The 144179-nt window shown below is 38.6% G+C and overlaps 1 protein-coding gene across 1 annotated transcript; it reads left to right on the top strand.

Annotated features, from left to right (window-relative positions):
• Positions 1-41135: 41135 nt before the first annotated feature.
• Positions 41136-109408, top strand: LOC128666899 (cytochrome P450 2G1-like). The gene is made up of 9 exons (XM_053721710.1): positions 41136-41322; positions 76210-76372; positions 78657-78806; positions 78905-79065; positions 79214-79390; positions 94344-94485; positions 99660-99847; positions 100607-100748; positions 109157-109408. Exons 1-9 carry the CDS (start codon positions 41140-41142, stop codon positions 109336-109338), a joined length of 1488 nt encoding a protein of 495 aa, XP_053577685.1. The 5' UTR covers positions 41136-41139; the 3' UTR covers positions 109339-109408.
• Positions 109409-144179: the final 34771 nt, after the last annotated feature.

Below are 144179 nucleotides of genomic sequence, written 5' to 3' on the forward strand. Positions count from 1 at the left end.
ACATGAGTAAATTTAATAAGTTTAATTAGCCACAAACCATCCACAGAAACCACATTATGATATCATCTGTTCTGGTCTTTAATATGCTTTTTTATAAAAAGTGACAGAACTGCACCTTCCCAGCAACATATACAGACCAAATTCACCAGCCACACATAACTAGATGTGATAAGTGTAATCAACCACAAACCATCCACAGAAACCACGTTCCAATACCCGTTCCGGCCTATAACACACTTTTTCATGAAAAGTGATGGAACGGTACCTTCCCAGCAACATATACAGACCAAATTTGGTCTGTATATGTTGTTGATAAGGTGCTGTTCCATCACTTTTCATGAAAAAGCATATTACCGGCCAGAATAGATATTGGAATGTGGTTTCTGTGAATGGTTTGTGGTTGATTACACTTATCACATCTAGTTATGTGTGGCTGGTGAATTTGGTCTGTATATGTTGCTGGGAAGGTGCTGTTCCATCAATTTTCATGAAAAGCATATTACAGGCTGGAACAGATATCATAATGTGGTTTCTGTGGATGGTTTGTGGCTCATTACACTTTATACATTTAGTCATGTGTGACTGGTAAATGTGATGTATCTGGTTTGCTGATAAGGTGCCGTTCCGTCAATTTTCATGAAAAAGCATTTTACAGGTCAGAACGGGTATTGGAACGTGGTTTCTGTGGATCATTTGTGGTTGATCACACTTATCACATCTAGTTATGTGTGGCTGGTGAATTTGGTTTGTAAATGTTGCTGGGAAGGTCCTGTTCCATCAATTTTCATGAAAAGCGTATTACAGGCTGGAACATATATCATAATGTGGTTTCTGTGGATGGTTTGTGGCTCATTACACTTTATACATTTAGTCATGTGTGACTGGTGAATGTGATGTATCTGGTTTGCTGATAAGGTGCCGTTCCGTCAATTTTCATGAAAAAGCATTTTACAGGTCGGAACGGGTATTGGAACGTAGTTTCTGTGGATGGTTTGTGGTTGATTACACTTATTTCATCTAGTCAATGTGTGACTGGTGAATGTGATGTATCTGTTGCTGGGAAGGTGCCGTTCCGTCACTTCTCATGAAAAAGCGTATTACAGGCCGGAACAAGTATTGAAACATGGTTTCTGTGGATGGTTTGTGGTTGATTACACTTATCATATCTAGTTTTATGTGGCTGGTGAATTTGGTCTGTATATGTTGTTGATAAGGTGCCGTTCCGTCAATTTTCATGAAAAATCGTATTACCGGCCAGAACAGGTATTGGAATGTGGTTTCTGTGGATGGTGTGTGGTTGATTACACTTATCACATCTAGTTATGTTTTGTTGTTGAATTTAGTCTTTACATGTTGCTGGGAAGGTTCCGTTCCATCACTTTTCATGAAAAAGTGTGTTACAGGCCGTAACGAGTTTTGGAACATGATTTCTGTGGATGGTTTGTGGTTGATTAATCTTATCACATCTAGTAAAGTGGGGCTGGTAATTTTGGTCTATATATGTTGCTGGGAAGGTGCCGTTCCATCGCTTTTCATGAAATAGTGTGTTACAGGCCGTAACGGGTTTTGGAACGTGGTTTCTTTGGATGGTTTGTGGTTGATTACACTTATCACATATAGTTATGTGTGACTGGTGAATTTGGTGTATCTGGTTTGCTGGGAATGTGCCGTTCCGTCACTTTTCATGAAAAAGCATTTTACAGGCCGGGACGGGTATTGCAACGTGGTTTCTGTGGATGGTTTGTGGTTGATTACACTTATCACATCTAGTTATGTGTGGCTGGTGAATTTGGTCTGTATATTTTGCTGGAAAGGTGCCGTTCCGTCACTTTTTATAAAAAAAGTGTATTAAAGGCCGGAACAGATATCATAATGTGGTTTCTGTGGATGGTTTGTGGCTGATTACACTTATAACATTTAGTTATGTGTAACTGGTGAATTTGGTGTATCTGGTTTGCTGGTAAGGTGCCGTTCCGTCACTTTTCATGAAAAAGCGTTTTACAAGCCGGAACGGGTATTGGAACGTGGTTTCTGTGGATGGTTTGTGGTTGATTACACTTACCACATCTAGTTATGTGTGGCTGGTGAATTTGGTCTGTATATTTTGCTGGGTAGGTGCCGTTCCGTCACTTTTCATGAAAAAGCGTTTTACGGGTATTGGAACATGGTTTCTGTGGATGGTTTGTGGTTGATTACACTTAGCACATCTAGTTATGTGTGGCTGGTGAATTTGGTCTGTATATTTTGCTGGGTAGGTGCCGTTCCGTCACTTTTTATAATAAAGTGTATTAAAGGCCGGAACAGATATCATAATGTGGTTTCTGTGGATGGTTTGTGGCTGATTACACTTATAACATTTAGTCATGTGTGACTGGTGAATTTGGTGTATCTGGTTTGCTGGTAAGGTGCTGTTCCGTCACTTTTAATGAAAAAGCGTTTTACAGGCCGGAACGGGTATTGGAACGTAGTTTCTGTGGATTGTTTGTGGCTGATTACACTTATAACATTTACTCATGTGTGACTGGTGAATTTGGTGTATCTGGTTTGCTGGTAAGGTGCTGTTCCGTCACTTTTAATGAAAAAGCGTTTTACAGGCCGGAACGGGTATTGGAACGTGGTTTCTGTGGATGGTTTGTGGTTGATTACACTTATCACATCTAGTTATGTGTGGCTGGGGAATTTGGTCTGTATATTTTGCTGGGAAGGTGCCGTTCTGTCGCTTTTTATAAAAAAGTTTATTAAAGGCTGGAACAGATATCATAATGTGGTTTCTGTGGGTGGTTTGTGGCTGATTACACTTATAACATTTAGTTATGTGTAACTGGTGAATGTGGTGTATCTGGTTTGCTGGTAAGGTGCCGTTCCGTCACTTTTCACGAAAAAGCGTTTTACAGGCCGGAACGGGTATTGGAACGTGGTTTCTGTGGATGGTTTGTGGTTGATTACACTTACCACATCTAGTTATGTGTGGCTGGGGAATTTGGTCTGTATATTTTGCTGGGTAGGTGCCGTTCCGTCACTTTTTATAAAAACAAAATTTATGCTTACCTGATAAATTCATTTCTCCTGTAGTGTGGTCAGTCCACGGGTCATCATTACTTCTGGGATATTATCTCCTCCCCTACAGGAAGTGCAAGAGGATTCACCCAGCAGAGCTGCTATATAGCTCCTCCCCTCTACGTCACCTCCAGTCATTCGACCAAAGGACCAACGAGAAAGGAGAAGCCCAAGGGTGTAGTGGTGACTGGAGTATAATCCAAAAAATTTTTAAGCCTGCCATAAAAAACAGGGCGGGCCGTGGACTGACCACACTACAGGAGAAATGAATTTATCAGGTAAGCATAAATTTTGTTTTCTCCTGTTAAGTGTGGTCAGTCCACGGGTCATCATTACTTCTGGGATACCAATACCAAAGCAAAAGTACACGGATGACGGGAGGGACAGGCAGGCTCTTTATACGGAGGGAACCACTGCCTGAAGAACCTTTCTCCCAAAAACAGCCTCCGAAGAAGCAAAAGTGTCAAATTTGTAAAATTTGGAAAAAGTATAAAGAGAAGACCAAGTTGCAGCCTTGCAAATCTGTTCAACAGAAGCCTCATTCTTAAAGGCCCAAGTGGAAGCCACAGCTCTAGTAGAATGAGCTGTAATTCTTTCAGGAGGCTGCTGTCCAGCAGTCTCATAGGCTAATCGTATTATGCTACGAAGCCAAAAAGAGAGAGAGGTAGCCGAAGCTTTTTGACCTCTCCTCTGACCAGAATAAACGACAAACAGGGAAGACGTTTGACGAAAATCCTTAGTTGCCTGTAGATAAAATTTCAGGGCACGGACTACATCTAGATTGTGTAGCAGACGTTCCTTCTTCGAGGAAGGATTAGGACACAAGGATGGAACAACAATCTCTTGATTGATATTCCTGTTAGTGACCACCTTAGGTAGGAACCCAGGTTTAGTACGCAGAACTACCTTGTCTGAATAAAAAATCAGATAAGGAGAATCACAATGTAAGGCAGATAACTCAGAAACTCTTCGAGCCGAGGAAATAGCCATTAAAAACAGAACTTTCCAAGATAACAACTTGATATCAATGGAATGAAGGGGTTCAAACGGAACACCCTGTAAAACATTAAGAACTAAGTTCAAACTCCATGGCGGAGCAACAGTTTTAAACACAGGCTTGATCCTAGCTAAAGCCTGACAAAAAGCTTGAACGTCCGGAACTTCTGACAGACGTTTGTGTAAAAGAATGGACAGAGCTGAAATCTGTCCCTTTAAAGAACTAGCGGATAACCCCTTTTCTAAACCTTCTTGTAGAAAAGACAATATCCTTGGAATCCTAACCTTACTCCATGAGTAACTCTTGGATTCGCACCAATATAAGTATTTACGCCATATTTTATGGTAAATCCTTCTGGTAACAGGCTTCCTAGCCTGTATTAAGGTATCAATAACTGGCTCAGAAAAACCACGTTTTGATAAAATCAAGCGTTCAATTTCCAAGCAGTCAGCTTCAGAGAAGTTAGATTTTGATGTTTGAATGGACCCTGGATCAGAAGGTCCTGTTTCAGAGGTAGAGACCAAGGCGGACAGGATGACATGTCCACTAGATCTGCATACCAAGTCCTGCGTGGCCATGCAGGTGCTATTAGAATCACTGATGCTCTCTCCTGTTTGATTCTGGCAATCAATCGAGGAAGCATCGGGAAGGGTGGAAACACATAAGCCATCCCGAAGGTCCAAGGTGCTGTCAAAGCATCTATCAGAACCGCTCCCGGATCCCTGGATCTGGACCCGTAGCGAGGAAGCTTGGCGTTCTGACGAGATGCCATGAGATCTATCTCTGGTTTGCCCCAACGTCGAAGTATCTGGGCAAAGACCTCCGGATGAAGTTCCCACTCCCCCGGATGAAAAGTCTGACGACTTAAGAAATCCGCCTCCCAGTTCTCCACTCCCGGGATGTGGATTGCAGACAGGTGGCAAGAGTGAGACTCTGCCCAGCGAATTATCTTTGATACTTCCATCATTGCTAGGGAGCTTCTTGTCCCTCCCTGATGGTTGATGTAAGCTACAGTCGTGATGTTGTCCGACTGAAACCTGATGAACCCCCGAGTTGTTAACTGGGGCCAAGCCAGAAGGGCATTGAGAACTGCTCTCAATTCCAGAATGTTTATTGGAAGGAGACTCTCCTCCTGATTCCATAGTCCCTGAGCCTTCAGAGAATTCCAGACAGCGCCCCAACCTAGTAGGCTGGCGTCTGTTGTTACAATTGTCCAGTTTGGCCTGCTGAATGGCATCCCCTTGGACAGGTGTGGCCGATAAAGCCACCATAGAAGAGAATTTCTGGTCTCTTGATTCAGATTCAGAGTGAGGGACAAATCTGAGTAATCCCCATTCCACTGACTTAGCATGCACAATTGCAGCGGTCTGAGATGTAGGCGTGCAAAAGGTACTATGTCCATTGCCGCTACCATTAAGCCGATCACCTCCATGCATTGAGCTACTGACGGGTGTTGAATGGAATGAAGGACACGGCATGCATTTTGAAGCTTTGTTAACCTGTCTTCTGTCAGGTAAATCTTCATTTCTACAGAATCTATCAGAGTCCCTAAGAAGGGAACTCTTGTGAGTGGAAGGAGAGAACTCTTCTTTTCGTTCACCTTCCATCCATGCGACCTTAGAAATGCCAGTACTAACTCTGTATGAGACTTGGCAGTTTGAAAGCTTGAAGCTTGTATCAGAATGTCGTCTAGGTACGGAGCTACCGAAATTCCTTGCGGTCTTAGTACCGCCAGAAGAGTACCCAGAACCTTTGTGAAGATTCTTGGAGCCGTAGCCAATCCGAATGGAAGAGCTACAAACTGGTAATGCCTGTCTAGAAAGGCAAACCTTAGATACCGGTAATGACTTCTGTGAATCGGTATGTGAAGGTAAGCATCCTTTAAATCCACTGTGGTCATGTACTGACCCTCTTGGATCATGGGCAAAATTGTTTGAATAGTTTCCATCTTGAACGATGGAACTCTTAGGAATTTGTTTAGGATCTTTAAATCCAAGATTGGCCTGAAAGTTCCCTCTTTTTTGGGAACTACAAACAGATTTGAGTAAAACCCTTGTCCTTGTTCCGACCGCGGAACTGGATGGATCACTCCCATTAATAAAAGATCTTGTACGCAGCATAGGAACGCTTCTTTCTTTATTTGGTTTGTTGACAACCTTGACAGATGAAATCTCCCTCTTGGGGGAGAGGATTTGAAGTCCAGAAGGTATCCCTGAGATATGATCTCTAACGCCCAGGGATCCTGAACATCTCTTGCCCAAGCCTGGGCGAAGAGAGAAAGTCTGCCCCCTACTAGATCCGGTCCCGGATCGGGGGCCCTCGATTCATGCTGTCTTAGGGGCAGCAGCAGGTTTCCTGACCTGCTTGCCCTTGTTCCAGGACTGGTTAGGTTTCCAGCCTTGTCTGTAGCGAGCAACAGCTCCTTCCTGTTTTGGTGCAGAGGAAGTTGATGCTGTTCCTGCTTTGAAATTACGAAAGGAACGAAAATTAGACTGTCTAGCCCTAGGTTTGGCTTTGTCCTGAGGCAGGGCATGGCCTTTACCTCCTGTAATGTCAGCGATAATCTCTTTCAACCCGGGCCCGAATAAGGTCTGCCCTTTGAAAGGTATATTAAGCAATTTAGATTTAGAAGTAACATCAGCTGACCAGGATTTTAGCCACAGTGCTCTGCGTGCCTGAATGGCAAATCCGGAATTCTTAGCCGTAAGTTTAGTTAAATGTACTACGGCATCTGAAATAAATGAGTTAGCTAACTTAAGGGCTTTAAGTTTGTGTGTAATCTCATCTAGTGTAGATGATTGAAGTGTCTCTTCCAGAGACTCAAACCAAAATGCTGCTGCAGCCGTGACAGGCGCAATACATGCAAGAGGTTGCAATATAAAACCTTGTTGAACAAACATTTTCTTAAGGTAACCCTCTAATTTCTTATCCATTGGATCTGAAAAAGCACAGCTATCCTCCACCGGGATAGTGGTACGCTTAGCTAAAGTAGAAACTGCTCCCTCCACCTTAGGGACCGTTTGCCATAAGTCCCGTGTGGTGGCGTCTATTGGAAACATTTTTCTAAATATCGGAGGAGGTGAGAACGGCACACCGGGCCTATCCCACTCCTTAGTAACAATTTCAGTAAGTCTCTTAGGTATAGGAAAAACCTCAGTACTCGCCGGTACCGCAAAATATTTATCCAACCTACACATTTTCTCTGGTATTGCAACTGTGTTACAATCATTCAGAGCCGCTAACACCTCCCCTAGTAATACACGGAGGTTTTCCAGCTTAAATTTAAAATTTGAAATATCTGAATCCAGTCTGTTTGGATCAGAACCGTCACCCACAGAATGAAGCTCTCCGTCCTCATGTTCTGCCACCTGTGACGCAGTGTCTGACATGGCCCTAATATTATCAGCGCACTCTGTTCTCACCCCAGAGTGATCACGCTTGCCTCTAAGTTCTGGTAATTTAGCCAAAACTTCAGTCATAACAGTAGCCATATCCTGTAATGTGATTTGAAATGGCCGCCCAGATGTACTCGGCGCTACAATATCACGCACCTCCCGAGCGGGAGATGCAGGTACTGACACGTGAGGCGAGTTAGTCGGCATAACTCTCCCCTCGTTGTTAGGTGAAATATGTTCAGTTTGTACAGATTGACTTTTATTTAAAGTAACATCAATACAATTAGTACATAAATTTCTATTGGGCTCCACTTTGGCATTAGCACATATAGCACATGTATCTTCCTCTGAATCAGACATGTTTAACACACTAGCAATAAACTAGCAACTTGGAAATGCTTATCAAGTAATTTACAATAATATGAAAACGAACTGTGCCTATAAGAAGCACAGAAAAAATTATGACAGTTGAAAATAAATAAGTTATAGCATCAAATCTTTGTAAGAAATATACAATTTTAGCAAAGGATTGTTCCCATTAGCAAAGGATAACTAACCCTGACAGCAGAAAAAAATACACAAATAAACGTTTTTTATCACAGTCAACTACAACCTTCACAGCTCTGCTGTGAATGATTACCTCCCTCAAAACAAGCTTTGGAGATCCCTGAGTTCTGTAGAGATGAACCGGATCATGCAGGAAGAAAATGAACTTCTGACTGAGTTTTTTGATGCGTAGTAAAAGCGCCAAAAATGGCCCCTCCCCCTCACACATAACAGTGAGAGAGATCAGTAAACTGCTTTAATTTAAACAAAACTATTGCCAAGTGGAAAAAATAGTGCCCAAAACATTTTTTCACCCAGTACCTCAGAGAAATAAACGATTTTACATGCCAGCAAAAAAACGTTTAACCTCAATAAATTAATTGTTATTTAAAACCTATTGCAAGTCCCTGCAAAATAGGTTAAGTCTATGCATACAGTATAAATCCAGTGAAGTACCATTCCCCAGAATACTGAAGTGTAAAATATACATACATGACAGCCTGATACCAGCTACATCTACTGCATTTAAGGCTGAGTTTACATTATAACGGTATGGCAGGATTTTCTCATCAATTCCATGTCAGAAAATAATAAACTGCTACATACCTCTTTGCAGATTAATCTGCCCGCTGTCCCCTGATCTGAAGTTTACCTCTCCTCAGATGGCCGAGAAACAGCAATATGATCTTAACTACTCCGGCTAAAATCATAGAAAAAACTCAGGTAGATTCTTCTTCAAATTCTACCAGAGAATGAATAACACACTCCGGTGCTATTATAAAATAACAAACTTTTGATTGAAGGTAATAAACTAATTAAAATCACCACAGTCCTCTCACACATCCTATCTATTCGTTGGGTGCAAGAGAATGACTGGAGGTGACGTAGAGGGGAGGAGCTATATAGCAGCTCTGCTGGGTGAATCCTCTTGCACTTCCTGTAGGGGAGGAGATAATATCCCAGAAGTAATGATGACCCGTGGACTGACCACACTTAACAGGAGAAAAAGCGTTTTACAGGCCGGAACGGGTATTGGAACGTGGTTTCTGTGGATGGTTTGTGGCTGATTACACTTATTACATTTAGTCACATGTGACTTGTGAATTTGGTGTATCTGGTTTTCTGGGAAGGTGCTGTTCCGGGCTGTTATGTTTGGTTCCGGACACTATTTTGGTAGTTAAAGGGTTAAATAATTATTATATCACAAATATTCTTGTTCCTAAAATTGTTCTCAAGAGTCTCTAACACATCCCATTATATTTTAAATCAATTTCCTTTATAAAAGGCCTGTTCCGGCCTGTTCCGTTCCGTTCCGGCTTTTACACCGTTCCTAACATCAGCGCCTAAAAAGACTCTGGGAAATTGTCTATTGTGTCTTATCGCAAAGACTGATTGATGAACTCAATTTTATACTGAATATCCCGTTTACTACACTGATTCTGTGTAGAGTGTCTAATATAGACCACCTTATGTTCTACAGTCTAATGTGTCAATCTACTATTAGGCTTATTCTATATGTATATGTTTTATGAAGCATCAAACTGTTTTTAATTGTCTTATAAATTGTTTTGTATAACTGATTGTGCACCACGATTGCAACAATAGATTATATGAATTAATGTAATTAGTATTGTGACCTATTGACTGTACAAATTGACTTTTTTCATGCGACTTCTGACTGTATAAATTGATATTTTTAAAGGGTTAATATTTGTTCATTTTGCTTATTAAATGCTATATCTTTTTATGAACTGACATTATTTGTAGAGTTTAGATATAATTTATTCTTAGTGAACCCCTGCTTTTTAAGACAATCTGTCTGTATACCAATAGTATATAATTTATTCAGCTATATTATCTATTTATACATATCATTTACATGGCCATATAGTCTATAGTTTAGCTGTTTAAAGCACCACGGATGTTAGTTTGATCTAATAGCCTTTGTGGTACTGATCAATCAACATTAAACTCTATATGTTACTTTAGGGTGTCTTGGAGAAAATCACCTGTATCTGTTGGCTTTATTACTATAACTTTGCAAGCGCGGATCTTACTATTGTATAGTCTACTACACTGTATAATTTCTACACTTTGGGATTTGGAAAAATAATGTTCTACAGTTTATTACAAATTAATTTAGAAATATGTTTCTAAATTGAATCAATCTGCTTGTCATGTGACAATACCATTTTTTTCACAGTAACATAATCATTCTAAACCACATGCTGTCATTTTCCATGGAAAGTAAAATATATGCTACCTTGGTCGGTGTAGTTACTGATTTTTCTAATATAATCTAGTAAAAGTCTCTTGATTGTTATGTTTAAACAGTCATATTGTATGAATCCTGAATGTGTCTTGCAAAACCCTATTTTCTGCATACAAAATGTAAGATGATCTCTGAATAATAACTACCTATGCATTTGCAAATACAGGTATCCACATTCAACAACAGTTTATTAACATAGCATTTTTTTATGACAACCTAGACACTTATTCCAATCCAGACACTTACTTTTATACTTAAAATTTCCTATATCCAAAAACATCTTAAGTGCAATACCACCATCTAGTGGACAACATTTGTAGTGTACAACTAATTTCTCAATATAGTACTGTATTAAAAATATATGCCTCTATATCAACCCTAGTTAGAAATCTATTCAATTTATATTCAAAATAAAATACATCAATCTTATCACAAGATTAAAATCAAATAAAACAAATGGTTGGTTACAAATGAATATATAGGTATTTTAAAATTTGGCAGCTGGAGGATTGATATCATTTGGTTCTGCGCATTTGGGCTTGATCACCCTCCTAGTACTTAAATTCTACAGTACTGTTTCCAAATTGGCTGTTTTTGTATGGTGTGATTATTGGAGGACTGGCCCTGTAGCCATGGTTAAAAGATTTACCTGGAGTGAAAAAGGGACCTAACATGTTACGTTACACGGAGGAAGAAACACAAAAAAACAACTCATGTGTTTCAGATGCAAGAGATATATAAACTTTAAGGAATTGTCAAGTAAGTGGTCTTAGGAAGATAGTATGAAACATGATCCTAGAATTGCATGCTGTCACATTGTCAAATATTAAAGTACAATGTAGTCCACGCGGGCTCAGAATTTTCACACGTCCAACTGTATTTGTTGACAGAGAAGATTATTTTGAGAAATTTGAAAGTATATTGAACAAATGTTGATTTGATATAGTTACATGGACTGTAGAATACTTGAAATGTATCAAACAATAATTAGCAAGTAAAGAGAAGAATTAGAGAAAAACATGCCTCTGGAAGAATACAATTCCTTGATAGAGCAAGTGAAAATATTTGTGGCTGATCACAGAAAGGAACATGAACAAAGGAAACGTTCTAAGTGCTATCATGATGAACTATATTACTCAAATGGCAATGTGTATCGTTGGATACAGAAATCGAAAGAGGGTGGGGCTCCACAAGTAGCGACAACAATGGCGTGGTAAACGCTAAACTCCGCATGAGATACAGAATTCTCTGCCTGTTTTTTGACAGAAGATTCAGACATAGGGCTCCATTTATTAAGCAGTGGATGCCTGAAACGGAAGTTAAGAAACAGCAGTCATAAGACCGCTGCTTCTTAACCTGTTCACCACCTTTTAGGTGGCGGATTGAAATCATCCCAATCCGATCGGGATGATTGACAGCCCCTGCTAGCGGCCGGTATGTACCCCATAGACAGCACAGGGGCAGTAGGAAACACCAATGGAAGTCCACCAGTAACTGGGAACAAGAAGTCACAACACATAGTGAAATACAACACATACAGAGTCACTACTATAGAAAGACAAGTGTCTATTAGTGACTTTCCCAACCCTCCCACCGAGACTGACTTCATATATGATCAGGCAACACATAAGGTCCATCAACCTGTTTTGGACAAACGATACACTTGCTATTTTGATTGTGGTATGCATATGGTGCCACCTGGTGGGGATTTATCCATGATATATTTGGCAAACGGTATGGCCACATTGAATCTCTGGAGATGTTTATAGCAGATTTAAATATGTCTGTAAATAGAATTAATTAAAGATGAGTTATCCAGATTTAAAAACAGAGTTGCAGACAGTTTGTAAACCTAATATAAGTTCTGCCACACATAATGCTAAAGACAATATATTGGTGTTTGCGTCTTAAAAATAATGAATTATAATAGTATAATATAATACGAGAAGTTAAACGGACATTAAACACATCAAGATATTAATATAAACTGTTTAATTACATGTAGAGAAAAGAGGATGATAAGACAAACTCTGGAGGTGCGCTAGGCGCCAAGCAGATGAAGAACAAAAGATGGGCGAAGATCGAAGGCTGCTCTCTCAGATATAACGACAACGACCAAAACCAATCCTGAATGGAATGAAAAGAGGCACCAATAGGGTGATAATGTATAAACAAAAGTCAATTGCAGCAAGCGACGATGATTATACTCACAGACGAAGCGGCACTGATTTGTGCCAGAAACAGCAGACCGGGACCTGTCCGTCGCCCGGCAGACCAACACTCGATAGGAAACTCCAGGCGGTCACGTGGGACCCTTCAGCCAATCAGGTACGGGAACACATCCACACCTTACTCCAAGCGGCCGCTCCACCAATCCACAGACGACCTGGATACACACCTTCCTCCCCTGAGATCACAGCAGAATACCCGTATTCGGTGAATACTTTGTGGGATACACAGGGCGGGTGGTGCTGGCGTCGGATATCCACCAGACCCAGGAACTTAGAAACGGAATCACAAGAAAGGACTCCAAAGGGGTATAATTAAAATGATTTAATAAAAATTGTTAAAAAGAAACCAGCAACGCGTTTCTCGGCTGCACAGAATACAGCCTGATGAAACGGCTCTGTGCAGCCAAGAAACACGTTGCTGGTTGCAAGCTAGGATACACATGAATCCATGTAGAAGGGTCGCAATAGATCTACCAACATTGATAGAGATGGGAACTTAAATAAGGTAAGTTTTAGACCTTAGTGTATATGGGTAGTATGAATATGAATTTTATTTGATAGGAGGAGACATGTAAAATTTACCAGAAGGCCACCAGAAACCTTTATGTGATTGTGAAACTAAGTCTGAGGGAGGAAAAACCCTCCTAAGTATGGCTTGTATCTTAATATATTGGAGAGCAGATAGATACATTGCCGAATGAGGTTCTAATTTAATATATAGTGGGAAATGATGCATAGAGCAATCATATGTTTTGCCAACTTAGAATTTATGTGTATAGTTCTAAACTGGATATAAGTTGGCCAAGCTTACCCGAGCTCTTGTTGGTGGATGTAAGTAATGAACCTATAGGATCTGGGAATAGATCCCATTATGCAAGCAATTCAAATGCGACCACCGCACCAGCCCAAATGTGGAGGCATAGCCAGTGTTACTAAAATTAATAGATATGTAAATATTTGCCTGTACAGTGTTCTAGGTCTCACAATCCAGAGATCCAATATCAGATAAAGAAAGGTTTAGTACTCACACACAGCAACCACATATAGGATTATATATGGATACTGCTGCTAAAATACGGCTAGATTATGAGTTTTTATCGGTAAGGCTTGCGGTGCTAACGCTCCTTTTTTTCTCACCGCTCACTTAAAACTGGTATTACAGGTTTTTTTCAACCCGGCGTTAGCCTCTAAAAAGTGAGCGGAGCGCAAAATCTATCTTCACATTTCATTGTAATACCAGCGCTGCTTACGGTAGCGGTGAGCTGGCTAAACGTGCTCGTGCATGATTTCCCCATAGGAATCAATGGGGCTGAGCTGGCTGAAAAAAAAAATAACACCTGCAAAAAAGCAGCGTTCAGCTCCTAACGCAGCCCCATTGTTTCCTATGGGTAAAGAACATTTATGTCTACACCTAACACCCTAACATGAACCCCGAGTCTAAACACCCCTAATATTACACTTATTAACCCCTAATCTGCCACCCCCGACATCGCCAACACCTACATTTTATTATTAACCCCTAATCTGCCGCTCCGGACACCGCCGCCACCTACATTATCCCTATGAACCACTAATCTGCTGCCCCCAACATCGCCGACACCTACTTTTTATTTATTAACCCCTAATCTCCCACCCCAATGTCGCCTCAACCTACCTACAATTATTAACCCCTAATCTGCCGCCCCCATCGTCGCCGCTACTATATTAAATTTATTAACCCCTAAACCTAAGTCTAACACCCCCCTAAATTAAATATAATTTAAATAAAACAAAATAAAATTACTACAATTAAATAAATTAATCCTATTTAAAACTAAATACTTACCTGTAAAATAAACCCTAAGATAGCTACAATATAACAAATAGTTACATTTGTGTCTATTTTAGAGTTTATTTTTATTTTACAGGCAACTTTGTATTTATTTTAACTAGCTACAATAGTTATTAAATAGTTATTAACTATTTAATAGCTACCTAGTTAAAATAATAATAAAAGAAAAATTTACCTGTAAAATAAATCCTAACCTAAGTTACAATTACATCTAACACTACACTATCATTAAATTAATTACCTAAACTAACTACAATTAAATTAAACAAAAGTACAAAAAAAACCAAAACACTAAATTACAGAAAATAAAAAAATAATTACAAGAATTTTAAACTTATTACACCTAATCTAATCCCCCTAATAAAATAAAAAAGCCCCCCAAAATAATAAAAATCCCTACCCTATACTAAATTACAAATAGCCCTTAAAAGGGCCTTTTGCAGGGCATTGCCCCAAAGTAATCAGGTCTTTTACCTGTAAAAAAAAAATACAATACCCCCCCAACATTAAAACACACCACCCACACACCCAACCCTACTCTAAAACCCACCCAATCCCCCTTAATAAAACCTAACACTAACCCCTTGAAGATCACCCTACCTTGAGCCGTCTTCACCCAGCCGGGCACAAGTGGTCCTCCAGATGGTCCGAAGTCTTCATCAGATCCGGCCAGAAGAGGACCTCCAGAGGGGCAGAAGTCTTCACCCAGACGGCATCTTCTATCTTCATCCATCCGGAGCGGAGCGGGTCCATCTTGAAGCCAGCTGACACGGAGCATCCTCTTCTTCCGACGACTCCCGACGAATGAAGGTTCCTTTAAATGACGTCATCCAAGATGGTGTCCCTTGAATTTCAATTGGCTGATAGGATTCTATCAGCCAATCGGAATTAAGGTAGGAAAAATCATATTGGCTGATTCCAATCAGCCAATAGGATTGAGCTTGCATTCTATTGGCTGATTGGAACAGCCAATAGAATGCAAGCTCGATCCTATTGGCTGATTGGATCAGCCAATAGGATTAAACTTCAATCCTATTGGCTGATTGCATCCGCCAATAGGATTTTTCCTACCTTAATTCCGATTGGCTGATAGAATCCTATCAGCCAATCGGAATTCAAGGGACACCATCTTGAATGATGTCATTTAAAGGAACCTTCATTCATTGGGAGTCGTCGGAAGAAGAGGATGCTCCGCGTCGGCTGGCTTCAAGATGGACCCGCTCTGGATGGATGAAGACAGAAGATGCTGCCTGGATCAAGACTTCTGCCCCTCTGGAGGTCCTCTTCTGGCCGAATCGAATGAAGACTTCAGACCGTCTGGAGGACCACTTGTGCCCGGCTGGGTGAAGATGGCTCAAGGTAGGGTGATCATCAAGGGGTTAGTGTTAGGTTTTATTAAGGGGGAATTTTGTGGGTTTTAGAGAAGGGTTGGGTGTGTGGGTGGTAGGTTTTAATGTTGGGGGGGTATTGTATTTTTTTTTTTACAGGTAAAAGAGCTGATTACTTTGGGGCAATGCCTCGCAAAAAGTCCTTTTAAGGGCTATTTGTAATTTAGTATAGGGTAGGAATTTTTATTATTTTTGGGGATTAGATTAGGTGTAATTAGTTTAAAATTCTTGTAATTATTTTTTTATTTTCTGTAATTTAGTGGGGGGGGGGTTGTACTTTCGTTTATTTAATTTAATTGTATTTAATTGTAGTTAGTTTAGGTAATTAATGTAATGATAGTGTAGTGTTAGATGTAATTGTATCTTAGGTTAGGATTTATTTTACAGGTATATTTGTATTTATTTTAACTAGGTAGTTATTATATAGTTAATAACTATTTAATAACTATTGTACCTAGTTAAAATAAATACAAAGTTGCCTGTAAAATAAATATAAACCCTAAAATAGATACAAATGTAACTATTAGTTATATTGTAGCTATCTTAGGGTTTATTTTACAGGTAAGTATTTAGTTTTAAATAGGATTCATTTATTTAATGATAGTAATTTTATTTTGTCTTATTTAAACTATATTTAAGTTAGGGGGGTGTTAAACTTAGGTTTAGACTTGGGTTTAGGGGTTAATAAATTTAATATAGTAGCAGCGACATTGGGGTCGGCAGATTAGGGGTTAATAAATGTAGGTAGGTGTCGGCAATGTTAGGGATGGCAGATTAGGGGTTAATAAAAATGTAACTAATGTTTGCGAGGCGGGAGTGTGGCGGTTTAGGGGTTAATATATTTATTAAAGTGGCGGAGATGTCCGGTCGGCAGATTAGGGGTTAAAAAATTTAATTAAGTGTTTGCGATGTGGGGGGGGCCTCGGTTTAGGGGTTAATAGGTAGTTTATGGGTGTTAGTTAACTTTTTAGCACTTTAGTTAAGAGTTTTATGTTACGGTGTTAGCCCATAAAACTCTTAACTACTGACTTTTAAATGAGTCTTGATAGGAGAGGGTCTACCGCTCACTTCTTCCAAGACTCGTAATACCGGCGTTAGGCAAATCCCATTAAAAAGATAGGATACGCAAATGACGTAAAGGGATTTGCGGTAAGCTCGAGTCGCGGAAGAAAAGTGAACGGTAGACCTGTACCTGCCAGACTCGTAATACCAGCTGGCGTTAAAAAGTGTTGGGACCCCTCAACGCTGCTTTTTAAGGCTAACGCAAGACTCGTAATCTAGGTGATAGTATGTAATCTTTACTTTAAGGTTGGTTCAAAAAGGTTGTATATAACTATGAAAACTAGAAAACAGGCCCAACTATCATTAAAGAAAAAGAATAGTTACTGGAACTACATAGAAAAGGTAGGAAAAAATTCCACTAATGCGAAAAGTAGGTATTGGTGCTGTCCCTTTAAGCATACATAAGAAATTGTATAGAGAAAAAAGAGAAAATAAGGGGCTTACATAGCACTCATTCCTGTCCTTATATTATAACACTTAAAAGTAAATTTTAATAGTATAATTTTAAAATAACAGATAACCTCTGTATTCCACTATGAAATAAACACCCTTTTCCTAAAATAGCACTAAAATAGCATGTATCACTTCCCTGTTTCCTGGCCGATAGCAGGAAACGTCGGCTTCACGCATATTACTAAAGTAAATAAGCTTCGAGATATACTATTTAAAACAAACGCGTTTCAGACGATATAACGTCCTTTCTAAATGTTGAACTTAGTGAAAATGATCAAGCCGATGCCTTTCCTGTTGCGATCTAATATTTGTCTAGTCAGTTCTGGCCATCCAATCCTGTACTGTTTTTTTTACACACCTTCTCACGTATTAGGTACTGGTCAGGCTCTGATAGGTTTGGCTCAATGACGTATTACATTAGTTCAATGACCAATCATATTTTTTCATTTTAACACGCCTCCACCGATCTAGCGCTAGTGATGTTCTGTAATATGCGAGAGGCTAATATGCACGAGGGCCATAAACGATTTACTAGATATTCAGCATTACATGGAAACAGTCTCATTGCTTATAAAAAAACAGACATTGGGCAAGAGATTAGTGAGAGATATTATTGAGATTACGATTTTATCCTAAGGATTTGATTGGGATGTAACGTTAAACTTAATTAATTTCATTCCACTATATTTTATTGCTCCCCATTCTACATTATCCATTCTAGTGAAGTGATGAACCTATATTAGTAAAAGCTGTTCATTAAGGAAGGATAGAGTTAGAACTAAGTATGGCAGTATTATCTATGTTTAACATTTTAACCCCTTAATGACCACAGCACTTTTCCATTTTCTGTCCGTTTGGGACCAAGGCTATTTTTACATTTCTGCGGTGTTTGTGTTTAGCTGTAATTTTCCCCTTACTCATTTAATGTACCCACACATATTATATACCGTTTTTCTCGCCATTAAATGGACTTTCAAAATATACCATTATTTTCATCATATCTTATAATTTACTATAAAAATTTTTATAAAATATGAGGAAAAAATGGAAAAAAACACACTTTTTTTAACTTTGACCCCCAAAATCTGTTATACATCTACAACCACCAAACAAAAACCATGCTAAATAGTTTCTAAATTTTGTCCTGAGTTTAGAAATACCCAATGTTTACATGTTCTTTGCTTTTTTTGCAAGTTATAGGGCCATAAATACAAGTAGCACTTTGCTATTTCCAAACCACTTTTTTTCAAAATTAGCGCTAGTTACGTTGGGACACTGATATCTTTCAGGAATCCCTGAATATCCATTGACATGTATATATTTTTTTTTAGAAGACATCCCAAAGTATTGATCTAGGCCCATTTTGGTATATTTCATGCCACCATTTCACCGCCAAATGCGATCAAATAAAAAAAAATGTTCACTTTTTCACAATTTTTTTTCACAAACTTTAGGTTTCTCACTGAAATTATTTACAAAAAACTTATGCAATTATAGCATACATGGTTGTAAATGCTTCTCTGGGATCCCCTTTGTTCATAAATAGCAGACATATATGGCTTTGGTTTTGCTTTTTACTAATTAGAAGGCTGCTAAATGAGACTGCGCACCACACGTGTATTATGCCCAGCAGTGAAGGGGTTAATTAGGGAGCACGTAGGGAGCTTCTAGGGTTAATTTTAGCTTCAGTGTAGTGTAGTAGACAACCCCAAGTATTGATCTAGGCCCATTTTGGTATATTTCATGCCACCATTTCACCGCCAAATGCAATCAAATTAAAAAAAACGCTAAATTTTTCACAATTTTAGGTTTCTCACTGAAATTATTTACAAACAGCATGTGCAATTATGGCACAAATAGTTGTAAATGCTTCTCTAGGATCCCCTTTGTTCAGAAATAGCAGACATATATGACTTTGGCGTTGCTTTTTGGTAATTAGAAGGCCGCTAAGTGCTGCTGCGCATCACACATGTATTATGGCTAGCAGTCAAGGGGTTAATTAGGTAGTTTGTAGGGAGCTTGCGGGGTTAATTTTAGCTTTAGTGTAGAGATCAGCCTCCCACCTGACACATCAGACCCCCTGATATCTCCCAAACAGCTCCCTTCCCTCCCCCACCCCACAATTGTCCCCGCCATCTTAAGTACTGGCAGAAAGTCTGCCAGTACTAAAATAAAAGTTTAAAAAAAAAAAAAAAAAAAAAAACCATCTTTAGCATATTTACATATGCTACTTTGTAGGATCCCCCTTAGCCCCCAACCTCCCTGATCCCCCCCCCCCCCAAAACAGCTCTCTAACCCCCCCCCTGCCTTATTGGGGGCCATCTTGGGTACTGGCAGCTGTCTGCCAGTACCCAGTTAACAATATTTTTTTCTCTTTTTTTTTTTTTTTTTTACATTTTTCTGTAGTGTAGCTTCCCCACGACCAACCCCTACCCCCACCCCCTCCCAGATCCCTTAGATTACTTTTTGGGGGCATTTATTCCCCCTCTTCCTCCCACTTATTACATGATTATTTCTGTAGTGTAAGCGGTTCCCACCTGCTCCCTCCCGTGCACGCGCCCGCCCGCCGATCCCCCGTGCATGCGCGCGTGTCTGTGCGCGCCCCTGACTATCCCGCCCCCCTCTGTGACTCTGAATCCATCGATGGCCGCCCACCCGCCTCCCACTGCAGCTCCCACCCACCAACGATTGCGGCCATCGATGTCCGGTGTAGAGAGGGCCACAGAGTGGCTCTCTCTGCACCGGAGGGGTACAGATTGTTATTGCAGGATGCCTCGATATTGAGGCATCCTGCAATAACCGGAAAGCAGCTGGAAGCGATGAGGATCGCTTCCAGCTGCTTTCCAAACCGAGGACGTACGCCATACGTCCTCAGGCGTTAACTGCCTTTTTTCTGAGGACGTATGGCGTACGTCCTCGGTCATTAAGGGGTTAAATAGTATATCTAGAAGCTTATATATTTTAGTAATATGCGTGATATTATTTCTGTCACCTGAAGCCGACGTTTCCTGCTATCGGCCAGGAAACAGGGAAGTGATACATGCTATTTTAGGAAAAGGGTGTTTATTTCATAGTGGAATACAGAGGTTATCTGTTATTTTAAAATTATACTATTAAAGTTTACTTTTAAGTGTTATAATATAAGGACAGGAATGAGTGCTATGTAAGCCCCTTATTTTCTCTTTTTTCTCTATACAATTTTCAACTATCATTAAACCATCATTAATAACGTGAACAGTAAATTAGGTCCTACCATCCTGTACCCAGATAATACCAATATAAATATTCAACTAATTACTAATCAAGCTGATCCATAGATATTTGCACTTATGTAACGTATGAACTAATCAGAACATAGGGTTAAAATTCACCAACATGCGTTATATCAAGTCTGGGTGTATCTAGAGAAAGATCTCTCTTGTTTATGATAGTGTTTTTTTAGTTCAACCCACTCCAGATCGATATCTATATAGCAAGTCATGATATATGATCGGTTGTTTGTAGGGGGCAGAAGTAGATCTCCCAGGCTAGTGGAGTAATTAAGCGTCTCAATTTACAGCATAGCGAAATCCTCCCTGTCCAGGGCGTGTCCCCTCATAAGTGATATGTCCCTGATGAAGGCGAGATAGCTCTGGATCTCGTCTAAGGAAGCTGGCCGGATCTCCCAGGTCAGAGAACGGAGGTAAGTAGTCAAACTTTGATTCTTCAACAGAACATAGGGTGTATAGAGCTAAAGATTGGGTACTTCGCCAGCGTGCGTTCAACAGGGACTTCTTATTACTTTTTGGAGCATTGATCGTACGTGCATGCTGCCGTGGAACTTCAATAGAGGAGGGGGAGATGTTGGTAGTAAATTGAATAGGTCCATCTGCATCACTATATCTAATGGCTTTGCCTAGGCCCCAGCTAGACCTCACCTTCCGGAATGATAAGTTCTGCTGAGCGGTGGATATTTCCTCTGTCGACTCAGTGATTTCAAGTCTGTTACTTGTTAGTTGTTTGCGCCATCATGCAAATGCGTGTCTCTAGCAGCTGTGATTAGGTCGTTTAACCTCCCATCTACCTTGTTTTCAAGATCCTTTAGTAAGGCAAAGATGTCTGTGCTAGATAACTCCATCTTAGGTTGGCAGTGAGGTGGTCTCGCTTAACCCGGATTACCCGGTGGGGGGGGGGGGGGGCGTTCATTGGGTTGGTAATAGCAGGCTGGCACCTTTCTTTGCAACAGTCCGAGCTAGCACTCCAGGCAGTGCCGGAACGTAGTGATACGTTTATGCTTCTGAACAGCTAGGATTTATAGAGACAATATATCTTCCAAAGATGATGAATTCAGTAGGATTCAGAAGATATTTAGAGAAAAGCTTGTGGTGGTTCCAGAGCTGCTAGTAAGTGTGACTTATCATGGCCGCCGGCTAGACACGCCCCCTAACTAATTTAATTTTTAAAAATACATGTACAAATTATTCTCAGGCTAATCTTTGTTCTAGATACATCATTCTAAAAATGATTTAGTGTCCCTTTAACAAGTGAATAAAATCTTGGGAAAACGTTGGCATATATTTACTTATTTTCAAGCATACAGAAGATGTCCAAATATTAAAGATCAGATAGTGAGGACTGATACTGGTAGCTCTAAGAACTGTAGACAAAGTCAAGTTGGCAAGACCAGGACTGTTTTTTCCCCTGTCTTGGGTGTGCCAACTGTAACTCTATGACTAAAGGATGCATTCCAGAGTACCCCGGGGACTTCCGGTGGGAGAAGTGTGAAGGAAGAGCATGCACCCTAAGCTCTGTCGTTGAAGAGCTGTGTACCATCTAACCCCTGCTTTAGACTCCTATTGCCGGGTAAAGAGAACACTGCTTGGGGAGAAATTTGCTGTTAGAAGCTGGGCAGAAGTCCCTGAAGCTCGCATAGACTGGACAGCCCTGCCCACAAACACAAGCATAAGACAGAACTATTGGAGGGTAAAGGTGGTCATGCAACTATAGTACTGCGGTTTGTGTTTTACCAATACTCACTCCCGAGGGCATAACAACAGAAGAATCTGTTAAAGATTGACTCAAGCTGTGGCCGTAGAAAGATCTTTCACTCCATGCATGGGGCCCTGAATCGGGTGAGAGTTGTCCCGCTCAGAGCAGAAATGCATTGGTAAAGTGGCCTGGAGACACATAATGTGCTGTTGTTGATGCTGGAAACCTGGGAAACCGCAAGTATCTAATCTGACGTACCTAGAAAACCCTACTTTATACCCGCTGCATGTGTCTGTTTGGGAAGCCTTTAAACCCCTCTTGGATTTGGAGCTATATCACAACAAGATAATCAAAGATTAAAAATATACTCATATTCAGTAAGAATCATAATTGCAGATATATGTACACTTATAAGGAGGTCCTTTTTACGTTTTTTTCATGGAGTAAGAGCACCAGAGAGATAATTCTGACTAGTGCGGAAGAGTCAGAGAGCACAAGAGACACGGAAAGTGTAGGACCTACCTAGGGACGGAACAAGTTAAGGGGGAATTTATTCGGAAGGAAAGAGAGGAAAGGGTTAAAGAAGGAGGGTAGTATGCTGGACAGATAGAGAGCAGGGGGTGGAGATTCAGAAGTGATAAAAGGAATGTTAAAACAGAAAGTAAATCACTAACCTGTTTCTTGTCTTGCAGGTGACATCATGGAGAGATCCAAATGTTCTACTAAGGCTCCAAGGAGGTTTGCTGAAGAGGAAGAGTTACCTGAAAGAAGGAAGAGGACAGCAGTTACATCAGCTGGTGACACAGTGTTTGTCTGTGACCGCTCTATTTGTTCTACAGTGGCTTCTCTATCTGTCCCTATCCCTTCCCCTGCAGTATCATCAGCTACTGGGGCCCTTCCTATAACTGCTTCTTTTCTGCCTATTTACTCTATCCCTGTTACTAGTTCTTCTCCTGGACCTATTTTCTCTGATCCAGTCTCCCTACCTAGCTTGGTTACGTCCTCTGCTGTTTCTTTCCCTATTCATTCTTTATCTTTGGGGTCTCTTGGTCTTCCCACCCGTTTTTCTGTCCCTACAGTGGCTGGTCTGTCCCTCTCTGCACCTATTCTGCCTCCTCCCCGGTCACTCGTGGCCTCATTTGCCTCTGATCTACAGAGGCGTGCTGCAGAGGATCAGTTGCTGCTGTCACCAGAGCTCCGTTTTTCACAACGGAGCCCTGGGAGATCCCCTTCGCCCACGTTTGTTTCAGGGCAACAGGGGATGGAGGCTGGGCAGGCCTTGTGCTCCGTTTTTGGAACAGCATGGCCTCCGGTGTCTTCCTTCCTTTGTGGCTTGTCCCTCACGCGCGCCAGGCTTAGCTCCGCCCACCTCTGTTCCGGCCGCCATCTTGGTCTCGGTTTCTGTTAATGTGCGTCATGAGGAGGCTGTGGCTGAGTCGGATGTTCTTGCGGCTCTGGTCACTGAGGAAGTTGCGAACGTTCAGGTAAGGGGAGCGCCACAGGGGGGCAGGGGGTCCCGCGGGTCTATTACCCGCAAAGAGGTGGGGAGAGGTCTGGGTAATAGAAGGGGGGGAGAGCTGTGAGGGGTGTCGCAGGTCGAAGTAATGCTTTACCAGGCGTAGATAAGCCTTTTTCCCAGTAGGAACATTTATAACGCCTAATAGAGGATTGGCAAAAGTTAGGCTAGGACACATGGATTTAATGTCTAGCCTTAAGAGGAGGCTATTAGCCAGGAATATTGTTGGGGATCAAAATGTTGGGGCTAGGTTTACTGAGGCTGCGGCTGGGGGGTCCGCTGGGCCGTCTGTTTCTGCCTGTGGTGCTCCCACTGTTTTTTCTGTCACACAGGTGGAAAATAGGAACACAGCAATGGCAGAGTTGAATCTTGGCGGTCAGGAGATGCCTGTGTCTGCAGCCAGGATGGTAGCTACCGGAGGAGAGGCTGCAGTGGAAACAGCAGGAGCAGTATCCTCAACAGCTGCGTCTGGAAGTGGTAAGTTAATGATTGCACCACACCTTAGGGAGGATGATTTCTCTACGTCAGGGGATTCAGATAGTTCCACGGGCCTTAAGGATGAGAGACATCAGAAGTTATTTAGATTAGTAGGTAAGACGCCTAAGGCAGTAGGGGTTAACAAGGGGCTGTTAGGGAGCGAGGTAGCAGGACCTACAGGGTTGGTAGCAGGGCAGGATTCTATTAAGGGAAATAAATCCGGGGTGGCAGGGACAGCGGACACCTATCCCTGCATAATCAATTCATTGCACTCGTATTTGAAACCTAGGAGAGCTAGAAAAATTAGAGAAGGGCGCTACGTGAAGATTTTCGAATTATCAAGGGGGGAGATGGCAGAGGATGGTACGGGGACAGGTAAGTGAAGAGGCCTGAAACTTATCAGGAATGGATGAGGTGCTTTAGGGTGCTCACTTCTTGTTATATAGAAGCAAATCCAAGCCAGGCAGTTAACATACTGAAATATATGGAAGTTATTGACGACATCCATAAGCGTGGTAAGGGTACAGCTTGGCGTCAATATGACACTCAGTTTTGGAGGATGTTAGAGGCGAACCCAGTCCTTACTTTTGGGATGAAAGAAATGGACCTTTGGTCCAATCTGGATCTCATGGAGGGGACAGCGGCGGTTGCAGCAAAATCATTTAGTACTGGGCAGCAGATTCGTCCCTTTCGTAAGAAAGGGGGTAGAGAATGCTGGCGGTTTCAAGAAAAGTTGTGTGATAGGGGAGCGCAGTGTCTTTTTCGGCACGTGTGTATATATTGTGGGGGAGCACACTCAGGGAGCGAATATAGTCGGAAAAGGGACAGTTTCGGCGGCGAGCAGCGATTCAGGCAGAGTACCACGGGCAAGGGTGCATTCGCCAGTGAACCCTGCAACAATAATTAGGGTGCTTCGGACGTATCGGTTGGGCAGGCATCCTTAAGATGGGTCTGTTATAAGATTTCAGAATTTTCAGAATACCCCCCCTTCCAGGAGTTCAGGTTTTGTAGTTGGTTAGGGCTTAGTTACTTGCAAATTTTTTTGTTAGCGGTGGAACCCCTGGGGTTTTTTCATAGCGCCAGGGGCTAATTTTGGGGGAGTTTACACCGGGAGTGGCGGCGAGGGTAACACTTGTCCAACATATTTCTGGCAGGTGGTGAGTTCTGGGGAGCGGCATTAAGACTGTTAAAGGGTTCGCTGGCACCTAGGACTTGGCAGGCTTACAGTGTTGCTTGGAGTGAGTGTGGTAAATTTCTGCATGTTTCCAACACCACATGGAATAATCCTTCGGTTACATTATTTATTAGTTGGTTGGGTTCACTGGAGCTAGTGGGGGTCTCTCCTGGGGCTATAGGTGGGAAGGTGGCAGCAGTCGCTTTCTTCTCAAAATTGTACGGGGTAGAGGATGTGACCAGGAGCTTTCTAGCTAGGGCAGCATTGCGGGGGGTGCATAGATTAGGGGACAGGCAAAAAGATGTGAGGGAACAAATTACCAGGGCCAGGCTAGCGCAGCTTATAGAGCAGCTAGACGGGGTTTGTAATTCTGAGTTTGAGGTGTTGTTGTTTTCGGTGGCATTCTCTTTAGCATACTTTGCGGCCCTTAGGATAAGTGAGAAGACAAATATCCAAAAGCACCAACAAAAAAGACTCAAATAGACCCACTATTTAAAAATACAGGGTTAAAAATAAACACTTTAAATTCACAGGGTCTAATATTTAATCATAAATCATGCACATATACATTTAGACTTAATCCTGAAAAGAAAAAGAATATACTCTTACCAAATGTATGTTCAACAAAGGCAGATAAAAAAGTGATTATTTTGTAATGATAGTTCAGAAAAAAGTTCACAATTTTCCTCCACACTGTCCTGCTGCTCCTTAAATTCCACTGGTGTAGAATCCGTGGTAGTAAAACTGAAAAGAATCCCTGTCAAAAGACACAAGAAGACAGGAGCGCAACTCCGTGCACCAAACAGTACATGGATGATCTAAGTGTAGATTTAAAACAATTTTAATGGTAGTAATACATATAAAAACATCCAAACAAATGATTGCAAACTCACATAGTAGCCCTCAAACATATGAGGTATGTCAGCACATCATAAAATAAGAGGAGTGTATGTCCCACTGCTGGTCTTTTCCTCTCTCTCTCCCAAGTTATTCGATAGCCAGCGGGTAGATCCTCTCATGAAGAACGGACCCTCTCTGCTCTCAATGCGATAGACGCTGTGCTGCAAATAGCCGGCTCCAGTCACAGGTACTAACACAAACGTCAGAGTTATTGTCTATCGAAAAACTTGGGAGAGAGAGAGGAAAAGACCAGCAGTGGGACATACACTCCTCTTATTTTATGATGTGCTGACATACCTCATATGTTTGAGGGCTACTATGTGAGTTTGCAATCATTTGTTTGGATGTTTTTATATGTATTACTACCATTAAAATTGTTTTAAATCTACACTTAGATCATCCGTGTACTGTTTGGTGCACGGAGTTGCGCTCCTGTCTTCTTGTGTCTTTTGACAGGGATTCTTATCAGTTTTACTACTTAGGATAAGTGAGTTAGTGTCTAGATCCAGGAGCTTGCAGGGTACAGGACTATTGAGGGAACATGTGAGGTTAGTAGATCAGGTAGTGTTGGTTTTGGTGGCTAGATCTAAGACGGATCAGGCAGGGAAGGGTAGATGGCTCAATTTTCTTTCACAGGCGGAGCCATCTATTTGTCCAGTATATCTTTGCAACAGATTTGTTGCAATTAGGCCGGATGTGGGTGGTCCTTTTCTAATGCACAAAGATGGTTCTTATTTATCCAAATTTCAGTTTAGGTCAGTTTTAAGAAGGGTTGTGAGCAGGCTGGGATGGGACCTGGCGGTCGTGGCCCCACATTCGTTTTGAATTGGTTTGGCCACAGACGCTGCTATGTCAGGGCATTCAGAGGTACAGATCAAGGCATTGGAGAGATGGTCGTCAGGGAAATATAAGAAATATATCAGACCCCTGGATCAGTACTAAGTGGAGCGTTGTTGGTAGTTACTTGGTTTTAGTTAGTTGTGGTTATGGGGTTGGGTGTTTGGGGAAGCCAGGACCTTATGGTTTGTTGATGTTCCTTTCAGTTCAGGTTGCAGTTTGCAAGCGGATTTGGATTGTCGGCCACTCCTATATACATTGGGCGGCTATTCGGGCTGCGGCACAGCCAGGAGGACAGCAGCTGGGACTGCCGTCTGAAAAGATGTCTATTAGGTGGCTAGGCAGGAGGGGTATGATGTGGAGGCATTTACCGGAGCAAGTGGCAGAGGCCAGGAGGAGATGGGGCAAGCCTCACATCATTCTCCTTCATTTGGGAGGAAATGACGTGGGGACAATGCCAATGGGAAACCTATCGGACATAATGGTGTCAGACAATAAGTGGTTGAAAACTCAGTTTCAAGGTGTGACCATTATTTGGTCAAATATTATTTCAAGGAATGTTTGGAGGCACATGGCTACCAGGAGGGCGATTTTCCGAGTGAAATGGAAACTCTACAGGGATGTGAGTAGGGTAGTGTTGGAGACTGGTGGTAAGGTGGTCTCGCATGATAACATCAGGATTGATTATGCGGGTTTGTTTAGGAAGGATCAGGTAAACCTGCCAGAGAGGGGTACAGAGTTGTTTTTGGGTAATATCAGGCAGGTCCTGGCTTCTTGTTTTTGTTAGTGGGGCAAGAGCACCTTGTCCTCTTTTGGGTGGCGGAAAGGGGTGTGGCAACAAAGTTAATTCATAGCAAACTATTATAAATAGGGAGAAAAATAAGGAGAAGTAGTCCTTATAAAAAGATAGGGAATTCAGAACTCTCATATACACATTTAAAGAAACAGAGATCTAAATATGACAATGTATCAACCTAAGTATTTCGATAAATAGAGCTTAAGTGTGGTGCCAGGTGAAAACCCAGAATAAAGACTTGACAACTAGCATGCTTGCAGGGCACTCATAATTTTATTATTTACATTATTACATTATTATATGAAAGTTCTGAATTCCCTATCTTTTTATAAGGACTACTTCTCCTTATTTTTCTCCCTATTTATAATAGTTTGCAATAGTTTAATAGGGTCTGCACCTCTAGTTTAATATTATTACACAGATTTAAAATATTGTTAAATGACTCCCTTATTTCCATTTTTAAAAGTTAATTCATAGGACAAGGATAGAAGGAAGGGACAGTGAACGTTGAGGACCCTAGTTGCCGAGGGGCTAGGGATCTTCCTTGAGCCGACAGGTAGGGGGAATGAGGGCGTCCTCATTCCCAGGGCGGCCACACCCCTTAGTGGGTTGATAGGACAGGTTTATCTTGCCAGCTAGTAGCAGTCTGTTATTTAAATTATTTAAGTATGTTTTAATAAAACAACCCCTCCCCCCGTTGGAGGAGGTTGGTTTTCTCCCAACCCTGAGTGTTGTGTCTTTTATTGAATGTATGGGTTATTAAGTTGGAGGGTTGGTATCAGCTTGACTGGATTCAGGTAAGAAATGTAACCCCTTAGGAAAGTGTAGGACCTACCTAGGGATGGAACAAGTTAAGGGGGAATTTATTCGGAAGGAAGGAAAGAGAGGAAAGGGTTAAAGAAGGAGGGTAGTATGATGGACAGATAGAGAGCAGGGGGTGGAGATTCAGAAGTGATAAAAGGAATGTTAAAACAGAAAGTAAATCACTAACCTGTTTCTTGTCTTCCCTCCCAGCCCTCCCTGTTGGTTTATGTTATTACTTTACAGGTGGTGATGCAGATGGACGAATGGTTCGTGATTTCAGCTGGCTTAGACTTCCCTTGGCAGTGGGCTACATAGTCATGTGGACCTTTGTAAGCCCAAGGGAGTTAATGAGTAGTATGGGGTCTCCCATCGGGACTAACAGTCTTTTGGCTAAGGGACCGATGTCTATCCAGTTTGGAGACCTCTCAACCCGTTAGGTAGTTTGGAGTTTGCATGGCGTCATGCTTTCTCAGGGCGGCGGAAAGGGGTGTGGCAACAAAGTTAATTCATAGGACAAGGATAGAAGGAAGGGACAGTGAGCGTTGAGGACCCTAGTCGCCGAGGGGCTAGGAATTGGTCGGCTCGCTGGGTGATCTTCCTTGAGCGGACAGGTAGGCTGAATGAGGGCGTCCTCATTCCCAGGGCGGCCACACCCCTTAGTGGGTTGATAGGACAGGTTTATCTTGCCAGCTAGTAGCAGTCTGTTATTTAAATTATTTAAGTATGTTTTAATAAAACAACCCCTCCCCCCATTGGGGGAGGTTGGTTTTCTCCCAACCCTGAGTGTTGTGTCTTTTATTGAATATATGGGTTATTAAGTTGGATGGTTGGTAATAGCTTGACTGGATTCAGGTAAGAAATTTAACCCCTTAGCGAATAGGAACTATATTGAAACGTGTTTACCCCATGATAATATTTGATTCCCTACACAAAGTTTGGTGAAAAGCTTGGTTATTGCCCCTTACGAAAAGCTGGCTGTGTAATAAGGAGGAATCATTTAGAACAATATAATTCCTGCTAGCAGCTGCAATCTAAAATCTACCATGGCAAGAAATTATAAGACTTGCATTGAAATTTGTCTCTGAATCTCAATAAGTAACGGTTGTGATATTGCTGGGGAAAACCTTTATGACTGATTAATATAAAGAACTATAGCAAAAGAACTATCGGTTTGGAAAAGTGATAGCCTTTTGGTGGGACAGTATGAATAGACTTTTTAGCTGAAGAACAAGCTGGTCACCAGTTGTTCAATACCAACAATTGTGGTCACTGAATGTCTTGTTAATAGTAATGTATGATTTAAAATAATAATATAATATGCAGTCAGATGTTGACGATTGGGAATCACTTGTTGTCAGCAAGTGAGAAATACTGTGAGATCAAGGTGGTTTTAATGAGAAAAATATATACAATCTAAAATCCTCAGCAAGTTAAAGGAACCCAGATAAGGGTGATGGAGCTAGAGAAAATATCCAGCATTTTTACTAAGGTTCTGAGGCTTCTTTGAATTCTCTGTAGTTTGTTTTTGCTATTTGCCTCATTATAACTGTGCCTTAAAGCAGATTTTCATGTGTAATATAGACACACATTTTTTTATTTTTTATTTTCTTTGGTCTGAACACTTACACTACACACATTGCACATTATTGAGTTCACTTTATTTATTGATATATTTAATTTTTCCATTTTTTTTTCTTGTTTCTTATTCTTTGTTTTTTTCTCTTTTTTTGTTGTTCTCCACCCTTAGCTATTGATGTTTTCAGTCAGGATTCATATCCAATAGCCCTATATACAGACACTTTACTGTCAGTCACGTTAATTAGGACTTTTATATAACTTATTGAAAATATACAGTATAACGAGCACAAAAACAAGATCTCCTGCCATGTTACTGAAAAAAAGACAACAAAACAAAAATGGTGCATGATATAGGCCCAGAAGGACTCCTAGAAGGACAAACGCTTATGACAAATAGCCTAGAAAAACAACTGACACCCAATCAAATAGCTGAATTATTATTACCCTAATTCAATTCAATTAAAAAAGAGATAGCCGGACTCTCGTTTGAGATTAAAAAAAATTCTAAAAGGATAATAGAGGTAGAGCTAAGGGTCTCTGATTTAGAGGATATATATAATGTACAAGAAGAAAATACCATAAAATATGACGACAAAATAAAAATATTACAAGCTAAAATCGACGATCTTGAAGATAGATCTCGTCGTAATAATATCAGGATTGTGGGATAACCTGAGAGTCAGGAATTTGAGGATTTATTAAGCTTTGGGGCAAGTACAAATTACAGGTAGAAAGAGCAAATGGAACAGGGAACAGTAAGAAATATTCTGATGGTGATATAAGACCCCGGATGGTCATGATAAAATACTTAAAGGGACACTGAACCCAATTTTTTTATTTCGTGATTCAGATAGAGCATGCAATTTTAAGCAACTTTCTAATTTACTCCTATTATCAATTTTTCTTCGTTCTCTTGCTGCCTTTATTTGAAAAAGAAGGCATCTAAGCTAAGGAGCCAGCCAATTTTTGGTTCAGGACCATGGACAGCACTTGTTTATTGGTGGGTGAATTTATCCACCAATCAGCAAGAACAACCCAGGTTGTTCACCAAAAATGGGCCGACATCTAACCTTACATTCTTGCTTTTCAAATAAAGATACCAAGAGAATGAAGAACATTTCATAATAGGAGTAAATTAGAAAGTTGCTTAAAATTGGGTTAAGTGTACATTTAAACTTCCAGGACAAAATCAATATAATAAGACAGTACAGGAAGAACCAATCAGTAATGAAAGGCAAAAAACAGATTTATATTTCTTTCATGTAATTGGCAAGAGTCCATAAGCTAGTGACGTATGGGATATACATTCCTACCAGGAGGGGCAAAGTTTCCCAAACTTCAAAATGCCTATAAATACACCCCTCACCACACCTACAATTCAGTTTTACAAACTTTGCCTCCTATGGAGGTGGTGAAGTAAGTTTGTGCTTGATTTTCTTTGTTGATTTGAGCTTCTCAGCATTTTGAAGCCCGATTCCTCTCAGAGTACAGTGTTTGTCAGAGGGAGGTGAAGGGAGTATCAGCTATTGAATTCTATGGTTTTCCCTGCAGGAAATCTTTTTCATAGGTTCTCTGTTATCGGTCGTAGAGATTCATCTCCTACCTCCCTTTTCAGATTGACGATATACTCTCATATTCCATTACCTCTACTGATAACTGTTTCAGTACTGGTTTGGCTATCTGCTATATGTGGATGTGTGTCTTTAACTAAGAAGTGCCTATAAAAAAGGAAGATACTAAATTATAGCAGTTCATTTTGAGCACCAGGGGATGGAAGTGACCCCAATCTAAGATATGCCAAGCAGATGATATGTAAGAGGTAACTTAGGTTATCTTCATTTTTTTGCACATTATTATGAAGAAAGTCGTAGGTACTAATTACTTGCAGTTCACAAAAAGCCAAGACCATTTTTGTAATTTGGCAGTGAGACAGTAATGACCTCTAAATCTTAGATAATATAAGTCATGTCATATTAATCAAGAAATCATCAGAGTCTAGTAATCTTTATATTAAAAAATATATAAAAAAGGACAATGGAAGAGTCCTTAAATACCTAATACTTTTAGGAACCATCAAATTAAGGCAGCAATTTCCCTAACTGGCTGGGTTCACCACAGGAATAAACGGCGCTTAATGGTGTGGTAAGCAACCAAACACAGTTACACAATAGGTATCTTCAAACTTAACACTCATAAACAGGACTGCTGTGCAAGGTTCCCAGCTAGGGAACTTGTCTACCAAAGTTCTTGGCAAGCGGATGCTGTTTGTCTGGTGCTTACATTTATTATTGCACAAGCAATTGCTTGTGCAGGGTCACCACTTGACCATACACTACATGTCAATAACTCCGAACAAACAATTTTGGTTGATATATGACCATTGCCTCTTAACTTGCATTAAACTCAATCTAGCTCGCTCCCGCTACCAGATGAGAGCGGGAGCGAGCTAGATTGAGTTTAATGGTGTGGTCGGGCCGGCTGTGAATAGATGCGCTTCTAAAATAAATTATATACCATTATTTGGTACGTTTACTGGCCCTTTAAGCAGGCTCACTCATGCTCCAAATCAACAGCAGCTACTTGATGGAGCCCTAAATGTGTAGTAATATAGTGTAACGTCTTTATTTGTGACTCTCATATCTTCCCTGAGGACAGTATTACTTTCTTTACCAATGTTATACTTTTCAAAATCTTATTCTCCGCTACCTAAACACGGCTGATCGTATCAGTTATCTGTAACAAATGAGCCTGCATTATCTTTCCTATCAAACATATTTTTTTTTCTTTTATTTGTTTTCTTGAATGTTATTGAGAAGTGCTGACATCACAGTTGTCCATCCAACTGTAAGATATTACTCTTAAATAACCAAAGGATCTTATGTTAAAAACCATTCACGTCTAAAAATTAATATATAAATATATTAATAATCGGCCCTGTACAAACGAATTTCATATACCGTACTGTATATCTATTAAACCCTCCAGAAACAGACAACCATACTACCTTCAACTATTTAAACCAGCACACATTTATTAAAGAACAGATAAATAACAAGATTACATGTTATTGTTTACAAGGTTAAACACATAAAAACAATTTAACAGAGAAATAATACATAAATGAATATTACCCCGTTTGTTTCCTGTGGGAGTCCTGGCTACAGCTGTTGATGTTTTCCTTTCAAAGATGAACTCTGTCTATTCTCCTTTCTCCTAACCTTTATACCCTTTAAGAATGCTGACCATATACTTTTGGCTCTATTCCAAATAAGGTGCTCTACCCTATTGTAAGCTTTTGCTACCTACAGCAAACTTCTCTACCCATATATGATCTTAACTCTTGGTATACGTAAACTGGCTACCTCAGCATTGCTCCATGCCTGATGTTTTAAAATAGTAAACAGAACATATTAACCTCTTTATAACTGTAATAATGCCATCTTTCTATAACTACAGCAATACTACATTTATACACATTAAAATCTTACATTCCACCCCTTTGCTAGGCCTTATAGTGTAACGGTAAGGTTTAGCACATTACTCTATAAACTATTCTCTTTATACAAAATTAACATAAACAAAATAATTATACATTTAACAACAATTAACATTTTTAAAATAAAATCGTACAATCGGATGTTGTAACGTTCTTTTGTTCCCAAAATAATGTCATTGTCCTTGACTTTTATATTTTGCAAAAAACAAACTTAAAAATAGATGTTTCTTTGCCACATTTAACCCATTCTGTATAACTTTGTAACATTAGACTGGATCCTTTGCCCAATGCTATGTTAATACATTCAGGATCATAATGTTTATTTTGCTGTTGTTGATCATCTTCCAAAACTAGTTCAGTTACATTGACTTTGATATCACAATCACGATTTCCATCTTTGTTGTCTGAGTCAAATCCAAAATACCCATGTAGTCCTCTGAAAATGCAAAAGAATTTCGTCCCGCAAAACCCTCCATAATCAGTCATAACAACATTAGGACATGGATTTTCCCAACTTGAAGATAGGTTGTCATCTTTTTGGTATTTCTTCAGATTCTTTCTAAGAAAAATCAAATGCAGTATCTGTTAATTCATATATTTTTAAAATTGTTTAATATAATATCATTTAAAAAAGTTTTTTGTTTTCTTATTCATTATTTCAAAGAAATAAAACAATAAGTTTATCTTTATCCAAAATACAAAAAGAACATTTTAGGAACAAATGAGTGACTGACATAAAATCTCATTATCATTACTAAAACTATTACATTAAAAAGATCTAACATTTTGTTAAAATATGTTTTTATTTGAGCTTTTACTCCTTACAATATTTTGAGCTACCAACATATTTACCTTGTCAATATGCTGTGATACTCATTTTCTTCATACATATAAAGAAAATTATCAGGTAAGCATAATTTATGTTTTTATCCAAATTTTTATTATTGCCCCTTGTACATTTGATGTAGCAATTGAAAGTAAAATCCTTCCAAGTGTGTTATTCAATCTACAAGTTATTACTTGATATGGCCTGACACCTGTAGTAGAATGTAGGATATCTCTTATGGTCATTGAACATAAAGGTAACATTTTTTTCCATGTTGAAAGTTTAATACTACAAATTTTAGTTTATAATTGTTTATAGTATTTATTACCCCTTTCTACTGCTCCTGATGATTGCAGTCTATAAGCAATATATAATTTATGCTTAATTCCCAATGATTAATTAATTTCCTTGAAATATTTTCCCACTAAATGCAGGCTCATTATTACTTTCTACTACAACTGGCATTCCCATCTAGAGAAAAGCTCAAATAAATAACCTATGCAACTATAAAAACTACTTGATTTGTTTTTGGAAAAAAAAAACCTCAATCCATTTTGTGAATACATCTATTATCAACAAAATAATATCTATTTATATTTGTAACCAAGGTTTGTCATGGGGAAAGGTAAAAACCTTAATAATTATTGATTCATATTGGCTGAAGAATTAAACTGCAGACAAGGCAAATTTCTAGAACATATTGGGAAAAAAACAAAAAATATTATCTTTCATTGGTGGCCACCATTACAAATTTTTCTGTATTTTTGTCACATGTTCTATCTGCAGAATAATGTCTGCCCATAGGAAGCAAATTATATTTTTGAAAATTAATCTACACATTCTTAAAGGGAAAATAAACTTTCATGTTTAAAATAGGGCATGTAATTTTAAACAACTTTCCAATTCACTTGTATTACCAATTTTGCTTTGTTCTCTTGGTATTCTTAGTTGAAAGCTAAAGCTAGGAGGTTTATATGTACATTTCTTAGACTTTGAAGACCACTTGTAATCTAAAAACTATGTTGGTTATGCAAAACTGGGGAATTGGTACTTAAGAGATTATCTATCTTTTAAAACAACAAAATTCTGGTGTTTACTGTCTCTTTAAGGAATACAACAGCTGGAAATACAAACAACATATTTTACTTATTTAATCACATTAAAGTTCCATTTTCTACATATTTTATAAATTTGTCATTTGCCCATGATACATAGAAACATAGAAACATAGAAACATAGATATTGACGGCAGATAAGAGCCATAGGCCCAGCAAGTCTGCCCCACCTTACCTAACAGTATAAACTTATCTAGTTAGGTAAGGTGGGGCAGACTTGCTGGGCCTATGGCTCTTATCTGCCGTCAATATCTATGTTTCTATGTTTCTATGTTTCTATGTATCATGGGCAAATGACAAATTTATAAAATATGTAGAAAATGGAACTTTAATGTGATTAAATAAGTAAAATATGTTGTTTGTATTTCCAGCTGTTGTATTCCTTAAAGAGACAGTATGTACCAATGGTCTTTCATCATATGACTTAAAACCATTATATACATACAAAGGAAGCACTGTATATGATACTGGCAGTGATAAAGGTTTCCCTGCTAAATGCCTTTATTTTAACATTACATAAGAAATATAAGAATTTTGCAATGACACCAAATGTGCTTTATTTTAATTTTATCTTTTTAATTTTATTTTTCTAATGTAATTGCAGAAATCTCAGGTTCCTCATTGAACTCCCATAATTTTACTTGTTTTGCAGCCTTTTTAGCACAAGCATCAGCTAAGTTATTTTGTTCATTATGTTCATCACTTTTAGTCCAGCATTTTACTTTAATTACTGTATATGGCAATTTACATTTATTTAGCAACTATGAAATATACTTCAACAGATTTGTATGTACCAATGGTCTTTCATCATATGACTTAAAACCATTATATACATACAAAGGAAGCATTGTCAGTGTATTAACTACATATGCACTATTATTATAAATGTCAATAGCCATATCTGCTTAGTGTTCCAATGTACAACAAACATTAGCCAATTTAGCATATTGAGAATAATGTATCTCACATAAATGCATATCTATTTTATCAGGTAAAATTATTGAAAAACCTGTATATACTTTACCATCCTTATTATAAAAAGAACCATCACAGTAAATATCTAGACTTTGCACCAAAATATTTAAACTTGGATTGAGAGGAAAAAAGAGAACACAAAAAAGTGACTATTTAAATGTAGTTCACCTTCATATAGCAAACATGCTGGCAACAAAAGTTGTTTCCTTTATTTTAATGTCTATTTTTCTTTTCATTAGCATCAGCACCACCTTTAAAATCTTGCAGATGAAATTATACTGTTTCTTAGTTTCACCAGTAAGTTCAAAGGAAAATGTGAACTTTGCAATAACACTTTTTGAAATCATGTTATTTAAAATGTTCTTATGTCCAGAATACTGACAACAACTGTTCCTCACACAGGAATACTTTTCTTCAGTTATTTTCAAAAGGTCGTGCTGCATAGGTCACTGGTTTCAGTTTTCCAACCTTCTCTTTACATAGCACTGCAGATAAAGTCTTTTTTTTTTTTTTTTTTTAAGTAGTTACTTCCAATTGAAACACTTTTCTGGGGTCTGTGCAAGCAACACCATCGTATTGATCCTTTTTTAGATTCTCAAATGTTTTCTTTCTTTAGCAAGTCATACAAGGGCCCAGCCAAAACTTTAAACTTTGGAATAAAGTCTCTTTGGTATTGGAACAATCCCAAAATGATCTTAAAACAGTCTTTGACACAGGTATGTTTAATCTTTTTATGACATCCACTTTTGTTGATCTAGAGTCTTTCTTTTAGATGAAATTGTCACTCCTGTAAAGTTCACTGTTGTCTGTAAAAATTGGCACTTCTGTATATTCACTTTTAGTCCAGCATTTGCCAATAATTTCAACAATTCTGTAAACAATTTAAAATGTTCTGTTTCAGTAGTACATACCAAATCATCAACATATTGCATAATTGCTAATAGTCTTGACAATCTTGATAGAATAGTAGCCATCTTTTTATGGAAAATTGTTGCTGAATTGTTCAGGATCTTCTTTCCATTTGAAGACAAACTTGTATTGTGACTTTGGGTGCAGAGATACAAACCAATAACTGTTTGCTATATCAAGGCTTAAATAAAACTTTGTATTTGGAGGGATAAAGGAAAAAGTAGGAACCTCTCTGATATTTTGATGCCTAGGCAGATGTCACTGGATGTAATTTACTTTAATCAATTGTTAAATGCCCATTTCCATCAGGTTTCTGTACAAACTAAATAGTAAAATTAGTAACAGATTTACATTATCTCAATACACCTTATTCAAGTAAATAATATATAATTTGCTGTACATATGGCTCACTTTCCTTAATAATATAATAATAATAATATGGATATTGCTTTTATAGCTAAATGTACATTTCCTGTGATAAACTCTTCCTCTTGCAATTTCCCAAATCATATTTATGTTCAGCAAATGCATGTGCAAACTGCTGCAAAATATTTGTAACCTTAGCATTTGTATGTACAATTAAACTTAACTTGTCAGATTTCTTTAGACTATAAACATCATGTGAAACAGAAATAACATAATGTTTATCATCTGTATTAAACTATATTTTACCATTAGCATAATAAAGTAAAACATTATATTTTGTGAGAAATTTATAACCCAAAATTGACATTTCATCAGACAAATTCACTAAATAATCTTCTAATTCAAAATACCATTATCAATTAAATTCATATCATTTTTAGCTTTATAACATCTTTATATGAACCTTGAAAAACTTGCAACACAATTTGTTTTTCCCCCTACAAACAATGGATTAGATTGAGGTTTTGTGAGGTATAAATAATGAATATAGGTACACCAGTATTTATTAAAAATACATTCCATCATGAGCCCCCATTCATGACTCCTTTAAAAACTGGGCAACTATATACATTACGTCTGAACCTCACTCCAGACATGATTTGGAGGCAATTATCCCTTTTTACCCATTTTCAGAACTGGTAATTTTATTTGTAATTTGAATCAATTTAACTCTTTCCAGTTCCTTTTTTAGATTTTCCAATTTGTAACTAGTTTCAAATTGTTCAGCAGATGTTGCTACAACAGTATTATGTCTTTGTACAAATTTGGCATTAATATGTCTCCATTTTTTACAAAGATAATACTTCAATTTTATCAATATTTTCTTGTTAGAAATGATTTTAGTACATTCTCTGTTATCTGGGAATTGCTTTCCAACTGCAGACATTCTCTGTTTTATTCCCTTGTTAGTTTCATTACACAACTCTGCTCTTTTTAGACATTCAATTATTTTGTTAAAAGTGTTACTTGAAAACACAGTCAAATCAAACAATTTTATAATTTCTGGATTACTGCAGTTTATCTCATGCTTATATATTTTATTGTTATGATCTACTTCAGTATTTTCAGGCAAAGTTAGTTTATAAATTTCAAACAGTCTATCAGCAAATCCTTGCACTGATTCATTCTTTCTCTGCTTGCAATTTCCATAAGATGAATGAGCATCCATTTTATCAATTCCTAATGTTTTTAGTAACTCATGCACTAACTGTTGTTTAACTCTTGGTCTAAGAAAAACCTCTGAAGGCATGCTTGCTTTTAATAGATCATCCATACTTGTTACAATTATATCAAATATGTCATTTGTTTGCAATTCTTTGTGTATTTTTTTCAAATTGTGATAACCTAATCATAACATCTAAGGGATCATCGCTTAATTTAAACTGTCCTAGTTCTTTATTTAATGTAGCAATTTCTGTGCTAGACAAAGACTGGTTAATTTTAGTACATGAAATGATCTTTCTCTCTTCATCCAACTGTTCCTTACCTAGAATTGGTGTCATCTTTACATTCTCCACATTCTTTTTGTCACACACAACTTCATCAACACACTTTGACTCTGCAAAATTAACTGGTATTTTGCATGCAACGATTAATGCATTTCTTTGACCCAGTTTTATTTGTAAATCATTAATAATTTCATGACATTTAGAATGATCCTCAGGTACACACACTTGCCCTGAATGTTTTAAACCTTGTATTGCTCCATAAGCATCAAGTAACATTTGTTGTAAAGACCCAATCTCTGCACTCAATTCTCTATTTGTCAACAAAGCTTCGCTAGTTTCCTGACTAAAAGAAACAGCTGAAGTATTTTTTAAAGATTCATTCCGACACTTCACCTCAGTTAACTGTCTTTGTAAATCCTGCAATTCTCCAGTTACTTTAGAATAATTTCCTGCTATTTTGTATGCACTAAACATTAATGCTTTCTTTCCCTCAGACTTGGAAAATATCTTATTGTCAATAGATTTATTAACATACTCTTGCACATTAGACCATGGATTAAAAACTCCTTCACTATAGTTTAAAATTTCATTCTGTTTTTTAACTGAAGCGATTTTTCCCAAATACAGCTCAATAACCTTTTAACCTTGTGAATGTTATAAACAATTACTCATCTAAAGAATGCTAGCTAATTCTTCAGCACAAGTAATCTATCTCTCTTTAACAAAACCTAAAAATAAAGCTATCTGTTGTGAACACGAATCTTAACAAATCTCCTACCTGCTGCCGCCAAAATGTAAGATATTACTCTTAAATAACCAAAGGATCTTATGTTAAAAACCATTCACGTCTAAAAATTAATATATAAATATATTAATAATCGGCCCTGTACAAACGAATTTCATATACCGTACTGTATATCTATTAAACCCTCCAGAAACAGACAACCATACTACCTTCAACTATTTAAACCAGCACACATTTATTAAAGAACAGATAAATAACAAGATTACATGTTATTGTTTACAAGGTTAAACACATAAAAACAATTTAACAGAGAAATAATACATAAATGAATATTACCCCGTTTGTTTCCTGTGGGAGTCCTGGCTACAGCTGTTGATGTTTTCCTTTCAAAGATGAACTCTGTCTATTCTCCTTTCTCCTAACCTTTATACCCTTTAAGAATGCTGACCATATACTTTTGGCTCTATTCCAAATAAGGTGCTCTACCCTATTGTAAGCTTTTGCTACCTACAGCAAACTTCTCTACCCATATATGATCTTAACTCTTGGTATACGTAAACTGGCTACCTCAGCATTGCTCCATGCCTGATGTTTTAAAATAGTAAACAGAACATATTAACCTCTTTATAACTGTAATAATGCCATCTTTCTATAACTACAGCAATACTACATTTATACACATTAAAATCTTACACAACGTGTATTATTGCCAAGGAAAACCACAGGTGAGATAATATACTGCCAACATGTACTCTTAACAAGGATACGGTAAAGGTTCAGGCAAGTTCATTTCTTTGTGACACTCACTGGACTGTTGTACACATAAAGGCAGGACGCCAAGTACATTACTGATTAAGGAGTTGCTGTATAAAAAGGCTCATACACAAGGGTTGTAGACGCATTGAGAGCTGATCAGTATGGAGGTTCTTGGGGTATCAGCAGTATTGCTCATAGCATGTGTGGTTTTCTTTCTGCTAAACATACTACAGACTAGCAGGCTACAAGGCAAAGGGAAATTGCCCCCTGGACCCACACCATTGCCTATTTTAGGTAACATCCTGCAGATATGTGGCAAAGACACCTTCAAATCTTTCTTTAAGGTGAGTTTTTAGCCTGGTACATAATTCAAGAAAAGGTGAAAGTGTCTGAAGTTGTAAGAACTATTATTTATAATGTATAGAATGTTAGATAGATGCTACAAACATTGGTTTATACTTTTTTTATATCTAATGCGATTATGACATTTTATATTGTGTATGAGGAAAGAAACATTTTGATGAAAGAGGGAAGAGGAACGATGTAGGAATAGCGCAACTTAAAAGAAAACAAAATATGTAAAGAGACATTAAATTTATAGTATGTCAGAAATTAAAGGGTCATGAAATTCATATTTTTTTCTTTCAGGATTCAGATAGTGCATGGATTTGTAAGTAACGTTACAGTTTATTTTTATTATCTAATTTGTTTAGCTCTTTTTTATCCTTTGTTGAAAAGTATACCTAGGTAGACTCAGCAGCTGCTGATTGGTGGCTGCACACACATTTCTTGTTATTGGATGTCCCTTAGCACCCAGTAGTGCATTACTGCTCCTTTAACAAAGGATACTAAGTGAATGAATCAAATTAGATAATAAAACTAAATTAGAACGTTGTTTAAAATAGTATGATTTATCTAAATCATGTAACAAGAATGTTATGTCCCATAAAGTGTTGCATTCTAAAAGAAATGTTAGAAAAACATATGAGTAATTTTTCAAGAAAAATTTGGCAAATCAAGAGATGTCTAGGTACATACCTTTTGAAAATACTGATCTCCATTTCTCTGAAAAGATGTAAATGTGCTCTGATCTAAACCATAATTGTGCAGAATCATGCAAGCTTAACCAGGGCCGGCTCAACCATAGGACCAAGTGGGTCAGATGGACCCAGGCAGCACTTCACAATGGTCAGTCACTGTCAGGCCCAGACCAGTCCAGTCCTGTGTCTAAGTGGGTAAAGTCACAGGCTCCTAGCAGCATAACCTCATCATTCACAAAGACACAGAATCGGTCAGGGGTGAGAATGAAGCTAGGACAAGTACATCTCTCCCCTAAGTTCCTTCAAACTTATTGCACAACTGTGCATAAGCATTGGTTGCATTCAGGTAGGCAGGCTTAGTAAGGTCAGCAGCCAGGCTAGTAGGTTGATATAGTAATCAGTAATGCTACTACTGTGGGGGCGTCATCTCATTCTAGGACCCAGGAAGCACAATATCTTGAGCCAGTCGTGAGTTTAAGTACAATTTGCCATACTTCATAAAGGGACATAATACCCATATGCTAAATCACTTGAAAGTGATGCAGCATAGCTGTAAAAAGCTGACAAGAAAATATCACCTGAACATCTCTATGTGAAAAAGGAAGATATTTTACCTCAAAACTTCTTTAGCTTCCCAGAGTAAGTGCTGTGTAAACAGTTATACTTCAGCTACTGTCAAGCTGCAAGTTGAAGAAAAAAAAAACAATAGCAGCCAGTCATCAGTGCTGAGGTCATGCTTTGCCTTTGCTGCAATCTCATGAGATTTCATAGAATTTACTTAAACTGAATAGGAAAGTAACATGACTGTGCCTGCACATGGCAGATGCACACTCACTTTCAAGTCTTGGGACAACCATCCTGACTGGCTGCTTAAAGTCTCTTTACAGAGAAGTTTGACTACTTTAAACAATTGAGGTAAAATATATTTCTTTTTTACATAGAGATGCTCAGGTGATATTTTCTAGTCAGCTTTTTACAGCTATGCTGCATTACTTTCATGTGCTTTAACAGTTGGGTATCATGTCCCTTTAAATGTTGTTTATTTTACTTCTTTTACGGTAGCCAATTAGGCACTGATATAAATAAGCTCCTGCACATATCAGCCAATCACTGTGCAGCACAGAATACACTCTAGCCTCGTCGTAGGGAATAGAAACATGGAAACACTAAATTACAGTGTTAAATTAGAAGGAAAGCAAACTAACGGCTAGATTACGAGTCTTGCGTTATGAGTAAAAAAGCAGCGTTAAGGCTCATGACGCTGCTTTTTTACTACCGCTGGTATTACGAGTCTTGCAGATTTAGGGGCACCGCACACTTTTTTGGCCTTACCGCAAATCAACTTACGCAATTTGCGTATAGTCTATTTTCAATAGGACTTCCATTGTGCCGGTATTACAAGCTTTTTTTTTTAGGCCAAAAAGTGAGCTGTACACCCTATCCGCAAGCTTCGTAACGTATTCTAAAGTCAGTAGTTATGAGTTTTACACTACAACGCTGTAGCATAAAACTCATAACTAAAGTGCTAAAAAGTACACTAACACCCATAAACTACCTATTAACCCCTAAACTGAGGCCCTCCCGCATCGCGAACACTAAAATAAAATTATTAACCCTTAATCTGCCGCTCCAGACATCGCCGCCACTATAATAAACATATTAACTCCTAAACCGCAGTACTCCCGCCTCGCAAACACTGGTTAAATATTATTAACCCCTAATCTGCCGCCCCAACGTCGCCGCCACTATATTATATTTATTAACCCCTAAACCTAAGTCTAACCCTAACACCCCCTAACTTAAAAATATAATTAAAATAAATATAAATAAAACCTACAATTATTACCTAAATTATTCCTATTTAAAACTAAATGCTTACCTGTAAAATAAAACCTAAGCTAGCTACAATATACCTAATAGTTACATTGTAGCTAGCTTAGGGTTTATTTTTATTTTACAGGCAACTTTGTATTTATTTTAACTAGGTAGAATAGTTACTAAATAGTTATTAACTATTAATTAACTACCTAGCTAAAATAAATACAAATTTACCTGTAAAATAAAACCTAACCTAAGTTACACTAATACCTAACACTACACTACAATTAAATAAATTACCTAAATTAAATACAATTAACTAAATTAAATGCAATTAGCTAAATTGCAGAAAACAAACAAACACTAAATTACAGAAAATAAAAAACAAATTACAAGATCTTTAAACTAATTACACCTAATCTAATAGCCCTATCAAAATAAAAAAAGCCCCTAAAATAAAAAAAACCTAGCCTAAACTAAACTACCAATAGCCCTTAAAAGGGCCTTTTGCGGGGCATTGCCCCAAAGAAATCAGCTCTTTTACCTGAAAAAAAAACTACAAACAACCCCCCCAACAGTAAAACCCACCACCCACACAACCAACCCCCCAAATAAAACCCTAACTAAAAAAACCTAAGCTCCCCATTGCCCTGAAAAGGGCATTTGGATGGGCATTGCCCTTAAAAGGGCAATTAGCTCTTTTGCAGGCCCAAAGCCCTAATTTAAAAATAAAACCCACCCAATACACCGTTAAAAAAACAGAATTTATATTTACCTGATAAATTCCTTTCTCCTACGGTGTGTCCGGTCCACGGCTTCATCCTTACTTGTGGGATATTCTCTTCCCCTACAGGAAGTGGCAAAGAGAACACACAGCAGAGCTGTCCATATAGCTCCCCTTAGGCTCCGCCCCCCAGTCATTCGACCGACGGTTAGGAGAAAAAGGAGAACCATAGGGTGCAGTGGTGACTGTAGTTTGGAAAAATAAATTTAAACCTGACTAAATGCCAGGGTGGGCCGTGGACCGGACACACCGTAGGAGAAAGGAATTTATCAGGTAAATATAAATTCTGTTTTCTCCTACATTGGTGTGTCCGGTCCACGGCTTCATCCTTACTTGTGGGAACCAATACCAAAGCTTTAGGACACGGATGAAGGGAGGGAACAAGTCAGGTAACCTAAATGGAAAGCACCACTGCTTGTAAAACCTTTCTCCCAAAAATAGCCTCCGAAGAAGCAAAAGTATTGAATTTGTAAAATTTAATGAATGTATGCAGTGAAGACCAAGTCGCTGCCTTACAAATCTGTTCAACAGAAGCCTCATTCTTGAAAGCCCATGTGGAAGCCACAGCCCTGGTGGAATGAGCTGTACTTCGTTCAGGAGGCTGCTGTCCAGCAGTCTCATAAGCCAATCTGATGATGCTCTTTAGCCAGAAGGAAAGCGAGGTAGCAGTCGCTTTTTGACCTCTCCTCTTACCAGAATAGACAACAAACAAGGATGATGTTTGTCTGAAATCTTTAGTTGCTTGTAAATAGAACTTTAAAGCACGAACCACATCAAGATTGTGTAACAGTCGTTCCTTCTTAGAAGCTGGATTAGGACACAGAAAAGGAACAATAATTTCCTGGTTAATATTCTTATTAGAAACAACTTTTGGAAGAAAACCAGGTTTGGTACGCAAAACAACCTTATCTGCATGGAACACCAGATAAGGTGAATTACACTGCAAAGCAGACAATTCAGACACTCTTCTAGCAGAAGAAATAGCAACCAAGAACAAAACTTTCCAAGATAGTAACTTAATATCTATGGAATGTAGAGGTTCAAACGGAACCCCCTGAAGAACTGAAAGAACTAAATTTAGACTCCATGGAGGAGCCACTGGTCTGTAAACAGGTTTGATCCTAACTAAGGCCTGTACAAACGCCTGCACATCTGGCACAGCTGCCAGACGCTTATGTAAGAGAATAGACAGAGCAGATATCTGTCCTTTTAAATAACTAGCTGATAGACCTTTCTCCAATCCTTCTTGGAGAAAGGATAGTATCCTTGGAATGTTAATCTTACTCCATGAGTAATCCTTGGACTCACACCAGCAAAGATATTTCCGCCATATCTTATGGTAAATCTTCCTGGTGACAGGCTTTCTAGCCTGGATCAGAGTATCTATGACTGATTCCGAAAAGCCACGCTTCGCTAGAATCAAGCGTTCAATCTCCAAGCAGTCAGTTGCAGAGAAACTAGGTTTGGATGCTCGAATGGACCTTGAGTTAGAAGGTCCTGCCTCAAAGGTAGCTTCCATGGTGGAACCGATGACATATTCACCAGGTCTGCATACCAAGTCCTGTGTGGCCACGCAGGAGCTATCAGAATTACCGAAGCCTTCTCCTGTTTGATCCTGGCTACTAGCTGGGGGAGAAGAGGAAACGGTGGAAAGACATAAGCTAGATTGAACGACCAAGGCGCCACTAAGGCATCTACTAATGTCACTTTGGGATCCCTGGACCTTGACCCGTAACGTGGAACTTTGAAGTTCTGACGTGACGCCATCAGATCCAGATCTGGAATGCCCCATCGTTGAGTTAACTGGGCAAAAACCTCCGGGTGAAGTTCCCACTCCCCCGGATGGAAAGTCTGATGACTCAGATAATCCGCTTCCCAGTTGTCCATACCTGGGATGTGAATTGCTGATAGATGGCAGGAGTGATCCTCCGCCCATTTTATGATCTTGGATACCTCCCTCATCGCCAGGGAACTCCTTGTTCCCCCCTGATGATTGATGTACGCTACAGTCGTCATGTTGTCCGACTGAAATCTGATTAATTTGGCCTCCGCTAGTTGAGGCCATGCCTGGAGCGCATTGAATATCGCTCTCAATTCCAAAATGTTTATCGGAAGAAGAGATTCTTCCCGAGACCATAGACCCTGAGCTTTCAGGGACTCCCAGACCGCACCCCAGCCCAAGAGGCTGGCGTCGGTCGTGACAATGATTCACTTCGGTCTGCGGAAACTCGTTCCCTGAGACAGGTGATCCTGAGCCAACCACCAGAGGAGTGAGTCTCTGGTTATCTGGTCCATTTGTATTTGGGGAGACAAATCTGCATAATCCCCATTCCATTGTTTGAGCATGCACAGTTGCAATGGTCTTAAATGAATTCGAGCAAAAGGAACCACATCCATTGCCGCAACCATTAGTCCTATTACCTCCATGCACTGAGCTATGGAGGGTTCTGGAATGGAGTGAAGAACTCGGCAGGTGTTCAAAAGTTTTAACTTCCTGACCTCCGTCAGAAAAATTTTCATTTCTACCGAGTCTATTATTGTACCCAGAAAGGGAACCCTTGTGAACGGGGACAGAGAACTCTTTTCTATGTTCACCTTCCACCCGTGAGACCTTAGAAAGGCTAGAAAAATGTCCGTATGAGCCTTTGCCTTGTGAAAGGACGACCCTAGAATTAAAATGTCGTCTAGATAAGGTGCTACTGCAATGCCCCTTGGTCTTAGTACCGCTAGAAGGGACCCTAGCACCTTTGTGAAAATTCTGGGAGCAGTGGCCAATCCAAAGGGAAGAGCCACAAACTGGTAATGCTTGTCCAGAAAGGCGAACCTTAGAAACTGATGGTGATCTTTGTGGATAGGAATATGCAGGTACGCATCCTTTAAGTCCACGGTAGTCATATATTGATGCTCCTGGATCATTGGTAGAATTGTCCGAATGGTTTCTATTTTGAATGATGGAACTCTGAGGAACTTGTTTAGTATTTTTAAATCCAGAATTGGCCTGAAAGTTCCTTCCTTTTTGGGAACTACAAACAGGTTTGAGTAAAAACCCCTCCCTTGTTCTAGCATCAGAACTGGGTGTATCACTCCCATCTTTAAAAGGTCTTCTACGCATTGTAAGAATGCCTGTCTCTTTATCTGGTCTAAAGATAAGCGAGACATGTGGAACCTTCCCTTTGGGGGAGAGTCTTTGAATTCTAGAAGGTACCCCTGAGAGACAATTTCTAGTGCCCAGGGGTCCGGAACATCTCTTACCCAAGCCTGAGCAAAGAGAGAAAGTCTGCCCCCTACTAAATCCGGTCCCGGATCGGGGGCTAATCTTTCATGCTGTCTTGGTAGCAGCAGCAGGCTTCTTGGCCTGTTTACCTTTGTTCCAGCCTTGCAATGGTTTCCATGCTGGTTTGGGCTGGGATGCGTTACCCTCCGGCTTAGTGGCTGAAGAGGTAGCAGCTGGTCCGTTCCTGAAATTGCGAAAGGAACGAAAATTAGACTTTTTTTTAGTCTTGAAAGGCCTATCTTGTGGGAGGGCATGGCCCTTTCCCCCAGTGATATCCGAAATAATTTCTTTCAACTCTGGCCCGAATAGGGTCTTACCCTTGAAAGAAATGTTAAGCAATTTTGCTTTGGACGACACATCCGCCGACCAAGATTTTAGCCAAAGCGCTCTGCACGCCATGATTGCAAAAGTTGAATTTTTCGCCGCCAATTTAGCTAACTGAAAAGCGGCATCTGTAATGAAGGCATTAGCCAACTTCAGAGCGTGAATTCTGTCCATGACTTCATCATAAGAAGTCTCCTTCTGGAGCGAGTTTTCTAATTCCTCAAACCAAAGAGACGCTGCCGTGGTTACAGGAATAATGCAAGAAATTGGTTGAAGAAGAAAACCTTGTTGAACAAAAATTTTCTTAAGCAAACCTTCTAATTTTTTATCCATAGGATCTTTGAAAGCGCAACTATCTTCTATTAGTATAGTCGTGCGTTTAGCTAGTGTTGAAACTGCTCCCTCTACCTTAGGGACCGTCTGCCACGCGTCCTTTCTGGGGTCAACAATGGGGAACATTTTCTTAAATATAGGGGGGGGAACAAAAGGTACACCTGGTCTCTCCCATTCCCTAGTCACTATATCCGCCACCCTCTTGGGTATCGGAAACGCATCAGTGTGTACTGGGACCTCTAAGAATTTGTCCATTTTACACAATTTTTCTGGAACCACCAAAGGTTCACAATCATCAAGTGTAGCTAGGACCTCCTTAAGTGGGCGCGGAGGTGTTCTAGCTTAAATTTAAATGCTATGGTATCAAGCTCTGCCTGCTGAGAAACTTTCCCTGTATCAGAAATTTCTCCCTCAGACAGGCCCTCCCTCACCGCCAAATCAGATTGATGCGAGGGCACTACAGATAAATTATCCTCTGCGTCTGCTTGCTCATTCTCTGTATTTAAAACTGAGCAATCACGCTTCCTAGTAAAGGCTGGCAGTTTAGATAAAAATGCTGAAAGAGAGTTATCCATTACTGTCGCTAACTGTTGCATGGTAATCATCATTGGTGCGCTAGATGTACTGGGCAACGCTGGCGCGGGCATAGCTGGTATTGACACAGAAGGAGAGGATAGCGAGCTATCTCCACTACCTTCAGCTAAAGAATCATCTTGGGCTATATCTTTAAGTGGGAATGAATGGTCCTTAAGCTGCTTGGACGCTATGGCACACTTCACACATAAATTTAATGGGGGAACCACCTTGGACTTTGAACATACAGAACATAGGATATCTGAAGGATCAGACATGTTTGACAAACTTTAACAGAACTTCAATGCAATAAAAATTATTTTTTACAAAAACGTTACTGTCTCTTTAAATAATAAAAATGCACACTTTATTATTGAAACATCAAAAAACCATTAAATACACATCTGATTTTAATGAAATTTTCACCACAGTGTCTTAATGCTTTGAAAAGATTGCACACAAATTTTCAGACCAATTAACCCCTCAGTGCCCAAAACGGAGCTAATAACAGTTATTAACAGGTTAACACAGTACAGTCCCCTGCTACAGCTTCCACTGTAACCTTTACTTCCTAAGGGATAAATTTGGTAGCAAATAAACCTGTCTGGAGTCCTTTTCTGAGCCTCTGGACTCCCCACATGAAACTGCATGAACTGCCTAGTCAAAAAAAGCTGCACAATTGAGGCTTGAAAATGAGGCTTCCTTCCTCTTCATTTCAGAGTGGAGGGGCCTTTCTGACTAGAATAGGAGTCTAACCAAGTGCCAGGCGCAAATTAAACCCCAAAAGTGTTTTAAGTTTGAAAAAAACACCTTATTTATTGCCAAAAATATGCTTAAAAGCAATCGATTAAGCCCACAATTAGTGTCAACCAGCATAGAGCCCTTAATATAAGCCATCTATTTATACTGTAAGGAAAATGGCTTACCTATCCCAGAGGGATTTTCTGACAGTCTTCTAGCATTACATGGTCTTGTTAGAAAAATGACTGATCATACCTGAAGCAGATGAGCCTGCAAACTGTTCCCCCCAACTGATGTTCTCTGGTTTCAACAGTCCTGCGTGGGAACAGCAATGGATTTTAGTTACTGGTGCTAAAATCATATTCCTCTTAGCAGAAATCTTCATCACTTTCTGCTGCAGAGTAAATAGTACAAGCCAGCACTATTTTAAAATAACAAACTCTTGATAGAAGAAATAAAAACTACAACTAAACACCACATACTCTTCACCACCTCCGTGGAGGTGCTACTAGTTAGAGCGGCAAAGAGAATGACTGGGGGGGCGGAGCCTAAGGGGAGCTATATGGACAGCTCTGCTGTGTGTTCTCTTTGCCACTTCCTGTAGGGGAAGAGAATATCCCACAAGTAAGGATGAAGCCGTGGACCGGACACACCAATGTAGGAGAAAACCTAACACTAACCCCTGAAGATCCACTTACAGTTTTGAAGATCCGACATCCATCCTCAACGAAGCCGGGAGAAGTTCTCATCGAAGCGGCAAGAAGTCCTCAACAAAGCCGGGAGAAATCTTCATCCAAGACGGGAGAAGTGGTCCTCCAGATGGGCAGAAGTCTTCATCCAGACGGCATCTTCTATCTTCATCCATCCGGCGCAGAGTGGGTCCATCTTCAAGACATCCGACGCGGAGCATCCTCTTCCAATGACGACTACACGAAGAATGAAGGTACCTTTAAGTGATGTCATCCAAGATGGCATCCCTTAGATTCCGATTGGCTAATAGAATTCTATCAGCCAATCGGAATAAAGGTTGAAAAAATCCTATTGGCTGATTGGATCAGCCAATAGGATTGAACTTCAATCCTATTGGCTGATCCAATCAGCCAATAGGATTGAGCTCACATTCTATTGGCTGTTCCAATCAGCCAATAGAATGTGAGCTCAATCCTATTGGCTGATTGGATCAGCCAATAGGATTGAAGTTCAATCCTATTGGCTGATTGCATCAGCCAATAGAATTTTTTCAACCTTAATTCCTATTGGCTGATAAAATTCTATCAGCCAATGGGAATCTAAGGGACGCCATCTTGGATGACATCACTTAAAGGTACCTTCATCGTCGAGTAGTCGTCGTTGGAAGAGGATGTTACACACCGGATGTCTTGAAGATGGACCCGCTCTGCGCCGGATGGATGAAGATAGAAGATGCCATCTGGATGAAGACTTCTGCCCGTCTGGAGGACCACTTCTCCCGGCTTGGATGAAGACTTCTCCCAGCTTCGTTGAGGAGGGATGTCGGATCTTCAAAACTGTAAGTGGATCTTCAGGTGGTCAGTGTTAGGTTTTTTTAAGGGTGTATTGGTGGGTTTTATTTTTTAGGTTAGGGCTTTGGGCCGCAATAGAGTTAAATGCCCTTTTAAGGGCGATGCCCATCCAAATGCCCTTTTCAGGGCAATGGGGAGCTTAGGTTTTTTTAGTTAGGATTTTATTTGGGGGGGTTGGTTGTGTGGGTGGTGGGTTTTACTGTTGGGGGGGTTGTTTGTATTTTTTTCAGGTAAAAGAGCTCATTTCTTTGGGGCAATGCCCCGCAAAAGGCCCTTTTAAGGGCTATTGGTACTTTAGTTTAGGCTAGGGATTTTTTTTATTTTGGGGGGGGCTTTTTTATTTTGATAGGGCTATTAGATTAGGTGTAATTAGTTTAAAGATCTTGTAATTTGTCTTTTATTTTCTGTAATTTAGTGTTTGTTTTTGTAATTTAGCTAATTGTATTTAATTTATTTAATTGTATTTAATTTAGGTAATTTATTTAATTGTAGTGTAAGGTTAGGTGGTAGTGTAACTTAGGTTAGGTTTTATTTTACAGGTAAATTTGTATTTATTTTAGCTAAGTAGTTAGTAAATAGTTAATAACTATTTAGTAACTATTCTACCTAGTTAAAATACAAACTTGCCTGTAAAATAAAAATAAACCCTAAGCTATCTACAATGTAACTATTAGTTATATTGTAGCTAGCTTAGGGTTTATTTTATAGGTAAGTATTTTGTTTTAAATAGGATTAATTTAGGTAATGATATTAGGTTTTATTTATATTTATTTTAATTATATTTAAGTTAGGAGGTGTTAGGGTTAGACTTAGGTTTAGGGATTAATAAATTTAGTATAGTGGCGGCGATGTTAGGGGCGGCAGATTAGGGGTTAATAATATTTAACTAGTGTTTGTGATGCGGGAGTACGGCGGTTTAGGGGTTAATATGTTTATTATAGTGGCGGCGAAGTTGGGGGCGGCAGATTAGGGGTTAATAACATTATGTAGGTGTTGGCGATGTTGTGAGCAGCAGATTAGGTTTTAATAAATATAATGTAGGTGTTGGCGATGTTGGGGGCAGCAGATTAGGGGTTCATAAGTATAATGTAGGTGGTGGCGATGTCCGCAGCGGCAGATTAGGGGTTAATAAGTATAATGTAGGTGTCGGCGATGTCGGGGGCGGCAGATTAGGGGTGTTTAGACTCAGGGTTTATGTTAGAGTGTTAGGTGAAAAAATAAAATGTGTTTCCCCATAGCAATCAATGGGGCTGCATTACTGTGCTTTACGCTGCTTTATTGCAGGTGTTAAACTTTTCTTCAGCCGGCTCTCCCCATTGATGTCTATTGGGAAATCGTGCACGAACACGTACAACCAGCTCACCGCTGACTTAAGCAGCGCTGGTATTGGACTGCGGTATGGAGCTCAATTTTGCTCTACGCTCACTTCTTGCCTTTTAACGCCAGGTTTATAAAAACCGGTAATACCAGTGTTGTAGGAAAGTGAGCGGTGACAATAACGTGCAAGTTAGTACTGCACCCCTCATAACGCAAAACTCGTAATCTGACCGTAAATAAATAATGAAGCTGCACTGTGACATTTTTAAAAAAAATATGTATAAAATTTTTTTTATGAAGTATTAGATTTTGAGTTTAATGCCCCTTTAATGTCATTTAAGGAAATCACAAAAGCAAATTGAACATGACATGGCAACTGGGTTAAACTATGAGTCCCATTAAGGGGTGTTCCAGACGATGGAATATAGAGATTCTAACTAAAATTGCAAAGGAGGAAGTTAGTACTTGTCTGGGTATAATTCTCTGCAATATATGTCAATATATACATATATGCATTTGTGATTGGCTGATGGCTGTCACATGATACAGGAGGAAGGAAAATAGACATAACGTATGGAGCTTGTGGGCCCGTGTTTCTGGCGAGTCTTCAGACAGCCGCTGCTCCATAATGCTGTCCATCTGCTCTGAGCAGGGGGACAGAAATCACCAGAATTCAACCCGATCGTACTGACACCCCCTTGCTAGCGGCCAATTGGCCGCAAGATTGCAGGGGGAGGCGTTGCACCAGCAAGTCTTGTGAGCTGCTGGTGCAATGCTGAATACAGAGAGCGTATTGCTTGCCGCATTCAACGAGGTCTGGCGGACCTGATCCGCACTGTCGGATCAGGTCTGCCAGACCTTTGTTAAATATCCCCCTAAGGGGCCGAAATATCAAGCTCCGAATGGAGCTTAATGCCACTTGTTTCCGGCGAGTCTGAAGGGCTCTGAAACAGAAGTTAGGCAGCAGCGGTCTAAAGAATACAATCGGGTTGATTGACATCCCCTGGTAGCGGCTGAATGGCCGTGAATCTGCAGGGGGCGGTATTGCACAAGCAGTTCTGGTGAATGATAAATGCTGACAGAGTATTTATCGATGTGCAGCGGACATGATATGCTACATCGTATCATGTACGCTCGCACTTTGATAAATATGCCCCTAAGGGGTAGATTTATCATGTGTCGAGCGGACATAATTCGCTATAGCAAATCATGTCCGCTGAACATCGCTAATTGCCAACAACATACCCTGTTAGCATTTAACATTGCACAAGCATTTCTTGTGAAATGCTTGTGCAATGCCACCCTCCACATTCATGACCAATCGTGGCCGCTAGCATGGGGTGTCAATCATCCAAATCGGATCTTACGATCGCTGCTTCATAACTTATGTTTCCAGCAGACCTGAAACATCTGCTGCTTAATTAATCTACCCCTAAGTGTTTTGCATTGTCTATTTATCATGCATTTGCTTATTGTCCATATCTATTGTATTTACTGCTCCTTTAACACTTTCTACATGGACTTTTCCAAAAAGTAGGAATGTAAAAAAAATGGCCGCCTTACAAGTGTTTGGCTTTTGATATTTTTGAGAATAACATAAATTATGCTTACCTGATCATTTCTTTTTCTTCCGTTGGAAAGAGTCCACAGCTGCATTAATTACTTTTGGGAAATAAGAACCTGGCCACCAGGTGGAGTCAAAGACACCCCAGCCAAAGGCTTAAATACCTCCCCCACTTCCTTCATCGCCCAGTCATTCTGCCGAGGAACAGGGAACAGTAGAAGAAATAGCAGGGTGAAAGGTGCCAGAAGAATAAAACTAAGACGCCCCACATTACAAAACGGGCAGGGAGCTGTGGACTCCTGCCAACGGAAGAAAAGGAAATGATCAGTTAAGCATAATTTATGTTTCTCTTCCTAATTGGAAAGAGTTCACAGCTGCATTCACTACTTTTGGGAAAACAATATCAAAAGCTAAAGAGGACACTGTATGCCAAAATGGGAGGGTACAATAGGCGGCCCATTCTGAGGGCACCAGGCCTGAACCACTACTCAACTAAAAAAATTGCTTCGTCCGAAGCTGAGAAAACAGGAAGGGAAAAGTCCCCTAGGACACTGACCAGCAGACAGCCCGGAAGACAGGCTAGAAATTGCAAACAGACTCAACTGAGCAAACAGTCCTCCAAGAGACACCATCGCCCTACAGTCAGTCCCCAACCATACACCCCTTACCAACAAAGGGAACCCTGTTTGACCACTCCCAGGAGGGAGAAAGCAAGGAGAGCAGAAGAGAAACGGGAAGTTTACCCCTGAATCCGAAAAGAAACCCAAACAAGCACAGCTCGCAAGGCTCAACAAGACCTGACAAGAAGGGGGAGGCAATATCCGAACTAAAGAACTCCAAGGTTACACTGAAGTTTAGCAGTGTGAGTTGCACTTCTGCTTAAAAAAAACCAAGAGGAGGGAGGAGGAGCTGGCAGCAGCAAGTATGGCGGTGTGAGCCCTGAGCTCCTAAGACCTGACCTATGTAAGACCTATGCAAGAAAAATTTATAGAGAGACTCACTTAAAGTCTCACCTAAAGACACACATAAAGAATCTTAAAGGACAATGGTAAAGCAATGGTAAAGCAAGCAAGCAAGCAAATAATCCAAATAATAAGTGGATAATGGTAATGGAGTGAATAAATAACATGCTAAAGCTATAGTTATAGCTATATGTGAGCTGCATCCTTCCTTCCGTTGGTTAACCGGCTAATACTGAAATCTCTCAGCAAGTTAAAAAAAAAAAAATGTATCTTTAAACAACACCAGACAACATTAAAGCAACTGATGTTACTATTATTGTACTACCATAATGCAGCTATTCGGCTGAATGGCAACTAAGTACAACAGGAAAACGGTAACTTAAACAGCTACAAAAGTAACAAACCTCTGAAGTGCCCGATGGTATGATATGCCTCTACACACCCTGCTTCTCAGGAGACACGGAAGAAAGATTAGAGGCGTACACCCATACGGGAGCAAGCGGGAAGGAACCCGCTGATCGTTGTCTGATCACTGTTCACTGATTGCTGATCCCTGTCTGGCCGATCGATAGAGGGGTATGTTGTCAGGCCCAGCAGACATAGTGACGGCTGGAAAACGCTCATCACAAAAGGCAGGGAAGCTGACACTGACGGCCTCTGTATCCTCTGTGACTGGGGAGGCGGGAGAGGTGGAGAAGCGGAGAAGTGAGAGTCTCAGACTCAGAGTGAGCTACACAAGGAAAAATTGGGGTTTCCAGGGCCTCTGAAGCTCAAATGCCTTAGTGCTGATAACAGGTACAACAGTGCCGAAAACGGGAAGCAATGGGTGTGTAGGAGGCTCCTAGACGTAATCAAAGAGCCGAAAGCCTAAGAGACTTAGGAGACTTCTCTTTCTTTTTAAGACTGGTGTATGGAACATAAAGTATATGCAAAGTATATGCAGAGTATATAAAATACAGCATAATACAAAACATATAAGGCATTTAAGGCATATAAGACAGGTGGCATAAATAAAACATATAAAGCATATAAAATATATGAAAAATATGTGAGAACTCTGGTATAAATCAAACACTAGATTAAACACTAGATTGTATATGCCTGACTGTGTATGCCTGTAGTAGGCTGAAGAGAATACACTTTGAATACACTTTAAATTGGTAAATAAATAAATAAAAAAATAAAATTGTTTGTATCACCTTTAAACTGCTGAACCATGCTGAATTTCTACTAAACTTGTCCAAGGATGGCTATATGATAGCTCTATGAGTATGCTAAAAGTGCTCTAAGAATATAAATACTGGTTTAATATTCTACTGTATCTCTTTGGGAAAAGGTGTCTAGGAAAAATAACTTTACAAAAAATAAATAAATATATATATATATATATATATATATATATATCTACAGCCCTACAGAGGGGGGGGGGGAATGGCGTCAAAGAAGAGTGTTAAGTCTGCAAAACAGACAAAAACTACCAGCAATAGAGAACAGACAGTAAGCACATTTTTTACACCAGCAGAAAACTGTCAACAAAAAGTAAATAATAAAGAAACACCAGAATCAAGTGTGAACTTCCCTACTACAAGTATCACCTCCTTAACTCCACCGGTGGACACTACCCAAATAACTGAAAATACTCTTCCCTCTATGGCTTCCACTAAAGATCTCACAGATATACTTAGATCCTGCATCAGAGAAGAATTATCAGACCTTCGTCAGGATTTCCACACTTTGGGTTTCAGAATAGAAGCCTTGGAAGATAATGAATCAACTATAAAAGAAGAATTAACTAACATCCAAACAACTACGGAACAACAAGCGGATCTAATTGCTATGTTAGAGGACAAAATGGAAGACCTAGAGAATAGGAGTAGGAGTGAAAATATAAGGATTAGAGGGGTCCCTGAGTCGGCCCTTTTTGCTTTTATGCGGACAGATCCCCCCTTAACAAATATTAAATGGGAGAGAGCACATGGTGCTCTGAGGCCAAGACCACCAGATACTGCACCACCAAGAGATATAATTTTAAAATTCAAAAGTTTCTCGAAGATAAAGGAAATAATGACAGTGTCAAGGTTGAAACAACCAATTAAATTCAGAGGTTTAACATTACAATTTTATGCGGACCTATCACCAAGAACACTTCAGAGAAGAAAAGAATATGCTCCTCTTACTACTCTATTAAGATCAAAAAGGATAAATTACTGATGGGGCTTTCCGTTTCATCTTTCAGTAATATATGAAGATAAAAGAATCACCTGTTCCAAATTAATAGAGATACTGGACTTTTGCAAAGCTTTAGGAATAGAGCAACCAGATCTATCACTAAGCTCACAGGTAAAGGGCACAACTGACATTGAAAATACTAAGGGGGGACTGCAAGAAAAATGGAAAATGATTCCTGTGAAGAAAAAGGGGACTATTGCTAACTCAGATATAGGGATGGAAAGCCCAAATTCTAGAGATACAGGAGCTCCACTAAATATGGATAGAGAAGATTCTTTAAGAGACAAATAATTTTATCTCTAATTTCTAATATGGAGAGGTACAGTTCTTGATCTACTTTGTAATGTTTTGATCGTTAAAAATTAGACACAATTAACTTGAACTTTACTAGATATATATTAAGTAAATATGCATATTAGATATTTGTAAACTATATGTGAACTATTAGAGCTCTTATAGAGCTACCATAGGTTCTTGCTTTGTAAAGAGCTAATTCATATAATCAACAAAAAAAAATGGTCTCCAAGGTCCTTCCTTAAACTTCACTCTCAAAGAGAGATGCAGTTTTGGCTTCATTTTGAAGTCATTTATGGTGTTTTTTTATATTTTACTTTAGGGTATGTTATATTACCAATTAACTACCAGGATTGTTAGAAATATGTTGAACTGTATGACTTATGTCTATGACAGATATTCAGCGATATTAGTTATGTATCAATTTTTTAACAAAACGTTTAAGCATCTTCAGCAATATATAATCCATAAATCCAATTCATATTTAGAATATGGCACATACTAATAAACAACAATTAATTTTAATTACACAGAATGTAAAAGGTTTTAATATACCCCAAAAAAGGAAACAGGCATTTCTAGACTTTAAGCTTAGAGGGGCGGATATCTTGATGCTTCAAGAGACACATTTCAGACCAAATAGAGAGCCAAAATAATTTGAATCTAACTTTGATTGCCATTACCATAGCTCGTTCAATTCTAGGCAGAGAGGAATTAGTATTATACTTAGGAAAGGGATACCATTTTTACTACATAAAGTAGATAAAGATAAAGAGGGTAGATATTTGGCAATAAAGGGAATACTATACGGGAGCCAAGTGACAATTATAAATATATATGCACCTAATAAAACTAATATTGATTTTTTTCAAAAATATTATATTTAATAGAATACTAGACTTTGCTCAAGCAATGTTAATTCTAGGAGGAGACTTAAATTTCCCTTTTGATCCAAAGTTAGACTCTTCTACGTCGAAATCCACAGTCTCTCAGAAAACACTCAAAACTATCTGGTCTATTTTTGCTAACAAACATGTACATGACTCATGGAGATATCTTAACCCCAATAAAAGAGACTACTCCATTTTCTCATATTCAAGTAAAACATATTCCCGTCTTGATTATATTTTTCTTGATCAGAAGAGTTTACAGTTTATTAATAGAGCCTATATCAGTCATACCTCATGGTCAGACCGCTCAGCAATGATAATCTCTTTAGACTGGCCTACTAAACCAAACACCCCCTTCCTGTGGAGATTAGACAACTTCCTGTTGTCTGACCCAGTTATTATACAGAAGCTCTCTATGTCACTCCAAGAATTTTTTAGTATAAACAAATCACCGGATGTGACTCTATCAATATTATGGGAAACACATTAGTGTTACGTTAGGGGGGATCCTTTAAAATTCAATGCATACTTAAAAAAAAAGGGAAAAATATAATTCCTTAACTTCGGATCTATCGAGATTAGATCATTTACATAAACTTCATCCTAAAGATGACAAAATATTAAAACAACTGACAGATACTAGGCAGCTATTACAAAACCAATTAAACCAACAAGCTTGTCAATCAGCTTTCTATTTAAAAAGGAAATTTTTTAATGAAGGTAATAAATCTGGGAAACTATTAGCAAGGACACTTAAAAAGAAGAGTCTTAAATCTTATGTACATGAATTAAAAACTAAAGAAGGGAAAAACGTTAAGACTATAAAGGAATAGGACACATTTTTAGTAATTATTATTCAGAATTGTATAATTTACAAGACAAATCCTCTTCGGAAGATTTTGTCAAAGAATGTAAGGAATATATTCAAGGTACAGGTCTACCATCTCTCTCTATAAATATGAAAAATATGTTGGCTCAACCAATAACAATTAAAGAATTAACAGATACTATCAAAAATTTAAAAATGGGAAAAAGCCCTCGTCCAGACGGTTTAATGGCAAAATACTACAAAACCTTTCAGAAAATACTTATTCCCCATTTACTAACTGTTTTTCAACAAATAGATATAGGTAACCCCTTTCCATTGAGTATGTTAGAAGCTAGAATAGCTGTTATTCCAAAACCGGGGAAATCAATGGATTCTCCAAGTGACTACAGACCTATTTCCCTACTAAATTTAGATATAAAAATATACGGGAAAATCTTAGTCACTAGAATAAATCATTTCTTGCCCCATCTTATCCATCTTAATCAAGTGGGTTTTATTCCAGGGAGAGAAGCAAGGGATAACACTAATAAAGTCATACAGATTTTAGAATTTGTGAAGAAAGAAGGTATCCTAACTGTTATCTTAGCGATGGATGCTGAAAAAGCTTTTAATCAGCTTAACTGGCAATTGCTACGTTTTACCTTATATCAATTTGGTTTTAGTAAATTATTCGTAGAAGAAATTTTTTCCTTATATAAAGCCCCCTATGCAACTGTTAAATTTAACAACTCTCTATCAGTACCGTTTAATATAAGTAATGGCACACGGCAAGGGTGTCCATTATCACCCATATTATTTGCATTAGCAATTGAAGTGATGGCATCTAAAATTAGGCAAAACGATAAAATACACGGCATTAATATAGGTGCTATTAACTTTAAAATTTCACTATATGCAGATGATGTTCACACTATCGAACCCAGTTAAATCTATCCCTGCAGTTTTAACCACACTTAAAGCTTATGGTAAATATTAAAACTTTTCTATAAATCATTCAAAATCAGAACTTTTGAGTTGTGGAATAGACAAAGTTAATCTTCAATTAATTACCCAAAATACTAATTTAAAAATAACCTCAAATATTATAAAATATTTGGGAATTACCATAGCAAACAACCAAAAAGATCTAGTTAAACTAAATTATGACAGACTGTTTCAAGAAACCCAGATAAAAATAAACAGATGGAAAAATAGACCTCTCTCCTGGTTTGGGAGAATCCAAGCTGTAAAAATGACTATCCTCCCGAGACTACTATACTTATTTCAGACACTGCCAATCCCTCTACCTACCTCTTATATTACTAAGTTTCAATCTCTATTAAATAAATATATATGGCATGGAACTGCCCCAAGAGTATCTAAAATAACCCTTTACCATCCAAAGGATAAAGGGGGGCTGGGGGTACCCTGTTTATTGAAATATAGGAGGACAACAATACTACAAAGAATAGTCGATTGGAGTAAGAATTCAAAACAGAAAGAGTGGGTACAATTAGAGCATCATTTAATACAAGTAAGACAGTTAGGAGGCAATTGCTGGTTACCAATAAAAAATGGCCTAAAATAATGCAAGAATACCCTATTTTAAAAGAACTGTTACGAACATGGAAAATCATTCTAAAATTAAAAAATCCAATTTCAACAATACCATCCCCACTTACACCTATTATATTAGATGAATCCTTATCATTTAATGATTATATAGGAGAAATCTATATACGAACATTGGAGGACTCATTACCATTCTATATTTTTATGAATGGAAACACTCTAAAGTCAAAATTAGAATTAACTAATATTGGGGTGAAGATATTTAACCCTTGGTTTAGGTATTTTCAGCTTAAATCCTTTTTAATTACACATTCAAAGAAACAGTATTTAACTAGACAAAGGCTCCCTTTTGAAGTACCCTGCTCAGGAAAATCACCTACAAAAGGCATACTAAATATATTAAAATAATAATGACAGCTACAACTTCTGAGTTACCATCAGCATGGTTGTGAGAACTTATAATCCCCCCTACAAGGAAAGAATGGAATATAATTTTTCAACGTCATGCCAAAGCTTCAATTTCAGCTAGTATACAAGAAACAAATGATAAATTATTGATGAGGTGGTATTTAACTCCTAACAGGGTTAAAGCAATATTCCCTAACTCCTCAGAACAATTATGGAGAGAATGTGAAGAGATAGGTACATTGTTACATATATGGTGGTTATGCCCAATAATATTTAAAGGGACAGTCAACACTTCATTTAACATGATTGTATATTGAAAATCAAAAACCGAAGATGCGCCTGCACTATACCCCTCCCACCTTGCCGCCTTGCTTCTTTCCTAATCAGCGTCGCTAACCTCTCTAATAACCGGTAAATATGGCAGCTGAACTCCCCCCACCGTTACGTAGCTGCCTTCTTCTTCAACTGATAAGCAAATCAGAATCCAGTCCTCGGAACGAAATTGCAAGTGCGTGCAAGTGGCTAGCCAGTATGCCACATGCTCAAACAGCTGCAGCAGGCTGAAAGGAAGAACCTCACTTGCCCAGCAGCAAGCCAACTATCGAACCAGCTGAAAAGGGAGACAAAGTCATCCAAACTCAGCCCACTGAAGATTCAGGAAACTTCTTCCGCAACAGACCCAGATGAGTAAACACCTGAGTCCAGAACACGCAGCCATCCAAGATGGCAAAGAAAAGGACATGCTAGAGCCAAAAACGGCCAATAGACCTAAGTTGTGAAACCCCCACAAGGGTACACTCTGAGGCAAAAAGCCGCCACATCCCCACAGAGGTCTCAGAGAGAACCTCAACGAGGAACCACATACAACTCTTAGGATGCTACAAAGCTCAGCCCCAGAGCCGAACAGCGGAACCAGAAACCCGACAAGGCCCGCCACACTAGGTACAAGCAACAGTGCACCAACTTAGACAGACCAGCCCAGCATAGGCAGGTCTGAAACCGGGGAATAGAAGAGCCCCTATCCCGCTCAACAAAAGGAGCAGAGAAAAATGGCACAGCCACTATGAAAGTGCCCGGAACCTGAAACACCACATAGACAATCAGTCAATAGACCGTAGACCCGTTGATCTGGCTAAAGCTACACACAGATACCGTGTGGAAAAGAGCAGCACAGAGAGACGTTATCTCAAAACAAGGCTACCCCACTGTCCCAACCTCCTGAAGACAGGAGAACTAAAACCGAGATCACACTCCCGCAAGGGGAGACAAGCCTCCCTTATAAAGAAGGGGACTGAAAGGAGAAAGTACCTGCCCACAGGATACAAGGCCACAAGGGGACCGAGATGCAAATTTCCAAGGCAAAGGTTGAAATCCCTCAACAATAGCTTGCTAGCTCCAAACAGGTGCCCTCGCAGCAGCATCTCCTCAAAGAGAGCATAAAAGCCAAAAGGCTAAGACAGCAAGCCAAGGGAAACCTAACCATAAGCATAAGGAACATCGGAGAGAGCGTGGGCACTCAGAAAATCTGCGCACCAGATAGTTCATGGTGATATGAAGGGATGAGGCAGCCCTGCCGGGAATCGAACCTGTGATCCTGGATCGTTTAACAGGCTTGAATGTAATCAGGGCCATACCAACTGAGCTACCCCCGGCTAACAAGGGAACCCCGGGCCCACCCCAGATCCCAACTGACCACAACAGGATCTGAAAGGGAATACGCTGAGGAGAACAACCTCAGCTACTGGAATACCCAGAGCGAGGAAGACCCGAGCCCCAAAACGACTAGAAACTCTGGACTGACATCCCCCATCTGATATAAAACCAGATCTCTAGGAGAGACAACACATGAGACAGAGGATTTGGACAGCGAGAAACTCGCGAGTCCCATCCCAAAGGCGAGACTACCCTTTGACAGGGCCCTATGCTCCAAGGAGCTAAGGAATAGGCCCCAGCGAGGACACAAAAACCCCTAGGCCATTAAAAACAAAGGGATCCCTCGAGAACAAAACACTTGAGCAAGGCTATTCTCCACCTCGCCTCTCGACCCGGAGGGACAGCATAAAAGGACGTGGAAAATCTTCCAGCACCAGGAAGAACCCCTAGGCGGAGCCCAAGGAGACCACAATGTCTAAAGTCCCTGCAGGGAGCAACCCAACTGAAACCAAGTTCCCTAAAGAACCGGAGGGGTGAACACTCCCAAGGAGTCACAAGAAAATACCTCAGGGACCAGACCTTGGATACCCTAGAAGGTCAAAACCACCCAAACGGAAGTAAGAGGCGCTAAGCCCCTAAACCTCACCCAGAGGAGAGAAACTCTAGCCCCAAGAATCGGAAAAAAGAGAGAGACGCCGTGGAACTCCCCCGACTCGGTCACCAGGCTGCAGGTTGAAAAGGACTAACACAATCCTTCCTGTCATCTGGACCCCAAAGGACCTTGTTATTAGACATGTGCGGTTCGTTTCGGATTAATTCGGAAATTCGGTAAATTCGGTAAATTCGGAGATTCGGATCGATTCGGATTTCCGAATTAAAATACTTCCGAATCTACCGAATGAATCCGAAATAGCTGCCGTATCTCCGAATAAATCCGTATTAGCTTGTTAAGATTCGGCATTTCCCCATAGGAAACAATGGGAGTTTCGGCTGAAAAAAAACTAACACCGCAGCCCCATTGTTTCCTATGGGGAAACACTAAGTCTGCACCTAACACCCTAACATGTACCCCGAGTCTCTAAACACCCCTAATCTAACACTTATTAACCCCTAATCTGCTGCCTCCGCTATCGCTGACACCTGCATTATTTTATTAACCCCTAATCTGCCGACCGAATATCGCCGCCACCTACATTATAGCTATTAACCCCTAATCTGCTGTCCCTAACACCGCCGACCCCTACATTATAGTTATTAACCCCTAATCTGCCTCCCCCCAACGTCGCCGCAATCTAACTACAAGTATTAACCCCTAATCTGCCGACCCGATATCGCCGCCGCCTACATTATAGCTATTAACCCCTAATCTGCTGTCCCTAACACCGCCGACCCCTACATTATAGTTATTAACCCCTAATCTGCCTCCCCCAACGTCGCCGCAATCTAACTACAAGTATTAACCCCTAATCTGCCGACCCGATATCGCCGCCGCCTACATTATAACTATTAACCCCTAATCTGCTGTCCCTAACATCGCCGACCCCTACATTATAGTTATTAACCCCTAATCTGCCTCCCCCAACGTCGCCGCAATCTAACTATAAGTATTAACCCCTAATCTGCCGACCCGATATCGCCGCCGCCTACATTATAGCTATTAACCCCTAATCTGCTGTCCCTAACACCGCCGACCCCTACATTATAGTTATTAACCCCTAATCTGCCCCCCCCAACGTCGCCACAATCTAACTACAAGTATTAACCCCTAATCTGCCGACCGCAAATCGCCGCCACTATAATAAATGTATTAACCCCTAAACCGCCGCACTCCCGCCTCGCAAACACTATAATACATTTTATTAACCCCTAATCTGCCCTCCCTAACATCGCCGCCACCTACCTACAATTATTAACCCCTAATCTCCCGCCCGCAACGTCGCCGCTACTATAATAAGGTTATTAACCCCTAAACCTAAATCTAACCCTAACCCTAACACCCCCTAACAAATATAATTTAAATAAAACGAAATAAATTTACTATAGTTAAATAAATGAATCCTATTTAAAACTAAAGACTTACCTGTAAAATAAACCCTAAGATAGCTGCAATATAACTAATAGTTACTTTGTAGCTATTTTAGGATTTATATTTATTTTACAGGCAACTTTGTATTTATTTTAACTAGGTACAATAGTTATTAAATAGTTAATAACTATTTAATAACTACCTAGCTAAAATAAATACAAATTTACCTGTAAAATAAATCCTAACCTAAGTTACACTAACACCTAACACTACACTGTCATTAAATTAACTAAATAAATGAATCCTATATAAAACTAAATACTTACCTGTAAAATAAACCCTAATATAGCTGCAATATAACTAATAGTTACATTGTAGCTATTTTAGCATTTATATTTATTTTACAGACAACTTTGTATTTATTTTAACTAGGTACAAAAGCTATTAAATAGTTATTGACTAATTAATAGCTACCTAGTTAAAATAATTACAAAATTACCTGTAAAATAAATCCTAAACTAAGTTACAATTAAACCTAACACTACACTGTCATTAAATAAATTAACTACAAGTACCTACAATTATCTACAATTAAATAAACTAAAGTACAAAACCCCCCCACTAAATTACAAAAAAAAACAAACACTAAATTACAAAAAATAAAAAAATATTACAAGAATTTTAAACTAATTACACCTAATCTAAGCCCCCTAATAAAATAACAAAGCCCCCCAAAATAAAAAAAAATGCCCTACCCTATACTAAATTACAAAAGTTAACAGCTCTATTACCTTACCAGCCCTGAACAGGGCCCTTTGCGGGGCATGCCCCAAAGAAAACAGCTCTTTTGCCTGTAAAAAAAAAACACAATCCCCCCCCCCACATTACAACCCACCACCCACATACCCCTACTCTAACCCAAACCCCCCTTAAATAAACCTAACACTACCCCCCTGAAGATCTCCCTACCTTGAGTCGTGTTCACCCAGCCGGGCCGAAGTCTTCATCCGATGGGGCAGAAGAGGACATCCAGACCGGCAGAAGTCTTCATCCAAGCGGGGCAAGAAGAGGTCTTCCATCCATCATACAAGTACCAAAATACAAACAAACACTAAATTACCAAAAATAATAAAATATTACAATAATTTTAAACTAATTACACCTAATCTAAGCCCCCTACTAGCTATTAATATAGCTTCAATATAACTAATAGTTACATTGTAGCTATTTTAGGATTTATATGTATTTTACAGGCAACTTTGTATTTATTTTAACTAGGTACAATAGTTATTAAATAGTTAATAACTATTTAATAACTACCTAGATAAAATAAATACAAATTTACCTGTAAAATAAATCATAACCTAAGTTACAATTACACCTAACACTACACTATCATTAAATTAACTAAATAAATGAATCCTATATAAAACTAAAGACTTACCTGTAAAATAAACCCTAATATAGCTGCAATATAACTAATAGTTACATTGTAGCTATTTTAGCATTTATATTTATTGTACAGGCAACTTTGTATTCATTTTAACTAGGTTCAATAGCTATTAAATAGATATTGACTATTTAATAGTTACCTAGTTAAAATAATTACAAAATTACCTGTAAAATAAATCCTAACCTAAGTTACAATTAAACCTAACACTACACTATCATTAAATAAATTAACTACAAGTACCTACAATTAAATGCAATTAAAAAAACTAAACTAAAGTACAAACCCCCCCCCCACTAAATTACAAAAAATAAAAAAATATTACAAGAATTTTAAACTAATTACACCTAATCTAAGCCCCCTAATAAAATAACAAAGCCCCCCAAAATAAAAAAAATGCCCTAACCTATACTAAATTACAAAAGTTAACAGCTCTATTACCTTACCAGCCCTGAACAGGGCCCTTTGCGGGGCATGCCCCAAAGAAAACAGCTCTTTTGCCTGTAAAAAAAAACCACAATCCCTCCCCCCACATTACAACCCACCACCCACATACCCCTACTCTAACCCAAACCCCCCTTAAATAAACCTAGCACTACCCCCTGAAGATCTCCCTACCTTGAGTCGTGTTCACCCAGCCGGGCCGAAGTCTTCATCCGATGGGGCAGAAGAGGACATCCAGACCGGCAGAAGTCTTCATCCAAGCGGGGCAAGAAGAGGTCTTCCATCCATCAGAAAAGTACAAAAAAACAAACAAACACTAAATTAGCAAAAATAATAAAATATTACAATAATTTTAAACTAATTACACCTAATCTAAGCCCCCTACTAGCTATTAATATAGCTACAATATAACTAATAGTTACATTGTAGCTATTTTAGGATTTATATTTATTTTACAGGCAACTTTGTATTTATTTTAACTAGGTACAATAGCTATTAAATAGTTAATAACTACCTAGCTAAAATAAATACAAATTTACCTGTAAAATAAACCCTAAACTAAGTTACAATTACACCTAACACTACACTGTCATTAAATTAACTAAATAAATTAATCCTATATAAAACTAAATACTTACCTGTAAAATAAACCCTAATATAGCTACAATATAACTAATAGTTACATTGTAGCTATTTTAGCATTTATATTTATTTTACAGGCAACTTTGTATTTATTTTAACTAGGTACAATAGCTATTAAATAGTTATTTACTATTTAATAGCTACCTAGTTAAAATAATTACAAAATTACCTGTAAAATAAATCCTAACCTAAGTTACTATTAAACCTAACACTACACTATCATTAAATAAATTAACTACAAGTACCTACAATTAAATACAATGAAATAAACTAAACTAAAGTACAAAAAAAACAAACACTAAATTACAAAAAATAAAAAAAAATTACAAGAATTTTAAACTAATTACACCTAATCTAAGCCCCCTAATAAAATAACAAAGCCCCCCAAAATAAAAAAATGCCCTACCCTATACTAAATTACAAAAGTAATCAGCTCTATTACCTTACCAGCCCTTAAAAGGGCCTTTTGCGGGGCATGCCCCAAAGAAAACAGCTCTTTTGCCTGTAAAAAAAAACACAATACCCCCCCCCCCACATTACAACCCACCACCCACATACCCCTACTCTAACCCAAACCCCCCTTAAATAAACCTAACACTACCCCCCTGAAGATCTCTCTACCGTATCTTCACCCAGCGGGCCGAAGTCTTCATCCGATCGGGCAGAAGAGGACATCCAGACCGGCAGAAGTCTTCATCCAAGCGGGGCAAGAAGAGGTCTTCCATCCATCAGAAGTCTTGATCCAGGCGGCATCTTCTCTGTTCATCCATCCGGAGCGGAGCGGCAGCATCCTGAAGACATCCCACGCAGAGCATCCTCTTCTTTCTTGATCCGACGACTAAGTGACTGTACCTTTAAGTGACGTCATCCAAGATGGCGTCCCTTGAATTCCGATTGGCTGATAGGATTCTATCAGCCAATCGGAATTAAGGTAGGAAAAATCTGATTGGCTGATTCAATCAGCCAATCAGATTCAAGTTCAATCCGATTGGCTGATGGAATCAGCCAATCAGATTGACCTCGCATTCTATTGGCTGTTCCGATCAGCCAATAGAATGCGAGGTCAATCTGATTGGCTGATTCCATCAGCCAATCGGATTGAACTTGAATCTGATTGGCTGATTGAATCAGCCAATCAGATTTTTCCTACCTTAATTCCGATTGGCTGATAGAATCCTATCAGCCAATCGGAATTCAAGGGACGCCATCTTGGATGACGTCACTTAAAGGTACAGTCACTTAGTCGTCGGATCAAGAAAGAAGAGGATGCTCTGCGTGGGATGTCTTCAGGATGCTGCCGCTCCGCTCCGGATGGATGAACAGAGAAGATGCCGCCTGGATCAAGACTTCTGATGGATGGAAGACCTCTTCTTGCCCCGCTTGGATGAAGACTTCTGCCGGTCTGGATGTCCTCTTCTGCCCGATCGGATGAAGACTTCGGCCCGCTGGGTGAAGATACGGTAGAGAGATCTTCAGGGGGGTAGTGTTAGGTTTATTTAAGGGGGGTTTGGGTTAGAGTAGGGGTATGTGGGTGGTGGGTTGTAATGTGGGGGGGGATTGTGTTTTTTTTACAGGCAAAAGAGCTGTTTTCTTTGGGGCATGCCCCCGCAAAAGGCCCTTTTAAGGGCTGGTAAGGTAATAGAGCTGATTACTTTTGTAATTTAGTATAGGGTAGGGCATTTTTTTATTTTGGGGGGCTTTGTTATTTTATTAGGGGGCTTAGATTAGGTGTAATTAGTTTAAAATTCTTGTAATTTTTTTTATTTTTTGTAATTTAGTGTTTGTTTTTTTTGTACTTTAGTTTAGTTTATTTCATTGTATTTAATTGTAGGTACTTGTAGTTCATTTATTTAATGATAGTGTAGTGTTAGGTTTAATAGTAACTTAGGTTAGGATTTATTTTACAGGTAATTTTGTAATTATTTTAACTAGGTAGCTATTAAATAGTAAATAACTATTTAATAGCTATTGTACCTAGTTAAAATAAATACAAAGTTGCCTGTAAAATAAATATAAATGCTAAAATAGCTACAATGTAACTATTAGTTATATTGTAGCTATATTAGGGTTTATTTTACAGGTAAGTATTTAGTTTTATATAGGATTAATTTATTTAGTTAATTTAATGACAGTGTAGTGTTAGGTGTAATTGTAACTTAGGTTAGGGTTTATTTTACAGGTAAATTTGTATTTATTTTAGCTAGGTAGTTATTAACTATTTAATAGCTATTGTACCTAGTTAAAATAAATACAAAGTTGCCTGTAAAATAAATATAAATCCTAAAATAGCTACAATGTAACTATTAGTTATATTGTAGCTATATTAATAGCTAGTAGGGGGCTTAGATTAGGTGTAATTAGTTTAAAATTATTGCAATATTTTATTATTTTTGCTAATTTAGTGTTTGTTTGTTTTTTTGTACTTTTCTGATGGATGGAAGACCTCTTCTTGCCCCGCTTGGATGAAGACTTCTGCCAGTCTGGATGTCCTCTTCTGCCCCATCGGATGAAGACTTCGGCCCGGCTGGGTGAACACGACTCAAGGTAGGGAGATCTTCAGGGGGGTAGTGTTAGGTTTATTTAAGGGGGGTTTGGGTTAGAGTAGGGGTATGTGGGTGGTGGGTTGTAATGTGGGGGGGGGGGTTGTGTTTTTTTTTACAGGCAAAAGAGCTGTTTTCTTTGGGGCATGCCCCGCAAAAGGCCCTGTTCAGGGCTGGTAAGGTAATAGAGCTGTTAACTTTTGTAATTTAGTATAGGGTAGGGCATTTTTTTTATTGTGGGGGGCTTTGTTATTTTATTAGGGGGCTTAGATTAGGTGTAATTAGTTTAAAATTCTTGTAATATTTTTTTATTTTTTGTAATTTAGTGGGGGGGGGGTTGTACTTTAGTTTAGTTTTTTAATTGTATTTAATTGTAGGTACTTGTAGTTAATTTATTTAATGATAGTGTAGTGTTAGGTTTAATTGTAACTTAGGTTAGGATTTATTTTACAGGTAATTTTGTAATTATTTTAACTAGGTAGCTATTAAATAGTCAATATCTATTTAATAGCTATTGTACCTAGTTAAAATAAATACAAAGTTGCCTGTACAATAAATATAAATGCTAAAATAGCTACAATGTAACTATTAGTTATATTGCAGCTATATTAGGGTTTATTTTACAGGTAAGTCTTTAGTTTTATATAGGATTCATTTATTTAGTTAATTTAATGATAGTGTAGTGTTAGGTGTAATTGTAACTTAGGTTATGATTTATTTTACAGGTAAATTTGTATTTATTTTAGCTAGGTAGTTATTAAATAGTTATTAACTATTTAATAGCTATTGTACCTAGTTAAAATAAATACAAAGTTGCCTGTAAAATAAATATAAATCCTAAAATAGCTACAATGTAACTATTAGTTATATTGTAGCTATATTAATAGCTAGTAGGGGGCTTAGATTAGGTGTAATTAGTTTAAAATTATTGTAATATTTTATTATTTTTTGTAATTTAGTGTTTGTTTGTATTTTGGTACTTGTATGATGGATGGAAGACCTCTTCTTGCCCCGCTTGGATGAAGACTTCTGCCGGTCTGGATGTCCTCTTCTGCCCCATCGGATGAAGACTTCGGCCCGGCTGGGTGAACACGACTCAAGGTAGGGAGATCTTCAGGGGGGTAGTGTTAGGTTTATTTAAGGGGGGTTTGGGTTAGAGTAGGGGTATGTGGGTGGTGGGTTGTAATGTGGAGGGGGGGATTGTGTTTTTTTTTTTACAGGCAAAAGAGCTGTTTTCTTTGGGGCATGCCCCGCAAAGGGCCCTGTTCAGGGCTGGTAAGGTAATAGAGCTGTTAACTTTTGTAATTTAGTATAGGGTAGGGCATTTTTTTTATTTTGGGGGGCTTTGTTATTTTATTAGGGGGCTTAGATTAGGTGTAATTAGTTTAAAATTCTTGTAATATTTTTTTATTTTTTGTAATTTAGTGTTTGTTTTTTTTTGTAATTTAGTGGGGGGGGTTTGTACTTTAGTTTATTTAATTGTAGATAATTGTAGGTACTTGTAGTTAATTTATTTAATGATAGTGTAGTGTTAGGTTTAATAGTAACTTAGGTTAGGATTTATTTTACAGGTAATTTTGTAATTATTTTAACTAGGTAGCTATTAATTAGTCAATAAATATTTAATAGCTTTTGTACCTAGTTAAAATAAATACAAAGTTGCCTGTAAAATAAATATAAATGCTAAAATAGCTACAATGTAACTATTAGTTATATTGCAGCTATATTAGAGTTTATTTTACAGGTAAGTATTTTGTTTTAAATATGATTCATTTATTTAGTTAATTTAATGACAGTGTAGTGTTAGGTGTTAGTGTAACTTAGGTTAGGATTTATTTTACAGGTAAATTTGTATTTATTTTAGCTAGGTAGTTATTAAATAGTTATTAACTATTTAATAACTATTGTACCTAGTTAAAATAAATACAAAGTTGCCTGTAAAATAAATATAAATCCTAAAATAGCTACAAAGTAACTATTAGTTATATTGCAGCTATCTTAGGGTTTATTTTACAGGTAAGTCTTTAGTTTTAAATAGGATTCATTTATTTAACTATAGTAAACTTATTTCGTTTTATTTAAATTATATTTAAGTTAGGGGGTGTTAGGGTTAGGGTTAGATTTAGGTTTAGGGGTTAATAACCTTATTATAGTAGCGGCGACGATGGGGGCGGGAGATTAGGGGTTAATAATTGTAGGTAGGTGGCGGCGATGTTAGGGAGGGCAGATTAGGGGTTAATAAAATGTATTATAGTGTTTGCGAGGCGGGAGTGCGGCGGTTTAGGGGTTAATACATTTATTATAGTGGCGGCGATTTGCGGTCGGCAGATTAGGGGTTAATACTTGTAGTTAGATTGCGGCGACGTTGGGGGGAGGCAGATTAGGGGTTAATAACTATAATGTAGGGGTCGGCGGTGTTAGGGACAGCAGATTAGGGGTTAATAGCTATAATGTAGGCGGCGGCGATATCGGGTCGGCAGATTAGGGGTTAATACTTGTAGTTAGATTGCGGCGACGTTGGGGGAGGCAGATTAGGGGTTAATAACTATAATGTAGGGGTCGGCGGTGTTAGGGACAGCAGATTAGGGGTTAATAGCTATAATGTAGGCGGCGGCGATATCGGGTCGGCAGATTAGGGGTTAATACTTGTAGTTAGATTGCGGCGAAGTTGGGGGAGGCAGATTAGGGGTTAATAACTATAATGTAGGGGTCGGCGGTGTTAGGGACAGCAGATTAGGGGTTAATAGCTATAATGTAGGCGGCGGCGATATCGGGTCGGCAGATTAGGGGTTAATACTTGTAGTTAGATTGCGGCGACGTTGGGGGAGGCAGATTAGGGGTTAATAACTATAATGTAGGGGTCGGCGGTGTTAGGGACAGCAGATTAGGGGTTAATAGCTATAATGTAGGCGGCGGCGATATCCGATCGGCAGATTAGGGGTTAAATAATGTTATTATAGGGTTTGCGATGTGGGGGGGCCTCGGTTTAGTGGTTCATAGGTAGTTTATGGGTGTTAGTGACTTAGTGTACTAAATGGGTGTTAGTGTAGTAAAAACATACCGAATTTCGGAACGGAATAGAACCGAATTCAGCCAAATTCGAATAAATCCGAAACGAATTTATTCGGATCCGAATAAATCCGAAACGAATTTATTCAAATTTTGCCGAATCAGATTCGATCCGAAACGAAATTCTAAAAGTCCGAATCGTTCCGAACCGAAAACGAACCAAATTTTTTAGCGGTGCACATGTCTACTTGTTATAGAATGCTTAGCTGAGTTTGTGAAAACAAAAAAAAAAAAAAATAATAATAATTGAACGCTCAGCGTCCCGCCGGACCAGCCAGGCAAAACAGGCGCCACATGACATAAGCCTTGAGACAGAAGATCTGAATCCCAGCAGGGCCAACCGCAGTCGGGGTCATAACTGTCAAGCTGCCCAAAACCTCCATCTGAGGCGAGGACATAACAGACAAACCTAGGACAAACGAGTCCTTTAACAACTTCCATAGAAGTAACCAGATATAATCAATCCCAGAAGTTCCCAAAGGAAAACATATAATCAAAAATAAAAGATATCCTAACTGGATGAAAAGAAAATATAAGGCAACCCGTAGGTTAATGCCCAGGAAGAACCAGACACTCGCAAGACCAGCCAAACGAAATCCTGATCTTCCAACAAAATCTGGGAAAGATCTCAGTAATTAAACAATCAGGAGATTATGTCATCCCCTCATGTCTAGTGAGGTGAACCATTCGAAGTAGAAGACTGCGGATTCCCATATCCATTAAGGATAGGATCCTCCAATAACTGGAAAACATTTCTAAGTAAATCATGTAGGCGTGCTATTCTATAGCGAAAAGCACAACACTCAGGGACAGCCACAACCGCAGGGAACTGTACAGGCCCTCCCAAGAGCGGGAGACCTGGGACAATATGGGCACGAGCAAAATCGCAAATAAACATATGGACTTTGCAGAAATGTGAAAGTGAAAATGTGCTGCAACCTCCGGGGGGAACAAACCACCCTGCACAGAGGGATAAACATTATCTGGGTTACCCGCATGTGTAATAGTAGGATGCGGCACGGAACTCGCTTCTCGAGGGACAGGACCCCTAGAGGCGGATGGCTCAGCAGACCCTTGGTTCCCCGAGCCCGAGGAACCAGGCGCTCTAATATGGCATAACGGACATAACTGATTGACCTGTGTCAACGGAACCAAAACGCATTCTTCACAGGATGAAGAATCCGAATCTGAATTTCGAACAGTCTCAGCATCATAATCCTCCATAGCTGGATAGATATATCCAAAAAAGACTATATAAAAAAAACTAAAGGAACCTGACATCCACAATGGCTGGGGCACTCACCACCTCCTATGACCAGATACCAGCGGAACCAAATTTCTTTGTCGCCACACGGTCAGGAATGTGGAAATGGAAAACCGAACGTAAGCACACACGGTCACAAGGTGAACCGTATAGTCCAAAAAAAGCGCGCCCAACCATAAAATTGCATCACTTTCAAGGCCCCTATGTTCCAGCCATAAGCCTATAACACTACACATCAGCAGGTTGAATCACATAAGAAACATGATTAAAAAAAAACCCGTTCACTAACCCCCCTAAGGAGGTATTAACCCTTGATTTCAAGGTCCTAAAAAGGTGCCTCATTGAGACCCTTGACTTCTTACATTTAAATCCCACCAGAGATTGCACAGGAAACACAATGATCACAGTACATTAGTAGCAGTAAAATGAATCCACGCCATGGAACAGGAACACAGCCCTTCAAGTGTGACGGATAGTAGCATCGCCTCCGACATGGACTTGAGAGAAGAAAGCAGGCTACGACGCGAAGTTCGTCAATGCCGATTGCTGGTGGAGCTGTTAAAATGAGTCGGGATGGTTTTGCAGAAAGACTCTCCCTGCATCTCCGGACTCTAACTTTCATCCAGGCTCTCACTGAAAGGCTGACAGGACTACTTAAAATTCCTGTCCCATTCCGAAGAGTACTACTCTCCATAAGAGACAAACTAAAAACTTCAGACACTTCTCTGCCAACCTCCTGGGATGAAATGCAAAGAATGACTGGGGGATGAGGGAAGTGGGAAGAGTATTTAAGTCTTTGGCTGTGGTGCCGTTGCCTCCTCCTGGTGGCCAGGTTCATATTTCCCAAAAGTAATGAATGCAGCTGTGGACTCTTTCCTATTAGGAAGAAAAGGGATATTACAGTAATAATTTTAGTTGCTTTGCAATCCTATAGCACCATCCTCTCCAGCTTCAACAGTTGCTAATCAATTCTTATATGAAGCTTATTTACTAAAAATGGAGAGATATTAATGAGTTTTAGTGAATCAGCTGTTTACGATATAAAAGAACCTGACATAGAAACATAGAGAAAAGAGTCTCAGAGGGACAAAAAAGGAAATAGAGTGAGGAATGAGAGGTAAACTAAATTTAGATAGATAGACTGAGATAGATCGACTGAAATAGATAGATCAACTGAGATAGATGATTGACAGATAGATAGACTGAGATAGATAGATAGATAGATAGATAGATAGACAGATTAGATAGATGATAGATAGATAGATAGATAGATAGATAGATAGATAGATAGATTAGATAGATGATAGATAGATAGATGATAGATAGATAGATAGATAGAAAGAGATAAATGATTGGTAGATAGCTAGATAGATTGACTGAGATAGATGATAGATATAGATAGATAGATAGATAGATAGATAGATAGATAGATAGATAGATAGATAGATAGATAGATAGATAGATAGATAGATAGATAGATAGATAGATAGACTGAGATCGATGATTGATAGACAGACAGACAGACAGACAGACTGAGATAGATAGATAAATGATAGATACATAATAGATAGATAGATAGATGCCATATCAATAATTTCAATTAGGTTAATAAAAATGTAATAAAGAATATATAAAAATGGATATGTAGAATAATTTCTCTCATACCTACAGCTCGGTGAGAAGTATGGTCCAATATACACCATTTACATGGGCCAGAAACCGATAGTGATACTTTCTAGCTGTGATGCAGTAAAGGAAGCTCTCATTGATAATGAAGAAAAGTTTAGTGGACGTGGGTACATGCCTTCGATGGAGAGGTTAACCTCAGGACATGGTGAGTAGACATGAGGAACCTTTTAATACAATTTGACTGCTGAAATGTGTGTTGGATGTACAAGGTCTAAAAATGTTAAACTTACCAGGAAAAGTTCCATGACCTAAATAGGTATAGCTTAGAGGACATAAGAGAAAGTGGTGATATGATAGTAAATTTCAAGTATATTAAGGGACTTACCACCTAATACTCCTATATGGTTAATACATAAAGAGACAGAAAACGGTTGCATAATGAATAAATATATATATATATATATATATATATATATATATATATATATATATATAAACTTGGAAAGAGGTAATGTTGAATGTTAGATCAACTATGGAGGATGCAATTATTGTATCTATACAACAATCATGCCTAGGATAGCATAATGAAAATATGTTCCTTAGTAAATCAAATATATATATATATATATACATACATATATATTAGCAAAGGAGAGTGTTCTCACGTAGTCAAACAGCTGCCAGGGTGCTAGTGTGGTGTAAGTACAGCAAAACAAGAAACTTACACACTCTGGTCTTTTTTGAAACAATCTTTAACTGTGAAAAGTGACTTTTCGGGAACAAAGTATCCCCTTACTCCGACGGTCTGAGATAAATTTGTTATCCCCTCAAAATAACTCAACACACAGCCATTAATGTCTAAACCTTTGGCAACAAAATTGAGTACACCCCTAAGTGGAAATGTCTAAATTGGCCCAAAGTTTCAATATTTTGTGTAGCCACCATTTTTTTCCAGTACTGCCTTAATCCTCTTGGGCATGGAGTTCACCAGAGCTTTACAGGTTGACACTGGAGTCCTCTTCCGTTCCTCTATGATGACATCACGGAGCTGGTGGATGTTAGAGACCTTGTGCTCCCCCACCTTCTGTTTGAGGATGCCCCACAGATGCTCAAAAGGGTTTAGGTCTAGAGACATGCTTGGCCAGTCCATCACCTTTATCCTCAGTGTCTTTAACAAGGTAGTGGTCATCTTGGAGGTGTGTTTGGGGTCGTTATCATGTTGGAATACTGCCCTGCGGCCAAGTTTCTGCTTCAGTATGTCACAGTACATGTTGGCATTCATGGTTCCCTAAATGAACTGTAGCTCCCCAGTGCTGGCAGCACTCATGCAGGCCCAGACCATGACACTCCTACCACCATGCTTAACTGTAGGTAAGACACACTTGTCTTTGTACTCCTCACCTGGTTGCCGCTACACACGCTTGACACCATCTGTACCAAATAAGTTTATCTTGGTCTCATTGGACCACAGGGCAAGGTTCCAGTAAGCAATGTCCTTAGTCTGCTTGTCTTTAGCAAACTGTTTGCAGGCTTCTTGGGCATCATCTTTAGAAGAGGCTTCCTTCTGGGAAGACAGGTATGCAGACCAATATGATGCAGTATGGGGCATATGGTCTGAGCACTGACAGGCTGACCCCCCACCCCTTCAACCTCTGCAGCAATGCTGGCAGCACTCATACATCTATTTCCCAAAGACAACCTCTGGATGTGACGCTGAGCACGTGCACTCAACTTCTTTGGTCAACCATGGTGAGGCCTGTTCTGAGTGGAACCTGTCCTGTGAAACCACTGTATGGTCTTGCCAACCATGCTGCAGCTCAGTTTCAGGTTCTTAGAAATCTTCTTATAGCCTATGCCATATTTATGTAGAGCAACAATTCTTTTTTTTCAGAACCTCAGAGAGTTCTTTGCCATGAGGTGCCATGTTGATCTTCCAGTGACCAGCATGAGAGAGTATGAGAGTGATACCACCAAATTTAATACACCTGCTCCCCATTCACACCTGAGACCTTGTAACACTAATGAGTCACATGACACCGGGGAGGGAAAATGGCTAATTGGGCTCAATTTGGACATTTCCACTTAGGGGTGTACTCACTTTGTTGCCAACGGTTTGACATTAATGGCTGTGTTTTGAGTTATTTTGAGGGACAGCAAATTTACACTGTTATACAGGCTGTACACTCACTACTTTACATTGCAGCAAAGTGTCATTTCTTCAGTGCTGCCACATGAAGAGATATAATAAAATATTTGCAAAAATGTGAGGGGTGCACTCACTTTTGTGAGATACTGTATATATATATATATATATATATATATATATATATATATATATATATATATATATATGTATATATATATATATATATATACTGTATATAAAACAAGATGAAATAATATGAAAAAAATATATATGTATGACCTATATTCCTCTGTAAGTCTTGTAATGTCATATCACTTTGATACATTTCTCTTTTTTATATCAGGGGTTATTTACAGTAATGGGGAACGATGGAAACAGTTACGTCGTTTTTCATTGATGAATATGAGGAATTTTGGAATGGGAAAGAGAAGCATAGAAGAGAGAATTCAGGAGGAGGCTCAGTTTCTTTTGGAAGAGTTTCGGAAGACAAAAAGTCAACACACTTTAATGTTTGCAAAATCAATATAGATTGGTGTATAAACAAATGAGTAGATACATCCAGGTTCTCACATTTATTCTTTGTTTCCTCAGGTCATCCAGTAGACCCCACATTATATTTCAGCAAGGCTGTCTCAAATGTTATTGCTTCTGTAGTTTTTGGAGAACGGTTTGAATATGAGGACAAACAATATCTTTACCTCCTTGATGCATTTAACAAGATATTCAGTGGATTTAGTTCAGTCTCAGTACAGGTAATCACTTTTACCTATCAAGAAGGTTGCGATCATTATAAAACTGCAAAATTTTCTCATTAAACCTCTCACTGTCATTATGAAAAAGGGGATATTGTGCAATGAGAGTTTCAAACAAAAAAATTAACAGCAACATGATCTTTTATAGATGTACAATGTTTATCCGAACATCATGAAGAACTTACCTGGACTACACAACCAACTGTTTAAGGGTTTCGAAGAAATTAAGACATTTGTTGCCCAAAGAGTCAAAACCCATCAAGAAACACTGGACCCCAATTCTCCTAGAGATTTTATTGATTGCTTCCTTATAAAGATGGAACAGGTAAGTGAAAAGTACGATTTATCATGAGTATTAAAGAAAGAAGACAGACAACATTATAGAAAAACAAGTAGAGGATGAAACCATTGGAAGTCCATCCAAAGTTATGATAGAATGCCAACAATTCTATATAAAATGGTTTAACAATTTTCTAAGTACCATGAAGAAGGAAAATAGAATATATGGATATTAGCGAAATGATACAGATATTGCAATATACAACCTAGAGCACTGGTTTTCAAACCTGTACTCAGGCCTCCCTAACATGCTACGTTCTGAGGATATCTGTACTGGAGCACAGGTGAAATAATCAGCGGATTAGTCAACATGGTTATTTTACCTGCTCTCATTCAAGGTAATCCTGAAAACCTGTCCTGTTGGGGAGGCTTGAAAACCAGTGACCTAGAATAATAAATTACATTGTGTATGGTAATGTACATTTAAAAGGGACACATTTTGAAACCTTGACTTCATTTCATACTGTTTAATTTAACACATGAAAATCTTTGAATGGCTTTTGGTCAGATTTTGAAATTCAAAGCCATTCTGACCGATGCCTGTATAAGAGGCTGCAGCTGAGCAAGATAGAGATATGGATCGTCTTCCCTTATGAAAGGGATATGTGCATGGTGGTGGGAGAAACCTAGATGAATTTTGGAAGGAAGATCCATCTTGGAGTAAAGCCAGAAAAGAATGATGGTAGCCATATTAGGAATATAAGGCAATGAAGGCCTTGAATACGGTGCTTACGCTCTTAACATGGACACATTTCTGCATTTTCTAATTGTAAGCAACAAATGCTGAAACATTAATAGGACATCAAACCCAAAATGTTAAATTCATAATTCAGATACAGCACACAGTTTTAAAAAAATCCAATTCACTTCTATTTTCAAATTTACCTTGTTCTCTTGGTATCCTTGTTGAAAAGCAGGTAATACTTTTCACGGTGTTATACATTTTCAAGAGTAATTAACAAAAGAAAAGACTCCTGATTTAAAAGTCATTTCATTTATTCAGGTAACTTGAAGAGCTAAAAAAGCATTACGCGTTTCGCCCATGGCCGTAATCATAGATCTATGAGCACTAGATTGCAATTGTGTTTGGTAACATGTACCGCACCAGGCATGTGCACACTTTCTACCAAGGTTTGCTCTTCAACAAGGAGTAACATGAGACCAAAACAAACTTGATAATAGCAGTCAATTTAAGACTTTTTACCATTGTATGCTCTCTCTAACTAATGAAAGAAAATTGGGGGGGGGGTTAAAACTCATTTGTTGGGTAGTCAAAGCAATTGGATTATTTTATTTTTCTGTAATTTTGTATCGTATTTAAAAATGCTAAAATCAATTTTTTAAACAAAAACATTACATTTTTTACAGTCAACGACTTTTTTTTTTTTATAAAAAATTAACATTTTCATCCATGGTTTTTGGCAACGAAATGGGCAATGAGAATGAGAGAAGTGCACCTGTTTTTACCCAGGGATTGTTAAATATACTCCTCTTCCATTCATATGTTGATCTGAATTAAAAAGATATAATACTTGTATGTTAAATCAGTTGAAAATGATGCAGCATAACGGTAAAAAGTTGACAATATCATATGAACATCCCTATGTAACAAAATTTGACCTCAAAATGTTATCAGCTTACATTAGTAAGAGGTCTGTGCAGTTATCCTTCAGATACTGTCTAGCTACAAGTTAAAAAAACAAAACAAAAAAACAATAGCCAATCAGCATAAATATGTCAGGGTACCAGGAACCAGACAGAGACATGAAATGCTTTTTTTTCTTTATCTCGTTGTTTTGTTGATTTACGTTTAATGGTTTATGTTTGTAGTATATTTCCTATTATGCATTACCCAACTAGCCCCGACTTGGATATTTTTGGTTATTATGACTCACTACTAATAAGCTATGTTGGTAACCTATTATCCTTAATTCATGAAAGAGTCATTATTTGATTACTTGGGATATGTTAGTTTTAATTTTGTTATATGTCCTCATTTCTGGAAAAAAAGGTCTAAGTATCAGCAAGGCAGATTATAATATTTTCTACGGCAGTCCTCTTTGTATCCTTTCTCCTTTTTTTCCTATCCAGTAACTCAGGGCATGCTGTATGTAATTAATGTAGCTGTGATACCTGTCTGTATAATAACCTGCCTGAACTGTCAGATATTATTTTGTCCTGCGAGGCACACAAATATCCTTGAATTGTGTTTGTTAATTTATACTATGCCCCGATAAGGAAAGGTATGACTATGACTTCCATTAGGGGTGGAGCCTTCGATACAGCATGCTCCCGGCCGGCGTGGTAACCAATAGTGATGTCGCGAACAGTTCGCCGGAGAACAGTTCCCGGCGATCTTAGCTTGTTCGCGTTCGCCGTGGCGGGTGAACATATGCAATGTTCGATCCGCCCCCTATTCGTCATCATTGAGTAAACTTTGACCCTGTATCTCACAGTCTGCAGACACATTTCAGCCAATCAGCAGCAGACACTCCCTCCCAGACCCTCCCAGATCCTGGGCAGCAGCCATTTTAGATTCATTATGATCCTGCATTCTTAGTGAGAGGAGTGATAGTGCTGCTGCTGGTGATTTTATAGGGAAATTGATAGCTAGGCTAGTGTATTCAGTGTCCACTACAGTCCTGAAGGACTCATCTGATCTCTGCCGTAAGGACAGCACCCCAAAAAGCCCTTTTTAGGGCTAGAACTTCAGCCCAAAAAGCCCTTTTAATTGCATTTGCCTGCCTGTCAACCTGTGTGTGAGGCTCACAGCATATACTGTACCTACTTGCTCACTGCCACCACTCATATCTGGTGTAACATTAGTGTAAATTTAAAAAAAAAAACTTTTACATCAGTTTGCTAGTGTAATCTAATTTCATTTTCCATCAGGCCTGTGTGTCAGGCCCACAGCATATACTGTGATTAATTGCTCTGTGCCACCCATTATATCTGGTGTAACATTAGTGTAAATTTAAAAAAAAAAAACTTTTACATCAGTTTGCTAGTGTAATCTAATTTCATTTTCCATCAGGCCTGTGTGTCAGGCCCACAGCATATACTGTGATTAATTGCTCTGTGCCACCACTCATATCTGGTGTAACATTAGTGTAAATTTAAAAAAAAACATTTACATCAGTTTGCTAGTGTAATCTAATTTCATTTTCCATCAGGCCTGTGTGTCAGTCCCACAGCATATACTGTGATTAATTGCTCTGTGCCACCACTCATATCTGGTGTAACATTAGTGTAAATTTAAAAAAAAAAAACCTTTTACATCAGACTGCTAGTGTAATCTAATTTCATTTTCCATCAGGCCTGTGTGTCAGGCCCACAGCATATACTGTGCCTAATTGCTCTGTTTTCCACCACTCATATCTGGTGTAACATTAGTGTAAATTTAAAAAAAAAAAAACTTTTACATCAGTCTGCTAGTGTAATTTAATTTCAGTTGCCAGGCCAGCCTGCCACTGCCAGCCTCAGTGCCACCACTCATATCTGGTGTAACATTAGTGTAAATCTTTTAAAAAAAAAACTTTTACATCAGTCTGCTAGTGTTATTTAATTTTAGTTGCCAGGCCAGCCTGCCACTAGTGCCATCCTGTGTGTCAGGCTCCCAGCATATACTGTGCCTACTTCCATCCTCAGTGCCACCACTCATATCTGTTTTAACATTAGTGTAACTTTTTTTTAAAAAAAAACTTTTACATCAATCTGCTAGTGTTTAGTTGCCAGGCCAGCCTGCCACTAGTGCCAGCCTGTGTGTCAGGCTCCCAGCATATACTGTGCCTACTTCCATCCTCAGTGCCACCACTCCTATCTGTTGTAACATTAGTGTAATTTTTTTTAAAAAGAACGTTTACATCAGTCTGCTAGTGTTATTTAATTTTAGTTGCCAGGCCAGCCTGCCACTAGTGCCAGCCTGTGTGTCAGGCTCCCAGCATATACTGTGCCTACTTCCATCCTCAGTGCCACCACTCATATCTGGTGTAACATTAGTGTAAATTTAAAAAAAAAAAAAAACTTTTATATCAGTCTGCTAGTGTTATTTAATTTTAGTTGCCAAGCCAGCTTGCCACTAGTGCCAGCCTGTGTGTCAGGCTCCCAGCATATACTGTGCCTACTTCCATCCTCAGTGCCACCACTCCTATCTGTTGTAACATTAGTGTAATTTAAAAAAAAACAAAAAAACTTTTACATCAGTCTGCTAGTGTTATTTAATTGCAGTTGCCTGCCTGCCAGCGTGTGTGCCAGGCCCACTTTCCAACTAGTGCCACCAATCATATTTGTTATAACAGTAGTGTAAATATTTAAATGAAAAACTTTTTTGACTGTGAAACATCAGTCTGTTAGTGTAATCTAATTGAAGTTGCCTGCCTGCCTGCCAGCGTGTGTGCCAGGCCCACTTGCCAAGTTAGTGGCACCACTCATATTTGTTGTAACAGTAGTGTAAATATTTAAAAAAAAAAACTTTTTTGACTGTGAAACATCAGTCTGCTAGTGCAATCGAATTGCAGTTGCCTGCCTGCCAGCGTGTGTGCCAGGGCCACTTGCCAACTAGTGCCACCAATCATATTTGTTATAACAGTATTGTAAATTTTTTTTTTTTTAAATTTGACTGTGAAACATCGATGCAATACCTGTACTCGATTGTGCAAAAGGATGGCATATGTGGTCTTTCATGCTGTTGTGCCTGTTGAGGGTCGGGGACCCTCGTATAAAAAGGCTGAAGGAGAACGACCTGTACTGGGTGTCCAAGCATCTTTTTCCATCTCCCGGTTCCTAAAAATAATCTCCGGGTTCCTAAAATCGATGCCATACCTGTACTCGATTGTGCAAAAGGATGGCATATGTGGTGTTTCATGCTGTTGTGCCTGTTGAGGGTCGGGGACCCTCGTATAAAAAGGCTGAAGGAGAACGACCTGTACTGGGTGTCCAAGCATCTTTTTCCATCTCCCGGTTCCTAAAAATTATCTCCGGGTTCCTAAAATCGATGCCATACCTGTACTCGATTGTGCAAAAGGAAGTCATGACTCATGGCATATGTGGTCTTTCATGCTGTCGTGCCTGTTGAGGGTCGGGGACCCTCGTCTAAAAAGGCTGAAGGAGAACGACCTGTACTGGGTGTCCAAACATCTTTTTCCATCTCCCGGTTCCGAATATCCATGCCATATACACGTCCCCTGATACGGGACACCGCAGTGGAAGGTACACGGACACAATTTCTTTGCACAAAAGGCAATCCCCGACCCCAACCTGTACTCGATTGTGCAAAAGCAAGTAACCTTACCATGGGTCCCAGACCGCACGTCTTGTAATTCTCTGTCTGTGAAATTATATATCTATCAAATCAATCTATTTATCTATCAAATCTATCTAACTATCAATCATATCTATCAAATGTATATTGCATCTATTGATCTATGTAATTCGTATCTATCCAATATATATTGCATCTATTGATCTATGTAATCTATGTATCTATCAAATCTATCTATCTCGTGGCCGGACTGTTTTGTGACACTGACAGCCACTTGTGTTTTGGCCAAATTTGAAGTAGGAGGACCGACCAAGCATCTTTTTCCATCTCCCGCTTCCTAAAATCCATGCCATATACACCTCTCCTGGCGCCACAACTGCCTCTGGGAACCTTACCATGGGTCCCAGACCGCACGTCTTGTAATTCTCTGTCTGTGAAATGATATATCTATCAAATCTATCTATTTATCTATCAAATCTATCTAACTATCATTCGTATCTATCAAATATATATTGCATCTATTGATCTATGTAATTCGTATCTATCAAATGTATATTGCATCTATTGATCTATGTAATTCGTATCTATCAAATGTATATTGCATCTATTGATCTATGTAATTCGTATCTATCAAATGTATATTGCATCGATTGATCTATGTAATTTGTATCCATCATATGTATATTGCGTCTATTGATCTATGTATCTATCTATCAAATCTATCTATCTGGTGGTTGTGCAAATGGACTGTTTGCGGTTGTTTGCGGTGCGTTATACGGGGAGTTTGGTCTGTCACTGTGAAGCGGGCGTAACCCTTACACTACCTGATCGATACAACATCATACCTGATGTTTTAAAGCACGTTATTCCAAACAATTTAGGAATGTTAGGTGATTTATGCCCTTTATGGTTTAAAACCAGATTCTGCATCAACTATGTAATTTTCCGTGGGAGTTTTGCCATGGATCCCCCTCCGGCATGCCACAGTCCAGGTGTTAGTCCCCTTGAAACAACTTTTCCATCACTATTGTGTCCAGAAAAAGTCCCTGTTGGTTTTAAAGTTCGCCTGCCTATTGAAGTCTATGGCGGTTCGCCCGGTTCGCTGGTTCACGAACAGTTGCGGAAGTTCGAGTCCGCCGTTCGCAAACCGAAATTTTTAGGTTCGCAACATCACTAGTAACCAAACGCTGGTGAATTTCCTACCCCAGCTTCTCACCACTTACCCCCGTGTCTACTAAGGGTTGTGCAGTGTTGTGGTGCACAAAGCAGCAAGTGCTTGCTGACAGCTGGAAGTCTACATCGTCTGACGACAGGATATACTGCCTGTTTGTGGTCCAGACATAGAGGCATAATACTAGAGATACATGATGTTTTGAATAAATGCTATCTGCCGCTTTAAATTCTGCTACTGGGTGAACTTTTTAATGACTCTTGCCTCTTCAGGGAGCCAAGCCAGCAATTATATATGTAGATATTTGTTCTGGATTTGCATTCTTCAGCAAAAGGTGTTGGCTGTAAAATCTTTGTTTATCCGCTTGCTTAATGTCCTGGCTATTGACGCTTTAAGTCCCAAAAGAAATATCAAATATTGGGAATATTGAACGCTGTCACAAGTGGGTTCTGGTTTAATCTAAATAGAAGAATACTGAGAACTGGCCCCCTAAAAGATTTGGCAATACCTTTTTTGGATAGCCCAAATACTTTATTTATCTGGATAGTAATAATTTATGTTAATTTGAGGCTGCTCTACTACAAAATTGTTATAAATTAAGCTTTTGCTGCTAATATTATTCCTGCTTGAGCTATTGACATATTAATAAGTGTGACATATGTATCGTATTAGTCCTACATGTTGATTTTTCTCTTTTATACACTCATTTTTATGTGGCTGTTTGTGTGGATACTATTGTAGAGAGTGGGTTGATTGGGTTTTGTTGTGAGAGTCCAGTATGGGATTCTTTTGAGATCTGGTTCTGAAGTTCTCAGTTTAGAACATTTAAATAGTTAAACATTTTGCTAAGAGGAGGGGTTGGAGAGGAAAAGAAATTGTATAAACAGGCCTATTTTACTTTGTATTTTCACTATTATCCCTTGAATAAGGGAGATATTCACGTTTTGAGGGGAAGAAAAAGGGAAGGGAAAAGAAAAAAAGAAAAAAAAAGAAAAAGGGAGAGAGAAAAAAAAAAGGGATAAAAGGGTCTTTTTTGACCCCTGCTAGTCTGATTTTCTTCACATGTACTTACACTTCATTTAGGAGATATTCTAACTGTATGGATTACAGCTTTCACTATTTACACTATTTGTTGAATTGTTGAGTTATATGCACTTATTTAATGGAAAAATGTGTCACTCAGGTGAAGAGGAATTCACCCATAATGCCTGTTAAAGCTAAAGATAAGAAGACTAAGACAATTGATATTAGCCTTGATACTACCACGAGTGATATACCCCCCTCTCCAATTGACACACAAATGTTGATAGCACAATTACTGCAGTTTTTACACCTCAATTTGAGATGATTAAGAAAGAAATAACTGGTATGGCCACTGAATTAGTGGTTCTTTCTACAGAGGTTAGGCAATTTTCCGCTAGAATCGGTGAAGCGGAAAACAGGATTTCGGATTTGCAAGATCTTGTGAATACACAATCCGAAAACAAGATTCTACAATTCAAAATATGCAATTGCGCCTGGAGGACTTAGAAGATCGCTCCAGGCACAATAACATTAGGATAGTAGGTCTCCCGGAGACTTTAGAATTTGAAGATTTAATGAGGTTCACCTCTACAGTTTTACCGCAAGCGTTAGGAATATCGGCATCACATATACCCTTAACAATAGAGAGAGCACATAGAATTGGGCCAAGGAAAATGTATACTGATAATCCAGTTAGGAGCAGAATGTGTATATTTAAAGTACTAAAATTTCAAGATAAAATAGAACTGTTGAAACTATTTAAAAAAAATGGCCCCATTATGTTTGGAAATAATAAGGTTTTGCTGTTTCAAGACTTCTCCTATGAGACGTCTTCAAAGAAAAAAACTTATGGCTCCGTTCTGCACCTAGTTGATAAATAAAGGGTTTAAGGCTCGTATGATCTACCCGGCTAAGGTTATAGTAGAGGACGAGGGATCTAAATTTGTGTTTAATGATGTCTCTGAAATTAAAAATGTTATTGACTCTAAATAACAGTTTAATGTAGTTAAACGCTTTATGACAATGTGATAAGATAGGGTCCAATGTTTTTTATTATCCTGTATAGACACAGATTATATTTTATTTCACGTTATATCGATGGAAAGCATAAAGAGTAATTTTAATGTGTTTGGTGTATTCTGCGTTTTTTTTTTTTTCTCCCTTGGAAGAAAGAGAAAAAAGGGAAGCAAAAGAGGAAGAAGGCGAAGAGAAGGGGAAAGAGAAGAAAAGGTAGGGAAAAGAGAAGAGAGGGGGGTGAGAAAGAGAGAGGAAAGGAAGAAAAAAGAGAAAGGAAAAGGAGAAGATGAAGAAAAAAAAAGGAGGGAAAGAGGTAGAGGGTTTCATTAAATCAAAGATGTTTTGAATGGTTTTGCTAAACCAAAGTCTTAATATATTATCATGGAATGTGGGGGGAATAGCTTCTCCCATGAAACGAAAACTTATAATTAAAACTCTCGCAAAAGATAGACCTGATATTGTTTTTATTCAGGAGATGCATCTTAATGATATAGAAGTTGCAAAATTAAAATGGGTGGGAGAGGTTATAGCTACGCCAAGTGTAAATAGGAAATGTGGAGTTGCGTTTCTTTTAAATAAGGAATTAGACTATAAAGTTATACATATAGATAAGGATCCAGAGGCTAGATATATTATACTTCAAATCCAAATTAAGCAGGCTAAATTTATACTTTGTAATGTATATGGTCCAAACAAAAATAATAGAGATTTCTGGGAGAGGATAAAATTAAAGGTTTTCCCCTTTATAGGGGAGAATCTTATTATGGCTGGGGATTTTAATACGACCTTAGCACCCGAGTTAGATAGATTCTTTAACAAAAAATGTAAAGAATATAAAAAATCTGCTAAATATTTTAATAAGTTCTGTTCTAAACTTAAATTATTAGATATATGGAGGATTAAAAATCCTGACTCTTTAGTATATACATGTGAATCCAGAGCTCATAGAACCTTTTCTAGAATTTACCTCTTTTTAGTTTCCCGAATTCCTCTCTATCTTACAGATGGAGGCAGGAATTAACGATATTTTGGTGTCTGACCATGCAATAATATCTCTTGCTTTTCCCTCCTTAATTAGCCCTATAGAAAAAACGCAATCCTTATTTTTCCCGCGTTATCTTTTGAATAAGCCTAGTTTTTCCTGCTGGCTCAAGCAGAAATGGAAGGATTATTGTACTTATAATATTGCGCATTTTAATAAAATAGAAGTTTTTTGGGAGGCTGCAAAGGCAGTCTTAAGAGGAGAAATTAAGGCTTACTTGATAAGTAGGAAAAAGAAGAGTAGGATTCAGGAAATTCAGATGTCCAACCAAGTTAGAAACTCTTATAGAAGATTCTGTGAGGATCGGTTATCAGTGAACTGGAATAAATATGTGGATTCTAGAAGAGAGATAGACCTATTCCTAGAGCAGAGATCTCAAGGAGAAGAAGCTAAATTAAACTTACGTTTTAGAGGTTTTCATGGTTGCTCAGCTAAATATTTAGCCAAGTTAGTGAACAACAGAAAAAAGAAGAATTATATCCCTGTCATTAAGGAAAATTATATTCGATATACTGATACTAAAGATATTAATAAGGTATTCTTTTCATATTATCAAAAGCTATATACTGGTCTGGATATAAATATGTATAATCAAGATAGATTTTGGTCCAAAATAAAGCTCCCTCAAATTCAAGAAGAAGAGGTAACATTATTTAATGCACTGATATCGGCCGAGGAAATCGGTAAAATGATAGATAAGATTCAGGTAAATAAAGCTGCAGGGCCGGATTGCTTACCAGCTGAATTTTATAAAATATTGGCCGTAGAAATTACTCAAATACTTGAAAAATTGTTTAATAATTACTTCTTTGCTGATAGTCCTATATCATCTAATTTCTCTGCCGCTAATATTTCATTGATTCCTAAGAAAGGTAAGAACTTGGAGGACCCGGCCTCTTATAATACAGATTATAAAATATTAATGCCCATTATTGCGGCTAGACTTTCCTCCCCATTGAGTAATCTTATTCATCCGGATCAGACCGGTTTTATGAAGTCCAGGACTTCTTCAAAAAATATTCGTAAAATAGTTACCTTTCTGGACTTTTTTTGTAATTCAAAACAAGGGAAAAAAGAGAATCCTTTAAATGACCTCGCTATCCTTTCCTTAGATGCCGAAAAGGCATTTGATGCTATTTCATGGGGCCATCTGTTCAAAACTTTAGAGAATTTTGGTTTTAAGAACCAATCTACTCAGTTTATTCATAAAATCTATTCTAACCCAATTTCATATCTTCTTGTTAATGGGCTTTTATCCCCAAAAATTACACTTAGGAGGGGACAAGACAGGGTTGTCCCCTGTCACCCCTCCTATTCAACCTAGCGCTGCAACCACTGGCAGTTCGCCTGAGAAATATGCTGAAAGGAATTAATATGGGTTTATACTCTTTAAAGATTCTTCTTTATGCAGATGACTTACTACTTTTTTTAAATAATTCTCGTTATTCAATACCTGTGTCGCTTCAATGCCTTGAGGAGTTTAGCTCTTTCTCTGGATACAAAATCAAATTTAATAAAAGTTAGCTTATGTGGGTCAATACATTAAGGACTAGCTCCCAAGAGCACTCATTTAGGGTTGTTGAGGCAATTACATATTTAGGTATAGTATTACATAAAAATCCAAAAAATTGGTATAGGCTTAATTTTTCTCCTCTCCTTCAGAAGATTAAAAGGGATTTGGAATTGTGGACAATTAAAACAATTATTTTTCCACGCTTACTTTATCTGCTTCAGAATCTCCCGTTGTTTATTTCTAATAGGGATTTACGGAAACTTTGTTCTTGTTTTTCAAAATGTATCTGGAATAAAAAGAAACCGCGTATATCTTTAGATAGACTAATGCGTGCTCTTCCTAATTTTAAGCTATATAACTGGCCACTTTGATTAAAACTGCATTAGATTGGATTGCCGAAACCGAAGTGGTTTCTTCCCTAGAGATGGAAACTCATATTGTCTTTCCATATACACTGAAAGCTATATTGCATTGTCCCTATCAAAAATTACCAGTTAATTTGTGCTGTTTGACCTCGATTCAAAATGTTGTGGTGGCGTGGCAGAAATGGTGTGCAATGTTAGAGGTGGATTTTACATTCTCTGAATTTTTACCGATTATTGGTAACCCACAGTTTTCTCCAGGTAATAATCAAGTAGTGTTTAGAGAATGGGCTGAAAAAGGCCTTAAATATATTTGTCAAATTTTACCTCAAAATGGACAGATTCTATCCTTCGAGTCACTACTACAACATTTGTATCTACCTAGATCCAATTTTTTTGCTTATCTTCAAGTGCGGCATTATATTAATACCCAAAACTGGGATTCGGCTGGAGTAAGAGCTTGGCCAGACATCAATTTAAACATCCAAAAATTTAATGCAGGTAATGCCTCTATCTCCCTTATGTATGATATTATGCTTTCGAAACAAAGTTTAAGCATTTTTGATAAATTGGACCCTATTTGGGCCTCTACCTTTCCATCAATAGATACTGACAAAATTAAACAAAGTTTTGCGGCCTTAAAGAATTGTGAAATTTCAACAAGTTGGAGAGAATTGCACCTAAAACTTATTAATAATTACTATTTATCTCCAGCTAAATTATCTAAGTTGTACCCTAACAAAAGCAGGGCCTGTCCCCGTTGCAAGATACCTAAAGCTGATGTTCTCCATATGTTTTGGTATCGCCCCAAAATTATTCAGTTATGGCGCAAGGTAGAATATTGGTTTAATATACATTACAAGGTAGCTATCTCGTTATCACTAGAAAATATATTTTGGTTAGAGGGTTCAAATAATAGGGCCTTTCAGGTAAATATCTTGAATACCATCATTCTTGTTGTTAGGTATCGAATAGTCAAAAATTGGAAATCTAATTTTGTCCCTGGACTAGCACAGGTTTTCAAAGAGATTTAATTTCAAATTATATATGAATCATTTCATTTACAATCTACCTCGGAAAAGAGAATAAAAAAATTCCTAACAGGTTGGTTACCAATTATTAAATCATATTCATTGCCAGTTCAAAAATGTATTCTAGCCCCTTTTTTGTCCTCAGATTCTTTTATGGAATTGGTAGCCCTTGACCTATTTCCACACTCCTGGATAACTAATTATAGAGATGTCTAATAAGAACCCTTGCAGGAGGGGAGAGGGAGAGAGAGTGGGATGGGGTTATCCTTTGTTGTGTCCTTTTTTTTTTTTTTTTTTCTAACCTCCACATAAGGTTACCACTGATTCTGCAATAGAAAAGTCTATAGCAGTATAATTTTTTTCTTTTTTTATTGTTAATAATGATCTATTTTTTAATTTATTTTTGTAGTACATTATTTTATATTTTGCCTTGCGTGGCACAAAGATGTGGAATATGTATGATTGTACACATTGTTGGATATAAATAAATAAAAATAAAAAAATTATACTATGCCCGGCTTAATTGTTTAAACCTCTGCTGAAGACCTTAATAAAAAGAAAAAAAAGTGGAAATGCTAAATGAATCACACCTTTATTAAAAAATAACTAAAAGTTATAATGAGACAAAAAGCCAAATAACAAACAAGCAGTCAAAGCCAGAGCCAGGGGCGGAACTACCATTGGTGCAGCAGGTGCAGTCGCACCAGGGCCCAAGAACCGGAGGGGGCCCATAACAGCCAGTTCATACGTAGTTGTGTGCAGAATGTTTAAAATCATAATGCGGGGGAGCCTATTATTAGTGCGGGTGGTAGGCCTATCTTTCTCGATCTATGTGTCTATATACCATCAAAATCATTATATAGAGCAAAACAAATATTAATACTTTTGCGTTCTACTGAGTTACCTTTGGGGGGGCCCAAACAAATTTTGCACCAGGGCCCTCTGTTGAGTAGGTCTGCTACTGGCCAGAGCGGGTAGTCAGACGAGCAGGGTCAGGAACCAAAGCAAGTAGTCAGACAAGCCGGGGTCAGGAACACGAAGATCAGCAAAGTCAGGAACAAGCCAGGGATCAGGAATCAGAAGGGATGTCAAACAAGCCAGGTAATACACGGAGTCAGCATCTCACAGAGAAGTCAGAGACAATGCAAGAGCAAATCAGACTGAACTGAGGCACTTAAATGGACATAATACTCATATGCTAAATAACTTGAAACTGATGCAGTATAACTGTAAAAAGCTGACAGGAAAATATCACCTGAGAATCTCTATGTAAAAAAAGAAGATATTTTACCTCACAATTTCCTCAGCTCAGCAGAGTAAAGTCTGTGTAAAAAGTTATACTCAACTGCTGCTCAGCTGCAGGTAAGAACAACAGCCGATCAGCATCAGCAGTGCTAAGGTAATGAACTCTTTTATTGTGATCTCATGAGATTTCACTTAACTCTCATGAGATTTCTTAGTAAACTGAATAGGGAAATAAGATGAGTGTGCACAAAAGCTCACTCCCTTAGCTGTCCCGGGACAGACATACTGATTTGCTGCTTTGAAGTTCTTTACAATGGGATGTGGCTACTGAGGAATTTTTGAAGTAAAATATCTTTATTTTTTACATAGAGATGTTCAGGTGATATTTTCTAGTGAGCTTTTTACAGCTATGCTGCTTCACTTTCAAGTGTTTCAACATTTGGGTATCATGACCCTTTAAATAGTAAGTGATGACATAATCATTCTGGGACTGCAACCTGTCTCTCACTGATGATGTTCTCCAGTTTGGCCATAAGAGAGAGCCTGGGTGTAGTGAGCAGCATTACACACTCTGCTTCAGGCAAGGAGAAAACACAGGTGAGAGAAATGGCAGCCATAACAAAAAGCTGCAAACAACAAGGGAAGTCAGGTGAAACCCTGACAAAGTAGTGCTGAAGTCATGCTTTGCATTACTGAAATCAAATGCCATTTCACTAAAATCTCATGAGATTTCATAAAACAAAATTAAACTGAGTTGGGAAATAACATGACTGTGTCTGCACATGGCAGATGTCTGGTGACTAGCATCCTGATTGGCTGCTTTAAGTCTTTTACAATGTGATGTGACAACGAAGGAAATTTTGAGGTAATATATTTCCCTTTTTTACATAGAGATGTTCAGGTGATATTTTCTATTCAGCATTTTACAATGATGCTGCATCACTTTCAAGTGCTTCAACATTTGGGTATCATGTCCCTTTAATTATTATAATTAGTATCCAGACCAGGAGAGACAAACCATAATGATTTATCATAAATATAGTCACATGGTAGTTCATGGAGGGTCCCAGCATAAACATTATCATAACTCATTTATTTATGGGATATAAGTACAAATGTACATGAGCCGCTTATGAAAAATATTCTTCGCTAGATCAAATTCAACTAACATAATCAACTCTAAAGTTTCTCATGGTGATTCAGAGCATTCTTCTCCTGTTTCACCTTGAAATTGGATTTTAAGATACATTTTATTGATTTCCTCCATTTCATTAGGAAAAAGATATGCCAGAATCTGAGTTTCATATGGATGCCTTGCTGAACACCATGGTAGATTTCTTTGCTGCTGGGACTGAAACCGTTAGCACCACCTTACGGTATGGCCTCTTAATCCTACTCAAGAATCCAGATGTGGAAGGTACAAAGAACCAGATAGTCAACTACTCTTGGGGAATCTATAATTTCATGATTGTATGTATGTATGTATTAATAGTTTGCATAAAGTTTCTTCAAAATACACAGAACTCCACAGCTGTGAAGCTATAAATGATATCAGGTCCATGGTTTACTACTCAATGAGCTTAATTTTTATTCCATTATACTTAGGACTAACACAAACTTAAAGTGATTGTAAAGCTGAATGATTTAAAGCCCAGTATTTAAAAATACTCTTAAAAACATGGGCACTTTAATTCATTAAATGTTACAATTACGCTTCTTTTTAAAAATACATACCTTTCTGTTACGGTAAACTTACCGGCGATCCTCTGCCCGCATCTCCTTCAGTACTTAGCATATCAATGATAATCCAACTTCCTCCAATCGTTGTGTGCCTCACAAGCTGGATGCCAAAGGGGGCACACAACAATAAGAGGAAGCCAGATTCGTCATCGATCTGCTCAATACTGAAGGAGATTCGGGCGGAGGATAGTGAGTGTGTTTACAGTAACAAAAAGGTATTTTTGTCCAGCTTCTTTTAGTAGGAATGCCTAAATTAAGAGAATGATTTTATAAAGGTCTCTGGGCTGGTGAGATTCTATAGGAATGTTCACCAGCCTTTCTATTTCCCTGGTGGAATTCTATAAAGCCACTTTTTACCCTGATAACAGGAAGTCTCGCTAAGGGGCGTATACTGCATTTTTGTATGGGAAGGAGATGTATACATTACAAAAGTGCACAATGAAAATCGTAATATAAAAATCATACAAAATGAATAACTGAACCATTCACACAAAAATATGCAGGAAAAAATGTATTGTTAGGGTGCATCAAAAAAGGTAACAAAATTGTTCACCCAAAAGCGTATTTTATCAAAAACGTAAAAATTTGTATGTAAATTACACAGGCATAAATGTTTTTTTGATAGCGAGACCCCATGATTTCAGGAGGCCAGCAGCAGGGAGGGAGGTAATAATTGCATGGTCTTGCCGCTGGTAACAAGACTCATGCTATTATGATCAAAAAAAACTTTAACGACCAGCAACGTACAGGGTAAATGTAAAATATGAGGCACTGAGGCCTACTTATCAAGCCGTCAACTTACTTGCATTCGACGGCACCAATACGCTCGCCTGACATCGCCTAAAATTGCGGCTGCTGACCTGAATACACTCTCTATATTTATATAAAAAGCTGTCAAAAAGCCGCACACCAAGTACGGGGCGATGAGCAGCGGAATATTGTTAACTAACAGTCATCGATCTCGCTGCTCTTCGGCTTTTTCACAGCTTTATTTGTATATTGTCACTAAACACAGTCACTATACTAAACTGTTTAACCCCTTCCGCCGCTCCCGGACCATGCCGCAACTAAATAAAGTTATTAACCCCTATCCCGCTGCTCCGCGACACCGCCGCAATTAAATAAGGTTATTAACCCCTATCCCGCCGCAACTAACTAAAGGTATTAACCCCTAAACCTCTGGCCTCCAACATCACTACCACTTACTAAACCTATTGACCCCTAAGCCGCCAGCCCCCCACATCGCCATAAACTAAATTAAACTATTAACCCCTAAACCTAACAACCCGCTAACTTTATATTAAATATTAACTCATCCCTATCTTATAATAAATTTAAACTTACCTTTAGATTTAAATTAAACTATATTAAACTATTAATTAATCTACCCTAACAATTATACTAAAATTACATTAAACTATATTAAACTAATAATTAACCTACCCTATTATACTAAAATTACATTAAACTACAAATTAAATTAACTATATTATATATTTAAACACCTAACCCTACTCAAATAATTTAAATCTATAATAAAACAAAAAACTAACAACTAAGTTACAAAAATAACAAACACTAAGTTACACAAAATAAAAAATTAATTATCAAATATTTAAACTAATTACACCTAATCTAAGAGCCCTATAAAAATAAAAAAGCCCCCACAAAATTAAAACAAACCTAGCCTACAATAAACTACCAATGGCCCTTAAAATGGCCTTTTGTGGAGCATTGTCCCAAAGAAATCAGCTCTTTTACCTGTAAAAAAATACAAATACCTTCCCAACAGTAAAACCCACCACCCACACAACCAACCACCCAAATAAAAACCTAACTAAAAAAACCTAAGCTCCCCATTGCCCTGAAAAGGGCATTTGGATGGGCATTGCCCTTAAAAGGGCATTTAGCTCTATTGCTGCCCAAACCCTAATCTAAAACCCACCCAATAAACCCTTAAAAAAAACCTAACATTTACCCCTGAAGATCCACTTACAGTTTTGAAGAGCCGACATCCATCCTCAACGAAGCCGGGAGAAGTCCTCATCGAAGCCGGCAGAAGTCTTCATCCAAGCGGCCGAAGTCTTCATCCAAGCCTGCAGAAGTGTTCACCCAGACGGCATCTTCTATCTTCGTCCATCCGGCACGGAACGGCTCCATCTTCAAGACATCCGACGTGGAGCATCCTCTTCTTACGACGTCTTCTTCGGAATGAAGGTTCCTTTAAATGACGTCATCCAAGATGGCAACCCTTAGATTCCAATTGGCTGATAGAATTCTATCAGCCAATCGGAATTAAGGTTGAAAAAATCATATTGGCTGTTGCAATCAGCCAATAGGATTGAGCTTTCATCCTATTGGCTGATCCAATCAGCCAATAGGATTGAGCTTGCCTTCTATTGGCTGATTGGAATAGCCAATAGAATGCAAGCTCAATCCTACTGGCTGATTGCAACAGCCAATAGGATTTTTTCAACCTTAATTCCGATTGGCTGATAGAATTCTATCAGCCAATCGGAATCTAAGGGACGCCATCTTGGATGATGTCATTTAAAGGAACCTTCATTCCAAAGAAGACGTCGTAAGAAGAGGATGCTCCGCGTCGGATGTCTTGAAGATGGAACGCTCCCTGCCGGATGGATGAAGATAGAAGATGCCGTCTGGGTGAAGACTTCTGCGGGCTTGGATGAAGACTTTGGCCGCTTGGATGAAGACTTCTGCCGGCTTCGATGAGGACTTGCTCTCGGCTTTGTTGAGGATGGATGTCCGGTCTTCAAAACTGTAAGTGGATCTTCAGGGGTTAGTGTTAGGTTTTTTTAAGGGTTTATTGGGTGGGTTTTAGTCTTATATTAGGGTTTGAGCAGCAATAGAGCTAAATGCCCTTTAAAGGGCAATGCCCATCCAAATGCCCTTTTCAGGGTAACGAAGAGCTAAGATTTTTTTAGTTAGGTTTTTATTTGGGGGGGTTGGTTGTGTGGGTGGTGGGTTTTACTGTTGGGGGGTATTTTTATTTTTTTTAACAGGTAAAAGAGCTTATTTCTTTGGGGCAATGCCCCGCAAAAGGCCCTTTTAAGGGCCATTGGTAGTTTATTGTAGGTTAGGGTTTTTTTTATTTGGGGGGGCTTTTTTATTTTCATAGGGTTCTTAGATTAGGTGTAATTAGTTTAAATATTTGATAATTTATTTTTTATTTTGTGTTAATTTTTTTTTTTTGTAACTTAGTGTTTGTTATTTTGTGTAACTTAGTTGTTAGTTTTTTGTAACTTTGTAAGTTTTTATTGTAGATTTAAATTATTTGAGTAGGGTTAGGTGTTTAAATATATAATATAGTTAATTTAATTTGTAGTTTAATGTAATTTTAGTATACTAGTTAGGATAGATTAATTATTAGTTTAATATACTGTAGTTTAATGTCATTTTAGTATAATAGTTAGGGTAGGTTAATTAATAGTTTAATATAGTTTAATGTAATTTTAGTATATTAGTTAGGGTAGATTAATTAATAGTTTAATATAGTTAAATTTAAATCTAAAGGTAAGTTTACATTTATTATACGGTAGGGATGAGTTAATATTTAATATAAAGTTAGCGGGTTGTTAGGTTTAGGGGTTAATAGGTTAATTTAGTTTATGGCGATGTGGGAGGCTGGCGGTCTAGGGGTTAATATGTTTAGTGAGTGCTAGTGATGTGGGAGGCCAAGGGTTTAGGGGTTAATACATTTATTTAGTTGCGGTGGGCTCCGGGAGCGGCGGGATAGGAGTTAATAACTTTATGTAGGTGGCGGCGGTGTCGGGCGGCAGATTAGAGGTTAATAAGTATAAAGTAGGTGGCGGAGGTGTAGGGGGCGGCAGATTAGGGTTGTTTAGACTCGGCGTACATGTTAGGGTGTTAGGTGTAAACATAACTTTCATTCTCCCATAGGAATCATGAGCTTTCGCTGCTTTCAAACTCCCATTGATTCCTATGGCATCCGCCGCCTCCAGGGCAGCGGATTGAAAACCAAGTACGCTGGGCCGGAATAGTGGTGAGCGTACCTGGTAGATATTTGTTAACTAGCAAAAGTTGTCAGATAGTTTCGGATTTGCATTCGGAACATCTGTAATGACGTAAGCATCGATCTGTGTCGGACTGAGACCGGCGGATCGCATGTTACGTCACAAATTTCAATTTTTGCCGGTCTGTAGGCTTTGATAACTAAGGGGAATCAGGCTCTCCACAATTACTCTGCAGAATTCCAGCGTATTTGCGGTTGACGGCTTGATAAGTAGGCCTCACTGTGACAATTATTATAATGTTAATTTGATGAACTGGGATTTGACATAGTTCTGGGATATAGTAAATAAATATATGAGAAAAGCAGTATTTTCATTATCAGAATGCTAGAAGCATCAATTTATTTATTAGGGTATGTTTTTCTTAATTTATAAGTGTCATTAAAAAAATGTACTTTTGATAGAGCTCCATAGACATTTCAGATATTTTAGACCTTTAGATCAGTGCTCAACAAATACCTATAAAGTTAGGAGCCAGTAAGAATATTTAGGAGCCTGGCAGTGGTATTGGTATATAGATTAATGGAGATAACCCTGGCTCCTGGGTTTGTCGAGCCCTGTTTTAGATAATAGATTATATTATAAGTAAATGTTCAGAGAAAGAAAAAAAAATTTTTTCAAGAGTTCTGAGGGGGGAAAAAATAGTCTGTTCTCAGATGTTGTCAAGTGGTAACAAATAAATAATTGGGGTATTAATGTTCTAGCTAGAGTTTTAATTTTTAAAGCTCCTACAATGGCAAAAAGCGTGTTCTATCATTTTTATGCACCAAGATTTTCATACAACTTTACATCTCCACAGAACGTGTTAAAAAAGAAATTGATCAAGTCATTGGCCAAAACAGAGCACCAGGCATTGAAGATCGTTCTAAAATGCCCTACACAGATGCTGTCATCCATGAGATTCAGAGATTTATTGATCTCATACCCCTTGGGCTCCCACACAAAGTGACTTGTGATGTTTTTTTTAGAGACTATGTCATTCCTAAGGTGAGGATATAATCCATTTCATAATAATATCTGGAAAACAAATGTAACTGGTGCCTACACATGAGACAACACCATGATATTAAAGGGATACAAAACCCCAATTTTTTTGTTTCATGATTCAGATAGAGCAGCCATTTTAAGCAACTTTCTAATTTACTACTATTATCAAATTTTCTTTGTTCTGTTGCTATATTTATTTGAAAAAAGCAGGAATGTAAGCTTATGAGCCGGCCCATTTTTGATTCAGCACCCTGGATAGCACGCGCTGTTTAGTAGCTACATTTAGCGCTACCCAGGTTCTGAACCAAAAATGGTCCGGCTCTTAAGCCTTACATTCCTGCTTTTTTAAAGATTTTGCTATCTAGAACGAAGAAGAATTGATAAGGAGTAAATTAGAAAGTTGCTGAAAATTGCTGCTCTAGCTGAATAATAAAAGAAAAAAATGAGTTTAGTATCCCTTTAATTAAAAAGTCAGTTATAGCAACTTATGATAGAATATCCATTTAAAAGATATAAAAATCTTGACATTTATCAAACAATTTTATTTTAAATTCTTGGGTAAAAGATTAGAAAAAAATATGCAGAAAATCTCAGACATTTTTTGTTGAAAATATCTTTGGATCTTATTAACTAAAATAGATGATTTGTTCATTTATTATTAGTTAGAATAGATTTAAGTATAGAATATGAACTTTGCCCATTTGAGATGTTTTAATTCTATAGTTTTTAATAACATCATTATCATTTTGTTTTTCTCAGGGAACCACTGTCTACCCAATATTAAGCACAGTCCTAAGGGACCCAAAACAGTTTAAAAATCCAAACCAATTCAATCCTGGACATTTCCTAGATGCTAATGGAAAATTCTGCAAGAACGATGGTTTCATGCCCTTCTCTGCAGGTGCATTTATGTGCTTATGTGTGCGTGCTTGCGTGTGTAGTTATATTTATAAATATATGTATAGATAGCTATAGATTAGATAAATAGATAGCTATAGATTAGATTAATAGATAGATTAGATAGATAGATTAGATAGATAGGCAGGCAGACAGATCAGAGTGTCTGCATTCATTATTAATTTGTGTGGTCTGGTGATTTTACACGCTTTTATTTCAAGTACTAAATTGCAAATTAAATATTTCTAAAATGCAAATTGCTAAACAGAGCAACATATGACTTACATAACTACTTTAAAGAGACATTGCATCACTGGCATTTTTTTTTTATATAAATATATTTCAAAGTTGTGACAATTATAAAATATTGTTGTACGGAACAAAGATTGAGGCATTGAAACAGGTAGAAAGAGATAACAAGAGTGAAGTTTATAGACTCTATGGGCTCCATTTATCTTAGAGGGTAGGTAAACATAAGCCTGAAATACTGTTGATTAAGTACTATACAGTAATAGGACAGTAGTATGGCACCGGACACTGCCATAAAAGTAAAATCAGTAGTTTATTTGAGAATCATTAAAAATATAGCAACTCACATATAACGTGTACACCAAATGAGTTGTGACATCATCTAACGCGTTTCACACCTGACTGGTGCTTTGTCAAAGATAGGTTTAGGAGACAAACAAGCAGTTTACAGAGCAAAAAGCCTTGACCCTTACCATGATGTCATTATCATATTAATACAATGGAGTGTTATTAAAATACAATTCATATACATTTAGAATAGTTAATTGGTACTTGAACTAATATAGTATGATGAACAGTACAAAATGTAATTACAAATGATATTCAATTTCTTAAATCCCAATACTAAGTACCATCGGAATGGAAAAAGACAATATATAGTCATATAAACCCAAAAACAGTTTTCTGTGACACTGTTGGATTTATCTAAGGGTTACATTAAAGGGACAGTAAACACCAAAATGTTATTGTTTAAAAATATATATAATCCCTTTATTTACCATTCCCCAGTTTTGCATAACCAACACTTTTATATTAATTTACTTTTTTACCTCTGTGATTACCTTGTATCTAAGCCTCTGCAGACTGCCCCCTTATCTCAGTTCTTTTGACAGACTTGCATTTTAGCCAATGATAAGTAACTCCACGGAAGTGAGCACAATGCTATCTATATGGCACAAATTAACTAACACCCTCTAGCTGTGAAAAACTGTCAAATGCATTCAGATAAGAGGCAGCCTTCATATGAGCCTGCCTAGGTTAAGCTTTCAACTAAGAATACCAAGAGAACAAAGCAAATTTGATTATAAAAGTAAATTGGAAAGTTTAAAAATTACATGCCCTATCTGAATCATGAAATCTTAATTTTGCCTTTACTGTCCCTTTTATATAGCAACACAATTACTAGCTTTGGATCAAAGGTTCCTTAGTAACTAATGTACCTAATTTAAAGATCCCCTGGACTTTCTTCTGGATGTTCTATAGCAGTCACCTCCTCTCTTATTTGGTACTATAAAATCATTTGCTTGAAAACTTAGGGCTCTTGATGTTGGCTAAAGTGTTTTGCTATTGGTGTCTTAGGTGGGACTTTCTCAATTGAAGATAAGTGTTTTCCTATTCTTTTATTTTTTATTAATAGAGGACATTTATCATCAATTGAGATTGTCCCCCCTAAGACACCAATAGCAAAACACTTTAATCAACATCATGAAATGAAAAGTGACCTAAGTTTTCAAGCGAGTGTGCAGCAGCACGCAATAGTGCAAGAGGGGGCTGCCATTTATCTTCATTCGATCAGATCAAGATGATTGCAATCTACTGCCGCTGCTGCTTAAAGGGACAGCAAAAGTAAGAATTAATGTTACATAATTCTGCATATAGTACAGAATTATGTAAACATTATCTTAGCAACAGCTTGAAAAATCAAAAGATTAGAGAGATTTTAACCCCCCAAAGTTACACTTACCTCATTTCCTCTCCAGGCTTTTCTGATCAGGTCTTCTTTTCTAAAGCGGCTTGCGGACGCGCTGTCTAATCACAGTGCCCTCAATCATGCTATTAATGTAAACGTAGTGCACTCCCACTCTGGTCTGGTAGCGGGAGCGAGCTACATTTAGTTCAATAGCGCGATCAGGCGTGCTGTGATTAGAAAGCACGCCAGTGATCTGATTTTGAAAAGAAGACCTGGAACTTTGTGGCTTTCATCTCACAAATCTTTTGATTTTTCACGCTGTCGCTAAGATAATGTTACATAAATCTGTATATATGTAACATTATTTTTTACGTTTACTGTACCTTTAAACTGGCGTTTCAGGTTCGCTCTGAGGGAGACTGAGATGATGGGGGCTCCGAAGCAGCCATTGGCGCTTGTTAAATGGAAACCTATGAGAGTGATATCTGAGATTGCAGTGCAGAGGTTTTAGTGCTTTACAAATACAAAACATATCATAAAAAGAAAATTTATGCTTACCTGATAAATTTATTTCTTTTTTGACACGATGAGTCCACGGATCATCTTAATTACTAATGGGATATTCACCTCCTGGTTAGCAGGAGGAGGCAAAGAGCACCACAGCAGAGCTGTTATATAGCTTCTCCCCTCCCTCCCACTCCAGTCATTCGACTGAAGTTAGGAAGAGAAAGGAAAAGCCAAGGTGCAGAGGTGTCTGAAGTTTACAATAACCCACAATCTGTCTTAAAAGAACAAGGTGGGCCGTGGACTCATCGTGTCGAAAAAGAAATACATTTATCAGGTAAGCATAAATTTTCTTTTCTTTTTTAAGACACGATGAGTCCACGGATCATCTTAATTACTAATGGGATTCAATACCCAAGCTAGAGTACACAGATGATACGGGAGGGACAAGACAGGGCACCTAAACAGAAGGCACCACTGCTTGAAGAACTTTTCTCCCAAAAGCGGCCTCAGCCAAGGCAAAAAAGTCAAATTTGTAGAACTTTAAAAAAGAGTGAAGAGAGGACCAAGTTGCAGCCTTGCAAGTCTAATCCACAGAAGCTTCACTTTTGAACGCCCATTAAAAAGCAACAGCTCTCGTGGAATGATCCGTAACTTTCCTGGGAGGCTGCCGTCCAGCAGTCTCATATGCAAAATGTATGATACTCTACAATTAAAAAGAAAGAGAAGTAGCCGTAGCTTTCTGTCCCTTTTCATTTTCTTGAGAAAACCACAAACAAAGAAGACTGACGACAGTCCTTAGTTGCCTGCTGGAAAAACTTTAAAGCACGGACCATGTCCAAATTGTGCAGAAGTCTTTCCTTCTGAGAAGAAGGATTAGGATACAAGAAAAGAACAACAATCTCCTGATTTATGTTCCAATCAGAAAAAACCTTAGGAAGAATTCCTAATTTAGTACGTAAAGCAACCTTATCAGAATGGAAAATAAGACAAGGTGACATACTGTAATGCCGAGAGCTCTGACACTCTCCGAGCAGAAGAAAAAGCAACAAGAAATAAAACCTTCCAAGATAACAACTTAATATCTAAGGAAAACATAGGCTCAAACAGAGCCCTTTGAAGAACTCTGAGAACTAAATTCAGACTCCATGGAGGAGTAACTGGATTGAACACAGGCCTGATCTTGACCAAGTCCTGGCAAAGTGATTGTACATCTGGGACATCTGCTAGACGTTTGTGTAACAAAATAGATTTGACCCTTTAGGGAACTTAACGATAAACCTATCTCCAAACCCTCTTGGGAAAAAAAACAAAATTCCAGAAATCCTAACTTTACTTCTATAAGTAGTCCATGAATTCACAGCAATAGAGATATTCACGTAATATCTTATGATACATTTTTCTAGTGACAGGCTTACGAGCCTGAATCAAGGTCTCAATGACCAAGTCAGAAAAACCCAGCTTGGATAATATTAAGCATTCAATCTCCAACCAGTCAGTTTCAGAGAAACCAGATTTGGGGGAAGGAGGGACCCTTGAATGAGAAGGTCCTTCCTCAACAGAAGTCTCTAAAGTGGCAGAGATGACATGTCCACCAGATCTGCATACCAAATCCTGCGAGGCGAAGCCGGTGGCACGAGGATCACCGATGCCCCCTCCAGCTTGATTCGAGCAATGACCCGAGGAAGAAAAGCAAAATGGAGGAACAAGCAGGAGAACACTTCCGGATTGAGTTCCCACTACCCCGGATGAAGGTCTGCTTGCTCAGGAAATCCGCCTCCCAGCTGTCCATCCCTGGGATGTGGATTGCCGACAGGCAGCAAGAATGAGCCTCCGCCCAGTGAATTATTTGGATACCTTTGTCATCGCTAAGGATCTCCTCGTTCCTCTCTGATGAGTGATGTAAACCACTGACGTAATTTTGTTCGACTAGAACCTGATAAACTGGACCGAGGTTAACTGGGGCCAGGTCAGAAGAACATTGTAGATCACTCTCAGCTCCAGAATGATTAAAGGAAGAACAGACTCTGGCTGAGTCCAAAACCTCTGAGCCCTTAGGGAGCTCCAGACTGCTCCCCACCCTAGAAGGCTGGCATCTGTTGTCACAATCACCCAAGATGGTCCGCAAAAGCAGGTTCCCTGGGAGAGATGATCTAGAGACAACCACCATTGAAGAGAATCCCTTGTCTCCTGCTCCAGAAGTATTCCTGGAGACAAATCTGTATAATCTCCGATCCATTGCCTGAACATGCTTAACTGCAGAGATCTGAGATGGAACCGAGGAAACGAGATGATGTCCATTGCCGCCACAATCAGCCCGATTACCTCCATGTACCGAGTCACTGAAGGCCGAGGAGTGGACTGAATGACTAGACAAGTATCGATAATCTCAGATTTCCTGACATTTTGTAAGAAAAATCTTCATTGAAATGGAATCTATTATGATTTTCAAGAAAATTATCCTTGTGCTTGGAACTAAGGAACTCTTTTCCAAATTTACCTTTCACCCGTGAGATCGCAGGAAGGATAACACTATGTCCGTATGAAATCTTACTTGCTGAAGGATGGCACCTGGACTAGGATGTCGTCCAGATAGGGCGCCACTGCAAAGCCCCGTACCGAAGCACCACTAACAGCGATTCCAGAGCCTTTGTGAAAACTGAGAGCTGTGGCAAGACTGAAGGAAGAGTCACGAACTGGAAGCGTTTGTCCAGAAAGGCAAACCTTAGAACCTGAGAAGATTCTTGAGAATGGCACATGAAGGTACGCGTCCTTTAAATCCACTGTTGTCATAAATTGACCCTCTTGGATCAAGGGAAGAAGGGAACAAATATTTCCATCTTGACGGATGGTACACTAAGACATTTGTTTAGACCCTTGAGATCTAAAAAGTGGTCTGAAGGTTCCCTCTTCTATTGGGAACCACAAACCAATTGGGATAAAAAACCTAGTCCCTGTACCTGTATGGGAACCGCAACAATCACTCCCAGGTCTGAGAGGTCTCCTATGCAGTGTAGGAACGCCTCTCCTCTTGTCTAATCTGCATATAATCCTGAAAACACAAACCTGCCTCTGTGAGGAAAAACTTTTGAACTTTAATTTGTATCCCTGGGACACTATTTTCTATTGCCCAGGGATCCCGAACATCTCAAACCCAAGCCTGAGTGAAGACGGAAAGTCTGCCCCCTGCAAGATCCGATCTCGTATCTGGGGCATGTCCTTCATGCTGTCTTAGAGTCAACAGCAGGCTAAATGGATTCTTTAAATTTCAAAAGACATTATTTCCGTTAAGTTAGATCCCAACAAGGTCTATCCAGGGGAGTTTCTGACTCGTATCAGACAATGCATGAAACCAATATGCCGTCGCACTAGTGACGGTAGCAAAGTACACAGCTGGATGCCATTATGAGCCCTGGTGTACATCCCTTTTCTAAATTTGTCTGTAAGACCTTTAAAAAATCAAACTATCCTCTAAGGGTATAGTAGTTCTCTTCACTGGAAACTACTCCTTCTACCCTAGGGAATGTTTGTCTAGCCTCCTTAACTGAGTCGGCTATGGGAAACATATTTTTAAATATAGGGAATGCGGTCTCTTCCATTCCTTATAACTTACTGGGCGCACTAGGATAGATTACACCGGAAGTATCGGAGTCGCCCAGGGTAACTAAAACCTCCTAAAGCAACAAATGGAGGTGTTTAAGCTAAAAAAAAAATGAAAGAAAACCAACCTCATGATCAAATAAAGATATTATTCATTTGAGTCTGAGGATTCTCTCTCAGGTAATCCCAAAGTATCTTCCTCTTTCAGGTAACAGGGAAGAACCATTCAGAATAGCAACTACAGAGTCAATCACCCTTTAACAGATTGAAAATAATTCCTCTAGTAATGTTTTCTTCCACGTAGGAAAAACATATAATGCATGAAATGCAGAAAAACTCCGGGTGGAGTGTGAAAGGAAACGCAGGGCACTGCATGTGGGCCATAAAATTTTGTGGGACACAATAGGAGGAATTTGTGGCATAGATTGACCACTGTCAACAGATTCCTAAACAGCAAACACCTTAGAAGGAGTAGGTTCAGAAAAGAGTGAAATCTTTTAATAAAAATTGACACGTAAAAAACTTTAATTTTTTTTTTTTTTTTTTAAAAGTAACTCCTCATTTTTTGTGTGCTGTTGTTACATCCTAAGTCACAAAGGATGAAATAAACAAGAAACAGCTGAAATTCTTTTAATAAAAATGAACAGATAAAAAACATTACTGTCTCTTTAAATTCTAAACTGTAACTTTTTATTTTTTGTGTGCAGAACAAACTAAAACAGTACACAAGTAATGCAAAAGTTATGCCCCCTGCACCACACCTCAGCAAAACCTTACTGAGTTGCCCATCTAATATGTTTTGTGTGCTAGAAACACAATATAACATAAAAACAATGAAACTGCAGAATGTATTAGAAGTATTGTTGTTTTATTCCAGTCGCCGCAAAGGGGAGACCGATGGAAGATAATTGCAAATATATGTGTACAATGTAAGGGCTTAACTAGAACCTCTACACCTGCCACTCTGCACCAGTGCTAGTTTTTATTTGTCCGTTCCTCCGGTTCCAGTAAAACCTGACTATGCGCTAAGCACTCTTCCTATCAGGACAGAATGCGCAGATGGATTCAATCACTCAAGATGGGGTCCATGAGTGACACAATACAAGCGCAGTGAAAGTGGCGTGCAGCATTAAGATCCGCCCATCGTGGGCGTAGCCAAAAAATGGAACCATCTCCCGGTCGGTATATTTCAATGTTAAAACCGCCGGGAGAACCCCTCAGAGTCTTATAATCATGGCGTGCAGCACAAATGTCCGCCTATGTGCTAAGCGCTTTACATATTTGGGCAGATTGCGTAGATAGATCTAGTCAATATGGGGTCCGAGAGTGACACAATACAAGCACAGAGAAAATGGCGCGCAGCATTAAGATCCGCCCATTGTGGCAAAAAAACGGAACCATTTCCCGGTCGGTATATTTCTATGTACTGCTGACCAGGAGGTGAATATCCCATTAGTAATTAAGATGATCCGTGGACTCATCGTGTCTTAAAAAAGAAATATGTGCTGCACTTATATGTCAAAATATACAGTCATAAACACATACAAGCAGGCACACAACCCACAGTGTTTTAAGCTTGTGCGAGCGAAGAATAAACCCACATTTTTCTTTAATGATTGCATGAATATTTTAATCAACTTTAACTTGACCTGTCCGCCTCCTAAAGAGTGACAGATTTAAACTGAAGGTCAATTTAGATGAATCGGTGCCCGGTTTTTAATAATCCTAATAAAAACAAGTGCACTTGAATTCATCAAAATTGCATTTCACTCGTTTTCTTCAAATACTTACCTTTTAATCCTTACAGCCGCTGCAGCGCTTCCTCCGCCCGTCGCAAGCCCTCTTCGCGGGTCCAAAATGATGAATCCGGCTTCTTCCAATCAAGGCGTTGCCTAAGGCCAAGATTCCCCCGGGGGGGGGGGGGGGTTTGGAAGCCGTGATTGGTTGGAAGCTGGATTCGTCATTTCTGACGTATGAAGAGGCTTCCGATGGCCGGGGGAATCGCTGGAGTGGCTGTGAAGATTAAAAGGTAAATATTTGAAGAAAATGAGTGAAATGTCAATTGTAATGAATTAAAGTGCCCTTGTTTTTAGTAGCATTATTAAAACCCGGGCACCAATTCATCTAAATTGACATTCACGTTAAATCATTCTGACCTGATTGGATGATTGGATGATTGACAGCAGCGGTATTGCACAAGTAGAGGCTTATGCACTGTAAAATGCTGATAGCAGATGCTGCTCACTCACTGCACAGCTGGGCAAACAAGGTTTATGAGAGTGAACCTTGTCCGCCCGGCACATCATAAATAGAGCCCATAGACAGAAATGTAGAAAACCAGATAACTTTAATCTTTTTTCTTTTTTTAGGCAAGCGGATCTGTGCCGGAGAGGGTCTTGCGCGGATGGAACTCTTTCTTTTTATTAGCACAATATTACAGAGCTTTACCCTCAAATCCGTAGTGGACATTGAAGAATTAGATTTAACCCCTCAGATAAGTGGATTTGGGAACGTTCCTCGTCCCTACAAAATCTGCTTCATCCCTCGATAATTAATATTGCAAAGATTATGTTCCAGGCTACAAGTGGAGCGGTAACTAACACTTCTGCTAGAGTGTTAAATTTGCTAGACTTATTTTTTGCGTTCATAGAGTAGCGTGGGCGGGGGCGAGAGGGACACCCACCTAGGGCCCCGTGCTTTGGGGGGGGGGGCACACTTCCAGGGGTGAGTGTATGAGAAGGTGCAATGTATAGTCTGTATTTAGTTTATGAAGAAATGTTTATGGTATCAGGAGGTGTAATAAATACTTTTATTCTTTATATACATAACACTGAATGTTAGGACAGGAATGGGCCATAAGGAGGGCGGGGCATACAGGGGGAGGGGAATAAGGGCACCAGGGCCCCGCAGATGCTAAGGATGTCCCCACAAGTTGAAAGTAAAAAGTTAGCAGCAGCGTTAACATATTCTCCTCATAGACTTCAATGGAGCGTGCTGTTCAGAAAAAGCTAACACCCATAAACCTGCGCTAACCCAAACTGAGTTATTTATTTTAAACATTCCAATGTTGTTCACATTAAAATATTTGTATAATTATATTTATATATATATATATATATATATATATATACAGGGAGTGCAGAATTATTAGGCAAGTTGTATTTTTGAGGATTAATTTTATTATTGAACAACAACCATGTTCTCAATGAACCCAAAAAACTCATTAATATCAAAGCTGAATAGTTTTGGAAGTAGTTTTTAGTTTGTTTTTAGTTATAGCTATTTTAGGGGGATATCTGTGTGTGCAGGTGACTATTACTGTGCATAATTATTAGGCAACTTAACAAAAAACAAATATATACCCATTTCAATTATTTATTTTTACCAGTGAAACCAATATAACATCTCAACATTCACAAATATACATTTCTGACATTCAAAAACAAAACAAAAACAAATCAGTGACCAATATAGCCACCTTTCTTTGCAAGGACACTCAAAAGCCTGCCATCCATGGATTATGTCAGTGTTTTGATCTGTTCACCATCAACATTGCGTGCAGCAGCAACCGCAGCCTCCCAGACACTGTTCAGAGAGGTGTACTGTTTTCCCTCCTTGTAAATCTCACATTTGATGATGGACCACAGGTTCTCAATGGGGTTCAGATCAGGTGAACAAGGAGGCCATGTCATTAGATTTTCTTCTTTTATACCCTTTCTTGCCAGCCACGCTGTGGAGTACTTGGACGCGTGTGATGGAGCATTGTGCTGCATGAAAATCATGTTTTTCTTGAAGGATGCAGACTTCTTCCTGTACCACTGCTTGAAGAAGGTGTCTTCCAGAAACTGGCAGTAGGACTGGGAGTTGAGCTTGACTCCATCCTCAACCCGAAAAGGCCCCACAAGCTCATCTTTGATGATACCAGCCCAAACCAGTACTCCACCTCCACCTTGCTGGCGTCTGAGTCGGACTGGAGCTCTCTGCCCTTTACCAATCCAGCCACAGGCCCATCCATCTGGCCCATCAAGACTCACTCTCATTTCATCAGTCCATAAAACCTTAGAAAAATCAGTCTTGAGATATTTCTTGGCCCAGTCTTGACGTTTCAGCTTGTGTGTCTTGTTCAGTGGTGGTCGTCTTTCAGCCTTTCTTACCTTGGCCATGTCTCTGAGTATTGCACACCTTGTGCTTTTGGGCACTCCAGTGATGTTGCAGCTCTGAAATATGGCCAAACTGGTGGCAAGTGGCATCTTGGCAGCTGCACGCTTGACTTTTCTCAGTTCATGGGCAGTTATTTTGCGCCTTGTTTTTCCACACGCTTCTTGCGACCCTGTTGACTATTTTTAATGAAACGCTTGATTGTTCGATGATCACGCTTCAGAAGCTTTGCAATGTTAAGAGTGCTGCATCCCTCTGCAAGATATCTCACTATTTTTTACTTTTCTGAGCCTGCCAAGTCCTTCTTTTGACCCATTTTGCCAAAGGAAAGGAAGTTGCCTAATAATTATGCACACCTGATATAGGGTGTTGATGTCATTAGACCACACCCCTTCTCATTACAGAGATGCACATCACCTAATATGCTTAATTGGTAGTAGGCTTTCGAGCCTATACAGCTTGGAGTAAGACAACATGCATAAAGAGAATGATGTGGTCAAAATACTCATTTGCCTAATAATTCTGCACTCCCTGTATATATATACATACATGCCTGTGTATATGTATATATTTCTATGTACATCTGTATATATACCTATACCTGTATAAATGTATTTACTTTTATAGGTATAGATATATATTTAAAAAAAACAATAATCAGACATATATTGTTTTTCTTTTTTTTAGCTAAGTGGATCTGTGCCAGAGAGGATCTTCCTCTGACCCTATAGAAATAGAAATATTACATTTATTTCAATGTGAAGAACATTTGAATGTCAAATATGCATAACTCAATTTGGGTTTAGCGCTGTAGGTCTAACAGGTTAGCGCGCTTGAAGAATAAGTAAGGCGCATAAGTAAATATTAAAGGGACAGTAAAGTCAAAAATAAACTTTCATGATTCGGATAGAGCATGCAAATTTAAACAACGTTTCCAATATACTTCTGTTATCAAATTAGTTTTGTTTTTTTGGTATCTTTTATTGAAGAGTAAAACTAGGTAGGATCATACGAGCTCAGGAGTGCACATGTCTTTAGTACTCATTTTAACATTGTATAACAAAGCTACAAATAATGTTGCAAAACACGGCTGCCATAGAGAACTAAAGACACGTGCGCACTCCTGAGCATACCTACTTTTACTCTTTAATAAAAGATACAAAGAGAACAAAGAAAAATTAATAAAGGAAGTAAATTGGAACGTTGTATAAAATTGCTGTTCTATCTGAATCATGAAAGTTTAAGACATCTGTATATATTATTTTTGTACATGATGATTGTATCAAATAATTCCTTATATTCAGGTTGTTTCAAAATGAAAAGAAAATAATAATTTACAGTTTTAATAAAAGTTTTCACTTTTGGATAAATGTGTGTGCAATTTCTTTACAAATCTCATTGTGACAAAAACATAATTTATGTAAGAACTTACCTGATAAATTAATTTCTTTCATATTGGCAAGAGTCCATGAGCTAGTGACGTATGGGATATACAATCCTACCAGGAGGGGCAATATTTCCCAAACCTCAAAATGCCTATAAATACACCCCTCACCACACCCACAATTCAGTTTAATGAATAGCCAAGCAGTGGGGTGATAAAGAAAGGGTAAAAAGCATCAGCAAAGGAATTTGGAAATAATTGTGCTTTATACAAAGAAATCATAACCACCATAAAAAGGCTGGGTTTCATGGACTCTTGCCAATATGAAAGAAATGAATTTATCAGGTAAGTTCTTACATAAATTATGTTTTCTTTCATGTAATTGGCAAGACTCCATGAGCTAGTGACGTATGGGATAGCAATACCCAAGATGTGGAACTCCACACAAGAGTCACTAGAGAGGGAGGGATAAAATAAAAACAGCCATTTTCCGCTGAGAAAATTAAATCCCCAACCAAGAAAATAAGTTTTTCTCATAAATGAAAGAAAAAAAAACTTAAAACATAAGCAGAGGAATCAAACTGAAACAGCTGTCTGAAGAACTTTTCTACCCAAAACTGCTTCCAAAGAAGCAAATACATCAAAATGGTAGAATTTAGTAAATGTATGCAAAGAAGACCAAGTTGCTGCTTTGCAAATCTGATCAACTGAAGCTTCATTCTTAAAAGCCCACAACGTGGAGACTGATGTAATAGAATGAGCTGTAATTCTCTGAGGCGGGGCCTGACCCCACTCCAAATAAGTCTGATGAATGAAGTCTTCCTAAAATCTTTAGTAGCTTCAACATAATATTTCAAAGCTCTTACCGCATCCAAAGAATGCAAGGATTTCTCCAAAGAGTTCTTAGGATTAGGACACAAAGAAGGGACAATAAGTTCTCTATTAATATTGTTAGAATTCACAACCTTAGGTAAGAATTTAAATTTAAATGAAGTCTGCAAAACTTATCCTGATGAAAAATCAGAAAAGGAGATTCACAAGAAAGAGCAGACAATTCAGAAACTCTTCTAGCAGAAGAGATGGCCAAAAGAAACAACACTTTCCAAGAAAGTAGTTTAATGTCCAAAGAAGGCATAGGCTTAAAAGGAGGAGCCTGTAAAGCCTTCAAAACCAAATTAAGACTCCAAGGAGGAGAGAATGATTTAATGACAGGCTTGATACGGACCAAAGCCTGTACAAAACAGTGAATATCAGGAATCTTAGCAATCTTTCTGTGAAATAAAACAGAAAGAGCAGAGATTTTTCCCTTTAAGGAACTTGCAGACAAACCTTTATCCAAACCATCCTGAAAAAACTGTAAAATTCTAGGAATTCTAAAAGAATACCAGGAAAATTTATGAGAAGAACACCATGAAATATAAGTCTTCCAAACTCGATAATAAATATTCCTAGAAACAGATTTACAAGCCTGTAACATAGTATTAATCACTGAGTCAGAGAAACCTCTATGACTAAGTACTAGGCGTTCAATTTCCATAATTTAATGATTTGAGATATTGATGGAAAAACTGACCTTGAGACAGAAGGTCTGTGGCCTTAATGGAAGTGCAAAAGTCACACAAATAGTCCCTGCACTCGGCTATGGGAAACAAACAAATCACTCGTTTATATGAGACAGTAGCCGTGAGACACACAGTCCTCCCCAGACAAACACCGGCAAAAAAGTTCAGCTCAGAGACAGAGCATGTAAATACAATGCAATAAATTAGAAAACGTAAAGCGGACTTACTAGAGATGATACTTCTGTATAGAGAGCAGCTCCCTGCTTCACCGCCGCTGTCCTACTATTGCTAGGTTTGTCCTTCTGGTTCAGACTCCGGGTTACCGGTCAGAGGAATCCCGCTGTAAGTGTGTTAGGAGAGCCCTATGGAATGGTCATATTGCAACGTAGAAGAAAAAGGAAAATCCAGACCAGCTCCTCCTCTCACTCTTTATTCGAAGTAAAACATTAAATAGCACATAGATGTGAGGGGGGTACCTGTCATAACCTGTGTTTTAATACATGCCTGTAGGTGCTTTGACATAGTCAAACTTAATGGAAGTGGCCAAGGTTGGCAACTGGACATCTGAACAAGATCCGCACACCAAAACCTGTGAGGCCATGCTGGAGCTACCAGTAACTCAAATGATTGTTCCATGATGATTTTGGAGATCACTCTTGGAAGAAGAACTAGAGGCGGGAAAATATAAGATGGTTGGTAATGCCAAGGAACTATTAACGCATCCACCGCTTCCGCCTGAGGATCCCTGGACCTGGACAGGTACCTGGGTAGTTTCCTGTTTAGATGGGAAGTCATCAGATCTATTTCTGGAAGACCGCACATTTGAACAATCTGAGAAAACACATCTGGATGGAGCGACCATTCCACCAGATGTAAAGTCTGACTGCTGAGATAATCCGCTTCCCAATTGTCTATAAACTGGGATATGAACAGCAGAAACTAGACAGGAGCTGGATTCCACCCAAGCAAGTATCCGAGATACTTTTTTCATAGCTTGGGGACTGTGAGTCCCACACTGATGATTGACATATGCCACAGTTATGATATTGTCTGTCTGAAAACAAATTAACGGTTCTCTCTTCAACAGAGGCCAAACCTGAAAAGCCCTGAAAATAGAACGGAGTTCTAAAATATTGATTTGTAATCTTGCATCTTGAGATTTCCAAACCCCTTGTGCTGACAGAGATCCCCAGACAGCTCCCCAACTTGAAAGACTTGCATCTGTTGTGATCACATTCCAGGTTGGAGGAACAAAAGAGGCCCCTTGGATCTAACCACCAAGTCAGAGAGAGTAGAACATTGGGATTTAAGGATATTAATTGTGATATCTTTGTATAATCCCTGCACCATTGGTTCATCATACAAAGCTGGAGAAGTCTCATATGAAAACGAGCAAAGGGGATTGCGTCCGATGCTGCAGTCATGAGACATAAAACTTCCATGCACATAGCTACTGAAGAGAATGATTGAGACTGGTCCAACAAGCTGAAACCAATTTGAATTGTCTCTTGTCTGTTAGAGACAGAGCCATGGACACAATCTATCTGAAAACCTAAAAAGGTGACCCCTGTCTGAGCAATCAAATAACTTTTTGGTAAATTGATCCTCCAATCATGTCTTTGAAGAAACAACACTAGTTGATTTGTGTGAGATTCTGTAGAATGTAAAGACTGAGCTAGTACCAAGATACTGTCCAAATAAGGAGACACTGCAATACCCCGTTCTCTGATTACAGAGAGTAGGGCACTGGGAACCTTTGAAAAGATTCTTGGAGTTGTCGCTAGGCCAAATGGAAGAGCGACAAATTGGTAATGCTTGTCTAGAAAAGAGAATCTCAGAAACTGATAGTGGTCTGGATGAATCGGAATATGAAGATATGCATCCTGTAAGTCTATAGTTGACATATAATACCCTTGCTGAACAAAAGGAAGAATAGTCCTTATAGTCACCATTTTGAAGGTTGGCACTCTTAAATAACGATTCCAAATTTTCAGATCCAGAACTGGCCTGAATGAATTTTCTTTCTTTGGGACAATAAATAGATTTGAATAAAAGCCCAGACCCTGTTCCTGAAACAGAACTGGTAAGATTACCCCTGAAAGCTCCAGGTCTGAAACACACTTCAGAAAAGCCTGAGCCTTTACTGAATTTGCTGGGATGCGTGAGAGAAAAAAATATTCTCACAGGAGGTCTTACTCTGAATACTATTTGGTATCATTGAGAGACAGCTGGAATGAGGGCCGCACCTTCATGCAGACTTGGGGGCTGGCTTTGATTTCTTAAACGGTTTTGATTTACTGCAACTTGAAGAAGGTTTCCAATTGGAACCAGATTCTTTGGGGGAAGGATTAGGTATCTGTTCCTTATTTTGTTGAAAGGAACGAAAACAGTTAAAAGCTTTAGATGTACCCTAAGGTCTTTTATCCGGAGGCAAAAAAACTCCCTTCCCCCCAGTGACAGTTGAAATAATCGAATCCAACTGAGAACCAAATAACTTATTACCTTGGAAAGAAATAGATAGTAATCTAGACTTAGATACCATGTCAGCATTCCAATATTTGAGCCACAAAGCTCTTCTAGCTAAAATAGCTAAAGACATAGATTTAACATAAATTTTGATGATATCAAAAATGGCATCACAGATAAAATCATTAGCATGTTGAAGCAAGTGAACAATGCAAGACAAATCAGGATCTATTTCCTGTTGTGCTAAGCTTTCTAACCAAAAAGTTGATGCAGCTGCAACATCAGCCATAGAAATGGCAGGCCTGAGAAGAAATCCAGAATATAAAAAAGCTTTCCTTAGATAAGAATCAAGTTTCCTATCTAAAGGGTCTTTAAAAGAAGTATTATCTTCCATAGGAATAGTAGTATGTTTAGCAAGAGTAGAAATAGCCCCATCAACTTTGGGGATCTTTAACCAAAACTCCAATCTAACTGCTGGCAAAGGAAATTATTTTTTAAACCTTGAAGAAGGGATAAAAGAAGTACCAGGCCTATTCCATTCCTTAGAAATCATATCAGAAATAGCATCAAGAACTGGAAAAACCTCTGGAGTAACCACAGGAGGTTTATAAACAGAATTTAAATGTTTACTAGTTTTAATATCAAGATGACTAGTTTCCTTAATAACCAATGTAATCAATGCCTCTTTTAATAAGGAATGAATATACTCCATTTTAAATAAATAAGTAGATTTGCCAGTGTCAACATCTGAGGAAGGATTTTCTAAATCAGATAGATCCTCATCAGAGGAGGATAATTCAGTATGTTGTCGGTCATTTGAAATTTCATCAACTTTATGAGAAGTTTTAAAAGACCTTTTAAGTTTATTAGAAGGCGGGATGGCAGACAAAGCCTTCTGAATCGCATCAGCAATAAAATCTTTTATATTCACAGGTATATCATGTACAAGATATGAAAAAGAAAGAAAGAAGCGCACACAAAATATGGTTCAAGTGAAGATTTAATAGGTTAACACACACTGTTGCACTTTCTAGATGCGAATAAAAACAGCGATGTTATAGTACCCAACACCGGCTCCAGAATCTGTTTGGCGTCCGGACTGCCTACTACAGATAACAAGAGACCGGGTACACAGAGGTATCAAGTGTCTATATAATGTTATATGATTTCTATTCCTCAACGCCTTTCCCCTGATCTGCGGTCGGGCTTTTTCAAGAGGTGAGAAAAGTTTTAAACTTTGCGCCTTTTTGGCTTTTAAAATGTCCAGATTCAAGTATGCCCCTTAGTGTCCAACACTTAGGATTCAAAGGGAAATCTAGTTGCAATCCTATAGGGGCTCAAGGGGAACAAGTGTCAATGTTCTCAAAACTTGTACTCAGAGACATTGAAGATTCCTTCAGTAAAAACAATAGTTATCTTAATAAACATAATGATAACCTCACGATTCTTGAAAGAAAATCCCTCCATAAACTTATGAATAGTGATGTCTCGAATTGTTCGTCGGCGAATAGTTCCCGGCGAACATAGCTTGTTCGCAACGGCGGGCGAACATATGCCATGTTCGATCCACCCCCTATTCGTCATCATTGAGTAAACTTTGACCCTGTATCTCACAGTCTGCAGACACATTCCAGCCAATCAGCATCAGACCCTCCCTCCCAGACCCAGAGTTTGGTCTGTCACTGTGAAGCGGGCGTAACCCTTACACTACCTGATCGATACAACATCATACCTGATGTTTTAAAGCACGTTATTCCAAACAATTTAGGAATGTTAGGTGATTTATGCCCTTTATGGCTTAAAAACAGACTCTGCATCAACTATGTCATTTTCCATGGGAGTTTTGCCATGGATCCCCCTCCGGCATGCCACAGTCCAGGTGTTAGTCCCCTTGAAACAACTTTTCCATCACTATTGTGGCCATAAAGAGTCCCTGTGGGTTTTAAAATTCGCCTACCTATTGAAGTCAATGGCGGTTCGCCCGGTTTGCCCGTTCGCGAACAACTGCGGAAGTTCGTGTCCGCCGTTCGCGAACGCAAATTTTTAGGTTCGCAACATCACTACTTATGAACAATGAGGAAATTGTAGTACGCTCTGCCGATAAGGGTGGGATATAGTTATTCAGTCAAGGGAGGATTATTTACAGGAAGCATATAAAATTTTGAGTGACCAAAGAACATATAAATTACTATCCAGAGATCCTACAGAGGATTTTGCGAAAGAATTAAGTAAAATGCTCAATAAGGCCAAATTAGACAGGATTTTGAATAACGATGAATACAAATTTCTATGTACCCCACAACCAAATATATCTACCTTTTATCACCTCCCAAAGGTAAACAAGGACCCCAAGAATCCCCCAGGTAGGCTGATCATTTCTGGGATTGAGTCTATCAGTGATAACATCTCTAAATATGTTGACTTTGATCTACAGCCACTCGTAAGGAATACTAGACCTTATTTTAAAGATACTGTATCAGTCATTAAAGAATATGAAGGGTTAACATGGGAAAAGAACATGTACTGGGTCACCTGTGATGTGTCGGCCCTTTACACATGCATACAACATAATAAATGGGTGAAAAAAGAGGAATTGGAGAAATGGCAGATCCCTATGAATCATATAGATTTTCTAGTAGATAGTATGAATTTTATTCTCCAACACAATTATTTTCTTTTTGAACATAAATTTTATTTACAGACACGAGGAACGACAATGGGGACTACTTTGTTTTGACCCCTCATATACAAATTTATACGTTAATGCATCTGGAACAATAACCCCTTCCATCAAAATGTCATCAAATATGGAAGATATATAGATGACGTTCTAATTTTATGGAAAGGGGAAGAAACATTAATAGACAATTTAATAGAATATACCAATAACAACAGTTATAACCTTAAATTCACTAAATCACATTCCAAAGTCCAAATAGAATTTCTGGATCTCATTCTATATAGTGACTCAGAAGGAAAAATAGCAGTTTAAAACTATAGGAAGACAACATATAGGAATAGCTTCATCCAAGCTAAAAGTGCACATAAAAAATGTTGGATGGATAACGTTCCCTATAGTCAGTTCCTTCATTTAAAAAGGAACTGTACCCATCCAGATGAATTCAAGTTGGAAGCCGATATCCTTAAAAATAATTTTTTAGAAAAGGGTTACAGTATAGAAATCATCAAATCAGCTAGGAATAAGGCCACTACTAAGGATATAAATTATCTTTTTTTAAAAACAGCAAGAAAAATGAACCTATATGGACCAGTATACATAAATAACTAATTGTCAGGGTGCCAGGAATCAGACTGAGACAAGAAGTCCAAAAATAATCACACCTTATTAATAGCAAAAAAATAATAAAAAGTCCACATGTCAAATAACAAGCCAGGAATCAAAACCATAACTGGTAGTCAGACAAGCTGAGTCAGGTGCCAAAGCGAATAGTCAGACGAGCCAGAATCAGGAACAAGGAGAACAGCAGAGTCAGGAACAAGCCAGGGATCAGGAACCAGGAGGGACGTCAGACAGCCAGGTAATACACAGGAGCTCTCACTAACAGGTCTGAGACAACGCAAGGGCAAAACATACTGAACAGAAGCCCTTTAAATAATAAGTGATGACATCACAATTCTGAGACTGCATCCTGTCTCACACGGATGATGTACACCAGTCTGGCCATAAAAGGAAGTGCAGGAAATGAGCAGCATCACACAGTATGCATCAGAGTCAGGAATAGAGGTGAGTAAAATGGCTGCCAGCAGCACATGGCAAACAGATCAGGGAAAAAAAAAACAACAGTACCCTCCCCTCAACGACTCCTACCCCGCGGGAGGACAAAAGGCTTATTGGGGAAATGGGAATAGAAGGCATGGAGGAGGGTGGGAGCATGAACATCAGAGGAGGGAACCCATGAACGCTCCTCCGGACCATAGCCCCTCCAGTGAACCAAATACTGTACACGGCCCCTGGACATACGAGAGTCAATAATGCTGCTGACCTCATACTCCTCATGGTTGTCAACAAAGATATGGCGGTGACGAGGCAACACAGTGGTAAACCGATTACAAACCAATGGTTTCAAGAGGGAGACATGAAAAACATTGGAGATGCGCATTGCAGGAGGAAGGTCAAGAGCGTAGGCCACAGGATTGACCCGTTGGAGTATTGGAAAAGGACCTACATAACGGGGAGCCAGTTTATTGGAAGGCACACGAAGGTTCAAGTTGCGGGAGGACAGCCAAACTCTCTCACCAACCTGGTAGGAAGGCGCGGGCAGACGCTTACGATCAGCCTGGAACTTTTGGCGCTACATAGAACAATGAAGGCAATCCTGAATCTGCACCCACGTGGAACAGAGTTGCCGGAGATGCTCCTCCGAAGCCGGAATACCCTGAGACATGAATGAATCGGGCAACAAGGATGGTTGAAACCCATAATTCACCATGAACAGGGATAACTTGGAGGAAGCATTATTAGCACTATTACGAGCAGACTCTGCCCAAGGTAACAGTTCAGACCAATTATTGTGGTGATCTGAGACATAGCAACGGAGGAACTGTTCCAGAGCTTGATAGACCCTTCTTCAGCCCCATTGGATTGAGGATGATATGCAGAGGAGAAGGCAAGCTGGATCCCCATTTGAGCACAAAAGGAATGCCAAAATCTGGAGACAAACTGGCTACCCCAGTCCGACACTATCTCCTTGGGTAACCCATGTAAATGGAAGACCTCCTGGGCAAAAATTGAAGCAAGCTACTGAGCGGTAGGCAACTTCTTCAAGGGAATGCAATGCGACATTTAGAAAAACGGTCAACCACCATAAGGATGACAGTATTGCCATTGGAAACAGGGAGCTCAACAATGAAGTCCATGGAAAGTTATGTCCAAGGACGCTTACCATTAGCAATAGGTTAAAGAAGACCCACAGGAAGACATCAAGGAGTCTTATTCTGTGTACAAACTGAGCAGGAGGCAACATATGCAGCAACATCAGAAAGAAGAGCTGGCCACCAGAATTGTCGAGTGACAGACCAAATCATTTGGTTCTTGCCTGGGTGACCTGCGGCTTTAGGATAGTGGTAAGTGTGCAAAAGTTTAGTTCGAAGATTCTCAGGAACAAAACAATTACCACTAGGTTTCTCAGGAGGTGCATTGGTTTGTGCAGCCAGGATCTCCTTCCCCAAGGAGAAGTCAAATTAGGACGTATGGTAGCCAAAATTTGATCAGGAGGTATAACTGGAGTAGGTACAGACTCCTCCTTGGACAGAGGCGAAAATTGTCGAGGGAAGGCATCAGCCCTAACATTCTTACTAACAGGCAGGTAGGAGACCACATAATAAAACTGAGACAAAAATAGCGCCCATCTGGCCTGTTGGGGCGACAAACGTTTTGCTTCAGATAGATAAGTTAAATTCTTGTGGTCAGTAAGAATGAGCACTGGCACGCTAGTACCCTCGAGAAGATGCCTCCATTCCTTAAGTGCCAAAATTATAGCCAGTAATTCCCTGTCGCCAATTTCATAATTGCACTCCTCTGAAAACAATTTCTTAGAGAAGAAACCACACGGATACAAGGAACCCTCAGGCGTAGGACGTTGAGACAAGAGGGCACCTACTCCAGTCTCAGATGCATCAACCTCAAGAACAAAAGGCAGGGCAGGGTTAGGATGAGCCAGAACTGGAGCGGCAGCAAAGGCAGTCTTAAAACTATCAAAGGCCTTAATGGCAGTAGGTGACCAATCGAGTGGATCATTCTCTTTACGGGTCATGTCTGTGATAGGTTTGACCAAGGAAGAAAAGTTTTTAATAAACTTTCTATAGTAATTGGCAAACCCCAAAAAATGTTGATTAGACTGAAGACCAACTGGGCAAGGCCACTGCAGAACTGCAGATAACTTGTCAGGATCTATGGAGAACCCTGCAACAAAGATAACATAACCTAGGAAGGTTACTTGAGTCTGATGGAACTCACATTTCTCGAGTTTACAAAACAGGCCGTTCTCACGTAGTCTCTGAAGAACCTGTGTAACATCAGAATGATGAGCCTCAAGTGTGGGTGAGTGTATGAGGATTTCGTCTAAGTACACCACAACACACTGTTGCAACATATCTCGTAGGACATCAATAATTTCCTGGAAAACAGCAGGAGCATTACATAGGCCAAAGGGCATTACAAGATACTCATAATGCCCACTCCTGGTGTTAAATGCTGTTTTCCATTCGGGCCCTCCTTGATCCTAATGAGATTGTACGCTCCTCTCAAATCAAGTTTAGTAAAGATGGTAGCTCCCTTTAGGCGGTCAAAGAGTTCTGTAATGAGCGGAATAGGGTAAACATTCTTAATGGTAAGACGATTAAGACCCCTATAATCGATGCATGGTCTTAACTCGCCACCCTTTATCTTCACAAAGAAGAAGCCAGCCCCTGCAGGAGAGCAGGATTTGCGGATGATCCCCGACAGAGCATCGGCAACATACTCATCCATAGCACAATTCTCCGCAACAGACAGAGGGTAAACCCGGCCACGAGGAGGAATGGCTCCGGGTTGCAGGTCTATGGCACAATCGTAAGACCGGTGAGGAGGCAACGTACTGGCACACACCTTGTCAAAAAGTCTAGGAACTCTCGGTACTCCTCTGGCAATTGAGATACCGAAGACGTGCACAAGACTTTAACTGGTTTCCGAAGACAAGTGGAAATACATTGCGGAGACCACGACAAAATTTCGGAAATGCGCCAGTTGAGACTGGGATTGTGCTTTTGGAGCCAGGGATAACCCAGAATAACTGGAAAATGCGGAGAGTTTATCACCTGGAACTGGAGGGTTTCAAAATGGAAAGCCCCAACAGCCATGGATAACGGAGCAGTTTCGTGAGTAACGAGTGCGGGCTGAAGGGGCCTACCATCAATGGCCTCAATACCAAGCGGAACGGACCGAGGCAAAACAGGAATGGAGTGCTTTGATACAAAAGCACTGTCAATGAAATAGCCCGCAACACCGGAGTCAATAACAGCCTGGGTGACTATGGAGGTGTCCACCCAGGAAAGGACAACTGTGACCAAAGGTTTCTCTTTTAGCGGTTCCAGGGACGAGGATAAACCACCCAAGGTCAACCCCCGACAGGACCTTAGGTGTGAGCATGTCCCGGCCGTGTAGGACAAGACTTCAAAAGGTGGCCCTGTAACCCACAATAGAGGCAGAGCCTCTCCCTCCTCCTAAAGGCCCTCTCCGACGTGGAGAGACGCGTGAATCTCAACTGCATTGGCTCAGCAGTACCTGGTGACTCGGGAACAGGAGGCATGGGAGGAGAGTGAGGCATGGGTGGGAACGAACACGTAGGAGACAACGGAACAGGAGGCTTCCGCTAGCGCTCCTTAAAAGAGGGCCTCTCACTTAGTCTGATGTCAATTAGGATCAAAAAAGACAGAAATGCAACAAGATCTTCTGGTAAATCTCTGGCAGAAACTTCGTCCTTAATCACATCAGAGAGCCCATGAAAGAAGGTGACACTAAGGGCTTCATTGTTCCAACCTACCTCTGCGGCAAGCATACGGAACTCAATGGCATACTGAGCAACAGATCTTGTACCTTGCTGAATGGACATGAGTCATTTAGCAGCAGAGGAGGAGCGAGCCGGAACATCAAATACCCTTCGAAAGGAGGCCACAAATTCAGGGTAATTTGAAATCACAGGTTTATTAGTCTCCCACAAGGGATTAGCCCAGGCAAGAGCTGTGTCAGAGAGTAACGAGATGAGAAATCCCTCCTTAGCTCTGTCAGAGGGAAACGCCTGAGGTAACATCTCAAAGTAAATGCCCACCTGGTTCATAAACCCTCTGCACTGATTAGGATCGCCTCCATATCACTGAGGTATAGGTGCAGAACCGGACATGCTCCTGGTAGGACTAGGTGCAGCAGCGGAAACAGATGCCATAACTTGCGGGACACTTTGGTCCAAATGTGCAGTGCGAGTCAGCAGGGTTTGCAGGGATAGTGCAAATTGATCCAAACGGTGATCCATCCCGGAAATTATGGAAGGTAAAGGTGGATTATTAGCACCATCAAGATTCATGGCCCTTGCGTAATGTCAGGGTTCCAGGAATCAGACTGAGACAAGAAGTGCAAAAATAATCAAACCTTTATTAAAAGGAAAAAAATAATAAAAAGTCCACAAGTCAAATAACAAGCCAGTAATCAAAACCAGAACTGGTAGTCAGACGAGCCGAGTCAGGAGCCAAAGCGAATAGTCAGACGAGCCGGAATCAGGAACAAGGAGAACAGCAGAGTCAGGAACACGCCAGGGATCAGGAACCAGGAGAGACATCAGACAGCCAGGTAATACACAGAAGCTCTCACAAACAGGTCTGAGACAACGCAAGGGCAAAGCATACTGAACAGAGGCCCTTTAAATAATAAGTGATGACATCACAATTCTGAGACTGCATCCTGTCTCACACGGATGATGTACACCAGTCTGGCCATAAAAGGAAGTGCAGGAAATGAGCAGCATCACACAGTATGCACCAGAGTCAGGAAGAGAGGTGAGTAAAATGGCTGCCAGAAGCACATGGCAAACAGATCAGGGAAAAACCCTGACACTTATTAAATCCCTTTCCACAAATATTAAACCCATGAGATTCATCACTACATACAATGAGGGTTCAAGAAAATTTGAAAATATCATAAAAAAACATTGGCCTCTTTTAATGACAGATCCTTTATTAGGATCTCGTTTAAATGAAAAACCTGTCTTTACATACAAGAAGGGAAAAAGTCTGAAGAACATCCTAGCACCAAGCAGACTAAGAAATAAGAAAGAGCAGAACGTTTTCACGAATTCAGCTAAAGATAACTGGCTAACAGCATGGAAAGGTACCCTTAAATGTGGTAAGGCTAGATGTAACATGTGTGAACATGTGAAGAAGTCACCTACTTTCTCAAATTCAGAGCTAACGGAAACATTTAATATAACGTCTAGGAGTAATTGTGATTCCACATATGTGGTTTATTTGTTGCAGTGTGGGTGTGGCCTACTTTATGTAGACCGCACAAAAAGAAAAATTAGACAAATAACAAATGAACATATATATAACATAAAAGAACAATTTCTTAAACATAGTCGCCTAGATTTAGAGTTCTGCGTTAGCCGTCAAAACCAGCGTTAGAGGCTCCTAACGCTGGTTTTGGGCTACCGCTGGTATTTAGAGTCGTGTAGGTCACTTTGCAGCCGCGACTTTTCCAAACCGCAGATCCCCCTACGCCATTTGCGTATCCTATCTTTTCAATGGGATCTTTCTGACGCCGGTATTTAGAGTCTTGGCTGAAGTGAGCGTTAGAACTCTAACGACAAAACTCCAGCCGCAGAACAAAAAAGCCAGGAGTTAAGAGCTTTCTGGGCTAACGCCGGTTCATAAAGGTCTTAACTACTGTGCTCTAAAGTACACTAACACCCATAAACTACCTATGTACCCCTAAACCGAGGTCCCCCCACATCGCCGCCACTATATTACATTTTTTAACCCCTAATCTGCCAACCGCAAACCGCCGCCACCTACGTTATCCCTATGTACCCCTAATCTGCTGCCCCTAACACCACCAACCCCTATATTATATTTATTAACCCCTAATCTGTCCCCCAAAACGTCGCCGCCACCTACCTACAATAATTAACCGACCGGACCTCACCGCTACTATAATAAAGTTATTAACCCCTAATCCGCCTCACTCCCGCCTCAATAACCCTATAATAAATAGTATTAACTCCTAATCTGCCCTCCCTAACATCACTGACACCTAACTTCAAGTATTAACCCCTAATCTGCCGACCGGACCTCGCCGCTACTCTATTAAATTTATTAACCCCTAAAGCTAAGTCTAACACTAACACCCCCCTAAGTTAAATATAATTTTTATCTAACAAAATAAATTAACTCTTATTAAATAAATGAATCCTATTTAAAGCTAAATACTTACCTGTAAAATAAACCCTAATATAGCTACAATATAACGAATAATTATATTGTAGCTATTTAAGGATTAATATTTATTTTACAGGCAACTTTGTAATTATTTTAACAAGGTACAATAGCTATTAAATAGTTAAGAACTATTTAATAGTTACCTAGTTAAAATAATTACAAAATTACCTGTAAAATAAATCATAACCTAAGTTACAATTAAATCTAACACTACACTATCAATAAATTAATTAAATAAAATACCTACAATTATCTACAATTAAACCTAACACTAAACTATCAATAAATTAATTAAATAAAATACCTAGAAATAAATACAATTAAATAAACTAACTAAAGTACAAAAAATAAAAAAAGAACTAAGTTACAAAAAATAAAAAAATAATTTACAAACATATTAAAAATATTACAACAATTTTAAGCTAATTACACCTACTCTAAACCCCCTAATAAAATAACAAAGCCCCCCAAAATAAAAAAATGCCCTACCCTATTCTAAAATAAAAATTTTACAGCTCTTTTACCTTACCAGCCCTTAAAAGCGGGGCATGCCCCAAAGAAAACAGCTCTTTTGCCTGTAAAAATAAACACAATACCACCCCCCAACATTACAACCCACCATTCACATACCCCTAATCTAACCCCAACCCCCCTTAAATAAACCTAACACTAAGCCCCTGAAGATCTTCCTACCTTGTCTTTACCACGCCAGGTATCACCGATCGGTCCTCCAGAGGCTCCCGAAGTCTTCATCCTATCCGGCAAGAAGAAGTCCAGAAGAGGCTCCAAAGTCTTCATCCTATCCGGGCAGAAGAGGAAATCCGGACCGGCAAACATCTTCATCCAAGCGGCATCTTCTATCTTCATCCATCCGAGGACGAGCGGCTCCATCTTCAAGACCTCCGGCGCGGATCCATCCTCTTCTTCCGACACCCTAACACAGAATGAAGGCTCCTTTAAGGGACGTCATCCAAGATGGCGTCCCTCGAATTCCGATTGGCTGATAGGATTCTATCAGCCAATCGGAATTAAGGTAGGAAAATTCTGATTGGCTGATGGAATCAGCCAATCAGATTCAAGTTCAATCAGGTTCATCTTGGATGACGTCATTTAAAGGAACCGTCATTCGGCGACTAGGCGTCGGTAGAAGAGGATGGATCCGTGTCGGCTGGAAGAAGATGGATCCGGAAGAAAGAAGATTGAATATGCTGCTTGATAGAAGACTTCAGGCCGATGATGGACTTCTTCAGCGCCCGCTTGGATCAAGACTTCAGGCCGATGATGGACTTCTTCAGCGCCCGCTTGGATCAAGACTTCAGCCCGATGATGGACCTCTTCAGCCCGATGGTGGATGTCTTCAGCCCCCGCTTGGGCTTGGATGAAGACTTCGGAGGCTCCTCTGGACCGATCGGTGATACCCAGCGTGGTGAAGATAAGGTAGGGAGATCTTCAGGGGCTTTAGTGTTAGGTTTCTTTAAGGGGGGTTTGGGTTAGATTAGGGGTATGTGGGTGGTGGGTTGTAATGTTGGGGGGGTATTGTATGTTTATTTTACAGGCAAAAGAGCTGTTTTCTTTGGGGCATGCCCCGCAAAAGGCTCTTTTAAGGGCTGGTAAGGTAAAAGAGCTTTTCTATTTTAATTTTTGAATAGGGTAGGGCATTTTTTGATTTTGGGGGGCTTTGTTATTTTATTAGGGGGAAAGGATGATTGGGATAGCGCTATGCAGCTGCGAGTCTTATACAGTGAAAGTAAATAAATGTTATTTTTAGATCTATTTGTATCTGCATATGGAGGTGTCTCTGTTTTTCAAATGTATATATATCTTATAGATATTATTATAAAAAATGATGCATAATTATAAAAAAGGTTGCATAAGAAGAAAAAGGAGCAAGTGCTTTAAAATATATGTATTTTATTCCTATACAGATAGGATACTTAACATAAAATAGTAAACAGTAAAATCTAACACGTAGATGCCGGCATCTAGATTTAAAAAACAGTTTCAGTTTGAAATTTGTACTAGTTTTATTCTATCAGTATTACTGCTAGTTTGGGACTATACCCTTAGTTTTATGAAAGCAGCTCTGATTGGCAACACTTGATAAACAACAATAGGTTTCTATTCTTTGACACACATGTATCGTATATTGTGTTGGTTACAATTACAATTTTTCTGTGCAGATCTAGTTTTACAATAAATTAGCTAGGTTAATGTGAATACCACGTATTTTTGCTTAGACAACGATATTCCAGGTCTATGGTGGTTATTTGCAGCAGTAAATGGTAGAAAGTGGATTTATCTGTCATAGATACGTATATACGTGTATAAGCAGATTGTCTCTTGTTATAAAAACCTTTTTACATTGTCCATATTCTGGATCTCCTCCGTTAAAGTTGTGACCGGCCGGTCCTTTGGTGAATTAGTTCCGTATGTTTTCCCTTGTTTTCTTTCTTTGGGTTAAACTCCTGGTTCTTCCGGTGTTTCCTTATCCAATTGTGGATTATCTCCTTGTGTCTGTGTAGCCCTTAAGCCAGGTGATAGAGGTTGGAGCGGTTACTGGATCCTGGGATAGGAATTGCACATATGGAGTCTGTCCCTGGAAGTGGGATATGGCTCGATGTACCTATCCTAGCCAGCCCGAACACGAGAAAAACCTCTCACCTGCTGGGTTCTGTATTTAGATCTCCTGTGACTGTCAGCAATCTCTCTACGCGTTTCAGCCTGGGGCCTTTATCAAGATGCTTGTGTGCTGTGCAGTCTGGGTTTAAATATCGTCTCCATCTTCCTGATTGGATCTTGTTCTTGACCAATCCCTGTTGTTTATTTGTTGTTCCTCCTCCTGGAAGGTTGTCTCATATTCCTTTATGTTGTTAATATAAGATTATTTATCCTTTATACATCCTGACCCGTTGTTATTAATTTTCAAACTTATTAGTCCATCTGTGATTGCATATGAGTTGTTATTTATCGTGAAAATAGAGATATAGATGAAGATACAAATACAAATATAAATAATAATAATAAGAATAAAAATACGAACACCATTCTCAAGCCTATGCTCCGTTCTTCCTTAAGTGTTTTTTTGAAGTGTTTTTTTTAAAATGTTTTTTGAAATGTTTTTGGGGGGGTTTTTTGTTCTTGATCAACTTATATCATTTGTTTCTTTATATTCCTATGTTTTAAATAGGAATAAATATTGTGGTCTCAATCGTGTAGTTTTGTGTTATCGCTTTAATTTACAAGAGATAATTAGTCCTGAGTAGTGTATTATAAATTTTATATAGGTAACTTCCTGTACACTAATATATCACATGAACTAGGACAAAAAGCTGTGAAAAAAACCTTAGACAGAGATGAGGAACTACCTGAACATCAGAACAAATTTATTATGGAATGCATAAACTTTATTTTACAAAATAATAGTTTTTATTTTAACAATGAGGTATATTTACAGACTAAGGGAACGGCAATGGGCACAAGGTTCGCCCCCAGTTACGCAAATCTATTCATGGGACAATTTGAAGATGAACATATACATAATGGCCCATGGGGGGCGAACCTTGTGCTCTACTGCAGATATATTGACGATATATTTATCATCTGGCAAGGAGACACAGAATTATTAGACACGTTTATTATAGACCTTAATACCAATAGTCTTGGTATCACATTTACACATGAATATAGTAGATGGAAAATACACTTTTTAGATATTGAAATAGAAATTAACAACCTCCAAATCAATACCAAAAACTATTTTAAAACTATAAATGCAAACAACTATATACATGCAGAGAGTTGCCACCTCAAACAGTGGAAATCCAATATCCCAAAAGGACAGTATCTACGAGTAAGGAAAAACTGCTCCACACTCGAAAGTTATCAATCTCAATCTAATATACTTACATCTAGATTTATAGAGAAGGGGTATAATAAAGACACTGTAGAAAAGATAAGACAGGAAGTGGCAACAGTAGATAGAGAGTCTCTATTATCAAAGAAAAATAAAGAAAGAGAAATTGATGATTTCTTTATACCATTCATAACCGAATATAGTAGCCAACACTTTGAAATAAGAAAAATTCTGAAAAGGAATTGGCATCTAATAAAACAAGATCAAATCCTAGGGAAAAGGGTAAGAAAGCAACCAGATATAATTTTTAAAAGGGCCAAAAACCTTAAAATGATATTATCACCGAGTGAGTATAGAGAAAGAAATAATATTGTCGATGGAGACCTAAATGGAAATAAACTAAAAGGTTTCTTCCCCTGTATATCCTGTAAATCTTGTAAATACAGTGAAAAAAGAAAGGAAATAAGATCATCCAATTCAAATTTCTGTCTAAAAATAAATCAACTAATAAGATGTACAGACAGGAATGTCATCTACTGTATAAAATGTACATGTAATCTACTATATTTTGGACAAACGAGTAGAACTGTAAAAGATAGAATACGAGAACATATTCTAAAAATAGAACACGAAGCGACAGACACAATACTGTACTCACATTTTAAAGAAAAACACTCCAGTAATTTGAAAGATTTCAAATACTGGGGTATCAAAAAATTACATCTGGGAATAAGGGGGGGGGGAATATGAATACACTCCTCCTCAAAAAGGAAGCAGAATGTATTTTCAATTTCAAAACATTACACCCATTTGGATTAAATTCAGAAATGGATCTAAATACATTAATATAACTGTGATTATAAAAAATATAGATTGCATTGCATATACAGCTTTTCACCACATTATACTCACTGGTAAGAAAGACACTATAGGAGCCTAAATTACACTTAAAAAGTTCACGAATAAACACTTAAAGCACACACACAAAATATTTTTTTCTAGCACGAACAATATATAGACACATGTTAAACACATAGGTAAAGTAATGAAAGTCTTTAAAAATATTTATCACATTCCTCACTAAAAGATTTAAGGAACTCTAACACATCAAAAAAATTTTAACAAAACCATGGAGCAAACCTATTCGTATAACAATAAAAAATTATTTTTCTTTTTTTCTTTTCCTCTGAAAACCAATAGAATTAAGATGTTAAACACATAGATAAACAAGGGTCTAATAAAACTCACACTTTTAAAACTTAGGAAACGTATTTCACAATTATGTTAGAAAAAGGTTTATATATGATCGGAATACAGGAAGTTACCTATATAAAATTTATAATACACTACTCAGGACTAATTATCTCTTGTAAATTAAAGCGATAACACAAAACTACACGATTGAGACCACAATATTTATTCCTATTTAAAACATAGGAATATAAAGAAACAAATGATATAAGTTGATCAAGAACAAAAAACCCCCCCAAAAACATTTCAAAAAACATTTTCAAAAAAACACTTCAAAAAAACACTTAAGGAAGAACGGAGCATAGGCTTGAGAATGGTGTTCGTATTTTTATTCTTCTTATTATTATTTATATTTGTATTTGTATCTTCATCTATATCTCTATTTTCACGATAAATAACAACTCATATGCAATCACAGATGGACTAATAAGTTTGAAAATTAATAACAACGGGTCAGGATGTATAAAGGATAAATAATCTTATATTAACAACATAAAGGAATATGAGACAACCTTCCAGGAGGAGGAACAACAAATAAACAACAGGGATTGGTCAAGAACAAGATCCAATCAGGAAGATGGAGACGATATTTAAACCCAGACTGCACAGCACACAAGCATCTTGATAAAGGCCCCAGGCTGAAACGCGTAGAGAGATTGCTGACAGTCACAGGAGATCTAAATACAGAACCCAGCAGGTGAGAGGTTTTTCTCGTGTTCGGGCTGGCTAGGATAGGTACATCGAGCCATATCCCACTTTCCAGGGACAGACTCCATATGTGCAATTCCTATCCCAGGATCCAGTAACCGCTCCAACCTCTATCACCTGGCTTAAGGGCTACACAGACACAAGGAGATAATCCACAATTGGATAAGGAAACACCGGAAGAACCAGGAGTTTAACCCAAAGAAAGAAAACAAGGGAAAATATACGGAACTAATTCACCAAAGGACCGGCCGGTCACAACTTTAACGGAGGAGATCCAGAATATGGACAATGTAAAAAGGTTTTTATAACAAGAGACAATCTGCTTATACACGTATATACGTATCTATGACAGATAAATCCACTTTCTACCATTTACTGCTGCAAATAACCACCATAGACCTGGAATATCGCTGTCTAAGCAAAAATACGTGGTATTCACATTAACCTAGCTAATTTATTGTAAAACTAGATCTGCACAGAAAAATTGTAATTGTAACCAACACAATATACGATACATGTGTGTCAAAGAATAGAAACCTATTGTTGTTTATCAAGTGTTGCCAATCAGAGCTGCTTTCATAAAACTAAGGGTATAGTCCCAAACTAGCAGTAATACTGATAGAATAAAACTAGTACAAATTTCAAACTGAAACTGTTTTTTAAATCTAGATGCCGGCATCTACGTGTTAGATTTTACTGTTTACTATTTTATGTTAAGTATCCTATCTGTATAGGAATAAAATACATATATTTTAAAGCACTTGCTCCTTTTTCTTCTTATGCAACCTTTTTTATAATTATGCATCATTTTTTATAATAATATCTATAAGATATATATACATTTGAAAAACAGAGACACCTCCATATGCAGATACAAATAGATCTAAAAATAACATTTATTTACTTTCACTGTATAAGACTCGCAGCTGCATAGCGCTATCCCAATCATCCTTTCTCCTTTTCTAAACTCGGTGATAGTGTTTTTGAGGTTACATCACCAATTGGGACTAGCTAAGAGTCTGAGTGTAGAATCTTTGTATTAACCCTAACCCTCTATATTTTATTAGGGGGCTTAGAGTAGGTGTAATAAGCTTAAAATTGTTGTAATATATTTCTAATGTTTGTAAATTATTTTTTTATTTTTTGTAACTTAGTTCTTTTTTTATTTTTTGTACTTTAGTTAGTTTATTTAATTGTAGATAATTGTAGGTATTTTATTTAATTTATTTATTGATAGTGCAGTGTTAGGTTTAATTGTAACTTAGGTTAGGATTTATTTTACAGGTAATTTTGTAATTATTTTAACTAGGTAGCTATTAAATAGTTCTTAACTATTTAATAGCTATTGTACCTGGTTAAAATAATTACAAAGTTGCCTGTAAAATAAATATTAATCCTAAAATAGCTACAATATAATTATTTGTTATATTGTAGCTATATTAGGGTTTATTTTACAGGTAAGTATTTAGCTTTAAATAGGATTAATTTATTTAATAAGAGTTAATTTATTTCGTTAGATAAAAAATATATTTAATTTAGGGGGGTGTTAGTGTTAGACTTAGCTTTAGGGGTTAATACATTTATTAGAGTAGCGGTGAGGTCCGGTCGGCAGATTAGGGGTTAATAATTGAAGTTAAGTGTCGGCAATGTTAGGGAGGGCAGATTAGGGATTAATACTATTTATTATAGGGTGAGGCGGGAGTGAGGCGGATTAGGGGTTAATAACTTTATTATAGTAGCGGTGAGGTCCGGTCGGCAGATTAGGGGTTAATATTGTAGGTAGCTGGCGGCGACGTTGTGGGGGGCAGATTAGGGGTTAATAAATATAATATAGGGGTCGGCAGTGTTAGGGGCAGCAGATTAGGGGTACATAGGTATAATGTAGGTTGCGGCGGTGTACGGAACGGCAGATTAGGGATTAAAAAAAATATGCAGGTGTCAGCAGATTAGGGGTTAATAAGTGTAAGGTTAGGGGTGTTTAGACTCGGGGTACATGTTAGGGTGTTAGGTGCAGACTTAGGAAGTGTTTCCCCATAGGAAACAATGGGGCTGCGTTAGGTGCTGAACGCTGCTTTTTTGCAGGTGTTAGGTTTTTTTTCAGCTCAAACGGCCCCATTGTTTCCTATGGGGGAATCGTGCACGAGCACGTTTTTGAAGCTGGCCGCGTCCATAAGCACCGCTGGTATTTAGAGTTGCAGTGGCGGTAAATATGCCTGTACGCTCCCTTTTTGGAGCCTAACGCAGCCCTTCTGTGAACTCTAAATACCAGCGGTATTTAAAAGGTGCGGGGGAAAAAAAGCATGCGTAGCTAACACACCCCTTTGGCCGCAGAACTCTAAATCTAGCCAAGTGTCACTAAGCATTTTTTAGATCATCATGGTGGTAACCCTAAATCATTAAAGGTTCAAGTAATAGATAGGGTTCCACCAACTAAACCAAATAGATTGCTTGAACTGAGAAGACTAGAGACCAAATGGATATATAAATTAAAAACACTACAACCACTTGGGTTAAATATAGATATTGATGTGGCTGCGTATATATAATGTTGCTCTGATTTAGTTTATTCTATAAAAGAAGGTTGCACATATTTAGGGAGAAAATCCATAATAAAGTTTTGTTGTAAATTGAAAATGTAGGTATTATAGTATTGTAACCGACGTAGTATTTTAAAAAATATTTTCCAAAAATATTTTAAATAAAATATTCAGAAATATATATAAAGGCAAACAACTGTCTATATAGTTCAGACATCGGGGCCTAGTTATCAAGCCGTCAACCTCAAATACGCTGGAATTCCGCAGCGTATTTGTGGCGCGGCTGATTCGCCTTAGTTATCAAAGGCTCGAGACCGGCAAAAGTAGAATTTTGTGACGTAAACTTCGATCCACCGGACTCAGTCCGACACAGATCGATTCTTACGTCACTCCAGATGTTCCGCACACAAGTGCGGCACAATCTCACTACTTTTGCTAGTTATCAAAAAACTAGCAGGTACGCTCGGCACTTTTACGGCCCAGCGTACCTGGTTTTCAAAGCGCCAGCCTGGAGGCGGCGGATCCCATAGGAATCAATGGGAGTCTGACCATAGCGAAAGTACAAGTTCGCTGCTGACAGACATCCCATTGATTCCTATGGGAGCTGTCTACACCTAACACCCTAACATGTACCACGAGTCTAAACACCGCTAATCTGACCCCCCCTACACCGCCGCAACTAAATAAAGTTATTACCCCCTAAACCGCCGCTCCCGGAGCCCACCGCAAGCTACTCTATACATATTAACCCCTAAACCGCCGCTCCCGGAGCCCACCGCAACTATAATAAATGTATTAACCCCTAAACCACCGCTCCCTGAACCCGCCGCAACCTATATTAAATGTATTAACCCCTATCCTGCCCCCCTACACCGTCGCCACCTATAATAAATTTATTAACCCCTAATCTGCCCCCCCTACACTGTCGCCACCTATAATAAATTTATTAACCCCTATCCTGCCCCCCACTACGCCGCCGCCACTGTAATAAAATTATTAACCCCTAAACCTAAGTCTAACCCTAACGCCCCCCTAACTTAAATATTAATTAAATAAATCTAAATAAATTAACTCTTATTAACTAAATGAATCCTATTTAAAACTAAATACTTACCTTTAAAATAAACCCTAATATAGCTACAATATAAATAATAATTATATTCTAGCTATCATAGGATTTATATTTATTTTACAGGTAACTTTGTATTTATTTTAGCTAGTTAGAATAGTTATTAAATAGTTATTAACTATTTAATAACTACCTAGCTAAAAGAAATACAAAATTACCTGTAAAATAAATCCTAACCTAAGTTACAATTAAACCTAATACCACACTATCATTAAATTAACTAAATAAACTACATACAAATAACTACAATTAAATACAATTACATAAACTAACTAAAGTACAAAAAATAAAAAAAGCTAAGTTACAAAAAATAAAAAAATAAGTTACAAACATGTTAAAAATATTACAACAATTTTAAGCTACTTACACCTAATCTAAGCCCCCTAATAAAATAACAAACCCCCCCAAAATAAAAAAAATCCCTACCCTATTCTAAATTAAATAAATTTCAAAGCTCTTTTACCTTACCAGCCCTTAAAAGGGCCATTTGTGGGGGCATGCCCCAAAAAGTTCAGCTCTTTTGCCTGTAAAAGAAAAATACAACCCCCCCCCAACATTAAAACCCACCACCCACATACCCCTAATCTAACCCAAACCCCCCTTACAAAAACCTTACACTAATCCCCTGAAGATCATCCTACCTTGAGTCGTCTTCACTCAGCCGAGCCACCGATGGAACTGAAGAGGACATCCGGAGCGGAAGAAGTTAATCCTCCAAGCGGCGCTGAAGAAATCTTCCATCCGATGAAGTCATCATCCAGGCGGCGCTGAAGAAGTCTTCGATCCGGCCGATGTCATCTTCAAAGAGGCGCTGAAGAGGTCTTCTATCCGGGCGAAGTCATCTTCCAAGCCGGGTCTTGAATCTTCCTTCCGCCGACACGGAACCACCTTCTTCACCGACGGACTACGACGAATGACGGCTCCTTTAAGGGACGTCATCCAAGATGGTGTCCCCTCAATTCCGATTGGCTGATAGGATTCTATCAGCCAATCGGAATTAAGGTAGGAAAAATCTGATTGGCTGATGGAATCAACCAATCAGATTGAGCTCGCATTCTATTGGCTGTTCCGATCAGCCAATAGAATGCAAGCTCAATCTGATTGGCTGATTGGATCAGCCAATCGGATTGAACTTGAATCTGATTGGCTGATTCCATCAGCCAATCAGATTTTCCTACCTTAATTCCGATTGGCTGATAGAATCCTATCAGCCAATCGGAATTGAGGGGACGCCATCTTGGATGACGTCCCTTAAAGGAGCCGTCATTCATCGTAGTCCGTCGGTGAAGAAGGTGGTTCCGCGTCGGCGGAAGGAAGATTCAAGACCCGGCTTGGAAGATGACTTCGCCCGGATAGAAGACCTCTTCAGCGCCTCTTTGAAGATGACATCGGCCGGATCGAAGACTTCTTCAGCGCCGCCTGGATGATGACTTCATCGGATGGAAGATTTCTTCAGCGCCGCTTGGAGGATTAACTTCTTCCGCTCCGGATGTCCTCTTCAGTTCCATCGGTGGCTCGGCTGAGTGAAGACGACTCAAGGTAGGATGATCTTCAGGGGATTAGTGTTAGGTTTTTGTAAGGGGGGTTTGGGTTAGATTAGGGGTATGTGGGTGGTGGGTTTTAATGTTGGGGGGGGGTTGTATTTTTCTTTTACAGGCAAAAGAGCTGAACTTTTTGGGGCATGCCCCCACAAAAGGCCCTTTTAAGGGCTGGTAAGGTAAAAGAGCTTTGAAATTTATTTAATTTAGAATAGGGTAGGGATTTTTTTTATTTTGGGGGGGTTTGTTATTTTATTAGGGGGCTTAGATTAGGTGTAAGTAGCTTAAAATTGTTGTAATATTTTTAACATGTTTGTAACTTATTTTTTTATTTTTTGTAACTTAGCTTTTTTTATTTTTTGTACTTTAGTTAGTTTATGTAATTGTATTTAATTGTAGTTATTTGTATGTAGTTTATTTAGTTAATTTAATGATAGTGTAGTATTAGGTTTAATTGTAACTTAGGTTAGGATTTATTTTACAGGTAATTTTGTATTTCTTTTAGCTAGGTAGTTATTAAATAGTTAATAACTATTTAATAACTATTCTAACTAGCTAAAATAAATACAAAGTTACCTGTAAAATAAATATAAATCCTAAGATAGCTATAATATAATTATTAATTACATTGTAGCTATCTTAGGGTTTATTTTACAGGTAAGTATTTATTTTTAAATAGGAATAATTTATTAAAGTATAGTGTAGTGTTAGGTGTAATTGTAACTTAGGTTAGGATTTATTTCACAGGTACATTTCTCTTTATTTTAGCTAGGTAAGCTATTAAATAGTTAATAACTATTTAATAGTTATTGGACATGGTTAAAATAAATTGAAAGTTACCTGTAAAATGAATATAAATCCTAAGATAGCTAGAATATAATTATTATTTATATTGTAGCTATATTAGGGTTTATTTTAAAGGTAAGTATTTAGTTTTAAATAGGATTCATTTAGTTAATAAGAGTTAATTTATTTAGATTTATTTAATTAATATTTAAGTTAGGGGGGCGTTAGGGTTAGGGTTAGACTTAGGTTTAGGGGTTAATAATTTTATTACAGTGGCGGCGGCGTAGTGGGGGGCAGGATAGGGGTTAATAAATTTATTATAGGTGGCGACGGTGTAGGGGGGGCAGATTAGGGGTTAATAAATTTATTATAGGTGGCTACGGTGTAGGGGGGGCAGGATAGGGGTTACTAGATATACTGTAGGTGGCAGCGGTGTCCGGGAGCGGCGGTTTAGGGGTTAATACATTTATAAGACTTGCGGCGGGGTCTAGGAGCGGCGGTTTAGGGGTTAATACATTTATAAGAGTTGCGGCGGGGTCTAGGAGCGGCGGTTTAGGGGTTAGTAACTTTATTTAGTTGCGGGGGGCTCCGGGGGCGCCGGTATAGGGGGTAGAACAGTGTAGTTTAGTGTGAGTGCTTAGTGACAGGCTAGCAATAAAGCTGGGAAAAAGCCGAAGGGCAGCGAGATCGGATGAGTGATAACTGTCACAGTCCGCTGCTCATCGCCCCGCGGCTTTTTGACAGCTTTATTTGATAACTTAGGCGAACGTATTCAAGGTCCGCGGCGGCGAAGGTAGGCGAGCTTAGGCGGACGTATTGGGCCGGCGAAGCCAGAAAAGTAGACGGCTTGATAACTACCCCCCATCATGTTTCAATGTCCAAAATAGTGTCTGTTCCTGATTCAAGTAGTATCTTTTCATTCCTGGCTATTGTGGATTTTTTTGTTCATAATGTGGTGTCCAAGCTAGTAGTTTTAGTTTCAATTTTAGTTTTAAGTCTACTCCAAATCCACCCATCAAGTTATCGTTGCAGTTAGTCAGGTGGTTTCTGACTTTGTCCTCGCATCACTTTTGACATTTTAGACCAACCCTTTTACTACGATGAGAGATTGTTCATCTAAATAAGTTATATAGTTTTACGTCTTTTTAAACACACATTTATATAAAAGCGGTTAGTCACATTTTAGAAAACAAATTATAATGGAGCGTATGTTTGTCTTTTAATATGTATTTTTAAATTGTACAGAGTATAAGGTTCTTATTAACTTTTCTAGTAATGTTGTATATATATCCTTAGGATTTTTGTATAAATTTTTAATAACTTTGGTATGTGTAAAAAAAAATGCGATACAATGCATTAATCTTATGAATTAGGTATATGCATCTTTAGCGGTAATGTTTTTTGCTTTTTAGATATTTTCACATCCAAATACGAGTTTGTTTGTTACAATGTGTTACAATGTTTTGAAGTGTTCATGCGTTGTTAATCAGTGACTTTGCTCAATATCAAATTTCATCAATGAACTAGTAAGCTAGATTAACGCCCCATGACGAGCTACTAGGGGCGTACTTGAATCTGGACATTTTAAAAGCCAAAAAGGCGCAAAGTTTAAAACTTTTCTCACCTCTTGAAAAAGCCCGACCGCAGATCAGGGGAAACGCGTTGATGAATAGAAATCATATAACATTATACAGACACTTGATACCTCTGTGTACCCGGTCTCTTGTTATCTGTAGTAGGCAGTCCGGACACCAAACAGATTCTGGAGCCGGTGTTGGGTACTATAACATCGCTTTGTGCCAACAAGACCAGGAGGTGTATCACAACAACATCTGTCTGAATTGCTTGTTTTTATTCGCATCTAGTAAGTGCAACAGTGTGTGTTGCGTATGTATTAACCTATTAAATCTTCACTTGAATCGTACTTTGTGTGCGCTTCTTTCTCTTTCTTTTTCATATCTTTTATCCATCGAGTCAAACAAGGGATTAATTGACTTCACAGGAGCAGCACCGGAGGAAGCCCGCTTTGAACAGAAATCCAAATAGAAGTCTGCATCAAACTGAAGCTCAGTTATAACAGGATACATGGACATAAGGATATAACATCATTTGATACATCAAGGTTTGTCACGGCTAAGACAAACACCCCTTATCGGATCTAAACAAGGTACTGTGTTATTTCAGAACGTTTGGTATCTTTTTCAGCTTGAGATTGTCCTTTTTCAGCTTTTCCCAGCTAACAATTTTACAGCTGCAACAGGAACATATTGTCAATGTCATACGTGTATGGGACTGTTATAACAATATTGTGTGAACATACAGTGGATATAAAAAGTCTACACACCCCTGTTAAAATGTCAGGTTTCTGTGATGTAAAAAAATGAGACAAAGAGTAATCATTTCAGAACTTTTTCCACCTTTAATGTGACCTATAAGCTGTACAACTCAATTGAAAAACAAACTGAAATCTTTAAGGTAAAGGGAAATAAAAATAAAAAACTAAAATAATATGGTTGCATAAGTGTGAACACCCTTTAATAACTGGGGATGCAGCTGTGTTCAGAATTAAGCAATCACATTCAAAATCATGTTAAATAGGAGTCAGTACATACCTGTAATCATTTAAAGTGCCTCTTATTAACACCAAATAAAGTTCAGCTGTTCTAGTAGGTCTTTCCTGACATTTTGTTAGTCGCATCCTACAGCAAAAGCCATGGTCCGCAGAGAGCTTCTAAAGCATCAGAGGGATCTCATTGTTAAAAGGTATCAGTCAGGAGAAGGGTACAAAAGAATTTCCAAGGCATTAGATATACCATGTAACACAGTGAAGACAGTCATCATCAAGTGAAGAAAATATGGTGCAACAGTGACATTACCAAGAACTGGATGTCCCTCCAAAATTGATGTAAAGACGAGAAGAAAACTGGTGTGGGAGGCTGCCAAGAGGCCTACAGCAACATTAAAGGAGCTGCAGGAATATCTGGCAAGTACTGGCTGTGTGGTACATGTGACAACAATCGCCCGTATTCGTCATATGTCTGGGCTATGGGGTAGAGTGGCAAGACAGAAGCCTTTTCTTACAAAAAAAAAATCCAAGCCCGGCTAAATTTTGCAAAAACACATCTGAAGTTTCCCAAAAGCATGTTGCAAAAGGTGTTATGGTCTGATGAAACCAAAGTTGAACTTTTGGCCATAATTCCAAAAGATATGTTTGGCGCAAGAACAACACTGCATATCACCAAAAGAACACCATACCCACAGCGAAGCATGGTGGTGTCAGCATCATGCTTTGGGGCTGTTTTTCTTCAGTTGGAACTGGGGCCTTAGTCAAGGTAGAGGGAATAATGAACAGTTCCAAATACCCGACAATATTGGCATAAAACCTTCAGGCTTCTGCTAGAAAGCTGAACATGAAGAGGAACTTCATCTTTCAGCATGACAACGACCCAAAGCATACATCCAAATCAACAAAGGAATGGCTTCACCAGAAGGAGATTTAAGTTTTGGGATGGCCCAGCCAGAGCCCAGACCTGAATCCAATTCAAAATCTGTGGGGTGATCTGAAGAGGGCTGTGCACAGGAGATGCCCTCGCATTCTGACAGATTTAGAGTGTTTTTGCAAAGAAGAGTGGGCAAATCTTGCCAAGTCAAGATGTGCCATGCTGAAAATCTCATACCCAAAAAGACTGAGTGCTGTAATAAAATCAAAAGGTGCTTCAATAAAGTATTAGTTTAAGGGTGTTCACACTTATGCAACCATATTATTTTATTTTTTTATTTTTATTTTCCTTTACTTAAAAGATTTCAGTTTGTTTTTCAATTGAGTTGTACAGTTTATAGGTCACATTAAAGGTGGAAAAAGTTCAGAAATTATTTATCTTTGTCTCATTTTTTTACATCACAGAAACCTGACATTTTAACAGGGGTGTGTAGACTTTTTATATCCACTGTATGTTTTGATTCCTACTAAAGTTCACATTTAGAGGTGTCATTCCCACATATATGGTATAAGATTTTATCAACATATATAATAGTAATATGATATTTTTTTAGCTCATCTAATTTGTGCTGTAGAATACAAATTAGGGATTTTAATACAAACAAATAAGAATTGTTTCCTTAATAGATATATTTAGTTCAGGTTAAGCGCAATATCATTTCATCTAGTATCCGGTATATCATGTACATTAGATGTTGAAGGAATAACAGGCATTGTACTATTACTGGCAAAATAGGAAAGAAAAAGAGGGCGACTCCTAGTGCAGAACAATTTAGTATAATGACCCCATAAGCTGTTCCAAACAGATGGATACTCACAATGTGTGATGCACACAGTAGTGCAAATGAAGCTTACTGGGTATATTACAGTGGCCCAGTGCACATATAAACCAAGGTTATTCTCTGCTCCGGTGAGTGGGTGCTTCTGACAGCAAATATATTACAGTGGCCCAGTGCACATATAAACCAAGGTTATTCTCTGCTCCGGTGAGTGGGTGCTTCTGACAGCAAATGATGAAAGGGAGACTCCAGAAGAAAGATATACAATTGCTTTATAAAAAATATTTAAAAACAATTACAGATTATAAAATATACATATATAATCAGTAATACACGCTACGCGTTTCTCAGCGCTAACCACGCTGTTTCCTCAGGCAGGTAATACTGATGAACAACTGAAGTCTCCTATTTATGTGACCACTAACCAATGTTTTTTGGGCTACACCCTATTTCACATGTGCTGTGTAAATTGCTGTGAGAACACACTTGTAATGAGAAAGATACAATGTATCATGACAAAGTGTTCAATATTAAAACAAATAGATACAATTGAATGGCGATATTATAATCATACATGATAAGAACAAAAAGTTACAATATTATAAATGTTATTCATTCATTGATACACAAACTATAGGTAAAATATATGATAGTAATATGCGGCTGCTAAGCCAATATCATAACATTCTGCAGGAGGTGTGTGTCCGTGAGCCAATAGCAACACCCTATTGGTACACTGCATCACACAGATATCTAAGAGTGTCAGAAAATGAAATATACAAACTCTTATATGTAATGCATCACTATTACTACAAGAATCACGCTCAAATGAATAAATGCACAGCTTACAAAAAGAAATGTGATGCGCAATACTATCAAATGAAATACACGGCATACTAATATTATAGCGATTTGAAACACTGGATAACACAGATATCTAAGAGTGTCAGAATGTGAAATATACGAACTCCTAAAGTGATATTGTGTTGACTACTGTGAGAATAGTAAACACGGATCACTAAAGGAAGTAAAACAGAAAAGAATAATAAAAGAGTCCTAACTAGTATATACTAAACATTATAACACACTATAGTATATAAAAGCATACAAATGTAAATCAGGATTTTAAAACAATGGGCGGCATATCAATAATTGACCAATCCACCATGTAGTTAAATTCAACCTTAGTGTTATAGAAATATATATATATATATATATATATATATATATATAGGTAATACGAAAAAAAGGTGTTAAACGTAATAGTCTATAAGCTAATCTATGAAAAAATATATCATATATGACAAAAAAGTGCAGTGAGATATGTAGTGCCCTAAAAATATATATATCAACCCCCTCTAGCGATGAAAGTATATATAAATATCTATAAACCACAACAAATGTTTCATCGCTGGATAATATATCATGTGTGACTAGAAGTCTTAATAAAATATATAGTACCGAATAATAATAACCCCCTCTAACAATAAATATGTCTACAATCAACGCATGTAGATAACCATAAAACACCACGAATCTTCTATCGCAGTAAACAATAATACTTATGTGTATATGTAAAAATCTGGTGATACTAAATGACAGCCTATAAAATAGGACAATGTCAACAATTAATCTATATAGAATATATAATGGACTAAAAAATAATAGATGTAGTGTATAAAAAATAGTCAAACCTTCCATTTGTAGTAATGATAGGAAAGGAATTATGTGGATTACAGTAATAATAAGAAAGGGATC

This window comes from Bombina bombina, chromosome 7 (assembly GCF_027579735.1).
Source record: "Bombina bombina isolate aBomBom1 chromosome 7, aBomBom1.pri, whole genome shotgun sequence".
Taxonomy (NCBI): Eukaryota; Metazoa; Chordata; class Amphibia; order Anura; family Bombinatoridae; genus Bombina; species Bombina bombina.

Coding starts and splice junctions, on each gene's coding strand:
- LOC128666899 (XM_053721710.1), top strand. CDS start 41,140: ATGGAGGTTCTTGGGGTATCAGCAGTATTGCTCATAGCATGTGTGGTT. Junction 94,486..99,659: donor CAAGAATCCAGATGTGGAAG/GTACAAAGAACC, acceptor ACATCTCCACAG/AACGTGTTAAAAAAGAAATT. Junction 99,848..100,606: donor GAGACTATGTCATTCCTAAG/GTGAGGATATAA, acceptor TGTTTTTCTCAG/GGAACCACTGTCTACCCAAT.